Below are 136,881 nucleotides of genomic sequence, written 5' to 3' on the forward strand. Positions count from 1 at the left end.
AGGTGGAGAGGATGTGGCCATGTGGGGGAGAATTTAAGGAAGAAAAGGAGCTCGATCACGGGCAAGAAGAGAACAGAAAGGGAATGGAGGAGTCGCCACGGTTCACGAGCTGCGGAGTGCGTTTGGTACGCTGGCTACTGTGGCCCCTGGCGCGTGGCGCCGCGCACCGCCCAACGCTGCGAGAGCGCAGCCGGCGCAGGACGGAAGGACGCCCGCCGTATGCATGTGTTCGTCGCTGTTCTCGTTTCAGGGGTGGTGATGGCGACTTCTGAAGGCAGAGTGAGCGACGGGAATTTTTAGCTCGCTGAAAGGAAATTTCTTGAGGGGGGGCAGATAAGGTTCTCTTTGCGATTTGGTGCGTGTTCGTGCTTCATTCTTTTCTTGTTTGTCATTTTTCTGGGTATTTTGTTTGTGTTTTAGTTGGGATCGCACCTATTCACTTCCTTATTGTAGTATTGTGACGTTGGGTTGAACTCATACTACATGCTTGGAGAGGGGTGACAATGAATATGCTGCACCACATTTTGTATTTGGTTTCTTTCCCTTTCTTTTCGGGTTTTACCTTTTCAGCATCAAAAGCTTATTATTTTGTGTGAGCCGTTTCACTGTATCTTTCTTAGGAAATGTGTGATTTCATCACCCATTTTTAGTACTAAGTGATTTCCTGCTAAAAAAATAAAATAATTTTAAATGATGTCTATATGACGAACAAAGAAATAAAAACATCCCAATTTAAGTGGTGTATGAATGAGAATTAAGGCCAATATGAAATCCATGATGATCATGACTTCGGACGCCTAATAAAAAACGATGGTACATTGATTTCAACTAGGTAACATATTCAACTGAAGTGTCACTCACCATTGTTAAGTTATGACGTGACCATACCTTAGCTAGCTAGTTGAATTTCTTGTGGTGAAATCTAACTATCTTGGTTCAGGTCATCTACTAGTGTGGTTGTATTTTTTGGATTTGTTCCAACATGTAACGACGTCATTCTTTCAGTGATAAATAACTTGTCCATTAAAGTGAGACAACTAGAGTAATTTTGTCAATTTTAAATATGTTGGCTCAATTATCAACCGTTCAGAGGTGCTCATTAATGTAGAATGTGTGTGTGCGCCCATTTTTTAAGGGTGCAATATTAAATCTTTAAAATGTATTTCTTTGGTCAAACTTCAACTTTTTCGAACCATAGTACAAAATCACTCCCGATGCCGAGCTAAGATTTTTTTCTTTAGCAAAATACAATTAGCCAACATTATATTTTTTTAAGCGCAATAAACTTGTGCATAATATTTCAACATGGGTTTTCAATGCAAATTCTACACATAACTTTTGCAAACAAACTTACTACAACAATTTGATATTAAAAAAACAATTTGTTAGCATAACATTTTCATACAACTAACAACCTATAAAACATAGATTTTTCACTCTTCAATACCTTTGTGCAACACTTGCGCACAGTTTATCTAACATAAAAATTATGCACAACCCTTTTTGTAAAGAAATTTTTATTCCACCCTTTGTAATATTTTTGTAACCAACATTATAGATTCAGCCTTCGGCTGACTAAAGACTCGTAAAAACCAAGTTAGAAGAAAAATTTAAACCCAATGACATACTAAGTACTAAGCCAATTAATCCATCCGTTTTAAATCATAAATCACTTTGACTTTTTTTAGTATATCTAAATACATAGCAAAATGGATGAATAAAAAAATCAAAACAATTTAGAATTTGAAACAGAGAGATCGGAAGATAACTACACATTCTTGGTTGTGTAATTCCCAAAAAAAGATCTCTTTTATACAAAGCAAAGTTTCCCTAGTAAATTTTCTAGAAAACTAAAATTATATCAATAAAGAAAGGGAAGGAGCAAATTAATGGATAGAAAGAAAAACAAAAAGAGAGAAGATGAAAGAGTAGAAAGACGTTTTGTCCTATTTGACTGACTAATTTTTAGCTGCTGCTAACGCTGATTTGTTATGAGAGAAAATACTATTCTATACCTGAAATGTAACGTTGATGGCTCCTAAACTCAAGCAAACATGACGTAGTCCGTCACGTAGGCGGCCTCTGACAACGCATGTAGCGCGAGCAGCCAAGGTAGAAGTTTGGGCAACCCAAGCCGATTCCACGACTCCATGCACTGTTCGAAGTCGAAAAACATGTCCCTTTTTTATGGTCTATCTACGACAGATTCTGTAGCCCATCATCAGTCTACGAAATTCCAGTCGTATGATGGATGTACACATGCAGAATTGCAAATGCAGCTCCCTCTTCGAGGCAGTGTCTACTTCGCCCTTGTTTACTTCCACCCAGAATCCAAAAACTTTTCAAGATTTTCCGTCACATCGAATCTTTAGACGCATACATGAAGTATTAAATATAAACGAAAATAAAAACTAATTGCACAGTTCGGTCGAAATTTACGAGACGAATCTTTTGAGCCTAATTAGTCCATAATTGGACAATGATTACCATAAACAAACGAAAATGCTACAGTGTCCCGAAAACATTTCGAGAAACTAAACAAGGCCTTCCTTGCTGTCTGTTCCCCGCCGGCCGCCAGACTTGTAATGCGTCCAGCTCGCCGATCTGTCGCGCCTGTTCGTTCTGCTGCCGCTACCCTACCCGTGACCGCGACTCCGTGAACCCGGCCTCAACGTCTTCGGGCTGAACCTGAACACCGAAAATGTCGCGGTATGCGGGGCGTTTTTCGGCAGCGCCGCGCCGCCGCCGCTGCTACGGCTGCCTTTTGCGATCACGGCCGCGGTAGCTGCCAAGCGCGGGGCTGGCTTTACAGGTTGTGGAGTGGGCTGTGGCCGAGGCCTAGGACAAGAGGGCAGAGCGCGACGTGTCCGTGCCCACTCGCCGCGTGTGGTTTTCTACTCGTGCTACGTCTCGCTAGGCTCGTCGGTGCTCGTCGATCGGACATGCATGCCTGCCGGCTGCCCCGTCTCAATTCTTTGTGGACAGACATCGTAGTCGTGTCGAGCATGCATGACGCCAGGCTCTCTCGCGCACATTGATGGCTGGCAGTGGCGGGCTGGCGGCAGGCGTGGCTGTGTTCCAGCTCCGATTTGCACTCCACGTACTTCCGGTTCTTCCTTCCGTTCTTCGTCCACCAACCGTACCTGATTAATTTGTTGTTACTCAGCTTATAATGGAGGTCCGTTTTATCGGCCACCAACAAACATTTCTTCACGTTCCCGTACTTCCTCTGCGTTGGTCAGTGATTTGGAGTGCGGATGAATGGAGCATGACCTCAGATTTTTTTGCTTAAGCAGTTGCAATAACAAGGCACTGACTAACTCCATCTTCACTTATATATTTTCTCTCGCATTGCGTGTACGGTGTACCTGTGTAACTTTAGGAACCGCCAGAACAGTCTCCGTCCAGGCGTCCATTCGTGTGAGGCAGTGGACCTTCTCACCAGCCACCAGTTTGTGGTGATGCTACGGTTGACGGGCTGACGGCTGCGCGTACAACATCAGTCATGAGAATCAGAGGATCATCACCGCGCGCGGTCGGCGGTCCACTAGAGCAAAAGGGACGCTAGATCACCCAGCTTGGCAGCTTGCATGCAATCACTCCCGTTCCAGTACGTACGGGTCTAGAAGCGAGCGACCAGTGGTGGATTTGGTGGCTGCCGATCGCGCGGCCTCGCACGCTTTCTCGCGTCATCGGTCGAGATCAGCCGATCATGTAGATGATCATTAGCGTAATCAAAGCCGCCGACGGGGCCAGCGTCATGAATCGACCTCTTGTCAGTTTGCGGCGCTGCGGTTCATGCATTAAGCGCGAGATGGGGGCATCATCATCATCATCATCATCATCATGACGATGAAGTTTGCAAGCAATTCAGTGTAAACGTCAGTCGGTTGCATTTTGAAATCGCGTTCCGTGCAGGGAAAGCGCTGAAACCGATGGCTCAGCGGGTGAAATTCTTTGCCTGTTTGGTATCACAAGGAGTGGAGGACGAACCTGGTGAAGAAAGGTGTTATCAGTAATGTAACTTGTGAAATCTGTCATGATTCGATCGGATGGGGAGACCCCAATACGGCAATACATATCGTCTTTGGTTGTGCAGCCACGGGTAGTTTCTAGAATGCAATTGGCATCACAGCAGCACCGGATTGACAAATTCAGAAACTTATGGACCTTCAACACCCGAGCCACATCCTCACTAAGCACTTTGGGACCTTCCTACTCATCTGCTGTTGGCACATCTGAAAATAGCGCAATAATAGGGTATTCAGAATGGAACGAACAACTTTAGCCGGAGCCGTGTTTGGTTGGTGGTGTTAAAGTTTAACAAGCATTGTACTATTTTTGTTTTATTTAGTAATTAGTGTCTAATCATGGACTAATTAGGCTCAAAAAATTTATCTCGCAAATTACTCTCTAGCTATATTTTTAGTTTCGTAAATAGTCTATATTTAGAATCCCATACATATTTCTAAACATTAGATATGATGAGAGTTAAACTTTACCGAAAACAACAAAACGGGACAGGCAGAAACGTTGTTGTGGGGAGCAAGGTTCCCAGGTGCAGATGGACTGCAGCAAACTGGTGTTTGACCTTTTTATTTACGTTTTCCAGCCTCCTATACATTGGGCCTGTTTGTATCCACCAAGGCTTTGTTTAGATCCGAAGATATTTTGGATTTCATTACTGTAGTACTTTCGTTTATATTTAATAATTAGTGTTTAATCATAGATTAACTAGGTCCAAAAAATTTGTCTCGTGATTTTACAAGAAAACTGTGTAACTAGTTATTTTTTATCTATATTAGTGCTCTATGCATGTGCCGCGAGATTCAATGTGATGGGAAATCTTGAAAAGTTTTTGGATTTTGGAGTGAACTAAACAAGGTCTAACTAAACTTTAGTTTGCTAGATTTAGCTGCTAGGGATCCAAACGACCCAATTAAAGTTTAACTGAGTTTAGCTACTTCAACCTAGCTAAAATTTATCAAAGCTTATTAGCTGAAGGATCTAAATACCCCAACTAAAGTTTAGATAGCTAAAGTTTAGTTTTGAGATTTTAACTAGGTAAATATTAGCTAGGTGGATCCTGAATAGACCCGCAAAACGTTTGGATCATTTGGCCTCATTTAGAGCCGTAGAGTGTGTTTGGTTCCGTGCATTACCCTCTAGTGAGGCTTGTATAATGCAACATGGGCTTGTTTGGTTCCCTGTGTGGGCTATTGGCCAGGCTTAGAAGCCCATTTTATACGGATTTGTTGGCTTGCTGGAAACGCCCAATCTAGTCGTTTCTGCGGAGCCAGGCTTGGCCAGGCGCAAGCGGTGGTTCGTGTCACCTCCGTTTCTCTCGATGTGGTCATCTTCCCTTCCTCCGACTCCGGCTTCGTGGCAGCGCCGCCCTGTCCCCACGCCCGCCCTGAGCTCGTCAGAGGATGACCGTGACACTCGCTTGGTCCTGATGCCCCTGCTCCTGTTCCTGCTCGGTCCTCGGCCATGGCGGAGGTGGTGGAGGAGGAAAGGAGGGGCCCCGTTAGCCATGGTCGCCGCCTACTCCCTCTCTCTTCTAGATCCGACATGCATGGTTGGATCTGTCAAGGATGCGAGATCCATCGAGGACGGCATGACGTGCGAGCGTTGCTGGCCACCATGGGAGCTCCACTGCGCCACCATGGAGGTCCACCGCGTGAGCGTCACCAGCCACCATGGCAGCCATGGGAGCTCCACCACCGGCAACGGGGCGTAGCTCCACCTCCACCAGCCACGATCATGGGAGCTCCTACATGTCTTGCCCTCCTCTAGACTCCCGCCCGCCTGGAGCTCGCCAGATGGTGGGCACTCTTGCCTTTCTCCTCTGCGCGTCATCCCTCTTCTCCGGACTCCTAGCAGCCACGACCATGGCAACGACGGAGGTTCCTTCTGTGCATAGAAGGTGTTCGATGAATTGCTTTTATGCAGGTAAACTTACCTAAACTCAGATGTAGTGATTCTATATAAGAAACACAACCAACCAAACAAGAACTCTCTGTAGCCTGTCCCATGTTTACACACAACCAAACACGCGCTGGTTGGCTAGTTGGGACCAGTCCTTAGCTGCGCAGGTTACGTTTTCTGGCCAGGCTTTAGAACACGCCCATAGTATCATGTATAGGTGAAGTTGATGCCAACTCTTTGCAGAGCAATAGGCCATGAAGTGCAGTTCACAGAATCTAGACCATAAAAGTTGATGCTGAGGCCAACCATGGTCGATGCGCGAAAAGAGGCGATGGAACAAGAGAAGCCTGTCTCAGTTGGTGGAAAGGCCGGGTCTATGGCGGAGACCGTGGATCTGTGGTGGCGGCGGCGGGGGGGGGGGGGGGGGTGTCGGGAAGAGGGCAGAGGCGGAGGGGGCGGCTGGAGGGAAAGGGTGACTGCGAGGGAGCGAGCTGCGGGAGGGACGGGGCGACTGCGGCGATGGGGTTAGGGTTTGGGTCGAGGCCAGGGGTGAGCGCTGATAAGTACTCGGCATCGGTATTTCGCGTGGGTTTTTGGGCCTCACGCTGATTTCGGCCTGTATTCTAGGCCTGAAACTTTTTGAGCCTGTTTACTTGCAAAATACCAAATTGCAAAAAAAAATATATATATTTGGGCCAAAATTTTTTAAAAGTAAACAAGGCCTTTGCCCCAAGCCCAATCACATCTTCGATGCTCTTGAAGGCAAAGTAGTAGGTGGGAGTTATTTTTAACTAATTTTATAGGATTATAATATAAATTAAGCACCTTATAAAAATATTTTATAATAAATCTAGTGATACTAATTTAATAATAATATAAATCTTTAAATTTTATTCTAGAAAGTCAGTTAAAGTTTAAAAATTTTAACTTAAAACAACTGAAGAAATCTATTTATTAAAAGAGAGGGTATACTTTTTTTCCTCCAGCAGTCTACGTCGCTCCAACCCACCTTTTCAAAATATAAATCACATTGTGTCAATCAAGACATTAAAAAGGCCCAGTCCGAATCTCCACGTCGCCATCCACTCGGCTAGGCCCGCGCCATTTTTTTTTGGTTTCTGTAGTATAATATTTAACAATTAAATTAAATAATTAATAAAAAAATTTAAAAGGCGAAAACATCCGATACGCGAATGCTGCCGGCTGCGCACTCCCACCCCGCGAACGATAGCGAGCGAAAACGTTCACCCGCCCCCAAGCTGTCAGGTGTCAGCGACACACCCTGCGGCTGCGCTAACACAGTCCCAGACTCGGCGTCTCCTCCGCTTCTCTCGTGTGACGGCAGCGTCTCCGCCGCGTACAGCCGCCGGCTACCCATCTCAATTCTCGCGACGCCACCGCCTAGTCGCCCTCCTTGACGACGCGACGCCATGCCTCCTCCCCAGGACGGGGCCCATGACTCCGCGGCGCGGGTCCCGCTCCTCCCGCCCCCTGCTCCGCGCCGCGCGGCCGTGAGGCTCCGCCCGCTCCCGCTCCTCATCGCCGCGGCGTTCGCGGCCTCCTACCGCCTCCTCTTCCACCTCGCGCCCGCGCCGTCCTACTACCAGTCCCTCCTCCTCTCCCTCGGCTCCAACGACACCGCCGCCGCCCACTTGCACGCGCTCACCATCCGCCCCCACCTAGCGGGCACGGGCGCCAACGCGCTCGCCGCCGCGCACGTCGCCTCCGCGCTCTCCTCCCACTCCTTCCCCACCCGCCTCACCAGCTACTCCGTGCTCCTCTCCTACCCCGCGCACCGCTCGCTCTCGCTCTCCGCGCCGGATCGCGACACGGTGCTCTTCGCTTTGAAGCAGGAAACCTACGCAGGCGACCCCTACGACGCGGTCTCCGACGAGGCCGTCCCCACCTTCCTCGCCTACGCGGCCTCCGGCTCGGTCACCGCCGAGGCCGTCTACGCCAACTACGGCCGCGCGGAGGACTACGCTTACCTCGCCGCTCGCGGCGTCAACGTCACCGGAAAGGTCGCCGTCGCGCGCTACGGCAAAGTGTTCCGCGGCGACATCGTCAGGAACGCTCGCGACGCCGGCGCCGCCGCGGCGGTGATATACACCGACGCGAAGGACTACGCGGCCGGGAAGGCCTTCCCGGACGGACCGTGGATGCCGCCGACAGGCGTGCAGGTGGGTAGCACGTTCAAGGGGGTCGGGGACCCCACGACACCGATGTGGCCGTCGTCGGAGGGCTGCGAGCGCCTGAGCGTCGCGGAGGCGATGAGTTCCGATGACATGCCGGGGATACCGGCGCTGCCGGTGTCCTGGATGGATGGGGAGACCATACTACAGCTCATCGGCGGCGATGTGGCGCCCAAGGATTGGCAAGGAGGCGATGGCGCGGCCGCTTACAGGATTGGGCCCGGCCCGGCAGTGCTCAACCTGACCTACATAGTAAGTGGCTTTTTTGCTGTACAGGAGCTGGATATGGAAACTTGGAAAGGACAGAGAAAATCTTCTTTTTTGCTATTTGTTGTTTTCTTTGTATAGGGGAATGAGACGATGGTTACTATTCAGAATGTCATTTCGGTGATTGAAGGGAGAGAAGAACCTGAACGGTATGATCAAGATCCCCAAACCAACACTATCACCTTACCCCCAATATCCCATCCAAACTCCAATTTAGGAAAGGGGCCCAAGCGAATAGGCTGTACAAATCCGTCTGTGGCCGGCCTCAAGCGTCAGCTTGAAATGCTATGAATGAAAAATTCAATCTTCGTTAGGTAAATGTGACTCATAAAATAAAGTGTATGAGACACTTTTTCTTTGAACAGTGTGTATGACACACTTTTTCATTGAACAGTGTGCTGACACACACTAAGTATTTGTAATTTTACTATAGAGGCAGTGTTATATTTCGTGCAGTGACCATCATTTACGGAACTTTGGGTGGCTAGTGAGGAAACAGTTACCATGAACCACTTAGTGTTAAATATATATCACAGATTTTGTATGGTATTTCAAACTGCTTAATCGCTTACCAATCTTGTTCTTTGAAAGTTAAAAAAATCTGTACAAATTCTGTGCAATTATCATTGTAAAACATGCAGGTATGTAATCCTTGGAAATCACCGTGATGCATGGACATTTGGGGCAGCTGATCCGAACAGTGGGACAGCAACCTTGCTTGAGGTATGCTATATGTGGGTACCCAGTTTTATGTTCTAATTAAGATTTGCTCGACTTCTTGTGTATTAACTTCCATTAGATGTAGCTAGCTCAACGGTTGTCTGAGCTGCAAAAGAAGGGCTGGACACCTCGACGGACCATCATCTTGTGCAACTGGGATGCCGAAGAGTATGGATTGGTCTCTCTCTCGACTCAATTGCTCATGACCATGTCCTGTTTTTTGAAAGAACAATTAACATGTCTTCTTGATACAATTTTCTTTGGGGAACGCTGCAGACAGGATCCACTGAATGGGTCGAGGAGAACAGGGCAATGCTAACTTCAAGAACTGTTGCTTACCTAAATGTTGATATTGCGGTGGATGGTTATGGATTTTACGCATCTGCAACTCCTCAACTTGATGAATTGCTTAAAGAAGCTAGTAAGCAGGTATAGAAATTTGAAAGAATTATAGCAGAATTTTGGAGTTAACAGAGAGAACTTAACTCATCATATGACCAGATATTGTACAAGTGGTTTAATTGTATGGATCCTGTAGTTATGTAAAGGGTACAGTCACAATCAGAGGAACAAAAATTATTGATCATTGACTAGCAGTTTGATTTGTGATTAATTGGTTTTTCTTGGATATACAGTTGCTGTTAGTATGAACTTCTGCTAACTATGACTAAAGTCAAATGGTGACTTCTTGTACCAGTCAATTATTTTGTCTCTCTAAACATTTCTGTTTTCATTGTTATTGACGAAGGTCCAAAATCCGAACAATGGGACACAGAGTCTCTATGATCTGTGGATGGCTTCTAACAGTTCTCCTTTGGTAAGTACAGGCTTGTCGTCTTTCAGTATTTCAAGTGGTTAGTATGTAAAGGGAATCATAGACCTAGTTTTGTTTCGTCTTTGTTCCAAGTTCAGGGTGTGTTGCTTTTGCTGCATTAGATTGCAAGTTTAAGATTTCTTATGAATTAATGAGAGTTCTGTTGACAAATGTATGCATTAAGATTGGAAGATTAGGAGGTGGAGGATCGGATTATTCTGCATTCGTTCAACACATTGGTATTCCATCAGTGGACATGACGATTGGGTCAGGTTTGTTCTACTTTCTTGTATACTTGCTTTCATTAACAACCTTCCTTGAAATGATCTGCTATACTGTTGTTTAAATTCGTATTTAAATTTATTTTTTAGATTAACCAAATAAAATATTAGTTTTACTAGATAACTTCGCTTTCACAATATAATTCTGAAGCATAGCCAATTCATAGAGAAACGATGCAAAAGAGGGAATCCTATTGATTTTTGTTTTCCATTTTGTGCTGTTTGTTTGCAGACTATGCAGTCTATCATAGCTTGTATGATGACTTCATCTGGATGGAAAAGTTTGGAGATCCCTTGTTCCAGAGGCATGTTGCAGGTATGTTTACACCAACCTACATACAATGACTTGGACTTGTACCTTTGTCATGGATGTGTCTGACTCTTGGGTTTACATACTTGCACGCTATATTTCATTGCATGCTTTGTCAGCTGCTGGAAGGAGAAATGTGATACATTTGACATTTCTAACCATTTTTCATTTTGAGGAGACTGGAACTATTTTACTTCTGCACGCAGTTTTCTCTAGAACACTACTTTAGGTCAGTTTGTAATGTACTCCCTCTGTCTCGAAAGGAATGCAATTCTAAGTTTGGGATGAGTCAAAGTTTGACAAAGTTTATAGAAAATAGTATAAATATTTATGTGTGCAAATAAGTTTATTATGAAAATATTTTTCATAAGTAATCTAGTGATATTTATTTGGTATTGTAAATGTTAGTAATTTTTGCACTTAAAATTGTTTGACTTCTCGGCGAGTGAGAATTGCATTCTTTTTAGGACAGAGGGAGTACATCTTGTTTACTTGTTAGCTCTTTTGTACAGCCACAGAATGTTTAAAAAGCTTTGTCGTCTTTATAGAATGAAACATGCATATAGAATTGTTGGGGTGGAATTTCCTTTGTGACTTTGTGATTTTGATCCTTCATCCGTACTTTGACAGAGTTGATCAGTCAAAGTGGATTATGCGAAATTTTGTTTGATAGTCCATGGCAACATCCAAAATTAACTTGATGTTTCCTTTCCAGTTGCGAGCATGTGGGGTCTTGTTGCTCTTAGGCTCTCAGATGAGGAGATCCTACCCTTCAACTACAGCAATTATGCCACGGAGCTTGAGGTAACCTGTCCTTCGGAGCTCTCAAACAAATTATGGATCACCTGTTTCAGAATTGCTCACTTTCTATTTTTCAATGAGATGTCCAAATTTAGAGAATCATGACAGTTGATCATTGTTATCAGAATGGAGCATTGGATATAAGTGAAAGTGTACTGGGAGTGTCTGTCAGCTTATCGCCCCTGCACAAGTCAATCAAAGAGTTCAGAAAGGCAGTTCTGAAAGTGGATTCTGAATTGAAGGTATCTATTCTCCTGATTGCTGCGTGTTGTTGCCTGATCCATGTTTTCAACTTTGTTTAACTTTTAACTTTATTTTTTTTATTATAGGCTCTACAGACATGGAAATTTTGGGCCCCATGGAAAAACAGTCCCTTGAAGGTCAGAGACATCAATGACCGGCTGATGATGACCGAACGGGCATTCACTGACCGGGAAGGACTATCTGGACGGCCATGGTACAAGCACCTGGTAAGTTCTTTTGGTGGGTTCTGAGAAAATACTGTCATCAACTCATGTTATTGCCAGACTCACAGAAACGAAATCACACAGATATACGCACCTTCACTGCACAACGACTACGGGGCTCAAGTGTATCCAGGTGTTGATGACGCCATTCAGAAGGCGAAGAAAACAAATACTTCTGAATCCTGGCAATCTGTACAGCATGAGATTTACAGGGTCTCTCGAGTCATAAATCAGGCAGCGCTAGTTTTAAGTGGAGATCTAACTTGAGTATTTCTTACAGTAGCCCCGTTTTCTGGTTGTACATGGCCCTGGCCGTTGACTATAACTTCTTGAAAACAGTAGCTGGACTGATACAGTATTGCGGTGGATGTGATATGGAAAACAAATGTAAATTTTACTGGCAGTACTTAAATTTATCCCGAGTTCTTATGCTGATCCGTTACTTGTAAATTGCATATTTTGCTCTTCAAACTTCACTCTCTAAACTTGTCCCACCCTTGACTCCCTAAATTTAGGCCTTGTTTAGATACACCCAAAAATTCAAAACTTTACAAGATTCCCCATCACATCGAATTTTGCGGCACATGCATGAAACATTAAATATATATAAAAAAGATAACTAGTTGCACAGTTTATTTGTAAATCACGAGACGAATCTTTTAAGCCTAGTTGCTCCATGATTGGATAATATTTGTCAAATAAAAACGAAAGTGCTACAGTGTCAAAATCCAAAAAGTTTTTGGATCTAAACAAGGCCTTATTATTGTACGATCCTGGTCTAGTCCCCCCTCCTGCATTGGGTTGTCCTCGCCTACCCTGCCACACGTGCGCTCCCCATGCGGTTGCTCTAGGCTTGATCTGCAATAATGTGTTACAGCATGTACAATGCTTTGAGATTCGTGCGTTTCTACTTTCCCCACTATTACTTCATACTACTACATTGCTACTTCACACTGCTGATTTGGATTGCACACATCTCAATAGATGTTGGACGGTGAGAATAGCACATGTTGAACATATATGAATAATAAAAAAAACTTTCCTCGATCTGCCACCTCTCGCCTACTAATGCTGCATCGCTGGCTCAATGTCGCACCGCCACGCCGCAGCAATGTGCCTGTGTGCCCCCATACAGTGTCCTTGCCGAGGTGCCTCACCCATCCATGGTCGTGTAGGCGTGCATCCATCGGTCCATGTGGGGAAGAGGAAGGACCGAAGGAGTGTGGTGGTATCGGCAGCCAAGTGTGACTGCCATGGGGCAAGGGCAGGGTTGGGTGCCGCTGAGGTGGGACAGGACAGGAGCGAATCGAGCAAGAGCGAGGAGAGGTCTAGGACGGTTGGGGCTTGACTGGCCACGATGGTGGGGGCTTGATTGGCCACTCATCGAACACAAATGAGGCACAAATACACAAGAGCGAGGGCCACGATGGTGGGAAAACATATGGTGACAAGGCAATCGTGGTGCAACATATAGCACAAATGCATAAGGTAGACACATGTAGCGGTGAGGCCAACACAAAGTGAGGGAGTGGGTGAACTGATATGATATGGTAATACAAGTTTAGGAAATTGGCAATTTGCAAGCACCAAGACATGGATGACAAGTCGAAATAAGTTTAGAGAGCCGAGCTTGCAATTCAGGATTCTAATAAATCAGAACAAGTCTAACGAGTTCGGTTGGTAATTTACAAAATTCTGCACAAGTTCGTGAGTACAGCTTGTAATTTTTTTCTAAGGAAAATGTTTTCGTGTCAGTGTGAGAAAATTCATTTCTTGGCTAAAAAAAAGTCCGGTTTCCTTCCTTGGCCCTTTTATATCCGAAGTTTACCTATTTGGCTCAAAATCCAACTTTCCTAATTTCTTCTTTGGCCTAAAAGAAGTTCTTCTTCCTCCCTTGGTCTTCTTAGATTTGATGAAGTTACCTATTTGGCTTGAAATCCAACTTTGCTTCCTTATATGGCCCTTCCATCAGATTTGCCACCAACAGTGTTAAGCGGAGCATGAAATGACGATTTTACCCATGGACGAAATAGGTAAGTTAGTTTTTGTATATTCTATTTTGAGGATTATTTAGACTAATTTTGTATGGAGCAATTATGATGACCTGAAACCATGCGAAAACATTCTAAATAGTCCTTATCCTTAAAATGAAATATATGAAAACCTTAACTTATCTATTTCTCTTAGGGGTAAAATCGTTCCTCAACACCGTCAGTGGCCAAATTTAATGGAAGGGCCATATAAACAAAGAAAGTTAGATTTCAAACCAAATAGATAACTTCAAATATAAAATGACCAAAGAAGGAAACCGAACTCTTTTCAGAGCCAAGGAATTTCTCGTGTTATAAATGGTGATTGTCAGCTGTCGCTACATCAGTGTCAGCTGTGAAACAACATTTATAGGTCAGCTTCTTGTTTACTTCACTCCAATTTGTAAAGAAACTCAAAATAAAAATTGCTCAAACCTTAGAAACTAGAACATTTCTCCAGCAGAATCTGAAGGAACAGCAGACAGAAAATTATCAGGTGAACCAATGATAAGGATGCTACTATATGCTTTCTTAAAAGCAGAGGTTTTCCTCCTTTTAAAAAAAATCAATGATAAGGAAATCATGAGACGACTTAAAGGGAGTTGAAGTTGTAAAATGAAGGCCCTGCACAAGCAGCAGGTCCGTGTGCGAAAACGGTAGCGCCTAATGTGAAGCATGGCTCAAAGCTCGAAGCCAAAGGTTCGATAAAAGCTCCCAAACAATTGTTTTGACCCATATATTATCTACGCAAGAAACCCATGGCTTGGTAAACATTGTTGAGGGTGATGTCTGCTATCTCAGCAGCTTTTCCGGCTCCTTCTAAAAGAACATTATCCAAGTAGGCTGGGTCAGACATTATCTCCTCATAACGGACCTACAAAGGTGTGAAAAAAAACAGAGTTAAAGGAAAGGATTTGTATGAGATATCGAGATTAACTATGCAAATAAAAGGAACTTGATCGCTAAATTTGTCAAATACAATGGGGTTCAGTCCAATTGGATGCGGTAAGCATAAGAGTTGCACATTATCAAACTGTAAAGATCAAGGGTCATGGAACCTGAATAGGCTGCAGATGATCAATTAGAGCTTCCGTAAGATTAGTCTTGAATGCACCCCAGTTCATGTGTTGGCACTCGCTAACAACTTCCTGACAAACAATATTAGTAAAAATATCAATCTAACTAACTTGAAATAGCAAATCTATACTGGATATAGGTGAAAACGTCTATACATAGGCAACTCTGCTTCATGTTTAGCCTGGGTATAGGTGTACTACAGCATGCAAAAACTAGATACCTCCTTAGTCTTCCCAGTGATAATCTGATATATGGAGAGAAGATTTCTGCACTCCGGCCTCTCTGGGTTGTCGAACTCCATACTGAAATATGAGTTCAATGAAATGAGTTTCCATACCAATGAAAGGAGATGTAGAGAGCACGGAGAAGTGAGGAAGAGAGACCCTGGGAATGAGTCAGTTTTGCAGCGCTTGATCTTATTTGCAATCACCTACCAAAAAGCAGACAACTATATAAGAATAAATCCAATCACAGAAATATATGAACATGTTGTTAAAGCTATAAAAATACGGAGGCATGAGGATTCAATTCATATCACTATCCTTAGATCCTTACATCTTTTGGGTCAAGAAGGTTAATACGAGACTGATCTGAAGGTGCAGACTTGGACATCTGTCACCAAAACAGAAGTCAGCACAGTACATGTATAGAGCACAGTAATCAGGTAAGTACAAAAATTATGAATCAGCTCAGAACCTAATTCAATAATTAAATGCATATCTAAACTGGCAGTTCTGCCAATCACCTTGGAGAGACCATCAGTTAGGGACATAACACGAGCCCCTGCTGGAGGAATAAGGGCTTCAGGAACCTAAACAATCAAACCAGAAGGTACTTTAATCTAAGTATAGCATAGATAATTTAGAAGGATGTGAAATTGTGTATGTGCATGACATTTTGCACACCTTAAATAGCAACCCCCCTCTCCTGCCAAGGAAAAAATATAAATGAATTGTCACGAAAAGACAAACTACTAATGGAACAGCAAAAAGCAGAACAAAAAAATTTATCTCACCCTCCCAATTTCTTCCACTTTCTTCCACCATAAAGATTATTTACACGCTCAGCTATTTCACGAGTTAATTCCAAATGTTGTGTTTGATCTTCACCAACAGGTACCAGATCGGACTGCGATCATTCAAGTAAGCTCATATTGAGGAGAGAAAAACAAGGGAATAAATACAGTTGAATTGAAATGTTGCATTCATGGTAGCTAAATGAGCTGTTAATAATTCACCTGGTACAAAAGGATGTCAGAAGCCATTAGAACAGGATAAGTCAAAAGTGCAACCCCAACATTTTCATCACCCTGATTAAAAAAAAAAGCATCAGCAGTAATTATATTCAACCTTCAACAATCTGGAATAATTAACACCAAAATGCAAGGCATTGAGGGATTTTGCAAGAATGGAATCTGACTCCACCTTGTCACTACATATGGAATTAATCCTTCAGTAAAATAGTAGGGCTAGAACTAACAGTTTTAAAATTTAAAGCAGCAGTGAAGCTGTATACAGTGACAAGGCATCACAGTTGTGATCTGATGATAAAATTAGAATTAGCAAAGATGCATGGACATCAAGTGGTGTGAACTAAGCACTCATGTGGATCAAACAGAGATCCACAATGAAGAGTCATTAGACCTAAAGTATTAAAGCATGGAATTGATGTATCCTCAAACATGACTATGGTAGTGGCCCATAAGCACATGGAAGTGCTAGTCAGAAAAAGGAATCTTTTGATGAAATGCTTTAGACATGTGCATGTTATTGGAGAGCATTTTGAACCGCAAGAACAGTTGCATATCATTCATTATTTCAGCAGGTGAAACTATTTGAATTACAAAAATAAGATGTTGACAATGAAAGAGACATCTATATTCCTTGTCCCTTCTCATAACATGTTCAATTCCTAAAAAAAAATCGATGGTGAAAGCTGTCGTACAGCAAGTGACGCACCGCCTTGCGAGACTTCTCTTTGAACTGGATCATTCTATTCAGCCAGCCAATAGGAGTAGAAGAACTCAATAGCCACATCAACTCAACATGAGCACGGACATGAGACTGTACAAAGATAGAAGCCTGAAAACACACAGAGTCATAATACATAACAAGTAACAACAGAAGTGTACACATACAGAATAATTAAAACACAGTGCAGTGCAAGTATGCAAGGCAGACCTTGGAGCTGTCAACGCCACATGCCAGATATATTGCAGCAGTGCTTCTTGTTGCTTTAGAAAGCAGTGGCGCCTCATATGGTAAAGTAATCTGCAAATATTTTGAACACAGTGATAAACATAACCTAACAAATTTAAAAGAGCAACAAAATGAACCATAGAAAGCAATATCTTTACAAAAAAACAATCATGAAATAAATAGAAGAACATAAGGAGCTAGTTATTCCTCCAATCCTCCTGCAAGGTCACAACATAGTTTGAATATACAACATAGACAACGCTTAGCTAACATCATACGGTTGAAAGAATCTCATGTATTACACAAATATCATGCAGCATATGTGAAAGAGATATTTAAGAAGCAAGTTAATAGGAAGGCTGTAATTTATCTAAGGACACCAGAAGTCCAGAACAGGGTACAAATTTTCATTGATAACAATTGTGTGAATACCAATTTATCAAGCTGTAGAACTAATACAATTATTACGCTTCTGTTGTAAGATGGACATATCCTAAGAAAGAACTTACTGCATGAAGATCCACGATGAAAAAGAATGTCTCGTATAAATCCTGCAAGTGACATACAAGAAGATATAATGATGCAAACTATCCTGAACAAGGGATGAATTAACACTGGATAAGTTCACTACTTTGTAGTACCTCTTGAATATAGTTCAATATAGATGAAAACAATATCATAACTGAAAAGGCCTTGCTACTGAACAAACTGTTTCTTGATTAATACTTCTAATTGTTTTCATTCCTTTCAAGTTCTTTTTAGTTCTCTACCACTTAAGCAAAGCCTATACACTGCAATCCAAAGGAACTTGTGATCTCAAAGCAACATATGTAATACCTGAAGTGCAACCCAATTCTTAATCGCACCTAGATAATTTCCAAGGTGAACCAATCCAGTTGGCTGTACACCAGAAACTACTCTTTTCCTGCAACAGTGAACACAGCTAGCTGTTCGATTTAGAGAAAAGAGGGTAAATAGATTTATCAGAACCAAATCACAACCTTAACACGAATTCATTACATAACTACGAGCCATGACAGAAATAGACACCGTCATTATGGACAACTAAAAGTTCCTAGAGAAATCCTTCCCATCCAAACAGGCCCTATGGAAGAAAATTTTAGTCCTATATTTTTCCCCTTCTACTAGTGTGCTAAAATTCTAGTGTGCTAAAATTCGTATTTTCAACTTAGATATTTCTGTTGAGCTTGCATTCAATCTAAACATGTCGTTGAAGCAAAAGGAAGGCCAAACGATCATTAGTAAATCTGCATATGGAGAAAAGAGCCGTATTACAACCATGGCCTAGAGAGTTTTCTCTAACCAACCACGACTGCAAGCAGCAAGTAAAATACATTCTACAGCAATTCAATTCTAGCATTGGTCATTTGCAGAATTCCAAAACATCACAATCTTCTCTCTCTCGTGAATTAGACACACTAAAATGCAGGTCCACGAGCGATTCCCAAACGCGACGTCCTAAAACCCAAACTGCCACACAAACCCGAAAAGACGTAACAAAAGCATTACGTCGAACACCACCTTGACAAGGAGGCGCTGGACTTACTTCCTTGCCGGAGGAGCAGACGCCTCCTCAGTGGGGCCGGGAACGGCTTCAACCGCGCTGCAATTGAGACGACGGAGTGGGTGGATGCCAGAAGCGAGCACTCCTCGGGCACCAACGCCACTCCTTCTTAAGCTACGATGGCAAACGGCGGGAAGAAAAAAACAGAAGTTGCAGCGTCAACGGCGAGCAAAAAGATATAAGCGGTTAGGGTTTGAGCAGAGCGTACCAGGTGTACGCGAAGTGCGGCGGGCGGTGGAGGACGTGGGAGAGGAGCGCGCGGCTCATGGCGTCGTCCCCGTCCTCCGCTACCCTTCGGATTTGGCTGCGCGGCTTTGGGTGGAGAAGCCGCAAGCGGACAGCGTGTGCTTGGACGTGTCCTCCGCGATGGCCAGCCGAGGCAGGGTGGGCCGCGTAAAACAGGCCGGGTGGAACCGGACGGTGCGGATCCAGCCCAACCCAACAGACATTCTAGAGCCGGCCTACCGCGGGGGTACGTGGCGACACCTCTCCTGCAACGTGTCCGGCGCGGACGACAGGCACCGCCGTCGCCGTCACCCCCATGGCCTCGGTGTCCGCCGTGCTTCTACAGCGCTCCTACTCGCGCGCCCGAGAATATTTACGGCTCCAGCGCACCGCCAGCTGCTACTCAGTTCAGTTGCGCTGCATTTGGAAGGCGAGGGCCTGCACTGGTGGTGGAGCAAGAGCAACAGCCGCGGCCGCGGCGGGAGGTTTGGCGCGAGAGCAGCGCACCGTATGGCGGGATCAGGGGAGGGGGGAAACGGCGGCGTGCCGGCGGGAGGTGAAGTCGCGATGGCGCCGGGCGTGGTGACTGGCGGCGAGGAGGACGCCTACGGCGAGGATCGCGCCACCGAGGACCAGCCTGTCACTCCGTGGGCCGTCTGCATAGCAAGGTATATATATGCGGGGTTCATTCTGCTGCTCCTGTTATGTTTGATATATCCTCTGATTCTACTGTAAATGTTAAGACGACCACGTATCGGCTGAACTCTGAAGTTGATATTTGTTTCGATGTACCTGTCCATTTCAACATGTGTGTCATATTGATATACGAAAATCGTGTAGTAATCTGGTCATGAACTTGGACGAAACTCAACTGGTGTTCTGATGTGTGCATGGCTTTAAGATTGTGATGTTTTATCATTACTGGGATTTCAGTGGTCACTCCCTGCTGAGGGATCCAAGGCACAATAAAGGGCTCTCGTTCACGGAGAAAGAGCGGGAAGCGCACTACCTGCGAGGATTATTGCCTCCGGTAGTGCTATCTCAGGACCTCCAGGTCTGCTACTTCTATTCTCCTTTCTCTAGACTTTTCGCGTTAGCAGTTGATGATGATGATTTCAGTGAAAGTGAAGCGTGTGCATCTTCTACAGGAGAAGAGGATGTTGCAGAATGTGCGGCAATTCCAGGTCCCGTTGCAGCGCTACTCTGCGCTAATGGACCTTCAGGTAAGCCCATCGACTTCTCCAAGAGAGAATTTGGATTCACAAAGTCAGTTGCAGCTAGCCAGATTATTGTTTCAGTCGTGAGTGCTTTTATCTTGTTGAACGATGCATTTGTTTTCCAGGAGAGAAATGAGAGGCTGTTTTACAAGCTCCTGATTGACAATGTAGAAGAACTACTTCCTGTTGTGTATACACCAACAGTGGGGGAAGCTTGCCAGAAGTATGGGTCGATCTTCAGACGACCGCAGGGCTTATATGTCAGCCTGAAGGATAAGTGCGTTGTCCCTCCACCTCTCCTCACAGTAATTGCTTATATCTTCTGAGAGCCTTAAAGGATTAAGGGTGCTTATGATGTGCTTTTCATGCTAGGGGGAGGATCTTGGAGGTACTGAGAAACTGGCCAGAGAAGAGTATTCAGGTTATTGTGGTCACTGATGGTGAGCGTATTTTAGGCCTGGGAGATCTTGGTTGCCAGGTTAGTTACATTGCCCTGCCATTTTTGCTTTGTCAGGGATCATTTGTGCTTCTGAATTGTTGGTTAAGCGCAAAGTTTGTTGCTTATATTTTTTTTTGTGTGAAATATGTATAGGGCATGGGAATTCCTGTGGGGAAGCTTGCGCTGTATACTGCTCTTGGAGGTGTACGGCCATCCGCTGTGAGTACTTTACATGTGAATATACAGTTTTAAATTGGCCCATGTGGATATACAGTTGTTTATTAGCAGTCTGATGTAATATTTTCGTCCATGATGTGTCATAGTGCCTGCCTATTACCATTGATGTGGGAACAAATAATGAAGATCTACTAAAGGATGAATTCTACATTGGGTTAAAGCAAAGAAGAGCAACTGGCCAGGTGCATTGGCTATGCTCGTTCAATTATCATGATTCATGTTAACCTTTATGATTATGGATTTCAATTTCTTATATTCATTTTCTGAATCAGGAATACTCTGAGCTTCTGGATGAGTTTATGGCTGCAGTTAGGCAGAACTATGGACAAAAAGTTCTTGTCCAGGTATGGAAAATAGTTGAAAATAAATTATTTGTTTCCTACTGAACTGTAGCAGACCACTTTCTAAAATTTGTTTGGCCTCACAGTTTGAGGACTTCGCAAACCACAATGCATTTACACTTCTTGAGAAGTACAGGACAAACCATCTTGTATTTAATGATGATATCCAGGTAATCAAATCAGATGTTAGTTGATTTATCTTACTTTTCTTAAAAAGCCATTGAATTTTGTTCCAGACGGCAGTACTAACTCTGAAACCCTGATATTTACAGGGCACAGCTGCTGTAGTACTTGCAGGGCTTATTGCTGCTCTGAAGTCTGTTGGTGGGACTCTAGCTGATCATACATTCTTGTTCTTTGGTGCAGGAGAGGTGATTGACCCTTTTTTTGAAATTGTAGAGAGTAAATGCTACTGCTCACTATTAATTACTGCATGTATCAAGACCACATCGCATTTGCTTATTGCCTTCACATTCCCATGAATCTTGTAATCTGATGAAGATATTAGGGAACACTATCAGTTCCACTAGGTTCTTTTCAGTATAGACATGCCCCATCCTCTTGTACTTGCTGGTTTACATTCCAAAAGAATGATTTGGTTGTCCTGAGATTTTCAATACTTTGACAAACATAAGTACATAATTGGTAAGCTAGTATTAACTATGGTTTATCATAAACACAAATGTATGCAATTGACTTTATTGTTCAATAAAGACTGCAATTAAAGGTTCATCTGTATGTCTTGCAGGCTGGTACGGGCATTGCTGAACTAGTTGCTCTGGAGATATCCAGACAGGTAGTAACTTTTCAAGTTTGGCTTAACTGGAGGAATTTGCTGGTGACCATAGTAAATTAGTGATGTTTCTTTTCAGGCAAAGGTTTCTGTAGAAGAGGCTCGCAAAAAGATCTGGCTGGTTGATTCAAAGGTTAACAAGTGTTCCCTTCCTTTCTTTTTTTTTTTTTTTTTTTTTTTTTGTGAACACATTGTAAAGAAGTCTGTCGTGTGTTGCAGGGACTGATTGTGACCTCACGTAAAGAGACACTCCAGCCGTTTAAGAAGCGATATGCACATGAGCATGAACCTGTCAAAGATCTCTTGGGTGCTGTTAAGGTGCAAGGCTAAACCAAAAGGGATACAGATAGGCTTCCATTGTGGATTCTCATGGTTCATAAGTCTTTCTCCATTTTTCAGGCTATCAGACCGACTGCACTAATAGGATCAGCTGGTGTGGGTCAAAGTTTCACGAAAGAGGTGATTGAGGCTATGTCTTCGATCAATGAGGTGACACTGAAAATCACTTCCTTGTCTAGATAGTTTGTTTTGTATGATTTCATCAAGTATTTAGAATTAACTCCAATGAAATGCAGAGACCGATTATCCTTGCTCTATCAAACCCAACATCACAGTCTGAATGTACTGCTGAACAAGCATATACATGGAGTCAGGTAGCGTTTCATGCATAGTTTCATCTTTCCACATGCCAAATTATTTCGAATGCCTCAATCTGAGGATACATATGTAAACAGGGGCGTGCCATATTTGGGAGTGGAAGCCCGTTTGATCCAGTGAAATATAATGACAAACTATTTGTGCCTGCCCAGGTATGAAAAAATGGCTTGTGCACACAAAGTCCTTGATTTGTTGATAGTTTCAACTACTTGTGAACTTTATCTTGAACTATAACAGGCAAACAATGCATACATTTTCCCGGGGTTTGGACTAGGGGTGGTGATCTCAGGAGCAGTCCGGGTGTCAGATGATATGGTCCTTGCTGCTGGTAAACACAATCCGCAAAATTTCAAGAAGATCATTCATTTCTCGATATGCTTTCCTGTTCGACAGTTGTCACTAATTCTGCATCTTTTCTGGGGGGTCATTGGTTTACGGATTGGACAGCTGAAGGACTAGCTGAACAGGTAACACCGGAACATATTGAGAAAGGCCTGATCTACCCGCCCTTTTCCATCATCAGGAAGATTTCAGCTAACATAGCTGCCCGTGTCGCGGCAAAAGCTTATGATCTCGGTATTTTTGCTGTTTTGGGGTGCTTTTTACTAGAACACTTGACGGCATGGAGACACCATGTAAGTTCCATTCTTCTGCTTCATTTTCCGCAGGAATGGCTAGCCAGCTCCCTCGGCCAAAAGACCTGGTGAAGTATGCTGAGAGTTGCATGTACAGCCCCGTCTACCGAACGTACAGGTGATGTGAAGAGCGAACAGTGACATTGGATACACGGATGGGTGTGTATACAACTTCACCTGAAGATTGCATATGCCTATACATTAACATCTACTGCTGAGCTTTGTACATATCTTCCCTGTGACCGTGTTGTAAAACGTGTGGCGAAGTCCGCTGCTGTGGAGCTGATACTGCACGTTCGTACTTTATGTTGTGTAATAAAAGTTCAGGGGACGGACTAAGTTTTGACATGTTCCTATGTACTATAGTCTACTCATGCATGTCCTCATGCGTGTCGGGGATTTCTTGTACATGATTTGCATGGGCGACGACAGCATTCGACTCAAGTGCAAGACTATAATAATATAAAGAAAAACTGTACAATACGTGATAACTCTCGAAAAAAAGTACAATACGTGATGCTTTGTAGTTAGCTGCTACTTGCTACTAGAGGACATCAAACTCTTAAAACTGAACGCCATCGTCCGGACGTCAGGATTGTCGCATCAAACCGTGTTCAAGACATGAGCACAGTCGATTATGCCACGCAAATTTAGAGTTTGGACGCACACATGGATCTGAAACCCTTCTCTATATATGACGCAGCAGGTCACTTCACAAGTTCGAACAAGTTTTTGGAAAGCCCTTCCCAAACCAGATTTTGCCGAAAACCCTCCGTTCGCTTTTAGGAAAAGAGCAGGCAAATTGGACCTTGCAGTCTTGCAGAGAATAATGGAAGGCAGAAGTTAATGGACTGCTGCAACTGCAACAAATGGTCACGCAGGTTATACATGGATGATCTGACCAGTTTTCTATCTTGATTGTGTATCATCTGAAATTTGGGAAGTGCGTATCGCCCAGAAGGATCTAGGATGCAGGTTCTTGTTATCGGCTCTGAACAGCCAGCCTATATTGGACTGGCAGGCACTGCACAACGCGATCGTCCATGTGTATCTACAACCAGAAAAAGAACTTAGCTAGTGTATCAAGCAACCATGGTAATTATGTGATTTCCAGGTTCGAGTGGAGAAACGAAAAAAAAAAGGAACTGGTAAAATTATCATACTCTGGAAACCAGCTGTGAGTTTTGGAAGGGTTGCCGCGCAGTGCAAGGCCAGTGGCACTGTATACTGTGATAATCTCTTTCACAGAACGGTGGGGCTTGCTGTGAGAAGACATCGGGCTGTCACTGGACGTCACCACCATGTCACTTCGTCTTGCAATATGGGTCTACGAACAAGAAATGAACCTGTCACCTCTTGTATTAGTCAAAACTAAGAAGAAATTATTTGATCTGTTTTATAGCTGATATCCCCAGGACTGCCCCAGATCCAAGAATCAGATGGGATGTCAACCAAGAAAGAGTTTCTGTGCTGATTCTCAAAATCAACTTGCCAAAAGTCGACCAGTGAGTTTTAGCCATCTCTATGGAAATAATGAGTCAGCTTCATTTTGTTTTCTTTTTATTAGGTATTCGAAACACTGCCCTTATGCAAAACAAAAGGTTGAAATCCTGCAGAAACCCTAAAATCACAAAAAATTTGAAACCTTGGATCCAGTTTCATTTTCATGTCGCCACTATGCATGATGCATTACCACTCGCTCCAACTGCAGACTGGGCAGATATAAGATCACAAGTCTTGGCCATGTGAACAGAATTGAAGAAATGAAGTATGATCAGAAACTTTGAGAAAGTAACTGTTTAAAAGAAAATAAACATGACCTTCAAAAAAGAAAGAAAATAAACATTACCAGGCAATTTCTACATCGTACGATATTGAAGGCTTTGAGTAGCTGAATCTCCCGCTGTAGTCGATATGAGACTCCATCAATCTCAAGCAATTCTTGCCTCAGAGATTCTGAGATAGGAAGTTTGCTTCCGATGCAAAATGACAAATAATTGGGTTTTCTCACATGATCATCCATGCTTGGGTTTAAAATTACTTGTCTCCACAAATCTGCCATGAAGATAATTCAAGGTCATACATACACTTAACTCACAACTGAACAGATTTATACTTTGACATAACAGGACTTATCTCTCTATAATATAAAGATATAAGCAGCTTTCCAGCATGTCCGAGAAAAAAATTACAGATGAATGTAGAGTAACATAAATTCAGTTTGCTACAATTCAAGAGTCAAGTGAAATAAAAAGGAGCGGAGAAATAACTTGGTACCTGCAGCTCTTCTAGAAAGTGAATACGAATCATACATCTCATAAGCCCAGCGAGGCCAAAATGACAATGGGGCCTGTGATGCATTTTTTGTTGCGAAGTAATGTTTCTGCTGTTTAGTATCTTTCTTTCTTGCTCTCTGAAAGGATTTGGAGGATATGAAACAAAGATTATCATCATCCCCTGTGTTTGTATTCTTATCTGGCTGACTGTACCCATCAATTTCTTTTACAGGCTCATGGCTCTGGCAAGACTGTTCAGGTATAGAATTTTGGCCTTCATTTGAGGATTCATCCAAAACACCACACCTTACCAGGCCACTGGACTGGGAACCTAAAAGATATATTCCTTTATCTGTTACTGAGTAGTCACTTGAAGTGCTAGTGGGTGATAGAGAATCCCTATCCAAATCAGAACCCACATGATCAAGTTGTGTAGAACATGACGCATGCAAACTGGGCACTATCGATGAAGCACATTGCCTGAAACTGTTAGTTGCAGCTAACTGTCCAAAAGCATCCCTTGGAGTTCTTTGAGGTGTATCTTCTTCAATAATTTGGACTTCACCCCATGGCTGTCAACAAGAAAAATGCCATGAGAATATGCTCTCTTCCTTTTAGTTCAGAGAATTACATACTTTTTACTGGCCCTGTTTGGATCACAGCTGTATCATTATAATCTAGATTATACATAGGATTATTATTATAATCTGGATTAATAATCAGAGTGCTTGGATCCCTGGATTATTGTGGTGGATTATTCTTGGTTCAAGTGACAAATACTCATCATCACCAAAAAGCAGGTCCAAGGTGGATTATAGGATTATTGTAACTTGGTGTTTTGATTATAGTAATCCACCTTATAATCTAGCTTGTTTGGATCACAATTACAATACCTTAGCTGATTATTATAATCACACTGGATCCAAACAGACCCTTAATTATTAAGACTTACTACTCCGTCGACATCCAACCAATGGCGCATAAGATGAAACCGCTGCTGACCATGAGAGAAAATACATGATGAACCGTCATCCAACTGTTGAATTTTCTGTATCTATGAAAGCAACATAAACATACAAGTTAATTTAACTCTTGACAGTATGGCTAATGAGAAGGAAGGGCTACAGGTGAATATAGATAGTTTGGATGAAATAACAAATAAATAAAACTTGCACCAATATATAGCTCACAACTTATACAAAAAAAAAAAACGACCTGTGGGGGGTAAGACAGCCCCTAGGTATTGCATTAAACTCACAACTTATACTAGTCTAGTTGATTTTAAAATTGCAAAATGTGTAAAAGGGTGTTAACCAAAACAAGTGACTCAGAGACACGTTAGTGGCATGAAAATGGAACTTGTAGTGCGCACTTGAATTCCAACTTCCAAGATGTTTTGTATCATCAACTGATCGATGCAAAACAACAATTAGTCCCAAGCAAGTCGGGATAGACTCATCAACTGATCAATGTATGAATCCAGAAATTTGGTTGCAGGGTCTATTTTTGAGAATAAGGAGACTATAATCAACCATAGCTTCTCAAAAGAAGAAAAGAAAACACAATAATCAACTTTAGCTGCGGATAACATAATGATGTTTTCCAGTAAGTAAATGTCTAGGTCCTGTGTGAATTCATTATTTCTTTTTAATGGCTTGATATATGTCTCTAGATGGCATCAAATTTGTTTACAGATTCCAAATCTAGTCCAGTGGTGAAGCTGGAACCAAAATGGCAGTGGTGCACCAGGAGGATATGGTTTTCATTTTACTGTAGTGCAGCACCCTAGCCCTATGTTCTGGCACCCCTTGTCTAGGCTTTAGTTGTTACTAACTTATTATAGAAGACATCAAGGATATTTGTTCTTTTTGATAGAAAGATCAAGAAATAATTTATCATTCTATCATGAGAGCAGATACTCAATCACCAGTAGAAACAACTCAACGAGGAGGAAGACCACAAGTACACATGACATAACTAGTAACTAATAGCTTAGAAACCTCACCTCTGCCATTGTCCCGACAGAAGCAATAGTATAATGTCCATCATTTGTGTGTCGATAAACATAAACCTGACATTGGACCATAGCCAATTAAAACAGACAATGTAACAATGCATCACGACAATGAGAAATGGCACTCACCACGCCTATCATGCATGGAGCATCAACATGATTAATAGCCTTGTCAATAGCTTCCACTAATCTACGTTGAAACACTCGAAGATGTAGGGAAGCTTCAGGAAACAAAACAACTGCAGAAGTTCCATGACAGAACATTTATTATAATTCCATTATATTGAAAATGTACGCCGTCAATAGTCATCACTCCGGTCAAAAAGGACAACACAGATGGTCATTTCTATATATACTTTGTAAGATGAGATTATTACCACTAGTTACACAGTCAATATTAATAGGTCTGTTCAGATTTCGGGAAGGACAACAGGATGGTCCACTTCAAAATGTATTGTCCTCATATTCAAATTAATTTGAGGTAAGCTTTGTCATACACTGCATGGTCCACCAGAAGCAGAAATTCTACCTTGAAGATAGAACATCGGCAGATTGAGGACTCTGTCTCCATCCAGGAAAGCAAATTTTCCTCGTGCACCATCAATCTTTGCCTCTAGCAAATAACCAGACTGTTCATGCATTGAATCTAGAATATAAAATCCGAATCTAGGAATATAAAATACACAAATAAGATTAGCATGAATATTTACCAAGGTAGGTGTCATCTTGCAAGGAAACAGTAGATGTATCGACCATAAGCTCCTCAGAAGTGTTAATCCCTCCATCTCCATGAGCATTTCTGCAATTAAAGAATGTGAAGAAGAAAAATGGATAAAACAAGAGTCCACACAAACATTGAGTAGCAACAAGCTCATACAAATTCACTTCTATCTATACCATTTAAATGAATGCAGGTACAGGTAGTGGGGAAATATTTAGCAGACCATATACTATGTTCACACATCCCATTGAACCAAGGGCCTTAAGATGTTATCTAGCGTATTAATCATTAGTACCAAAACTTTGAATATAACCGAACTTGTGGGCACCATGTATACTACCTCATCATTCCTCCACCAACCTTTTTTAGAGTTTTAGGGTCATACCCCCGTCTTCCAATATAGATCAAAAGACAAGACTCCACAGCCATAAGTTTGAGTACATCAGCAAAATTGTGGTTGCAAACTAAATGTTGGCTATGAGTGCGAAGTAACCACTAACCATCTCCGCTGTAAGCTCTGAGCTTAAAACAAATTTTAGTTTAAGCTCCAGATTTTGCTGTTTGCTATGAGCTTAAGTTTGCAAAAATTCCCCAATCCTAATCTTTAAGGGAATTTGAAAGATGGATTGAGCTCAAGGAGAGCTTAGCAGAATATCATTAGATGAGGAGGGCTCTGACATGGTTAGTTGGGGCTTAGAGAAAAAAGGCCACTTCTCTACAAAATCCCTCTACAGATTCATATCAAATGATGGGGTTACTAGCAGAATAGCTGGTCATCTATGGAAATGTAAAATTCCCTTAAAGATCAAGTTTTTTGTCTGGCAGGTTTTTAATAATAAACTGCAATGTGCTCAAAGACTTAGCAAGAGAGGTTGGAAGGTTATGAGGAGTGCTGCCTGTGTGGGACTATTGAATCTGTGAATCATATATTTTTTTATTGCATTATAGTTACTCCCTCCATCCCAAATTATAAGTCATTACAAGAATCTTGAAGAGTCAATACATCTCAAGTTTGACCAAATTTATATAGTACGATAATAACATTTATGATATCAACTAAGGCCCCGTTATTTTAGCTACTCTTGGGTGACTAATGGAACTAAACTATTCTAGCTCCTTTTAGTCAATGTGTTTGGAACTTTAGCTAACTAAAGTTTAGCTGGTTAAAATTTAGCAAGGGGAACCAAACAGGGCCTAAGTATCATTAGGTTCTTCATTAATTATATTTTCATAGTATATCTATTTGATGCCACAAAACTTTGTAATTTTTTCTATAATTTTGGTCAAACTTGAGATACTTTAACTCTCCAAGATTCTTGGAATGACTTACAATTTGGCATGGAGGGAGTAGAATGATTTGGAGCTTCCTAGGAGAGATCTTTAAATGGCAAAATTGCTCAACCTCCGTGAAGAAGTTGTCTGAAGCATGGTTACAGGGCAAGGGGCCCCTACCCATCACATTAACCCTTTTCATCTTTGCAGGTTTTGCTTGGGCTATTGGAATAATAGGAACAGGATGGCTATTGAAAACAAGTTTCCAAAGGCCCCGTCTGACATCATCTATGTTGTATTATCATTCCTGCAGAAGTGGAGTGTACTCCTCAAGGAGGAGGATCGCCAAAACATTCTGCAAGTGAAGGACGAAGTCATGCTCTAAATGAAGAATTTCAGGCCTAGTGTGTTGATGTCTACTGATATCTGTGAAATCTAGATCATGTACTAGGCTGTCGTGTGTTCCCCAGTATTGTATCCGACTATGCTTGCTTCCTTAAAAGCTGAGGCAAAACTCTCGTATTAAAAAAAAACAGCTTAAGTTTGCAAAAAATCCGCAATCCTAGTCTCCACCGCCTCCAAATTCAGCGTGTAATGTATTTTCACAATAACTAACATCTTCAGTCACACCACTCTATCCTCGTCGAACTCCGCTCTCGCAAGGAATTGTAATTTGTAAGAGAGGGGCAAGGGAGGGGGGGGGGGGGGGGGGGGCGCTCGGACCTGAGGAAGGTGTCGACGTCGGAGGAGGAGGATGAACCGTCGTCGTCGACCTCCTCTACCTGGAGCTCCTCCATATCCAGCTCTAGGATCTGCTCCATCTGCCTCCTCTCCCTCTCCAGGATCCGGTCCCGCTCCGCCATTTCCCCGCGGCCGCGGGACGCACCACTCAAGTCGCGGGTTGTGGAGGTGGCGGCGGAGTTCAAACACTTCCTCCACGCGAGGGCGATTTTTTTTTTCGCAACAAAAATGTTTATATTTGTTTATAAGCAAAACAAAACGAGTAATTTCACCAATCTCTGACAACGGAATCATTTAAAACCCGTATTAGATAGCGATATTGCAAATTAAGGGGTCCTTTGGAATTTCACAGAAATTGATTGATTAGGAATTTTATAGGAATCAATTTATTTTCATAGGAAAAACTTAGAAGACTAGAAAAAACTCCTACAGTCCAAAAGAGTCTTAAAAATGTAATAAATAATTCACGATTAAGCTTTATTGTCAACTAAACATGTTTAAATATTAGGTCTGATTAGACATAAATCTTAGCCTACACCCATACGACGGATACATTAGGCAAACAAAAACATAGATGTGTCGCCTACATCTTTCGAAGCAACCATACCACTACATGAGCCTGATCCATATTAAAAAAAACCACCAACTAAGATTTGGATCAGTAAAGAATAGGGTTGGGTCTCCTAATTCTTTAGTCTTCCTAACTAAATATACATCTTAGAGCACCGACTATAGTCATACCTACTAGTTTAGGGCCTATGACCTAGTCCAGATACCCTCATATGGGTGCAATTTAAATTGATAGAGCACCAAACAAATATATCGTGCCATATGTGTTGTTGCAACAAGATATGAACATTGGATGGCAAATTCCACATGAAAAAACTTGTTATACCACTTTTGCTGACAAAGATTTTTCACGTAAAAATCATCGTCTAACATAACACATCTCACCACGCCAACACTTGTGGCTTGACAATGTTATTTCGCGCTAAACACGGCACAGCCAAAAGGATTAAAAATAAAAACAAAAAAAATTAAGTGGGGATAATTTCAAAGTAGAAACTAAAAAAGATTAAAAAAAATCCGAGCACTATCAATTCCAACACATCAGCGGCCGCGACGATCCATCGCCGCGCGGTCACCTGGCTCTCCACGTCTCCGCGGCGACGCAGAGGCGAGCCAGCACAAATCGGCCACCCGCCGCCCCCGTCGCCGCCGTCCCCTTCGTCCCGCGCGGCTGCGCCCCACTAGGTATCTCACTAACCACTTCACCCTCTGCCGGCATCACCTTCCTATCCTAGGTCGCTTTGAGCTCCCACCGCCCTTTTTCCCGCGCGCCTTTCGCCATCTTTTTCGCCCCCTTACCCGTTCGGCATCCCCCGATGCGAAACCTGCGGCTGAACCCCGATTCACGTCGCGCCGCGCGGGGAGATCGGGCTGGCGCACTCATCCGGACGGGGAGGATGCTATCGGGGAATCAGCGTGTCGTTCTCTCCTCTCTCGATTGGTCGGTACCCACGCCTTCCTTTTCCGCTCCCTACCAATGTCGTTAGGTGGGAATCGGTTCTGGTATGAGAGTGACACCAAACCAATCTAGAGGGAGCATGACGGCTAAGACCGTTCGATCTTTATTTTCTAGTACTAGGATGAAAAAGATCGCTCCTGGCGGTTAAGCTGTGGTGCTCGTTTCTATATCATGTTTGGATAGGTGTCACTCGCGTGCACCTAGAACTTGCTAAAATGAATTAAAAGGCCCTCCCACCTAATTATTAGCTGACCCAGAAAACACCATTGGCTACTCACTTGCATCTCTAGCGCATAGCTTCAGAATCTGGAAGTTTGACTTCCAGTGAGTTGGTTGCTGAACTACAGAAGATCATGCTGTGTCTGCTCACTATGTGCAATGCATCTCAAAAGCTTTGTGAATGTTTTGTTAGTGTTTTAGTGACCACAGGTTATATCCTCATCCAAAACTTAACTCTCGGTGCACCTGATCCAATGGAAGAGGAAATTTTCTGATTTGTAAGTAAATTTTGAGTGGAGAGGCAACTGGTCAAGTTGGTGCTTTCTAGGTGAGAAAAGAAACCTATTAATGTGCCAAAACGGTAATGGAGCGTACACATCAAACCAAGCATCTAGGTTCCTTTCTGGAGCACTGTGGATGAGAATCCATGAGGATGCTTTTGGAGGTACCGTGCACATCCAGTTCATGTTGTGCTATGCAGATGCTACTTTTAGATTGTGGAAAGTTAGTCTCTAATGCTATAAATGGATTGCTGAGTGCTGATAATGTGATCATGTGCAAACCGCAGAGCATGGATGACCTTGATATGTGGAAGCCAGACATAATAGTGTGAAGCGTTTACTAGGAAAGACAAGCTTCAAAGTTCCAAATGCTAAAAAAACTTAGCTTTGACCTGATGCTTATTCATGCACTAGAACTATCTTTTTTATGTCTGATAAAAAGGTTAAATTAGCAATCTTTGTTTGTTCAACTAAGTTTGTGTGTACGGTGGTGGAGCGTGAGGTAAAATTGAGGGGCAGTCGCAGTGGCGTGTGCACAGGGAGCCAACATGTGAGACATGCTAGTCACTGCACATGAGCTCTGAAGAGTCAATCATGGCTACAGGGAGATCGTGACAGATGGCTAGGCATGGTTGCCCCAACAAGCGCAGAAGCAATCCGCTGCTTGCATATGTCTACAGTCCTCTAGAAAGCCTCTTCTGTTCTTCCAACTTCCAAGGCTCCCAGGTGAGGACGCTTGTCAAGATGACAGCAGCTGCCAAGAAATGTTCCTGGTTTCTAGTTAGACGATGATGAGGGAACTGGGAGATTAGATGGGTGAGCTCAGGCGTGTCGAGTTTGTTAGCAGCTTTCCTTCTAGGAGGGAGATGTCATCCCTGTGGGCATATCATCTTGATTTACATGATAACACACATAGCTTGAGATTTTTGTTTTTATGGAGGGGGCCATGTTCACTATCCCTTTTCTACATAGAAAAGGAAATAATGAATAAAAAATAGATTTGTGGCAGAAGGGAAAATTATTGCCTTGAGAATACTCATGAAATGGATAGAGACAACAGTACAGGAATGAACATTGGGACCATGCCTTGGGATATTTGTGAATATTTAGTCACCATACGGGGAAGGTACTGACTGAATAGCTTTCATGCAGACAATGTTTGCTGTTTATTCATGTGGCAATGGCGATGACTCGTCCAGAATTTTCTTTTTGCCGATATCCATTTCCTGTATAGGCTTTCTGTTTGTTTCGAATTTCTGATCCATGCCGTATTCCTCTTATCAAGTTGTGATGTTGACTTGGGGTGAACTGCAATCATCGGATCAATCATTGAATGAATCTCTTTTACCCCTTGTACAAAAGACTGTTGGTTTTGCCACGTGGTCCAATGCTCTGAGAGAACATTGGCCTGTGACAATTGGACCAAGCTGTCGAGGTCTATTCTTTGTCCTACTTTTCTTTGGCTGAGGCTCAAAGTAAGCATCTTGTCCCTATTCTAGTTCTCAGTCATTCTCCCAGATTTTATCACCACATTATGTTTGAACTTTGAGGGGCACAAAAAGACATCTTGTTCCAGTTTCCCATTTCCCATTTGTCTGATTAAATTCTATCCTGGGATTTGTCACTGGAGAATTTCTTGTGTAATCTTAGGATGCTGTTACAGCAGAATTTCTGTATTCCACTGACCCACAAAACAGACAAAAGATACCATTATAACTGTATAAGGTAAATATACTGATGTGTAGCAATCTGACTTCAGTGTTGTCTGATTTATGCACTTTCTTAAACGGACTAAATGGTCACCTATTGTTTAGCTATTTATTCGAGCTAAACAGCCATTTAAATGGACCAAGCAGTGATTAAACGGGATAAACGGCTGATTAAACGGACACGGCAAGCCACCGTGTAGAGTTTACACGGTGTGTAAACGAGCTAAAATGCTGTGTAGGTGAACAGTGATTAAATGACAGTTTGTTAAATGCTAATGATTACTTGATTGGCACAGAATGAGAACCGAATATCTCTGGTGCTAAATCTTTTCATACCTTGTATGGAGTTAGGAAAAGCTTCCATCTGCATGATTCAGTAACTCTGTGTAGGCTGGTTGTAATAAAAGCTTTAAATTGTTTGTCTGGGTAATTTGAATAATTTAGGGTGCTTAAGCTTAACTAAATTGCATGATTGACCCATTCTAAGCTGCAATCTACAGACTTCTATGACTCTGTATTAAGATAATGCCTGAGACTTCTTCACTTGTTCTAGTACTCCATGCCTATGTTTTCTTTTTGAGCAATCCAACGTGAGAAAATTTGGCAGTAAATACTGTATTAGATCTTAATTCTCTTTGCTCAAATGTGTTTACATTCATGCGGATGTGTCAAGTAATAAAATAATAATATAGTATTGTATCATGTTTTACGTACACCTACAGACGGTTGGTGCTGTTCAATCACTTGATGTCAGCTAATTCTATCTTTGATCGGGTTTATTCGGGAAATAGTCTGGATGCCATGAAACAGGTTAACCCTTGATAATTCCTAAAAATTCCTTCAATGATTTCTTTGCGATTGTTATAAACCAACATATATCTCTTATAAAGAGATACAGGCTACAAGAATCTGCATCTATTCAAGTCACTCTCCAAAATGTGGATAGCTTGTGCACACCGTGGCAATCAAATCACCTGTGCATGCAAAGATGCTTACATTTGCTATCCAGAAACTGGAATATCTAAGTTTCACTTATGTTTGGTAGACAAATAGTAACTGCCTCCTCCACTATATAAGCATATGGCATGCTCAACTTTCTATATCCATTGTTCCCACCAGTTTCATATATATCTTGTGACTTGTGAAGTGTTTTCCTATCTGTATCACCTTCGCCTTGGCACCCTTTGGCTAGTTCATTTATACGAATGGATTATTCTAATTTGCGTCGCCAGGCTGCATCCATGAAAAAGAGTCTCTTTGATCAGGCCTGTATTATACTCTAGAGATTTCTAATCAATAGTTTATCTTTATGCTTTCACAAGGACCTAGAAGTTTGGTCATACCTTTTTCCGATGTATAAGCATGCCTGCTTTTGATCCCATCCATGGCAGACACTATTCTATGATGTTTTATGGTTTTCAATGTTTTCCTTTGATATATCAAATGCTGATTCAGTAAGTTGTTTTCGTTGACAGGGGTACCTAGATGAGCAATTTTGCCAGGTGGAAGACTTGCAGGACGAAGCTAGTCCTAATTTTGCCGAAGAGGTTGTCACTTTGTTTTTCAAGGATTCAGCCAGGCTAATATCAAATGTTGAACAAGCTCTGTAAGTAAAACATGCATATCAAGGGAGAAGTGATCTCTTGTTCAAAAAGAAAGAAAATATGATGCAAGCAGAAGTGTTCAACTTGACTGATTAAAATTTTGTGACACTGCAGGGAAAAATACCCCAAAGATTTCAATAGATGGGATGCATACATGCAGCAGCTAAAAGGCAGCTGTTCCAGGTAGCTCTGGTGCTGCATCTGGATATATTTTTTTCAGTTGCATATGATCCATGCTATGTGACTGATTCAGTACAGCACACAGACCTTTATAGTTTTGTGAATAATGAGGACTATTGAGTTTAATTGAACGTCCTGCAAAATTGACATTATCCTTTTTGAAACAACTATTGCATGCTTCAGCTTGTTAAAAAGGGGTGGGTGTGCGGGGTGTGTGTGTGGGGGGGGGGGGGGGGGATCTGAAGCATATCAATGCCCCACTAATGACATGACCAGTATGCTTGTAAATCAAGGTTCTTGGTTCTTGGAGGCTTTAAGGTGGTCTGGTATCTGAGAAAAACTCATTTTTGTAGTTCTGCGTGCGAATGAATTTTTGTAAGCATGGCATGGTTCTGAATCAGATGTAAAGAAAGCATAACTCTGACATCTGAACACATTATCAATGCCTTATATTTATATAAAGTTTACATGTGTTTGACGACATTACAAAACTTGATGCAGCATTGGTGCTTCAAGGATGAAGAGTGAGTGCATGTCATTCAGGGATTACTGTGCACAGGGAAATGTTGAAGGGTCTGTCTCTCTGGCTGCTTAGTTCTTTCAGATTTTTGTCTCATGTCAAGAAATGAGAACAGCCATTGTTAACTCTCGTGGTTTCGGTTTGCAGTTGCATGAGATCGTTCCAGAAAGTGAAGAGGGAGCACGGTGCCCTGAGGCAGAAACTAGAGGCCTATTTCCAGGTAATCATCCGCCACAAATCTCATCCATCGTTCTGTAGCTTGTGTCATGAGCCACGGATCTGAGATTGTGTTAATACACACAGCTGCTACGACAAGCTGGTCCTGCTGGAGCTGCCACCAGGCCTGGGATGTAAAAACTACGAGTTGCAGGAAAACGGAGTATGGCCCAAGAAGCTCACTGCAACTAACTGGCCCAGTGGCCCTGCTGGCTGCTGCGCAGCAATTAGGGATCAGCACACGAAGCGAAACAATAGATGATATGCGTGGATAGGCATAAAAACTGTAATAAGAGAGTATTTTTTCAAGGAAAAAAAAGGTCAGAGGAAGGGATGGGAACCTTGTGTAGCTGTGAGTTTACAAGCTTGCCTGAAAGATGGTATTATTGTCTCATGTGTAATATATTCCTTCCCTCTCAAAATAAATCAATTCCTATAATCACCAAAAGCCAAACTATCTCAAGTTTGACTAATTTTATAATGAAGAATAATGACTTTTATGACACCAAATAAATAGGTGATGAAATTATACTTTATGATGTATTTAATGACATTAATTTGGTGTCACAAGTATTTATGATCTTTTCTATAAATTTAATCAAAGTTAAAATAATTTGAGTTAGAATAACTCTAGAAGTTAATTTATTAATCTATTATTATATTATATTGTACCACTAAAAAATAGGTAGAGGTTTCGTCCACAGCTATCTCGTGTGAGCCATTGTTCCCTTAGGTTAGGTTTATCAGTCAAATTTGGCAGCCATTCATTAATGTTTTTTTCTTATAATAAAGGTTTTTTTTTGGTTCCGTGCCATTACTATTTTCCCTCTTTTGAAACATGCCATAACAATTCGTCTTATGGGAAGCAGGCCATTACAATTTTCACGTTCTTTGAAACATGCCACTGGATACGATTGACGATGTATCGGGCCCACCTGCAGGCCGACGTGGCATACGAAGACCCGTTTATGTACGTAAGAAAACGGCCTGGTTATTTCTCCACCATTTTTCCCGTTATCCTCTCTATCTCGAAGCGCTCCATTTTTCCCGTTATCCTCTCTATCTCGAAGCTGGAGCGCTCTCATCTCTCTCTGTTCGCCCCGGGCGCGACGGCTAACCCTAATCCGACGAGCACGGCGGCGGCTCCCTAGGGGCTCGGGGGGCTCGAGGGCTGGCCCTGAGCGCTGTTGCGGCTTGTGCGCGGCCGCGGCTTCGGCGCCTGCTGCAGCTTCGGCGCCTGGGGCAACTTGACGTGCCCAAGGGCCCAGCCCATGGCGACCTCCTCCAGCATGACCACGGTTGGCACTCGAAGGCTGCAGTACCCTCTACTTGACTGCCCTGAGTGCCATGTGCCTCTGATCCGAATCGTGAGCAAGCAAGCTCACTCCAAGGATGTCCCGTTTGTGAAGTGCCCAAACAACGTGAAGATCAGGATTTGGTGGCCTTATTTTTTTCTTCTTTTTGATTTCATTTTGATTGACTTTAGTTGTGCGCAGGGTGATCCAACAACTTGTGGTTGGATCCGTTCCGAGGAGCAGTATGCAGCCTGGTATGTGAATCAACAAAAGCAGAGACATATGCAGGTCCAGTCGCCCCTCCATTCAGCATCTAGGGATGTTCTTGGTGATTTGAAGCAACAAGTGTATGAGATGAAGCAAATGCTGGACAATGTGGTTGAAGATCTTCGATCAGTGAAGTCCCAAATTGGAGACAAGCAAGACTTGGGTAATAAGAAGAAAATGCAGATTGTGCTGGATGTATATGTTGCAGTAGGTGTTCTTTGTTGGTGTGGTAATAGGCATAGTTGTTCAAAGGAAAACAAGCCTAACTCCACATCCCACTTAAGCACACGACCTTTTGTGTAAGCTTTTCTACCAAGAGAGTCTATGCTACGGAATCCTTCCACTTTTATTTCTAGCGCGAACGGTGCAACCCTAGAACACAAATGCATAAATCAGACCATGAATTGAATCCGAATCGACTCAATTCGACACAAGGAGAGACTAATACCTTCCGTCGTCGTCCTCCATCCGCCTAGCCCGCCTGCAACTGAGGCCAAGGCCGCCAGCTCGCCTGCACGCTGCCGAGGCGCCTGGCTGCGCCCGGGTCTACGCTCGCCGCCAAGAAAACCTGCGCGCCTGCAGCCCGCCTGCGCCCGCCCTCGCTTGCCTGACCCTCGACCACGGTGGCGGCGGCCGCCGCCCTCGGTTAGGGTTCGCCGGCCTTCCCTTCGAGCTAGAGGACGGGTGGGGAAAGTCACGAGTAAAGGGAAGACCGACTAGAAGAGACGGACGGGAGAGAAGAATAGACGGCATCCGTTTCCTTGGGCACGGGAGACGTACGTATACGGTCTTGGTATGCCACGTCGGCCTGCAGGTGGGCCCGATACGTCGTCAATCGTATCCAGTGGCATGTTTCAGAGAACACAAAAATTGTAATGGTCTGCTTCCCATAAGGTCAGTCTCAATGTATAGTTTTATGACACAGTTACCAAGACTAGTTTAAAAAAGATAGGTAACCGAGCCATATAAGTTTCATGGGGATGAAACTCCTCTCTCATTTGATGAAACTCCTTCATTTAATGACCCTGCCAAGTCAGCAATTTTGCTTATGTGGCACCCTATTTAATATGCATGACACTCTTATGAAACATGCATTGAGACTGGCCTAAGACGAATTGTAATGACACGTTTCAAAAGAGGGAAAATAGTAATGGCACGGAAAAAAACCCTATAATAAATCAGCCAGTATGGCCGAACGAACACGGTGATACGATTTCAAGCCTATATGAATTGCAGAAGATAACCGGCCCCGTTCGCGCGACGACCACGCCTTGGCTTCCACCAGCAGCCGGCAGAGCTCCACGGCTGGCGCGGACGCCGCTGCAAAAGCGAACGTGTTGCATCTGTAGACCACGGGCACCGGCTGGCGGCTCCGGTTCTTGACGCGGGCATTCTCGAATATGTGGAGGTAGACGCCATCGTCAGGGTCGAACCAGGGATGGATCCACCGATAAGTTGAGCTCTGTTTTTGCAGAGGAAGACGATGAGTCCTTGCGACGAGCTAACTAGCTTGACTGGGCCTATTGGGCCATAGGTTAGGGCATGTTTGGTTCATGGCCACACATTGCCATGCCTAACCTTAAGTAGCAGCCACAAGTGTGGCAAGCCACAAACTGTGGTAAAAATAAGGTGTTTGGTTTGTGATTAAGGTTTGGCAAAATAAGTATGACTGTTGTTTGGATTAGTACCACATAAGCATGGTAAAATATTTGTGGCATGTGTTTCGTTTGCAGTCACAAATGAATGAAAAATACCTCATTATTATAGTAGGATCACATCCATTTTTCATAGAACATATATAAGAGGTTTAAGCCTTACAATACTGATTACAAAATCAGCAACTAGCCTCGGATGCGGCGTGCTGCCTTCGTATATTCTGCGGAGGCAGATAGGAGCTGGGACTCAAGAGCCTTTTGTTTATTTTCATAACAGGAGTGGGTGTGCTAAATATAGACTTGGATGCCTTTTTCCCATGCAGCAAAGGCACGCCACAGGCGCTGCGGCGGCAAAATCGGCCACCAACGCACGCCACACTTTTCATTAACAAATTCTGTGGCGGAGGAGTTCGTGGTTGTGGCATACCACATCTTTGCTCTGAACCAAACACCTACCAAACATCATGTGGCAAACTTCAGTTTAGGCGTGGCAGGCTGTGGCCACGAACCAAACACTCCTAGTCTGCCGGAAATCCAGGCCCCAGACGCAACACACAAGCTAATTTGGATGACCATCTGCGTTGCGAACCGTCTGAGGATGTTTTGGTCTCTTGGAGAGGGATGGAGGCTCCCACCTCGGGCGACTCCGTGCCCCCTCCGCCCCCCCTTCCGCCCCCGCAGCCACCGCGCCCGTCGCGCCACCCTGCACCGCCCCCGCCTCCACCACCACCGCCGCCTCCACCTCCACCTCCACCCTCTCACCTCGCCCAACCTGTCACTGGCTCCTCCCTGTCGCCGGATGCCCCCAGTCGACTTGCTGCGGCTGCGACGCTCGTCCGTCCGCGACTCCTCGTCGTGCCACCGTCGCCTGCCCGGTTCGAACTCCAGAACCTCCTCCTCCGTGAGTGCTTCTCCACTGCCGTCCCCGACCTGCTAACCAAGTCTCCGGCCCCGGCCTCCATCTGGGTAACTCCTCCCTCTCGCGATGCCAAGTTTAACAGGTTTTTCATTGAGAATTCGCTGTGTTTCTTGCTTGCTCCCCGTCCGGGTCGCCTGCGTGCGCGCTGCGTCGATGTCGGCGTCTTCCAGGTGACAGTAGCGAGTAGAAACATTGCTAACGTTTTGGTTGTCCGGGGTGTTCTGCGCATTGGCTCCATTGAGCTCTTCCTGCACCCGACAATGGCCGCTGCGAGGCTCGCGTTCGAACGTCTCCCCCACCCACCCCCTACGCTGATAACTCCTGATGGGACTCAACCGGCCAACTGCCCAGGTACGAGCGAAGTTATTACATTTGACCTAGGTGAGAGAGCTCTGCCGTCGCCCCCTGCCATGCCCAAAATCCGCTTTGGGAAGGTCCCCCAAGATCTTCTCTCTTCTCCCGCCCTCACTCTGCCCCACTCGCGCCCTCTGCCCCTTGCTGTGGCCGCTGCGACCGGTCTTGTTCCCGGTTCCGCGGCAGTAGCTAACGTTGCCCCGGCTTTGAATGCTGCTAAAGTCTCGCTCACGCGCTCGTACCTTCAGGCCGTCACCTCCGCCGCTCCCCCAAAACAGGCACAAGTTATTACAGTCACTCGCCCTGCTTCCCTCTCAGGCTGCTTCCGCTGCTTAGCCAAAGACCACCAGGTGCAGGACTGCCGTGACCCCATTCGGTGCCGCTCCTGCCTTTCCTCCGGCCACCGCAGCCCCCAGTGCAAAATGCCGTTTCGACGTCTCCTGCGCGTGGCCTCCCGACGTCTCCCACCCGCCGTGCGCACCATCCATGCTTCACCCTCCGCACGCCTTTCGCCGTCCCCTCTTGCCCTGCCCTTGCCGCCTACGTCCTCCCCCCTGCCCACCTCTCCTGAAACGTTTTTTCCTAGCTCGGATGATGAGCTTGACACGCTGCTGCTGGAGGCCGCTGCGTCTGCTATGGCGCCGGTGAACTGCGTGCCGTCCACCTCCTCTTCGGCCGACGTTGGGAAAGCGGGGTCGCCGCCTTGTCAGGACAAGCATGTTCTCCCCGCTTCCGTCCGCCTGGTCGACCAGGTGGCCAGAGTCGGGGATCAGCTCCCGGCGGGTGCGCCGGCTTCGCTGCCTGCTGCGGTCTCTGACGCCTCAGCGCCTACCCCGCTGCCCCTGCCGCCTACGTCGGCAGCATCCTGGCCTTCGCGGGGAATCGGAGCCGGTCCCTCATCCTCTTCCGAGGAGGAGTTTGCGAGCGGTGACCCTGCCTCCGACGACTCCAGCTCTGACGGCTTCTCCTGGCAAGAGGGGAGGGCTTCGCACGCGGACGCTTGGGTCTCTCCAGGGAGGCCGGAGCTCTGTGAGCGCATGCTTTACGCGTTCATAGAGCCGCCGGTGCACCCTGATGAGGTCAGTGCTTCCATCCGCGCGGCCCTCCTTGGTGCCGCCCCTTTGGTCCCCGTTGACCTGCTTCCCTCCTCGCATGGAGCAATGCTCCTACGCGCCACCTCTGCTGCCTCGCGAGACTCGCTGCGTCTGCTCAGCCCAATTGCTGGGGACGGTTTCACCGTTTTTCTGCAGAAGCCGCACGAGACGGCCAACAGGTTCTTCAGGGTGCCCACCTGGCTTGCCTTTGTGGCCGTCGTGGACTTCCCCCTGGAACACTGGTACGAGGACAAGATCCGGGAATGTTTCCGTGCCTTCGCTGCTGTCGCGGAAATTGACCCCCTCTGCCTCTCGGGCGAGCACTTCGGTCCCCTGAGGCTGCTACTGGAGCTCAATGACCGCCTTGAGCTGCCCCTCGAGCTGCGGATTTCCGCCAGGAACGGTGCTGGCCGTGACGGGGCGGTCGCCAGGATCATGCCCATCAGAGTGTGGCCACGTGAGTTCCAACTGAACAGCAGGGGGGAGCTCTCGCCCTTCTTCGGACCGCCGTCGCCTCCATCACCTGGGCCCAGCCTAGGACCCCCAGGCCCTTTCAGCTCGATTCAGCAGAGCCGACCGCAGCCGAACTACTTCAGCGCCATGTACCCACGGCTGCCACGTTCCGAGGCCCATGGCAGCCTCCCTTTTGACCCCCTGTCGTCGGGGGTCAGAGGTGGTCACGGCGCAGCACGTCGCCACGCAGCAGCTTTGATGGCTGCTGCCCTCCTCTTCGGCGGCCGGGTGCAGGTCCTGCTTCGCCATGTCCAAGCTCTCCAGGCGCCAATGCTAAATGGCTCAATAAGCGCCATTCAAGACGACCCCAACGACACTGCTGCTCCAGCTGAGTTGCGGGGCACATCTACCAAGGCCATCATCACCTACCAACGACGTCCCAGGGACAAAGCTTCTGCCCCGGCGAGCCGTGGGCGCTCCACGCATCAGGCGGTGCCTCCCCGGCGCGCAAGCTCGCGGCTGGCGGCAAAAGCACCGTCGAACTTCATCGACATGACGACGCAGGCTGTGCAGCGTAAGGCCCTGCTCAACTCTCTGTCAGGATGTTCCAGGGAGCTCAAGAAGCACATCAAAAAACGGGACATCCTCTCAAGGAACAACCTGCCCCTAAGTGCGACCGAGCTGAGGAAGCTCGTCTCTGCGGCAGAGCTAGACCTCGGCGCTGGGGGCGCCGCGGCGGTGGATTCCAGCGACAATGCCTAGCTTTTCTCAGGGTAGTTCTACCGGCTGTCCCAAAGGGGACTGCAAGCCCGTGTATCTTTCGTTTTCTAGTCTTTGTAATTCGCTTTTGAACCTTGCTGTCGGGTGCGGGACTGTAACGACATGAACTCCGACACCGAACCAACGTTGTCTTCGTTCCGCTCGTTTTCTATCATTTCCTGGAATGTGCGTGGGTTAGGCGACCCGGACAAATGCAACATTGTGCGCAACGCTTTCATCAATGCTAATCCTGTTATTCTGTGCATTCAAGAGACTAAGCTAAGAGAAGTTGATTTCTTCAAAGCTAAAACTTTTCTGCCTCCCGGTTTCAAATTTGTTCTCCAGCCCAGCGACGGCTCACGCGGTGGGCTTCTCACTGCTTGGGACCCAAACGTTTTTTCCCTGCAAAACCATTTTTGTAAACCCTACACTATCACCTGTGAGTTTGCTTGCAACCTATCCAACACTGATTTCACTGTGACAAACACGTATGGTCCTTCGGACCACATCTTTTCTCCCAACTACCTTCAATGCTTGCTGGAACTGCCGAGCCTAATTCATGGTGCTTGGATTCTAATCGGTGACTTCAACCTTGTTAGACAGCCTAGTGACAAAAACAACGGCCAGATTAACTCCTCCCTCACCAGTGCTTTCAACTCCACGATAAATGACCTTTGTATCAACGAGATCGACCTTTCGGACAGGCTCTACACCTGGACCAACCTTCAACCCTTTCCCATCCTAGCTCGCCTGGACAGGGCATTCGCCAACAACCATCTAAACTTCCTTTTCCCTATTGCCACTCTTTCCTCTCTACCAAGACCCACCTCGGATCATAATCCGCTGCTGCTAACCCTAAATACAGAAATTCCTAAAGCTCAATTCTTCAGATTTGAAAAACATTGGCTTCACCACCACACCTTCCTTCCTTCCATCCTTCAGAGCTGGCGTTCGGTGGCCGACGTCGGCGATGCGGCCGGACAGATTGTCGCCCGTATCAAGTCGGCCAGGGCTAAGGCAAAGGTTTGGGCTCGGTGTAACAGGGCACCCCCTTCTATCCTTAATAACTGCCGTTTTATCACCCAATTATTCGACTTCTTTGAAGAATTTCGGAACCTGTCGACACAAGAATTTCAGGTTCGCAGCCAAGCCAGGCATATGCTGCAGCAACATATCAGAATGAAGGCAGCCTACTGGAAGCAGCGAAGCAAACAGAAAGTTATCAGAGAGGGCGACTCCAACACGAGATTCCATCATGCCAATGCAACCCAAAGACTCAGAACCAACTACATCAGAGAGGTTCAGGTTGACGGGCAACAAATTGTGAACCACGCTGGAAAGGTGGCTGCTCTGACGGATTACTTCTCATCCATCATTGGGGTCCAAGGAAGCTGCCAGCCGTTTGACCTCAACGAGCTATACGCGGGGTCTTACTGCCCAAGCGCAACCTTAACTGAACCTTTCTCTGCCAATGAAGCGAAGCAAGCTCTGTTGTCCATGAACATGAATAGTGCTCCTGGCCCGGATGGTTTCGGGCCGATGTTCTTCAAAGCGGCCTGGGAAACGGTTCAAACAGACATCCACAGCCTGCTGTGTGCATTCCACCAGGGTGACATCGACCTTCAGCGACTGAATAGATCTCACATGGTTTTGATCCCTAAGAAACCTGGGGCTGTCGAGGTCAATGCGTTCAGACCGATTGCTCTTCAAAACTGCTGCCTGAAAATCATTTCCAAGGTCCTGACAACAAGGCTGCAACTTGAAATCCCTAAGCTCATTGACCTAAATCAAACTGGCTTCATCAAGGGAAGATCCATCACGGACACTTTTGTCTATGCAATGGAATTAGTTCAAGTTTGCCATAAAAGGAAAATGCCGGCAATTGTTCTAAAGCTGGACTTTGCAAAGGCCTTTGACACAGTTAATTGGGAGGGTCTTTTTCAGGTCTTGAGGGCAAGGAACTTCCCTGACACTTGGATCCGGTGGATCAGGTGCCTGTTGTCTTCAGCGTTATCTGCTGTTCTTGTCAACGGGTCAGCTGGCCCCTGGATCACCTGCAAGCGTGGGCTACGACAAGGGGACCCTTTATCCCCATACCTGTTCTTAATCGTTGCTGAAACCCTGCAATGCCTCATCAGACGCTCGCAGAGGATCAGGCATCCAACTGAGCCTGATCTCCCTTGTGCAGTGCTCCAGTACGCTGATGACACACTTCTCGTGTTCAAAGGAGACGTGGAAGGTGCCTCTGCTGTCAGGGAAATTCTGGACTCTTTCGCTGCTGCCACTGGTCTGCACATCAACTACAGCAAGAGCACTCTAGTGCCGATTCACATGGCGGAACAGGAAGCTAGTGTCTGTGTTCAAGCGATCGGGTGCTCGAGGGGGGGTTTCCCCCAAACGTACCTTGGATTGCCGCTGTCAGTGAACAAATTACCACTTACCGCCTTCACCCCCTACATCCAAAAAACTGACAGACGGCTAAGCTCATGGCAGGCATTCCTTCTAAACAAGATGGGCAGAGCCGTGCTAATTAACTCTGTACTCGATTCACAGCTGGTATATATCATGGGCTCCCTACAAATCCCTTCTGGGGTAGTTTCTCTAATGGATAAAACCAGGAAAGCTTTTCTCTGGGCTGGAGACAAATCGGGGAAGGTGCCTCCTGCCTCCTGCCTTGTCGCCTGGACTAATGTGTGCAACCCGAAAGAGCAAGGTGGTCTCGGGATCAGAGACATTGGCATCCAAAACATTTGCTTGCTGCTCAAACTCCTCCATAGGCTTCACTGTCCCCAGTCGTCAGCCTGGTCATCTTGGGTCAAGAATAAGATATCCTTAGCAAACTTGCAAGGAGACGTTCATGGTGACCACTGGACTACACTTAGGCAGCTCCTGCCTCTCTACCAAGCTATCACCACGGCGAGCGTGGGGAACGGTGAGTCGACTTCCTTCTGGAATGATGTCTGGCTGGAAGATGATGCACTTGCAGATGTATACCCGGCTCTCTTCAGTCACTGCAAACTTCAGTCGGCCTCCGTCAAAGAAATCATTGATGTTGGCATTCAGAACACTATGGTTCCTCGGCTATCAACAGCTGCTCAACAAGAACTGCGGAATGCCCAGGAAGCGATAAGCAGTCTGCACCTATCAGACCAAAGTGATGCCAGGAATTCGGTGTTCGAAAGACAAGAATGCAGCCTGGACAGCGGTGCCATTTACAAGATGATCAAAGCAAAAACCCAACCCTCTAGCCCCAAGGCCAAATTCATCTGGGAATCATACGCTCCTCCACGCGTCCAACTCTTCATGTGGCTGTTAACTAGGGGAAGGATCCAATGCAGAACGGTTCTCTTCTCCAAAACCGTGGTTGACGACCCGACTTGTGAAATCTGTCGGGCTTCTGAAGAATCTGCAGATCACATCGTTTGTGGGTGCAACCTCGCTGGTCAGCTGTGGCAGAGGCTGCAGATACATGTAAACCCCGGGGACCTGGACTTCATTCACTCATGGTCTCCCCCACCAACCTTCCCGCGAGAGGCTTTCTCCTCCTTCCTGGCAATTTGCTGCTGGCAACTATGGAAAGCAAGAAACGCTTTCATCTTCAGAACGGATACAACCAGCGTTCAAGCACTACTCCTGCAGTGCACAAATGCCGCCAACCAGTGGGCCTTCAGACTTCCGGCATCCAAGAGGCATATCGCACAGGCTTGGGCACTCGCCTTCCGGCGGGCGAGGCACGGTGAAGGTTAACTGTCTTCACTAGTCTAAACGATGTTTCTTTCTTCCTCTGTCTTTCTTCCTCTGTGCTAAGTGACCCTAGTGTACGCCTGTCCAGGTGCACCTTGTACAAAAGATCTATGTAAAGTAATTTAGAGGCATTTTGGCCCGTGAGTAATACAAATTTCAGGTGGGGAGCGACTCCCCCCCGTTGACCGTCAAAAAAACCATCTGCGTTGCGTCTGTAGTTGTCATGTCATTCAATTCCAGTATTCAACCGTTTCAGGCTTCCACGGTTCCGACTTCCACCAAACGCCGATCTTGATCAACTGACCGCTCCATCGGCTAGTGTGATTTGAGTCTTCGTCACTTCGTGCAACTCAAAAACAAGCACAAACATCTACTGCTCATTTTTTTCACACGAGGAACCCTAATTTCCATTATAGCATAACGGAATGCTGCTCATGAACTAGACACCCAGGCTGTTGGTGCTCAAAAACAATAAACAACTGGAGATATGAAATTACCACGTCCTGCACTGACACAGTCTTCATTCACCATTATTATAATCATTCAATGTCTAATTTCATATTTTAGTTATCTTTGTTATGCCACATTAATATCTCTTATTATTTTCTATCTGATTGTCAAGAGTATAAAAGAGGAGAATGACGTGGGGAGTGCATAGAAAAGGAGTATGGTTTCGATTGACAAATAATTAAAGATAAAAAATAAAGAAGACCTGACTGAATTTAAAATACGTTAGGGACTCTCAATACAAAATTATTTATTAACTTTTTATTCATGTTTTTTTCCTTTTTTGCTCATTTATTAACAACAGAAGCGGGTGGTTGCAGTGCCTACACTTCAGGATCAAGGCGATCAAGGAGGGATTGCATGTGGATCAGGATGCTGTGCAGTGCTTAACTGCTTATGTTGGACCGGTCACCGGTGCCTAGCATGCTCTGGTACACCGTGGTCCATGGCTCGGAAATTCAGTCATGGTTAGCTCATTCCTCTTCAGTTTCCGGAAATTTGGTTCTTACTGAAATTTCGGCTACCTGGCTGAATTTAATCTGCTGCAAAGCTTTTAGGTTTCATTACGCCTATCCTCCCTCCCCCTCCCCCTCCCCTCCCTGTAGGCATTGTGATCTTTGATTTGGTTTTCCTGCTCGATGTCTAGTTGTAAATACAAACATCCATCGTCTATACTTCTTTTCAGTTTAGTCTTTGAAACTTCTTCACGACATTCGATCCACACTTCAGAACCTGCACAAGCAATTTGAATTGATCCACACCCTTGCTGATCTAGAAGCAAGTAAACTTCTCCAATACAAACTTGCATCCTTAGTTTGCACCACGTGTCACCACGCCACAGAGCAAAACTTCCATCAATTGACACACTCCTATGACATGTTGCTAATTCTGTTGATTGATTGATCGGTTCGACCAAAGGGTAGCAAATCTGTTGAAATATAGTAACTTCGGCTTAGCGAGTGGAGGGGTGAGGTTTTTCTGTAGGTAACCGCGGTTGCCTTAACTGCTATGTTTAGGGCTGGACTCTTTTCTGCTTAATGAAATACATGCCCTAGGGGACAGGCGTGATCGCAAAAAAACATTGTTGCTAATTCCGTCGGCGCTCTTAACCATAGTATGACTCGTGTGTCGCTGCGAGGTGAATTGTCTGTCAATCATCCTAAATTGTCCGTCTTGTGCCTCACGAACTGTTCGACCCTAGTCTGTCAATCACAGGTACGACTCTACACCTCGACCATGTCGGCTTGCATCTGACTTTGTTGCTTCCCAAGAGCACACGTAAAAAACACCACTGTTGTACTTCCATTAGTCACTATGTGCACCATAATCAAACACCGGTGAGACGTAGACAACCTCTTCTTACCACCAACGCACTGCAACATTGACCTCGAGGTCTGACTGTCTGGTCCTCTGAACGCTAACTCTCCTCCATCGCATGTTGTCTGTTGCAAATTATATTGGCATCTAAAATGGCATTGCCATGCCCTATAATCTCGTTGTGCGCGCAACCTTGTCACAACTCTTATGACACGTACCACTATTGTCCAGTACACAGATCTGATCCATATTGTCTTGTCTTGTCAGCCATTACACAATCACCTGCATATATCATCAACATCAATACTCTCTCCGTCTCATAATATTTGTACATCTACCATTCAATTTTTCCCACAATAAAAAGTCACTATAGCAGCCAGATCGATGTGTGATAGGCGCATTGTCAGACAGGGGCTTGGCTACATAAGCAAAGGATTAAAAAATAGAAAATTATCATTCCAATGTTTTCTGTCCACTTGTTTCCCTTAGTCGCCGAATCCTCGGCCAAGGTCGATGGTGGATGGTTGAAGCCAACATAGAGCTATGCCAGAGCATGAAGTTGGTGGGACAACTGGACGACGACTCAGGGAAGTATTGGGGCCTTGATATTTATAAGGGTATTTTCATAATTTCATATATACTTTGGTTTTTGTGCCTAAACTTAGATGTGCAAGTATTATAAGACGGAGGGAGTACATGCCATCTATTGAGTTCCTTATGTATGCCCCAACCTTTGCCTTGCACCCTATCGCTAAGACTCTAGCCGAGCCTCATCAGGGAAAAAAACATTACGCCACCTCTCTTGCCAATACAAATTAGCTTGCGACGTTGTCTCAATTTTTTCGACCTTTCCCAATACTCAATTTCCTTGCTTGATTTCACCACGGCTTAATGATGCATCATGAGCCCGCCAACATCTTGCATGTAAGAAGGAAGTTAACACCAAATTGTTAGTCTCCTCTCTCTAGTTCCTCCATGCACCGCTTTAGTGTGACCACGTGCTGCCAAAAAAACACAAAGAAACTGCTCCTTCACACACGTAACGGAATAGGACACATCGTCACGTGGTCGCCGCTGATTTGTTGTATCTAGACACAATGATATATTTAAGGTCATGTTTGACAAGGTTTTTGTGCTCGGAACATTAAAGGGTCGGTTTAGTTACTTGGAATGGACCCATGAACCATTCTAGATTTTAGACTATCAAGATTGAATAAATTAGTAAATTATTTCATCTGAGAATCATTACTCAATCCAAAGGAACTGAACAAGCCTTAAGGAGAAACTAGTTTTTTTACATGGCTCCTCTATCATTCATTAGAAAATGGTTTTTCCTCCTAAGATGTTTGGTAGGGCTCATCCAGCTCCTCTACTGAAGCTGCTTATACAGTAAAAGCTATGTATTTAGAAAACTTAAAACGTCTTCTAATTTAGAAGGAAGAGAGTATCAAGCAATATTATATGAGCAAAAGGATACTTAATGGGAGAACAAGACCAGACCAAATACTAGCAGCACTACGAGTGCAACAAACTCCTACATGACAAGGAGCTGAACTCTCCATGGCAAGTGAGGTCTGTCAACCCTCTTTATGGCTGCGCCATCCCTCTTCACCATCGTTGTTCCACATGTTGTTGAACACTAGATGAGGAGGGATGCATCATACATGCCCTAATGTTGCTACACAACACTTCCACCTCTACGTCTTGCTATCATATCACTTTCCATATCTCTTGTCATCTTCGCCACTACATGCTGCTCCTCTTCGCGATCCACAACCATGGGGGTAAGTTGGAGGAGATTTGTGCCGACCTGCTGCTCCATGGCATGAGCATCGGCGCGTGTCGCGTGGAGGCTGAACAACATCTGGTGTTGTGCATCAAGCTAGGAAGAGAAAGAATTCACTCGTGAAGCAGTGCCAAACGTTTAGATCAAGGTGCATAGAGGAGTTACCTAATTCTGGGTCAGATCTAGAGTAGGAGGAGCTGCATTAGGAGCATTACCAAACTAACCCTAAGAATTCTTCTCTTAAATCTACTAGTTTTGATCTTATTCTCATCTTATAATTTTTAGAAAATATAAATAAGACTTTGTTTTCGTGGGGAAAAAATCAGTGGAAATGGTCTTCATGGGGCTGAGCACCTACCGTAGACTTATGACACATACAATGTAAAATCATTCGATGCATTAAAAAAGTAGAGTTTTTTGTTTCAACTATTGCTCCTAAATTTATGCAGCAACCACATGCTTTGGATGATTTTATATAGAGACGTGTCACCTATCCGCAATAGGTGCTTATGGTTGTCCATGAGAACTGTCCCTACTAAATTTCTTTATAAATCAACTTTTTTAAGATGGTGAGAGTACAATATTTTAACCGGCATGGGGTGAGTCATTTTTCCCTTTTGAGTAGCATGGGTGAGTCTAATTTAAAACAACTTAAATTTTGTAACTTATAGAACACTCCTTTGCCTATTTGGTCAGCTGTGTTGTTACTTTTAAATCACTCAATCATATTGCTATTTCAAGCTATGCTGTTATAGCTTTAGGTGGACCGTCTAAAAAAGGTGTAAAAGGTGAAGAAATAAATTAGTGATGACTCGAAGGTTACGAAGCTGTAAATCTAATCATTGCCGTATATCCTCGCAATAGAACTATAAAAGTATTGAAATTGGGCCTGTTTAGATTTAAAATTTTTTTACCTAAAGAGAAAATTTTTTGTGGAATTGGGGTCTAAGAACTAAACGGGGCTAAAAAATTTTGGGGCCAAAATTTTGGGCTGCAATTGTGCACGCACTCCTATAAAAACCCACCAATGACAACTTGAGCTGCATGTTGTTATTGGTAGGCTTCCATAGGAGTGCGTGCACAGTTACAGTCCAAATTTTGGTCCAAAATTTTTTGGTCTCATTTAGTTCTCAGGCTCCAATTCCATAAAAATTTTTTTCTTTGGATAAAAAAAATTCAAATCTAAACAGGCCCGGTAATTTGTAAAAACAACGCCACACCCCTATCTACCTAACAGGAACCTCAGAATGAGCCACGACGTTCAAAATTCTGGTTTAACAGAGACATATAGGCCTTGTTTAGGTCCTAAAAAAATTTGCAAAATTTTTCAGATTCCCCGTCACATCGAATCTTTAGACACATGTATGAAGTATTAAATATAGACAAAAATAAAAACTAATTACACAGTTTGGTCGAAATTGACGAGACGAATCTTTTGAGCCTAGTTAGTCCATAATTGGACAATATTTGTCAAATACAAACGAAAAAGCTACAGTGTCAATTTTGCAAAATATTTTGGAACTAAACAACTTTCCAAAATTTTTGCAAAATTGCTACAGTATCTCTTTCGTTTGTATGTGACAAATATTGTCCAATCATAGACTAACTGGGCTCAAAAGATTCGTCTCGTAAATTTCGACCAAACTGTATAATTAGTTTTTATTTCCGTCTATATTTAATACTTTATGCATGTGTCTAAAGATTTGATGTGATGAGAAATCTTGAAAAATTTTAGATTTTAGGGTAGAAGTAAACAAGACCATAGCCTTAAGTACTGTACAAGGCTAGTTACGCTTACGGTACATTCAGACGAGCTTTAAGCTGGGATATTGGGGAGGGACGGCATGGTACTGCACTGACCAGTGACCACCAGCCTTAACTTGCAAGCAAAACCAAAGCCTTTTTGTTGCTCCATATAAAGTTTAACTCCTGTCACATCGAATATTTAGATATATACATATAGTATTAAATATAAACTATTTATAAAACTAAAACACAGCTAAAGAGTAATTTGTAAGATAAATCTTTTAAATTTAATTAATTTATAATTAGACATTAATTATTAAATAAAAAAATACAATAGCAGCTGTTGAACTTTAACGACCCGACAAAGACCCCTCGAGGAAACACAGTGAAGCGGAGAAGTCACAGGCTCACAGCACTGCAGGGAAAGCTGCTTGAGCCTTAGCGCTGCGCAGAACTCCGGCCGGCACGAGGAGGACGAGAGGAGGGATAAGGAGAGGCCAAGAAAATCCAGGACAAAAGCCCTCGAGCTCACGTCGATCCGCCTCCCGCATTGCCTTGAAGCCTCTCGATTCGGGCGGACCCGAGCTGCCCCGCGGAGGGCTCGATCTGGGCCCAGATCGAGCAGCATTTCGGTCCTGTGCATGCTCAAGCCCCGGCGGTGAGGCATGGGGAACGTGGACGGCGAGCACGAGTTCCATGCAGGTGAGATGGTCGTCGATCTGAGCCATCCCCCTCTCTTTCTTTTTTCCTGTGGGGAATGGTTTAACGCCTAATTCAAATCCTGGAGCTCAAAGTTTGGATCTTTGAAAGTTCCGTGCGTTTAGTATGTGTTAATATTTGGCAAGAATGGTAGGCTGGGGGCGATTCAGCTCTTTTATGCTCCAGGTTTGGCGCTTCACGGAAAAGCCTCGTGCTCTTGATAGGTATTTGCAATGCAGTGCGTTGTAGCAATTTCCCCTTTTTCTGAAATGGGGATGCAGCAATTTTTCAGATTTTTGTGTCGGCAAAATGCGGTATTTGTTCTAAACTTCTAATTGCTGTTTTGGAGATTTAAATTTGAATTTGAGGACCCGAAGTATTGTGCATTTCTAACGATTTTTGCTTCTTTGGGCGATAAACCAATCCTAGCCAACCGGAGAGCTGAGGTGATAGATTGGCTTGGTGGGTTGCTGCCTGAGTTCGACTTGCCTTTGGATTCTTCAGACGAGGAGCTGCGGGAGTACCTTATTGATGGCACGGCACTATGCTACATTGCAGAGAAACTCATGCCCGGCATTCAGGAGGTGACCTCACTCAGCTCAGGGAGGCTGAACTAATGGTGCATGCTACTCTTGCTGATCTAAACATGAGGCTTTGTTTACAGGAAATGTGGGGTGGTAATGCATCGGATCAGAGGTCGAATGTGAAGAAATTCCTCTATTTTGTTGCGGAAATGGGTCTGCCAGGCTTCAGTGTCAAGGATCTGGAGGAGGTGAGGTTACTCCTGTCATGTGAAGATTTGTCTGGTATATGTAGCGATTGCTAGTATGTTTCATTCCAAATAAATGGTGCTCTCATCTCCTTTCCAAGGTGTATGTTAATAATGGTTAGCATAGTTGGTGTCAGTCCTTAATGTTGGCAATAATGACCTACTGTTGTATAGGCACTGCATAGCAATGATGGGTCTATGTCAGTATGAAGATCTATTCACAATTGTGCCGATATATGAGTTTTCCGTCAAAGCTTGACTATGATTGATTGGAAATCAGCAATAACCTTTTAGTTGCAGTTGGAAAGGTTGAAAAGTCTCGAACTGTAAGGAATAGTGAATTCAAAGTGTTCTTACATCTTACAACTCTGATGTAGAATTCTGTAAGTCTGTAAGAGCTTCACACCCTATGGCATGGACTTCAGAGTTCCCTCTTAAAGTCTGTGCCATTTCTCAGAGAGAATATAATTCATAGGTAGATTTTTTTTAATGGCCATAGGGACGGTACTGAGTGGTGCTGATGTATTGTACCTCCTACATTACGATTCAGACTTGCTTCACAATTGTCAACTGAATCTGTGGTTCTGTTCATCCTTATTTTGTTAACCCTAATCCGTTTGATGATTCCAGGGGTCAGTGTCTTCTGTGGTGGAGTGTCTCTTGGCTCTAAAAGATAATGTAACTACAGGATTGGGTCAAAATATTACAAACAATGCTGCTAAAACACCCCTTAGAAGGAAACTGGAACTTGAAGAATCTGATGGGCCTATAATTTCGGTTATGACACCGGGGAAAAGATCTGGGGAGGAAAGATGGAAAGGCCACTGGGATCCTAAGTCTCAACAAAGAAGCATTCTTCATTCTGGTATGCTCATGTTGTTGTTTCTTTAGCATAATCATTTGTGGCATTGGATACTAAGTTAGAGTTTAAACAACTAAGCTTCCATTTATAATTGGTTGCCAGTGGCATATCCCATTTACTCTTGAAGTTTACGTATATAAAGTGATAACAAATATTTTCCAAAATTCATACAATCAGGCATTTTTATTTCAGAGCAAACAAATTCTATATGTTGCCATGGTTTCATATTCATAGTGCCTTTAACTTGTTTAGACTTCTATATGTTGCCAAGGTTTCATATTCATAGTGCCTTTAACTTGTTTATCTTAAATATCCAAGTAACGTTACCTGTTCAGATCTTGTTTCTTGGCTTAGGTGCTTTTCTGTGTTAATCTATTGTCACACTCACCCTTTTTATAAGATGTGATGGAATGTTAATTCCAGCCTCTACAACATGACTATGCACACAGCCCGGTCTTCATTACAATAAATCAACATGGTTCTGAAATCAACAGAACAAAACAAGCCATAAGCCCATAACAAACCAGCATGCTCACCTTGCTTTGCAGGACAAAAGGTCCATGATGCTTTCCAACTTAAGCGAGGCTCCTACACTGATCTTCCTCCTGCCAAAGTTTCAGAGATGATGCATCCAAGAAGTTTAGATGTAACATCTTTAGCATCGCATCATATCATTGCGCTTTTTTCCCCTTGTCTGTGCCCCTTTATTAATTACAATCTTTTCTCAGAATGCCCCTACTCAATCACTTCTTAGAGTTGTTAATGGCATTCTAGATGAGAGCATTGAGAGGAAAAGAGGAGAAATACCACACGTAAGTCTATTTTCAGTGATTTTCAATAAATAGATTGCCTGGAATGCTATTGTTTATTTGTCATTTGTTATTGATGACTAATGTCGGTCTGTTCTTGCTTCAGCGTGTTGTTTATTTGCTTAGGAATGTTGTTCAAGAGATTGAGCACCGCATTGCTATTCAAGCGGATCACATAAGAAATGTAAGTGTGGTATTCGTTATTTATTGTCATAGAAATTCAACTCCTGTAACATATCATTTGTTTTCACAGCAAAATAGCATCATCAAGACTCGGGAAGACAAGTACCGTTCAAAAATTAAAGCACTCGAGACATTAGTAAATGGCACAAATGAAGAAAATGAGGTAACTATTTAATTGGTTCATGATCTGAAAATTCTCACAGGAATACCTACTGCCTTTTGATATTGACACGTCGTTCTTTCTTCAGATGACAGTAAATCGACTTGAGCTAGTTGAGGTATTCAAAATATCCTCATCTGTTTTTCTGTTTCTAATCATGTTACTTACTTGAATCAGTATTTATAAAAATCTGAATTAGATATTGGTTGTGTGATGTTGGACCTTATAATGCTAGGATCACTTATAAGTTGTTGCACTACATTTAGGGCTTGTAGTTGGATTTAACATTATCATAAATTTGTTTGTTTTGTTCATGTAGGTAGAAAAATCAAAACTTGATGAGAAAAGAAAACTAGGTGAACAAGACATGGTTCGACTGATGCAAGAAAAAGAGAATGCAGAAAATACAATTGCTTCCCTTCAGCAAGAAATACAGATCTTGAGTAGGATGCATGAACAGTACCGTGAAAGAAAGGAAACAGAAGCCAGGCAGATGGAGGAACACATGGCTATGAGACTTAAGGATGCTGAGTTTCTTTTAATGCAATCAAAAAAGAAAGTTGAAGAAATTGAATCAGCTTCCCAACTGAAATCTCAACTTTGGAGCAGGAAGGCAAACATTTTGCAGAGTTTTATGGATAATCAAAAATTGTCCATTAAGGTTCTGTCATCTTCCTATACCATTTTTTTGGTTTTCTTTTAGTTTATTTATGTTCTAACCTCTCAGTTTTTAATATTTAACTATGTTAGGACATAAGGATATCATCTCAGTCCATTAAGCAAGAAATGTTTACGCTTCAAATGAAATGGAGGGATGAAATATCTAACATTGGTATGTGGGTTCTCGTGTTTTCTGTTGTCGTATTATTGTATATGTATGTTTGCTGATACTTTGTTCATCTTACTCTTAACTTGTCAAATTTGGTTAGGACATGATTTGAATGGCTTGGTTGATGCTGCTGACAATTACCACAAGGTTCTTGCTGAAAATCAGAAGCTATTTAATGAGGTACAGGAACTAAAAGGTATGTTCCTCAAATGATAACCTTACAATTTGAGCACATTTTATGGCTATTTAACATTCTCCTTTCCGCTCTAATGTTTGCTCTCAGGCAATATCAGAGTCTATTGTCGTGTTAGACCATTTCTTCCTGGTCAAGATGGAAAAACAACCGTTATTGATTATATTGGTGAAAATGGTGAGATTCTCATCACAAATCCCTTCAAGCAAGGGAAGGATGTGTGTCGTATGTTCAAGTTCAACAAAGTGTTTAACACACATGTTTCTCAAGGTATGTCTTAATGGTGTAATCTAATAAAATTTAAAAGTTCTATAATTGAAAATATTGCTCACCAAGTTTTCTTACTTAATTTTCAGCTGAAGTATTCTCTGATATCCAACCTCTGATCAGATCAGTTCTTGATGGATTTAATGTGTGCATTTTTGCCTATGGTCAAACTGGTTCAGGAAAGACATACACAATGGTAAGAGTATAGGGCTCAAACAAGTTGAATTGATAATAGTCTTAGGGATATTACTAACGGGTGTCTGACATTGTTTTTTCTTAGAGTGGGCCAGGCACATCAAAAGATGATTGGGGTGTTAACTATCGAGCTTTAAACGACTTGTTTGACATCTCTCTAAGTAGAAGGAATGCTTTCTCGTATGAGGTGGGAGTACAAATGGTTGAGATTTACAATGAGCAAGTGCGAGATCTTCTTTCAAATGATATTGCACAAAAAAGATATCCTTCGCTAAATATTTATTTTCTATTAAAATATCTCTTATTATTGCATTTTTAATACTTGTGTACTATTAGACATGCAAAAAAATGTTATCTTGACGAAAAGAAACACTAGGAATTTGGAGTACATCTCAACCTAATGGACTTGTTGTCCCTGATGCAAGTTTACATCCAGTCAAATCAACATTGGATGTGCTAGAGTTGATGCAAATTGGACAAACAAATAGAGCAGTTGGGTCAACAGCTCTAAATGAAAGGAGCAGTCGATCTCACAGGTATGTACCAACCAATGTTACTTGAATATTGGGCGTCCTGTCATGCTTCTCTTCTACAACCTAATTTCAGTAGGTTTATTAGATTTCATGCTTTGATAGTAAGATGAAGGGAAAAAGTCACATACCCCCAAACTATCCAGGGTGGACTACTTCACCCCCAAATTATAAAATCGGACATTCTACCCCCTAAACTTTCTGAAATTGGTCAAATAACCCCAAGCGGTTTGGGACAGTGGGTTTGCTACAATAGCACGGTTTTGTTTATTTTGTTTTTTTATTTATTTCGGTTGAATCTTCGAAAAATCATAGAAAATCATAAAATGGAAAGTTCAATTTTTGGACTCCACACGAGTAGATCTACACAACGAGCATATAATATGGTATGCTTTAGTACAAAGTTTTTGTTGTAGCTTTAAATCTATGCTTTTCGACAATTAATTGGAATAATTCATATCTACGGTTTATATGGTCTAATTGTGGCAAAATTTTTATGGTAAACTTATTATTGTATGCTTGAATTGTAGTAAAAACATTAGATTTTGGATAGCCTAGTTATAGATTTATTTAGGTTTATGATATCCAGTTTTATAGCTTTTTTTTGGGGGGGGCGGGGGGTGGTGGTGGTGGTGGTGGTGGTTAGGTAGTCCACCCTAAGATAAAGCACAATGGTAATATTATTCTAAAAATTGATAACAGAATCATAATCGTCATCCATTGTTTATTATATAATCTGTGAGGGTAAATAATACATAATTTTAGATAAACAAAGCTTAATCTCGGTACATACCTTTTTAGAATAGTTGGATCTACTATTTATATATCTTTTTTAGACCAATTAATGTGAGGGTAAATACCTGTAAAATTCTTGTGACATGATGTTCTGATACCTTTTATTGCATGCAGCATTCTAACTGTGCATGTTAGAGGGGTAGATCTGAAGAATGGATCTACTACTAGAGGATGTCTACATCTGATTGATCTTGCTGGGAGTGAAAGAGTTGAGCGATCTGAAGCAATTGGAGATAGATTAAAAGAAGCACAATATATTAATAAATCTCTCTCTGCTCTCGGTGATGTGATTTTTGCTTTGGCACAGAAAAATGCTCATGTCCCTTATCGAAATAGCAAGCTGACTCAAGTTCTACAAAGCTCTTTAGGTAACATATAATTATTTCTCAAAAAAGAGAACACTAAATAGTTGCTAGTTTATATATGTAGACATACTATTTATTATAATTCTCTTTTATTTTCATGCAGGTGGACAAGCAAAGACATTAATGTTTGTACAAATTAATCCAGATACTGAATCATATTTAGAAACAATAAGCACATTGAAGTTTGCTGAAAGGGTTTCTGGAGTCGAGTTAGGTGCCGCAAGAAGCAATAAAGAGGGTAAAGATATAAAAGAGCTGCTAGAACAGGTTTTTGCAACTGTCTCGTATATATTTAGATATTTTTTGTTTCCATCATTCAACACTAGGAAGTAACCTTTGTACAAACTTTACTTCAGCTTTCAACACTAGTAAGCTTTACCTAAATTTTTAGTGATTAGTTTAAAGGGAGAAGTTTTCTTCGTTATCACTAATTTCGTTCAAGTGAAGAAAGAAGAATATGCTTGTTCAACCTTATATGGTGCATACTTATGCTTCAGCATATATCGATAATAAACTCCACGAGAAGTATATTACTGTCAATAATGTTTGTTGATATTGGCAGTTACTATAATTAGAGCTAGCTTTGGCGTCCTCCTATGGTTATCTTGGTTTCAAAAGTCAATCATTTTTGTGTCCAGGTTTCATATCTAAAAGACACAATATCACGGAAAGATATGGAAATTGATCAACTCCTGAAAGACAAAGTCAAATCTCCAAGTTCATTAACATATAGAAATGACAGCAACCAACAGATCCGACGGCAATCGGGTAAGGGATTTATGTTCTAGCGGCATAATGTCATTATACCCTCAAAGTCATTATGTGGTGAATGGAATCAGTAATGGACGCACTTCACCCTCTAATATAGGGGCTGGTGGATCATGTGAAGCCGAATGTGAAGATAACATATCTGATGATGGTTGCTCAGTAGCAGGAACTGAGTGTTCTGTAGGTGGTGCTTCAGAGGCGACACCAGAACGGATGTATGCTAACATCTTAACTTTCCACATCTTATCCCTTACCATCATCTTTTTTTTTACTTCAATATCACATTCTAGTTAAAATTTGCTGGGCTTCCCATAATTCTTTCGCTACATGTGTCAGCATCAAACAATTTACCTTTTTTTTACCCTTTCAGTAATGAATCCTGTTGTTTAAACTATGCTCTACAATTATAGGCAGAAGGCCCCATCAAGGATAGCCAGGTTGTTCCTCACTAAGAATGGCCAGCCTGCAAACCCCAAGCCAAAACCAAGGGAGTCTGCTCTGAAACCACCAGGTACGTTAGAAAGTGAACCACTATGCTACATAGTAGTAGACTAGTAGGCAATAGGCATTGCTGCCTGGTATCACTTCACTGGTATTAAATCAAATTGTGCAGTAGCTGATTGATGCTTTTACAACTTGCGAGCATCCCTAGGCATGATACGATCCCATGATACTGATGAACACTCTATTTGTTATAGGTCGCACGACATCTACAGGAAGCCAGGCGACAGGAGGAGCATCCTCAGTGAAACCCCCAAAGAGGCGGTAGAGAAATAAAGATTGTAGCATCTGGGGGTTTGCCATGTTGATGGTTGATGAGATATGCGTCTGTAAACCGACTCAGGAGATTGTACTGAAACACAACAGGTGATGCTATGTAAGGGTATGTCAACGGTCTGTTGAGTAATGCTGATGAGCAGCCGACTATAGGCTGGACGTTTGATGGGAAATGTTGTTGGATGTGCAGCAGGCGCGAGAGCACCGTTGCCTTTTGAGTTTAGGACTTTAGGCGGCTCTGCAGAGGCCAATGGTGTTTTGAGTTGCAGACGAGAAAAAAGTATAAGATCTTTTCTTCTTTTTTGAACTTATATGAGACCTCTACGGCGACGTCAAAGAACCGAATGAAGGATCCCGCGCCATAAAACGCGAGAGACGGTGTATTGGTGTAAGGCGCACACGGTAAAAAAAAAAGCCAAGAAAAACACTGAACTGAATTGTGCTAGCAAAAAAACACTGAACTGTGCAAACACAAAAAAAGCGGTGAGCGTACACTGAAATGTGCCAAAAAAAAAAAGTAACGTATTATATGCAACCTAGCTTTGTGTGTAATCTATGCAACCACTAATTAAGGCTATAGGATCTAGATCCAACGTCTGATGTTTTTTTCACTTAAACTCCTCCAGCTGTAGAATTGAACTGTTCAAACAAAAAGATTAAAAAAAATTGTACATTGAACTGTGCAACACAGAAAACAATAAAAAGCTGAACTGAACTGTGCCAACAATTTTTTTTCAAAAAAATGTAAACTGTGCATGCAAAAACAATAAAAAGCTGAACTGAACTGGTGAAAAAAAAAACTATATGCGGTGAGCGTGGATCGAACACGCGACCTTCAGATCTTCAGTCTGACGCTCTCCCAACTGAGCTATCCCCGCATTGTTATACAAATTTAAAATAAACGTACTTAATTATAATGCCAATGCCGGTGCTGCCGACATATTGTACCGAATCTTCAGTGCACACCTGCGTTTATGTAAGCTCAAACAATTTACTTAAGCAAAATACCTAGAAAGGGCCAATGCTGGTGCTACTGATTGCCTCTTGTGGTAGTATCTGATGACACAGCGGTGTTATACTTCGAGGAAAACGAGAATAGGTCCCCTCCATCCCACGGTCACACTGCCACTGCCTTCCATAATACAGTACTAATAATAAATTAAGATAAAGAAGTAAAATGCTCGACATGATGGCGCAAAACTGAACGAACCAAAGCAGCTCAACGAAAAAACAAAAGCGCTTTAGTGTTCTAAGAACAATCTTTAACAGAACGCAGAACAAAACGATATCCGGACGGATGGTACACAGATACAGTTGGATCAGCCCCTGGCACAATGATGCTGCATCATGACATGCCATCCCATCCCCTCCCCTCCCCTCTTTCGAGCTGTCATCTGCCGACTGCCTTCCCTGCTTGTCCCTCTTTACCACACAAAGAAAGCTAGCCAAACAAGCTTGGAGCCCCACTTCATGCCCATTTTGATCCGTCCTTGGCTGCCACCACCACGCGCTCGTGTCCCTACGATTACACTGGCGAACTCAAATCAAATTCACTAGAAACTGGTAGAATTTGGCACCTCTTATATTCAAAGCTTAGCCGTGTATATATATGACCATGACCTCCTAGAGCACCATGACTCCATGAGCTAATAATCCAAGAAGAACCATACTGCCACTCATGTCTACTGCGTCCTTTGTCACCTACCTTCAGAGGCCCCGGGAGCTGCCGGTGCCGGAGTTCCGGGCGCCGCCGCCGTCCCCGGTCACCGGCGTCCTGACTGGCAGCAGCTCGGGGTCGTCCGGGTACGGTGAGTGCCACCAGGATGACGACGATATCGGCAGGTTCCTGCGCTGCTCCACCAGGGTCCCAGTGCTGCGGCTGCCGGAGAGGCCCGGCCCACGGAGAAACAAGAAGGCGGCGGCCTGGGCACCGCCTGTCGTCGACATGCGCCTGTTGCACTCACTGTCGTCGGTGGAGGGAGGCGGAGGGTCCGCGGTGGAGGCACTGAGGTCGGCGGCCGTCGCGTTTGGGTGCTTCCAGGTGGTCGGCCACGGGGTCGACGCGAGCTTGCTATCGGCAGCGTTTCGTGCTGCGAGGTCGGAGGGATCGCCGGCGCTGGAGACGGAGGGAATCCGAGCAGGAGATGAGGATGAGCTGTGGTGGCTGCGGGGCGAAGGGGACCAAGAAATGGCGGGAACTCAGCCGTTGCGAAACGGTCCCAACCAATTCATCAGGTATGTATCAACTTTCCATGTCAATAGCAAAACTCAGGCAATACAATGCTTGTCGCGAATTCACGATGCACCACACGCTTTGGATTTTTGCTGGGTCACAGGAACAAAGCAGATGATTTGTTTACTCAGCTTGAGCAAGCTTCAACCAAGCTCCTGCACGCCTTGCAGTTGCAGCAAGCCAGTGCAGCTGAACCGTTGGCTAAAGCTGAAGCAAACGGCTCGCTTCTCTGCATCCGCGAGCACCGACGCAGCGGCAGCAGCGCGTCCGGCGGCCCGATCAGCCAAGATGACGTCCTGCGGATGCTGGTACGGAGCTCGCGGTGCTCGCGCGCTCTCGCTCTCCACCTCTGCCCCGGCGCGTCGGCGTTCCACGTCTTCTCGCGGCGAGGCTGGTCCAGGTTCTCGCCCCTTGACGGCGCCCTCGTGGTCACCGTCGGGGACCAACCACAGGTGATGAATGCATCTTGCCATCAAACTCGAAATTGCAACAGAGATTAGGAAAACTGAAAACATTCTGCACAGCTAAAAAGGAGGCCAGAAAAAAAGTGTCCGTACTCCAGGCCTGCAAACAATACAGACTGAAATGGGAGGCCATGGGCACATTGCCAGTTTGCCATCACTGACACCATTGTTCATCATGATTCAGGACTCGCTACTGACCTGTTTCGTTTCCATGGATGCAGTGCGGGCACTACAAAAGCGTGTCTGGCAAACCAGCTTACAGCAATGATGATCTCCAAGGAGACAGCAGCGATGCCATCTCGGCAGAATTCTTCCTTTCCTGCTCTTCAGCAGGAGCGGCAAAGGAGACTATGAACATGGACACCATGAAGGTCATCCCGTTGAATCTGCAGATCATGGTAGCAGCTTGCCTTGTGCTTGTTTACCATGTCTTCCTGTCATGCTCGTATGCCATTTGGTAATGTTCAGCGAGACAGCAACTGCAGGGCTTGTTTCCCTTTACTGAGTATGCAAAAGTATGCAACACATTTGCCACTGTTAGTCAGCCTAAACATCAGAATGGACAAAACCCAAATTTGGTCTCAGTTATCGGAAGGATAGTACTCCTAACACAGTATCTACATTTACATACTCTGAACCTGAATCTGCTGAGACAAGTATGAAAATCTGATGTGAAAAAAAAAATCAACAGCTGCAGTATCAGACGGTACTTTAAACAGGTTTCAACGATTCATCCATTCATATAAAGTAAGGAGCTGCATTTAGGGTTTTAAGATCCCTTTTGTTTAGTACTCCCTCCGTCCCAAATTCTAAGTCATTCCAAAAATCTTGGAGAGTCAAAATTTTTCAAGTTTGACCAAATTTATATAGCAAACTAATAACATTTTTATTACCAACCAAGTATTATAAGATTCTTTATTAGTTATATTTTCATAGCGTACCTATTTTATGACATAAATTTTTATATTTCTCTCTATATTTTTAGTCAAACTTAAAAATACTTTGACTCTAAGATTCTTGAAATGACTTATAATTTGGAACGAAGGGAGTAATAGACTAATAGTGCATGAAGACTTAGTAATAGTGCATGAAGACTTAGTAATAGTGCATGAAGACCCAGCTCCTGTATGCAATTCCCAAGCAGTTAAAGTGACTACTCGTACCAAGGTGTGAAACCGCACTATTACTATTATTATTACTATTACTATTATTATTATTATTATTTGGATGGAATCGTAGTATGAGTAATTGTAAAGATGTAATCGTCCAGCACAGCAAAAAGAGAATATGACAACTATACCTCATGATAATAGATTAACAGTCAGGCAGGGACCTTCTGAGGCCCTGACACAACTAGGCTGGAGTTCGGTTATACTGATCAGGTGCACATCTGGAAAAGACTTACACCGCTAATGTCCACTAAATTAATGATTAATACGAACTACAAAACATTTACTACTGTACATGCTAGTCTACAATCAAGAACGATAGCAGACGCCTTCACAACAAGACTCAGGGTACCGTAAGACAGAGCCACATTAAGAACTTGCTACAGTGAACTAGCTACATCAAAAGATGGTGCTGACAGGATTCCACATGAAAAGACCTAGGATACAGTACGACCGTAGCATACTGATGCTAGGTAGAGATTCTTAGACCATTTGTCCTGCAATGAAACAAGAGTGCATTTTGTCAGAATCAGCGGTCAGTTGCGATAAGATACTGAATGAGGTACTGCAGGCTTGTTAACCTTCACATGTTGACTAGGGAAAGCAGTTGTCCTCAGTGTCTCTTGGGTTTCATCCGTAGGTCGCCTCCTTGGTACACTTAAAACAAAAGCAGCCTGATCCCAAGTTGCAGCAGTTGCGGTTATCCGGTAACCACTGTCCCACCTTTTATGAATTCCCTCACTGGGATACAAGAAATCCAGTTCAACAACCTGGAAAGTCAACGGCAATAGCTCAATAAGAAATATATCCCACTTAACCTAAGTGTAGAAATAAATGCTAAGAAGGGACTGATGAAGTGGAAAAAATGCTACCTGATCAGAAAACCCAGCATTACGAGACATGACAACAGCCCATCTACTTCCAGCAGTAGCCATGGAAGTTACATAGAAACCATCTCGCTATTTCTTGTTTATCCATTTGTAGGGGAAAGTATCACTAACTTTGTAGGACTGTTGTGTGTAGGCTGTGCCTGGATAGATATAACTATAGTCACAAGAATATTTCATATACTAAGACACTACTGCAAGCTTTAGCTGCTTTACCTTTAGACATTACTACCACCGAGCTGCCATTGCTTGCCCCAGCAAGCGCAGTTATATAGTAGTTCCTCTCCCATTGCTCCATTATCCATTCCTTCACATGGAAACAAACCACCATTAGATTTGGCAATGTAGAGAAGAGAATAGCTTACTTAGTAACTTTACTTGACAAAGTGATTATTTTGTAGAAGTTACATAGAATGAACCAAGGTGCAGATCACTCACTTTGTGAAGGAAATGTGGTGTAAGCTCGTAAACTTGGGAAGCGAAACCAGTTCCAGCATCCATGATTATAGCCCAGAGATTGGAACAAGATGTTATGCAACTAATAAACAGTCTATCGTCATTCCCTTTTTCAATTTGTTGTACAAGCCTTGAATCTGCAACATTGTAGTGGTACCTGCAGTACCCAGTGAATTTGTTGAATTACTTTGGCCCAGCCACAGACACATGATATGTAGCAATAACTAAACTTCTATAAGAGTGTACCTTTGTTTCATAGGTCGTCTGCTATTATAGACACTTATCCATTGTGTTGCAGGCATTCCCATCCTGATCTTCTTCTTTGGTTGTTCATCTGCCTCTTCCTCTATCAATAAGCGGCCTCTCTTTTGGCCAACTTGATGTATAAGCTTTAGAGAAGATGCAAGGGAGATTAGACAAAACCAAAATAATGTTTTTTTTTAAATGACAGATGCAAAATATGAACATACCTTCTGAGCACCATCAGTGTTAATTGGTCTAACATCTGGATTTGGACCTACTACGCTATCAAAAAACGATACACATTTTGCATAGTTGGGTTCCTCATCAAACTTCAAATTGACCACATAGTCTACAAACTCTTTGAAGGGTTGTGGGCAAAAGCAACAGAGAGATTTTGGAGAGGTAGCCATTTTCTTCTTGCAGACAAGGAAGCTTTTGTTTTCACCCTGTAGATGCAAAATAAACATTAAGTACACATATACATCACTAAAACCAATAAAAATGGCTGGAGGATCCACATTTTACCTGATAACCTTGCCAAGGTAGACGTCCCTGTAGAAGAAAGACTAGCGTGTATGCTAGAGATTCTAAATCATCCCTCCTGCTACCTATTCTCCCAAGATGTGCATGAACACTAGCATAGCGAACTGTTCCCCTGAAACAACAGCAGTAACAATGTAACATAACAGTAAGACTAGTACCTCCTTCAGTTGATTCAACTATGAGAAGCATAAGGACCATGGGTTTACTAGCTACTGTGACACTATGTCGAGTGCACCATCTCAACAGAGACTAAGAGACTGATTCCATGTCCAGTAAAGAATGGCTACTACCACGCATGCCAATCAGGACCACTTCACCAGTAGTGAATAGAATAGGTAAGTTCACTGCAGCAAGATTCTGAAAAAGAGTAAAATACTGTACTGATTCTATATGGCTAAGGAAACATGCAAGCTCGCAAGCACAGGGAGCAGTAATGGTTGGCTGAAAAGTGAAAACCGTTTACAGCAGTGGTAATTTCTGGTGTAATGGCTGGATTCAGGAGTGGAAACAGCAAATGGACAGGAAATGTGACAGGATAATCAACATCATCATTTAAGTGCTAGCCTGCTACGGGTAATGCAAGTGATGCCTATCATAAAAGCTTCATCTGATCACCTGAAAACATCTGGTTGCTGATCATATTCAACGTGTTGCCCTGTTGCACTTTTCTTCCACTTCGTAGCTGCCATCAGAAGATCCAAGAATACAAAATTATTTACATGCCTTAATCTGTTGTCTACAAACAGAACAGACAAATTCAAATCATCGTAGATGCTGCCGGTTGAGCGATAAAAAAGTAAATTAACTTACCTAAGCCAAGATCAACAAGGAAGAGTTTCTTTTCTTCAGGTGTCCCAGGAGTCCCTAGCAAGAAATTCTCTGGTTTGATATCGCCATGAACATACCTGAAATCCCAAACTTTTTTATTTTAAAATTTTGCCAGTGGATGAAAGAAATGCATAAGGATCTACACAGAAAGAATAATCGGTGGTGTTAACTGACCCTTTTGAATGCATTTTCTCAAGTATGGAGATTGATTCAATAGCAATACAAGCAACCATCTGAGATGACATTCTGCTAAGAAAGGAATGACATTAATGGTAAACTAAAAGTCAATATCAAGTGGACTCAAAACTATGACTCACGTGTGAGAGTTATTATTCCAGACATCCCAAAGACTGGGTCCGAGCATATCAATAACCTGAATTTTTAAGACCAAGTTAACTAGTATCTAAAAACGATCAGAAATACAGAAGCTAATACTTCATCAGTCCAAAGAAAGTGTTATACCATAACAAAGTAATCCCCTTGGCGTCCTTTGTAGTGGACTCGGGGAACCCCATGAATGCCACTGACGACGCTAAATGTGCAATAACCATGAAAACCGATCAGCTACCCATAAGTTGAATGATCTCCGAAAGACTTGCACCTTCTCATACCCAAATCATAAGATCATAGATTGACTTACTTGTAAACTGCCCACTCATAAGGAGGGCCATAGTGACATCCTGTACTGGTCCTATGCTCAAACTTCAGTGCCACCTAAGATAGAAAGGAAGACGGCTTACTCTCCGGTGCTAATACAGACCACAATTCCAGCTTTCCAAGTCGACTTGTACTAAAGAAAATCCTCTATTACCTCAACAGCACCTGGACCAGTAGCTGACATGCGGTGGCCAACATATACTTGGCCAAAACCACCTTTCCCAAGCTTCTTCCCGACTCTATACTTTGGTGAACTACCCACCTGGATCTGTATATGTAGAACAAGCAGGCAAAGATTAAATCAAAATCATATGGAAGTGGAATGATCGGAAGCAAACTAGAAGGTAACGCCTTTGCGTAGAAAAAGCATAAAATAGACGGTGGAACCAAATTTCATCTCTCGGAATCATCTTAGAGAGCACAACACAATCGAAGCGCAGCAGGCACAATTAAACATCATACGAAGAGCTCACCGTGTCAGGGACAGGGGGGCTGCCCTCCTCGTCGCTTATCAGCTTGTCGTCGCTGTCCCCGTCGTCCATCCCACGCTCCCTCTCGTCGTCGCCGCCTTTCCCCGCGACGACCTCCACGAGCCTGGCCTCCTCCCGCTCCCTCTCTCCCGCCCTCGTCACCCTCCGTTTTTTCTCCGCCGGCGGTGGTGCCGGTGCCGGTTCCGGTGCCGCCGCCGCCGCCGGAGCTTTGTCCTCAGCCGCCGCCGGACTCCCCTGAGCCTCTCGGGCCCTTCGCGCCGCGCTATGCAGCACAGGCATCCTCAACAACGGAGCCCCATGGCCCCGTCCCGCCTCAGCTTAATGCTCCGCCTCCTCTTGAGATTCGGCCGCCGATCTCAGGAAGGAGCTGAGGCCTGTGCCATATGCATATTTATATAACATTAAATATAGATAAAAAATAACTAATACGAGTAATTAATTATATATTATGAGATAATTTTTTAAACTTAGTTAGTCTATAATTGAATAAAAATTACCAAATACAAAGAGTACACAAAAATTTCTTTCCTTTCAAATATCTATTACTACAATGGCTGAAGCAGGGTTGTTTAAGAAATTTCCAGACCATTGGAGGTGTCATGGCCCCTGCTAGCACCCCTGGCTACGCCACTGTCTCTCTGTTCGCTTAAACTTATGTGTCGAATCTGCCAACTATTCAGCAATGTTTATCTCTTACAATAAATTAATGAATAGTATTTTCAGTCATTACTTTTCAAACAAACGAACATAGTCACTGAATATTTTCAGTCCAAAATTAACGAAGCAGGGAATATTGAGAAATTAGTACCTGCTAATTTTTTGGTCCAAAATTAATAAAGCAGGGAATGCTGAGAAATTACTACCGTGTTGAGCTCTGGTGTACGCACAGGCGCAAAATTCCTCTCTCTCCTTTCCTTCTCCTATACTATACCGCCTGTTTCCCCGAGCGGGGTCTGCTGGAGCTCCGAAACCGAAATTTTGGACTACTGACGCAACGGCGGGGAGCCGCGCGACGTATCGTTTCCGCCTTCCAAATTAAAAAATTCCTCTGGGCTCTGCCGCTCTGGCCTCGGCTTCGCGCCGAAGGATAGCCCGCCAGCGCCACGCCGCCACCACGACGATGGCGCGGACTGATGGGCTCCCCCGGGCTTCGCACTTGGGTGGGATGAAAATTTAAAAGGGTCGGGCAGGAAACGGCCTGTTTCTACTCGGCCCCGCTGTGATGATTCAGGCCTTGTTTAGTTCACGAATTCTTTTAGTTTTGGCTATTGTAGTCTTTCGTTTATATTTGATAATTATTGTTCAATCATAGACTAACTAAGATCAAAATTTATCTCACAAATTACAGGCAAACTATATAATTAGTTTTAATACTCTATAAATGCGTCCAAAGATTTGATATAACGGAGAATTTTGAAAATATTTGAAAACTAAACAAGGGCTTAGTTGGTGAAAAATTTTTGGGTTTGACTACTATAGTCTAGTGGAGAGATAATACTTGATAGCTTGTGAGTTTTCTGCGGTCAAAACAGGGATAAATTGTACTAGTAATGAAAGAAAGATACCCCTAGATTTCAAATGCCCGACAGTTTACCCGAGACTCAAGAGTACAGGAACTGGCTCAATTGGGTTGTGTGGGGTATATATTATGTCAAGGTGTGCATACAAGCTGGATCATACTCAGTCTGACTCATCAATGAGTGTAAAAGAATGGATTATAGAGCCCATGGCCAAACAACGAATGCTACTATACTTTACAAAAGATGAGGGTGAAGAAAAATATAGGGGAAAAAAGAAATAGGAGGGTTAATAGGGCATTCAAGCAGGGAAACTTGTAACGCGTGTGGGGCTAGAATCAGTGGGGAATGCCTGAATCAACAAGATATAAGAAGGGCACAGAGACGGCTATGGATTATGGCAGGTTTGCGCTGGCCAGACCCCCCATGGCTGAATTTCCTTCTCTGGATGCGAAGTCCTGTAGCATTCAAACAAATTGAACAACAAAATTCAGTTGAAGGTTCATATGCACATGAATCTAGAGAATATGTGATAGCATGGTTGAGTACCTGAAGGCGGTTTAACAAGTGCATCAAGAACAAATGCACGAACACCTGGTGTAGCCAAAATAGATTTATAGTCAGAAAGAAGTCTTAGTTTGTTAAAACAAAAAAGGGCAAACATAGGAAGTTATGTGGTTCGTGCCAGATAGAATAGCAGGGTGACTCGTGCAACGGGATGACGCCACAAAAATCTTGTTGCACGCACAGCTCCTGTATCTAAAAGCTTCGCAGCCTTTTGTAACTGGAACAAAGATGTATAGAGAACAATGTTAATCTTGACAATTCATTTATTGTAATTTAAAAGGGTGTAAATCGTCAGGCTAGCACTGTTCATATCTACCTGCTGATTTGCTGTTGCCATGTGTCGATGATGTAGAGGAAGAGGCCTACAATATGCATACTTAATTGTTTAAGAATGTACTAGAGTTTGCAAATAGGTGGATATACTTAAGACTGGATAACATCAATCAATTTTAATGAAATCCAAGAATGATGAAAAACACAATTTTCAGGTGCGAAACAGTTAACGTACTCTAATGCCTTGATATCAGTATCTTCTTCCCACGACGAAGCTGATCTGCGAGTAGCTTTACTCCTTTCTGCTTCGATCTATCAAATAGAGGACATTGGTAACAAAAGGGCAGCAAGATAAGAACATCTGCAGTGAACTTGTTAGGACAAACAGCAACAGAATGAGGAGAAATTAAAACCTGCACTTCATGAAATTGTTTCAATGATTTCTCCAGTTGGAACTCCAATGCGGCCTTTTCGCTGGCCATGGATTCCAATTGTGTTTGCTTGTGGTACTGGAAGAAGGATCCATATAGAGAATCAAATTAGCTCTCAATGTTAAGGGTGCCAAGGACGCAGAAGAAACGGACAGGTTGATTGCATACCAGCAAGTCAGTTAGCTCACGGTATCTCTTCTCAAGCTCAACATGCTCCTAATAAAAAAACAAGAAACATTCACAAAATAAGTGCTCCGTAGGATATTTAATAACCTAAATCTGTATGACTTGGTTAGGGTCAAGGAAAGTAACATCAACAGCTTAGCAACAAATATTTCACCTGTCTAGAATAATGTTCTGCATCTCTTCTCATTCCAGCCATTTCAACTCTCATTTTCTGTAACTCGGCCTGCATTGTGAAAATAAGGGAGCAGTAATGTGTAAATACAAAACAATACCCTTAACAAAGGTTATCATGAAAATAGTTTAATAGTCCTAGCTACAACTTAAAAATCAAACCATGCACATCCAGCAGTACAACAAAAAATATGAAGAAAATACTGAATCTTTAGTTGGGTGATGAAATTAATGTCACCTCCAAGGACGATATCTTTGCCTCTGCCTCTCGTTGGCTTTGCCGTGCACGCTCAACTTCTTCCTGCCAAGCCTGCATCTGTTCCCACACCAGTAAGAGATATACACACAGTAGGACAACCCTGACCAGTAAGACACCTTGTGCAATAAGTGTATTCCACATCAAAGGCATGAAGTACAACTCAGTTGAGCCCTCAAAGACAAAAGGATGTTTTAATTTTCACCTGAAGAACTTGATTAGCTTCTTCGGAAGGCTTTTTCTGTGTGCGGCGATTACGAGCCTCCATCTCCTGTAGTTCTTGTTGCAATGAAGCACATTCAACCTAGGATAACCAGAATATTCACGATAAATAAGATAAACAAACCAGCTCATAGCCTAGTGTGCAAAACACAAGGTGGGAAGGAATGTACCTCAAGCACAGCCACCTTGTGCTCCAATTCCAGCGCTCTTGATGAGCTTTGATCAGCAGCTCTCTGGATGACATCAGAACAATTAAGATCAGCATTAGAGTATCATCAGTTATATTAAGAAAGTACATGTTACAAATTACTTCCTCTGGTCACAAAAAAGTGATGTCTTGGGGTTTTATGAAGTTAATTGTTTCAAACTTTGATTACAAATTACGTACTTTTGATGAGTTCGAGTTTGGATATTTGAAAATGATAGGAGTAGATATGTATCGAAAAGTAGTTTCATAGCAGTATACCTTTGGTAATTGGTATGTGTAGCAAATACATTATAACAAAAAAATAGTGGGCAAAGTTGAGTTTTGGAGTTCATGACTCCATGTCCAAAAAGTCACTTTATTTGTGAATGGAGGGAGTTGTTAGCAGCATTAAAGCTGAGATCTGCATGCAATATAGGAAGCGGAATGTGTATAACAAATATAACTTCAGAGCATCGAAGTTGGTCAGTTACATCACTTTGTTGAGATTATGTTGTTATTCTACTTAATTTGATATTTTGAGTATAAACCTCTGAAATCTAAATGAGTAAAATATGTACCAAAAAAGTTTAAATAACAATGGAGGACCAAGCATTGAGTTAGTTCATGCTCACAGCTGCTTATTTAAATAACCACACCTGAAGTTTACAAATACAGCATACAAAAATAAAACAAAATTGTCCCTGACCAGGGCAGTATGCAGGGGTGGATCCAGGTTGGCCATAATGTACCCAAAAAATCGTGAAGATTACTGAGTACTAGGGAGTATGTAACTATGTATGCATCCAGCTAAAACATGTGAAGCTCAATGGTGTGCAATTACCATGGCCCCTAGGTAGCCAGTGGCAACAAGAAACTGACTGCCAAGACACAGAAGAAATAGGTAGTTGGCTAGCTAGCTTGCTGAAGCCTGAAGCCCATGCATATGCAGAAGGAAGCAGTACAACTGCTCTTGCTCTATATGACATGAAACCCCAAACTTCTGTAATCCAGTTTCTTTTCTGTATACCTTTGAATGTATTGCTTGCTTTTTCTCATTCTTTTGGGCAGCATCTCTCCACTAAAGTTTTGATGTTAGGACAAATTTGATGATTTCATGCTGGACCACTGGTAGACTCATGGTTGGACCTTAACTCCTTAAGTGAATAGTAGTAGTTTCAGACAATCTATAGTTCAATACAGGCACAAATTTTTCCCACTCTGAACAATGCTTTTAACAAGAGGTTTTCAAGTTATGAAATTGTTACCGATCAAAAGTACAATAGTGCATATATGGTCATACTTATGTCCAAAATTTTGATGGCAGTTCTTGAATTCCTAGTTCTACTACCTTGGTCAGTGTGCACACCCAGTGACCGGGTGATAATTTTCTAGATCCGCCACTAACAGTATGCACAAGAAACTTTTATCTTATTTGACTGTAATGGTTCTTGAAGACCAAAAGAACCAGACTGTAATAGATGAGCTTTCATTGTTTTATTGTGCACAAATATGACACTGGAGCTTAATAAGAACTAAACATTTGCTTAGCATCAATGTGCTAGTTTCCGGTTTGCATCCAAAAAAAATATAGCTGCATGACTTTCACAAATTTGCATGATGATAGTTATACCTTGTAAAATTACCTGGATTCTAGCTAGAGCGTTTGATGCCTCAACAGCTCGATGTTCTAGTTCTACTTCTCTCTCAACAGCTGCCTGCATTGTAACAAGTGACTAGAATATAATAGAAGAAACTATGGAGAATATAAAGTGCTGAAGAGACTGAACTTTGACAAATTACCATCTTTGTGGCATTATGAGAAATGCGCTCTTCTTCAGCCCTGCGCTCTGCAGTAGCAAGCTCCTCCCGTAAAGCCTAAATTAAATGGTGTTTGGAGGTTATGTATCTGATCTGCATCATGGGAACTGACATAAACCATCTTTGCCTTACTAACCTGGATAACCCTAGTTTCAGTAAGTTCACGGTTCCTCCTGAGACCATCCATATCTTCCTGGTTCAATAGACAATAGGGTTAATATTATAGTATTTATCTTTTTTAAGGATCAATCTATCTACTAAAATGCTATTAGTTGTAAGTGATTACAATTTTTTTCTTGAATGCACTTATGCACAAGAGAGCTGAGTACTGTTGCATTATTACCCCCCCCCCCCCAACATCAGGTCTATATCCAAAAGTTTAGACACAGCAAGTAGTAGCAACACATAGTAACAAAATGGTAACTAGTCCAATTTCTAATGACATCTGACAAAGCCCATATCAGGCTGGCTTACAATTCCAAGAGCAAGTAGTCCATTAAATAGAACAATGAGAGAGAAAGGTTGCTAAGATTGTGATGAAGGGTCTCTGAATATTGATGCTTGAGAAACACAGAGGGTAAGCTGTTTATTAAACAATGTGCATTTAGCTCTAGAATATCAAACCCTGAAAGGGTAAGCTGTTTACTAGAACATGTAATAAACTAATAAAATTACCAAGGACAAGAGTAATTGAAGTGTTAAGAGTGTCTACAGAAGCACATACTACTAATGGTAGGGTGATAAGCTACAAACCGTAGCTCCCTTAGACCTTAGGTACTAGCTATGGTATGCTTATAGAAGAAAGAGAGTAATATAAGATGAATGATACCTCTAAAGAAGCAAGCTTTTCTTCTGAAGCTGCTGCTCTTTTCTTACAAGAGTCCAATGATTTAACAAGAGATTCAATCTCTGCATTTTTTGCAGTCAAAGCATCTACCATATTTGATTCGGCTCTTGAACCTTCAACTCTGGACATTGATAGTTCTTGCTGTAGTTGCTTTATATGAGCCTCATACGAGGTAGATTTTTCTCTCTGGCATGTTCAATAACATTAATGTATATTAGGAGGGAAACTGCATACAGTTGGGTGGAGATAAACAGAAAACTGTAGTCACAGTTAACTGCGTGAACTAACTAGACCTCTTGAACAAGAAGTTCCTCCAGCTGTGCATTTTCAGACTTATACTCTTGGAGGCGGGACGAAAGTCCAGCACAAACCTACTCATAAGTTGAAAACAAATGGAGAAAGAACATATTGGTAAGTTGAAAACATATGAACAAGAAAACAAACAGATTAGCCAAAACAGATGGAGTACGAGTAGTGAGGCAACTGAGCTTATGCTTATCCTTACCCGAGCTAACCTAGCTTCTTTTGATTGGCCAGTCTTGACAGCACTTTTTAACAATCCCTGAGCCTATAAAAGATCAACAAAACAATGGGAAATGAACAAGAGAACATATTCAAATATCAATCATAACAATTTGTTCACTGAGTTTCTAATTTTCTGCATCTTGATGAAATGATGTGCAGCTCTCCTATGTGTTCGAGAGAGAGAAAAAACAGCAGCATACCTCATCAAGTTGGTCTTGTTCTTTCACAGAAACTGACTCTGATTTCTGTTCATGTCGATCTTCTATGCTTTCAGGTGAATCTGAAACATTCTCTTTCTTTGATTCTTGCAGTTTGCCAGCAACCTCTGTATTTGGCAATTCAGACACATTTCTGTCCTGGATAATAGTCACAGCAGAGTCTCTTTCCTCCAAATTAATCACTGGACCAATCTCAGCAGTCTGGTTACTACTGCTCAACTCACTTTTTTCATCTGGAACTGAAGAATAGCTTTCAACAGCAGTCTCTGAATTGGAATGTATAACACCATCCACAATGGGAGCTGCATTGTCAGAGTTTTTCTCCATCGGTTGAACTTCAACCGTGGAATTAACAACAGTCCCAGACTTATCAGTCTTAAGATCATCAGTAGCTTTCTCCCCTTTCTCCAATGTAACCTCGTTACCGACTTCCTTAACATTGACCTGAGTGACTTCTGGTTCACTAGCACTTGTATCAACACTTGATGAATCTGCCGGCGGCGAAGGCCTGATCTTCTCAATCTTCATCCGCTCTCGCAGTGGTTGCCTACTCCTCCTTTCCTTCTGAGCAGATGCCTTGTTACCACCATCGGCATTAGTGAGCTTCAATGGACCCTGCAAAAGAAATTAATGTCAAAGCTTGAACAATGGCTCTCATGTGTAGTATGTAAAGAAACAAGTTATGCTCAAGAAGGCTGTTAAGTAGTGACCTTCTCTCTCGGCTTTCCCTTCTTTGCCTGCACTTCTTGGTTGTTTGGTCCTTCACAAACAAACATTCAACTAGCAAAGATTAGATTACCTGCCAAATGGCTAAATGGGCACGTATAAACCAAGGAGGCACGCTACCTGAAGGCTGAGAGGTAGACTGCTCATCCGACAGTTCTGTTGCGACGATCTTGGCCCTCCGGTCGACGACTTCGAGCAAGTCTATTACAAAAAAAAAAGGAACACCACACTCAGATTCCATATTGCAAACTCCTCACAGCGCAATCAAGCAGCCGGAAACAGTGACGGGTTTCAGTTAGGTGCAATTAGGCGCGCAGAATGATCAAACAGAGCATACTACCACAGCTATAGTCTAGAGGCAATACTAGTCTCACGGAGTAATCAGCGCGGGGAAAGTACGAGAGTTGTGGGATGGAGAGGAGGACGGCAGATCTTCGCCGACGGAGAGGGGTGGATCTGTGTGGCGCGGCGAGATAGAGCGAGGGAGGTCGGGCCGTCGGGGGGTTCGTACCTTCGGCGACCTTGAGCCAGGAGGCCATGGCAGGATCCCCCGCTGGTGGCGCAGTGTGACGGCGAGCGAGCTTGATAAATTGGCTGGTGTGAGATCTCCGGCCACGGCAGTGGGGTTCCAAGTAAGGTGCCGCAACTCGCAGCGTTTGGTAGCGTAGCGGGGGCGACGGGTCGGAAGGGTGCGCACCAACCGATCCTTAGAATAAGATCAAATAAGTTCTAAGTAAGCATAGGGTCATAATTGCCCGTCTAGCTCAGTCGGTAGAGCGCAAGGCTCTTAACCTTGTGGTCGTGGGTTCGAGCCCCACGGTGGGCGTGATTTTAGTTTTGCCCCCATTTTCAATTTTCCGCGTCACATGTCCATTAATACAGTGGGAAGATGTTTTTCACGTCACATATGAAATCCATGTCCGCGTCACATGTCCATTATTACAGTGGGGAAGATGTTTGCCACGTCACATATGAAATGTCACATATGAAATCCATGTCAGCCATGTCCATTGGTACAGTGGGGAAGATGCTTAATAGTTCATTTCATTTATTTGGATTTTGCCCCCATTTTCAATTTCGCACGTCACATATGAAATCCAGTTCAGCCATGTCCATTAGTATAGTGGGGAAGATGCTTAATAGTCCATTTCATTTATTTGAAAATATTGCTGGCATGGTAATCTGCTACAAAACTCTATGTCCTTTCAGGCTATCCATATATTGAATATGTTATAAGACATATTAGCAATTTAGATATTATTACCCTAGTAAAGAATCTTCAAACTAAATTATTAGTGAAACACTTCGTTCACTATTCCAAATTATAAGATGTTTTGGCCTTTTTAGATACATAAATTTTGCTATGTACTTAGATATGCACTATGTCTAGCTACATAGTTAAAGTAATGTATCTAAAAAGTTGAAACGTCTTATATTTTAGAATGGAGGGAGTATATTTTTGAAGTTGGTACTAAAGATTTACTAAAATTATGACACCTTGTATATTGCTTTCTATAGTTTAAAAGTGTTGTGGCTATACAAGTGGTTTCTGCTATGCTCAAGTTTAAGGCACTATGACGTATATGTTAGTAACATAATGTTACTAGAAGGATAATCCAAGTGATTTCTTAGAAGTAAAATTATTGCATGCATTAGCTAGACTTGCATATTATTGCATCAGATCTAATTTACATTAGGAAAGGACAAAGTTAGGATTTGGACATATAGGGGGGGCAAGCAAGTTATAGGAATTATAGATATTCAAAGAAAGTGACCCACTTTGCCATATTTCATGTTATGAGACAAGTTTGACTAAGTTGACAAGTGTTTGGTTGACAACAGACAAGTTTTTTTGGCCACACGTGTTATAGAGTACAAAAGCATGGCAAAAAAAAAATAGTCATGGCATAATATGGCTCCAAATCTTTTAGGCACACTTCTTATCACACTTACTTAAAGTTAGTCATAGTATAAATTGTGGCTGAAGCTGAACCAAACAACCCCTTAACAACTTTTGGCAGATGCTAACGTTGTCATGTTTCAAGCCCAAGAATAGAAGCAGCTTCAGCCCGCACCTTTTTTTTTAGCAAAGCTTCAGCCCACACCTGCTTCCCAGTTCCAAACCTCCAAGGCCTGAGCAAGATTGTCCAGCCGGCTTTGTTACGAGACCCAAGGCCTACACAGTAGTAGTACATAAATAAGGCCTTGTTTAGTTCCAAAAAAAATTACAAAAAGTTTTATTTGTATTTGACAAATATTATCCAATCATGGACTAACTAAGCTTAAAAGATTCGTCTCGCAAATTACAAATAAATTATAGAATTAGTTATTATTTTTATCTATATTTAATGCTTTATATATACACCGCAAGATTCGATGTGACCGAAAATCTGTTTTTTTTTTTGCAAATTTTTTTGGAACTAAACAAGCCCTAAATAAGGAAAAGGTTCACTTTTCCTTCTCCAACTTTTACAAAAGTCTATTTTTTCTTCCTTAACTCCAAAATTGGGTAAACCATCTTTTTTAACTTTTCAAATCATGTATTTTACCTTCTTGGAACGGTTTCAAAGTCGGGTTTGCTACAATGAATTGTAGTTTTGCTGTCGTGACGGTAGTTTTGCCTTTTTTTAATTATTTTGAGAATATTTAAAAATTATAGTAAATTATAGAAAAATCATAAAATGCAAAATACAATTTTGCTAGACTCCACATGAGTATGCTCTAGTACAGAGTTTTTGCTATGAAGGTTTTGTCCTTTTCTTTTTTTATTTATTTGGCTGAATTTTTGAAAAATCATAGTAAATCATAGAAAAATCATAAAATAAAAAAATCTAATTTTGTTAGACTCCACATGAGTAGATATATACAGTGAACATATAATATAGTATGTTTTTTTGTGTATGGTGTATCCAACAAAGTAAAAATTTACTAATGTGTATGGTGTATCCAGCAAAGTAAAAAATTGCACTTATGTTTTTTTTACCCTTTTAGGACATATATGTTCTAGCCTCTATGCATATGACCATTAAATCTATATTGAGATACGTGGACTTAATAGCTTAATGTGTCCCTCCTCGTGTGCACAAATATTGATGTGCATCAAATGGTAATGCGCACGAGAGCACATGCCTTAAGGTCTTGTTTGGATGTTATCAAATTTACCTTAATCCACTTAATAGAATTTAATTTAAGTTCTACTTCAATCTACCTCAACACATATGGATTGATGCAAACCTAATCCAAACAAGGTCTACAGGGGGAAAACATGTCCTAGGTATTCAACACTTCCTGTTGTCACAGGGAAAAACCCCAATAGGGTCACAAGGAGCGCTTATCTTTCGAACGTATTAAGCCCAACTACACGGACTAAGTGGGCAGCTTTGTTCTTCTCGACGGGGACGTGTAAGCATTCAATTTAACATCAAAATTAGACTTTAGACTTAGGAATAGATCAATTTTTTCCACTAAAATTAGATCATCTGTTTTACTAAAATTGAACCTATAGCTTCCTTAGGCTAGAAATTTAGTTTAAATTTTACTTCCTTAGGCTAGAAATTTAGTTTAAATTTACTTTAATCAACCCAATACATATGGATTGATGCGAACATGACTATATGGAAACAATGTCTAAGAGGGGAAAAACATGTCCTAGGGTATTCAATACTGGTCACGGCCGCGCTTCTCTTTCGAATGCGTTAGGCCCAACTACACGGACTAAGTGGGCCGCTTTGTTCTTCTTGACGGGGATGTGTAAGCGTTTAATTTAATATATCAAAGTTAGACTTCAAACTTAGGAATAGATCATTGTTTTCCACTCAAACTCCCCCCTGGTTCTTTTAGGCGACGCATATATTTGTGTGATGAAACTGCAAGTGGTCTGATTTTTTTTCTTTAAGAAAACTAACAAGAAGAAGCCAAAGTGGTCTGCCTGAAAAAAAACAGAGAAGGAAATACTGGTACTGTGCCTTAAAACAACCTCTGAACTTTCATCTCGTATGTTTATATTAGGCCTTGTTTAGTTCGCAAAAATTTTCAAGATTCTCCATCACATCGAATCTTTGAAATCTTTGGTCGCATGCATGGAGCATTAAATATAGACAAAAATAAAAACTAATTACACAGTTTACCTGTAATTTGTGAGATGAATCTTTTAAGCCTAGTTACTCCGTAATTGGACAATGTTTGTCAAATAAAAACAAAAGTGCTACAGTAGCCAAAAACCAAAATTTTTAGGAACTAAACAAGGCCTTAGCCTTCCTTTGCAATCTACTGAATGGACCCACGCAACTGCATAATCACTCTACCCAGATGTTTCAGGGTACAACATTCATGGCGTATTGTGCCAGGCGAAGCAAAACATGTAGCTCCGTTTGCCTATACATTCAGAGACTACTCTAGTAGACGCCTGAATCGTATGGCGACGGCAAAGGGTCTGTCAATTGCTCGGTTGTAGCTGGGAAATTGGGCAAACCTGTGCAAGTACTACTCGAGAAGCAATACTTTCCTCCAGCAAAGCGAAAGCAAGTGACAGTGTTTCGATTCCTCTGCTAGCGCAGAGTAGTCTACCGAGATGTCGTGTTGACGAAAAGGAACGCACGGCAGAGCTTCCTCGCTGCAGAATGCTTTGTATGTGGAGGAGTTTGCAGCGGGATTTTAAATTCTAGTAACAGGCAAATACACATGCAGACTGATCAGAAACCTGTCACTCTGTCAGTCATCAGGTGGTTCATGCAATGCAAGGCATATTACGCCGTAACAAGCGCGATGCTTGACAGTGAAAGTTGAATACTATAGACCAATCAAGTAACCGTGCTGGAGGATTTTCAGTTCGATTGGCAGTTGTCACCGATCGACGTGGGCTCGGGTTCTCATTTCAGGTTTGGATTTTTCGAACCCTGCTGCCGGGAAACGGATGGACACGGTAGTAGTAGTAGTAGTAGTAGTAGTAGCGGCGGTGGTGTAGCAGTACGACCAGTGTACCACTAGTAGATCGAGGGCCTCGATGAAATCATGGCACGAAAACAAAACGCCGACGCCGCAGAAAATATCTCCAGGCCAAAGCCAGAGGCCACCTCCAGCGAGCAGGCAGGTAGAGGTAGGCCGGGCTGCGCGGCATGGCAATGGCAACAACGCACGTACCACTCACTCAAGGATAAGGCAGCCGGGCAGGTGGCGATCGACGACGCCACAGGCCACAGCACAGCTCGTGGGGCTCTTTGTTGCCTGGCGTGGCGGGGCACACGGCCGGCCGGCCCGGCCCGGGGCATCTGCGCCCTGCACGCCTCCCCTGCCTGCCTGCCTGCCTACCGCCCCGCGCGGCCCCCACGCCCAAAAAGAAAGCCGCCCCCCCGCGGGTGGTAGTGGGCGTGCTCACGCCTGCGCACGTGCCTGCACGTGCCCCGGAGACGTGACCCCCGCGCGCGCGCGCCCAGCTCCCTCCGCCCGGCCCCTCCGCAATCTCCACCGGCCGGCGACCGAACGCTAGCGCGCACGTTGCCCCCGAAGAAAAGCCCGCCGCGACCGTACGTGAGCGCGCATGTGACAATGTGAGGGACGCCGGCACCCCCACTCGGGCGCGCCATGCCATGCCCGCCCTGGCTTAATTAACTCGCAACAAATCCAGGCGCGCGCGCGCGCGTAGCATCTGCGTGCACGCTAGCTCCAAATCCGCCGATCGATCGATCGAGCTCTCTCACTCACTAATCTCGCTAGCTCTCGCGCGCGCGGCCTCGCCACGCACCTCGATCTGGCCGATCCATCGCACGGCTGAAGGGGGCGGCAGGGGCATATAGTATAATGCATGGGGGGAGGTCGTGGCATTGACCAACAACCAGTACGTGCGTGTGCAGCTAGTGGCCTAAGCTAGGTAGCCAGTAGATCGATGCATGCATGATCAATGGTTGGTGGTGGCGTGGTGGTGCGTGTGCGTCGTCGTCCTAGTAGCTAGCTATAGCTTACTTTGACGGTGTGCTCGATCGTCTCGGTATCCTTGTTGTACTCTTGTGTAGTACCCGTGCGGTGCGGACGGGACGGACGGATCGGAACGGAACATGCTCGCGTGCGTATGCTGGGCTGCCGGCCGGGTTACCATGCACGCACCATCATACATGCATGCAGCAGCAGGGGGAGGGGGAAGCGACGACGGTTTCCAGGCAGACCTGCTGGACCGTACGGTGACGGACACTCGTCGAATGTGACCGAGGCAAAACTCACAGTGCACCACAGTGAAATGTCAAGGGTATATTCGTGGGGTGGTACAGGAGTATGCACAAGTAAAAAAGAGCTACTTAGACCTTGTTTAGATGAAATTTTTTTTAAAGTTTGACACTGTAGCATTTTCGTTTGTATTTAACAAACATTGTCCAACCATGGACTAACTAGACTCAAAAGATTCATATCGTGATTTACAGATAAACTGTGTAATTAGTTATTCTTTTTATCTATATTTAATTCTTCATGCATGCGTTCAAAAATTCGATGTGATGGAGAATCTTGTAAAGTTTTGGAAGTTTGGGTGTATCTAAACAAGGTCTTAGTGGATATCAAATCGAACAATTAATTATTGGCCAATGCACATAGTATACTGCACCAGGCGCGGTATAGTTTAACGATCGTTCCATTTGGATCAGCAACACTACGCCTGCGTGCCTGGGATCACGAGGACGCCCGGACCGAGGACGGCCAGGCCAGTGCGGTTGTAATGCCGCTCGTCAGCTAGATTACCCCTCTCTGGGCTCTGGCCCCGGCGGCCCTCGGCGCTCTCTCTCTCTCTCTCTCTCTCTCCTCTATATTCTCAGGATACTCTATTGGCGCCCCCCATGTGAGCGCCCTCCGTCACCGGGCGCCCTGCCGCGGCGCTGCCTGCCCGCGATCGGCGATGCCGGTTTTTATACTCCTCCACTTGTCTCCTGGTAGTGAGAGCCCACATGCACTCACAGTGCCCGCGACAATGCAAGCTGCCACCACCACCACCACCACCGCCTAGTAGCTTAATAACTCGATCGATGCTGTAATGGCTAAGCTAAGCTACTGTTACCAAATTACTCCTCCTAGTACTTCTAATACAACCGTACCGTCGTTGCATGCATGCATGTTCTTGCATGAGTAGTATGCTAGCTTATGCATGCAAGAGCTAGCTATGCATGCGTTGAATTGCATCCACAGCCGATCGACGGTTAATTCAAGAGACTCATCTCGCATGCAGGACATGAGTGACAGATGTGGCTCGCCTACGGTGATGGTAGCCTGTCCCTGCCGCCTTGTTCTGCGCCCACTCTCTGCTGGTCAGTTTCAGTACGTACTACTGTACTACGTAGCCAGACTGCTAGTGCGCAGCGTAATGCCAAGGTGGCAAGGTGAAACGAAAAGGTTCTCTCTCCCTGCTTCAGACCTTGCAGTGGTGGCCTGGTGGGGGGCGGCGCGGGCGATGAGCGTATAGCCACAGCACTATACAGCAGCATGCATGCAGTCGCAAAATTAAAAGCGAGCCGGCCGGGGGCGGATTTACAGCGAGGAACAGAGAGATTTGTATATTTATCATGCCGATTGGATCCACTATATTCTCGACGACCACACCAGCCCCACCATGGCATTTGTTTGCTTTCTTGTTACATTGAGGAGGGCATCTCTTTCACGCAAGATTCTAATGATCACGTGCGCCCGGGTCGTGGCGGATTTGGCACGCTCGCCTCCGGCGTGCACGGCCTTGTTTGGTTGCGCACACAACATCTGTGACAAATTGACATGTACTAGCGTCTTTGGGGTAATTCACCCGCCGGTTTGCATGGCTGCATGCGCATGCATGCATCTGCACAGTGTATACACTCGTAGAAGGAAGGATAACAAATTGAAGTAGATACTGATAAAAGTGATGAGGACCACATCAACGTATGGGATGACGGGAGTCTTACAAGGGGAAAATAAAATGCCAAAATTTCCAGTCTTGTTTTCATGTTCCGGAAGCAGAATGCAGAGAGCTACTGGAAGATATGTAGCAGCCCTTGAATTACAGAATGCTAAGAAACAAAGGAAGAAAAGGGCTAGGGAAACTCTCTCTCTCATAGAATTCTCATAAGCTGGTTAGGAGGAGGGCTGGCAAAAAAAAAAAGGATGACAAAATCATAAGAAGGTCGCCACGAAAATTTCGAAGAGCTGAACAGAAACACACGAACTAATGAACAAAAATTGGTGAGGAAAAAAGAACTCCTAAGTGAAGATCAGTAGTTCTTTCATATTTTTAAAGGAGGGTTCTTGGATTTTAACTGATGCATTAATTATTACTGGGCTAATTGATCAACTCTAGCACAAAGCTAGTAGACTGACTCATCTAGATGAGCTGCCGGTAGTCTGCTGTCCCTAAGTGGTGGTGGATCAAAAAGTCGTCGCCGGCAGCGACAATGGGGGGCGCCGACGGCCCGTCGAACAGCATCGTGCTCTGCATGCGCATCAGCCCGCCAGCAGGGCCCCCGCCGCCGGCGATCACGTGCGGGTGCGGCTGCTGCACCACCTCCTTCTGGCGGCGCAGCTCCAGCACCTTCCGGTGCGAGTTGGAGTGCTTGGACATCACGAAGGTGGGGCTCGCCGCGGGCCGGTACTCCGGCACCAGCCGCCCTGACTTGTACCGCACCCCGCACGCGTTGCACAGCGTCTTGGGGCCCATCGGCCCCGTCCTCCACTGCGGCGTCCTGTCCGTCTCGCAGTGCAGGCACCGTCGCCCTTCTGTCGACGCGGCCGAGCCGCCGGGCTGTGCCACCGCGGACACGCTCGAGGGCGGTGCTGGCACCGCGTCTTTCTTCTTCGACGGCTTCCTGGCGGGGAACGCCTGCGCCGAGATGCCGGACTCCGCCGGCGAGATGGCGGCCATGGACGCCGGGGACGGTGGTGAGGCCGGGGTCGGCGGGAGCACGAGCAACCGCGACGACCAGTTGCCCGGAGCCGCGCGGGAGCGCTTGCTACGGGCCTTTGCGGGGACCGGCGCCTCCGGGAGGAACATACCGGGCTGTGCCGCCGAGGCGGCGGCGGCTGAAGCTGCGGCCGCTGGGGCCACGTGAGCTGGTGGCAGAGCCGGGGAGAACCCGCCGGAAATGAGCTTCAGCTTCTCGAGGTCCTCCGCGGCGAAACTTTCCTCGCCCTCACCCATGTAGTTGGATAGCCATTCCAGCTCCGCCAATTGATCGTACTGCGCAGAATTCAGAGAAACATGTTTAGCGACCGCGAGTTCTCTATGCTTCCTTCCCTCTATTAATTAGTGGACATACAGGAAAAGGTGCAGGCTAAACTTTGCACAATTCTCAGTTTGGATTGGACTGGTGTGCTTGAATTTTTCTACTTTTGGTACTGTTACTATTTACGTCAACTTTATGGAGTTACAGATTCCGAAGGACCAAAATTGAGTGGCTAATTCTTTTCCAAAAAATAAAATAAAATTGAGTGGCTAATTAACAGGAATCCAAATGTTTTCTTTTTTTTTTCTTTCTTCCGGGCGATTAAAACTGAAATCTTGGTACTGCACTCCTACAAAATTATAACAAATATCCACCACCAGTGCGTCCCCATTTCTTCTCACAGTTTTCCGTTGAGCTGTTGAAGAATTAAAAGATGACACTATAGCTAATAATAACAGGCTAAATTTGCCGAAAAAATTCAAACGAATTGACAGTATACGAAAGACACAAGTTACCGGCTCGCAGAATTCCCCCGGGAAGTCGCCGTCGGCTAGCCCAGAGAAGGAGTTGCTGCAGCTGTCCAGGGCCGTGACGGTGGACGAGTCGGCGGAGAAATTCCCGAGGCCGCCGCCGCCGCGCTCCTCCTTGACGAGGCCTACGACTCCGTGGCGGGCGTCGACAGCAGGCTGCAGGCACGGCGGCGGGGCCTCGCCGCCGTCGCCTGCCGGCGCCGCCTCCCCGCCGCCTTCCTCCTCGTCGTCGTCGTCGTACGGCAGCGCGAGGAGGTCGTCCACGACGAAGTGGTCCCCGCACCCCGCCGCCGCGGTCGTCTTCCTCTCGCGTGGGCCCGCCGCGCCTCCGCCGTAGTACCCGTACTCGGCTGACGACGCTGCCGCCTCCATCGTATCCGGCCTCCCGGCCCGGCCCTGCTGCTTGCTCTCTGCCTCTGCCCCCGCGCCTGGCCCTGCCCTGCCGCCTGCAGCGCTGCACTACTACGCGTCGTTCTGCGCGCAACGTCCGCGCGTCTCCTGCGTTACTCGGCCGGGTTTTGTTCGTTTGCTCCCTTCGGTTTTGGACGTGTGGGCGAGGAGAGGGAGAGACGGAAACGGAAATGACGCACAGAGAGAGAGAGAGAGAGAGAGAGAGAGAGAGGCCGGGAGGGAGGGAGTAGGCGGGTTTAATTGGCGTGGAGCTGGAGCGCGGAGAGACGGACGGGAGGAGAGGAGGGGGCCGGGGAGGGGTCAGCCGGAGCGAACGATTCTTAAGGAGTAAATAAAGCGGGAGCCACTGAGCCACCACGCCGTCCTCGGCCCTCCGTCGTCAGTAAAACACGCCAACTGGCTCGGCTAGAATTTGAACTTGAAAGCCGGGAGGATAATTGGAAATCCCAAGCACCGGCAGTTTGATTTTTTTCCCCTTCCAAAAACTGCGGGAATAAACATCTTCCTGACGCACAATTAAACCTGCAGGAATAAACATCTTCCTGATGATCACAAATCCTGCAGGGATGAATAAGCGCGTCGACTGAACAGCAACCTCGATCGAATACTGCCAATTTCACAAGGAAAACGTTATGTATACGTCTCTATCTAGAGTGGAAAAAAAGTTAACCAGCCCTTAATTACACGCAGGCACTTAAGTACCTAGCTGATTACGTGACACACCACTTTTCATCACTCCACGTAACAACAGCACGAGCTGGAGCTTTACGTTGCAGTAAGGAGCCCTGCAACATCGCAATAGCTACCGCGCGACGGTGCATGCACGGACCGATGGACGAGACGCACGGTAGATTCCTGTTGTCTCTTACGTCTGCGTGCGAACAAATGCGCCTGACGAAGCAGGTGGATTTTGTGAGGCGCGGTCACGTGGAAGCCGGTAAAAATTTAGGTCCCATTATTAAGGTTCCAGATAATTATATACTTGTTTGTTTGACCGATAAGTTATAGTTAAAAGTAGCGTTTGATAATTTATTGTGAGAAAAAAATACTACTAAATAACTGATATATTCAGCAAATAAGTTCAAGCAAACAAGCTAATATATCGTTGTGGTCTCGTAGGTACGGTAGTAACATGTAATGTCACATAACTTTAAGACGATTAAATAGATTATATGTACAATGGTTATATTTTAAATTGTCTCATAGGAACTCATAATTCGTTCATTTATGCAAAGAGTAAAAATAAACTTATGAGTTGCACAACTCAACCCATATAATAGTACATAGTTGTCTCATGGTACTAAATTTGAACTCATGAGATGGTTGTTTTGCAAAATAACAGCCTCTTTCTCTACACTACTCTCTCTTTCTTCCACATCTACAAAAATCTTACGTGGCGCTACATAAGACGGAGTACAAGGCCATCAACGTGTAGCAATTGCCATAAGCAGGAGGGATCTCACGTAATTATTTACCTTGGTCGTTTCGTTCCGTTTTATTACCGCGTGGATAATGTGGCCACGATAAACTTGGGTACAATATTTACCTTCTTCCAATAATAGCTCGGCGGTTGGCAGCTTTGGCCACCATTTTTAAGCCAAGAGTAGTTCAGTAACTTGGGACTCTAAGGCACCTCCAAGACTCCAACAAGGACACCTCATACAGTTGATATAACTCATAAGAGTATATACTCAGCATTTTGCTCACATGGAGTGGAGGAAAAATAAAAGAAGAGAGAAAACCTGACTCCTATTATTCGGAGTGGGTTTAGATGGGTTGGAACTATTTTCTTGGGTGTTTGGTTTGGGGATGAAGATGGTTGGGTTGGACCCAAAAGGAAATATTCCATTAATATTCGAGTTCCCATGGCTCCTACGAAGCAAAGGGACCAAGTAGATTCGCTTGAACAGCGTCTCCATGTGGCTTCGCCCCCGCCCGCCTCCACGCAGGCTTCCCTAACACTCGCAGAGTTAGGCCCTGCCCCCAACGGCCCTGCATCCCCACGCCCGCGCCCCAGCATACCTCGGTGACCATGCATCCCTAGTGCCACGCCTAGGCAGGCCCTGGCCCCAGCAACCCTGCATCCCCAGCACCCAAGCGGTTGTGGCGGCGCTAACACCAGCCCTCGCAGAGCTGGGCAAAAAGCGGCACAGATGGGCGAGCAGCGGCACAACAGCTGAGGAGGAGCTGCGCTCACAGATCCATGGAGATCGATGGGGAGAAGAGAATCCGAGGAGGAAGAAGATGTGCATGAGTGGCTGACAAGTAGGTCCCATGGTGTCAGCTAGTCCCACGGATAACAGGAGGTAACGGTGCCCATCCATACCATCCCAATTGGTCCCTCACACAACAAGAAACTAGGATGATCTATCCCTCAAACCAAACATGATACCGTGTGTTTGGTTGAGGGTTGGGTGGGTTGGGTTGGATCCAACCCAGTTTTTGGGGACGGAGCCAACTCGTCCAGTGTTTAGTAGCACCTTCTGATTTTTGGATTTGGAGTCAACCCGTCTAGTGTTTGGTTGAAAAAATTGAAAACATGGGTTGGATACCATGATAACACCGTTAGTGAGGACCCCACCTGTCAAGCTCTCACCTATTTCTTTTTTTTATTTTTTCTCCACCTTATCTTCTTCCACCCACCACCTTATCTTCTTCAACCTTCTCCTAGCGCGTGAAGACCCACCTCCCTCCGCTCCGATGAGGGCGCGCGGTGGCACGGTAAAGGCGTGCGGAGGCGGCCTCGCCTCCCTCCCTCCCCCGCGCGCGGCCGGGCGGAGGCGGCTGGGCGGTGCTCATGCGCGCGCCCAGGTGGAGGCGCTCGCGCGGCCCTCTCGCGCTCGGCCCTCCGGCCATGGCCCCGGCGAGGTGCTCCGGCCTCAAATCGGCCCCGACGAGAACGCGGCGGTGGCCGGAGTGGGGCGTGGCGGCGGGATTTCGGGCACGGGCACCATTGGGAAACTGACACCGTTCGTGGTCCCCGCGCGGGTCCCACTCAACCCGACGGGAGCGGCTCCGTCCGCTAGATTTCGGCGGACGAGTCCAACCCGTATCTCACGTGAATATTCCCTCTTGAGCCAACCCAACCCATCTTGAATTGCATCCAAACAGCCGTAGGGACGGGTCCAACCAAACCCAGCTCGCTCCAACCCCAACCAAACACACGAATATAGGTTTAACCCAACCCTAAAACTGGGATGGATCAAACCCATTCCATGTCATCCTCAAACCAAACACGGTACTAGGACAGAGCGAGTGCAGGGCGGAGGCCGGAGGCAGCTCGGTGCGGTTCGCTCGAGCGCAAGGCAACGGCCCGGCGGCGGCCCCACCGCGGCACAACCTACAACTACAAGGCTCGATGCAGGTTTCCTCAGCTAGGCGAGACGAGCAATAATAAGAAAGTTATTACGCGGGCCTAAAGGTGTTTATTCTGGGATAAACCACAGGCCTCTTTCCACCCATGGATTGGGCCAGGATCCCTGCGGGAGTGCGGGGATTCGTGGATTCAAAGGAGCCCTAAGGTTTTTATTTGAAACCAAATTCAAAAGCATCCCAACACAGCTCAAATTTTAGAAAGCAATTCAAACGCAGCTCAAACTTTAGAGAAGCTCATGATGCACATGCTTAGCAGGCAAACAAGCTGGGTCGATACACAGCACCCACAACATCGCCAAGAAAAAAAAAAGAATTATTATCTGATCACCGAAGCTCAATGCCTTAATGGCACCATTGCCAACGAAAACATGGATCGAGCATTAGTAATTAGGATTTCTTTAGATTTCAAAAAACACTTTCACTTACAATCTTAATCTTAAGCTTATAAAAGACACTCGATAGCCTCCACCATAACCTGGGTGTGTAGCCCCTGCTATACATCAGAAATCAGACAACACGATTTATTCAAGTAAATTATTAAATTCGAAACTAGGATGCACACAGCATTAAACTACAAATGTTGTACACGATGATTTGCACATGTATGCAGCTCGCTACAGGGCATAAAGTTCAAAACATGCACGGAAGCTACTATGCTAGTTGGCTACTGCACATACAACAAAACGAAGGTAAGAAACAGAAACCAGTTCTAACGCGGCTCTCCTGACTGAGACCTATCAGCCTGCCTGTCATCATGCCTATCGTCATCCCTGCCACCATGCATGTCATCAGGCCTATCATGGTGCCTTTCATTATCCGAAGGCTGCCTATCAAACTGTCGATCATTTCTCTCATTGTGATTCTCATATCGCCTCTCGTTGCCCGAATGCTGCCTACCGTAGTGCCGATCAGGCCTGGATGGATATCCCTCTGTGTTTGTTGGATGTTCGAATCTGCAGTCAACTTTCCGGCAGTTCCCTTTTTCAAGGTATGTCCAGCAGACTCCACGTGGACCTGCAGGTACTCTATGTCCTCTTGACCCCCCATCACCACCAGAGTGTTGCTTCCATGACCTTCCGCCTGCGTCGCCAGCACTAAAAGCACCACGGTGTCCAGAGTGCCTGCCCCCATTCTCCCTCTGCTGATTATTCCAATTAGGATTACCATTTGGTGCATTCCAGTTCATGTTGTTATTTGCCTGACCCGGATTTCCCTGCACAGGAGCACTCCAGCCAACATTTTGGTTCATGTTTCCAGCTTGTTGGTTTCCCCAGGCAGGAAAAGAATTTGCATTTCCTGCTGCAACACCGCCCCAAGGGGCCATTGCGACTCCCTGCATCTGACCTCCCATCATAGCAGCTGCATTTGGAGTCCCTTGGCCTTGAGTTGCAGTCCAGATCATGTTCATGCTGGTGTTTCCTGTATTTGGTAACCAACCCATGTTGGGAACTGCATTTGGCTGCGTTGGCATGGCTACACCCATGTAGCCTGAAGCACCTTGAGCTGATGCTACCCAAGGCATATTCATATTGCTCTGTCCCATCATTCCCCAACCTAAGCTTGCATCACCCTGAGGTGTATTTCCCCAGGTCATATTTCCAGTTATCTGAGATTGGCCAGGTGTGTTCGCCACTTGTGCAGGTACAGCCCACCCACTGCTTTGATTATCACTGCCAGCAACGGTTGTCAATGAAGGCTGTACTGATGCAGCAGATGGTGTTGACATCATCTGCGATGGCATCATTGAGTTGGAGAGATCAGTTGATGACATCTGGTTTCTTGTGTCTGCAGGTGATACAACATTAATGTCGTTAGGTTGGCTTACACTTAGTAAGAGCAGAGGAATAAGAATGAAATCACTGGATGTGATTGAAAGTAAAGGAAACAACACAATCCGTGATTTCTAAAAGCAAAAGGGAAAGCAAACATGACACAAACAGCAGGCAAAGCATTGAGCTAATACCTTCAAGTTGCTGAGTGTTCAGTTGCGTTGGTCCAAGCTGTGCACCCAGTTGTCCGATAGCTGCAAGGGACACCCAAAAAAAAAACGTTTACATCAAATACAAACATTTCTGTACTACAATTTGCAGATCTCAAATGCATCGCCACCTATTAACATAAAATAGTGGAGTTACGATCTAAACAAGTCAGGCCAATTTAGATCCCACAAAATTGGTTCCACTTTCACAGTTCTGGGCACAACTCGAGGGATCTAAATGGCGATTAACGGATTTCACTGAAACAGGAAAACCTTTTATAAGGGCCTACCTTCAGCTGAAGAGCTCACTCTTCCATGTGAAACATCTTCTCCTGATTTGGATTGAAAGCCATCAGCTAATCTGTCATCCGTTTGCGGTAAAGAAGATAATATTTGGTTCTGGGAGGTCAAATCTGCATTTGCAGTTGCAGGAGCCATTCCAGGAGTTAAATGACCCATATTTTCTGCAGCAACAATATTTTGTCCCGAATAGCTTCCCATGGCAGGCTGGGTAGGTGCCACGGGATTTACTGCAACCCCAAACTGACTTGACGTAGCATTCCAACTTCCAGTAAGAGATTGTTGGCTTGTGTATGCTGTTGCTGCATGAGAATTTTGCATCCCATAATAACCTTGTGTGCCCGAATGGACCATGGTTGTTCCAAGGTTTGTTGAACTATAATCATGTCTTTGATCACTACTTGAGAAAGACTTTGCAACTACTGATTTTGGAGTTTGTTCACCAGCTATTGTGCTTTGCTCAAGAGAGGTTTTGTTAATTTGAGACAAACTAACATGTGGTGGTTCCCATGGAGGAAGGTCTTTCTCAAACTTCCCTGCCAAAGCATCAGTCAATAGAATGGAATCATCCTGCTTCTCACTAGCTTTCCATATCTTCAAACTAGGAGGGAAGTACCCATTGCTGTTCCATTTCCGCAGCTGTATGACTGAGAAAGGACCTTGGATTTTATTAGAAGGATCCATGTACAGCCAGATCTTCTCAGAGTCGTTAATGACTGATTCAGATGCAGCTTTTGCCCCTGAACCTATGTTAGTAGCTAAAATTCCAGATGAGGCACCAGGTGACTCTTGTGGAGCACTGCGCGTGGTGCCTTCCAGTTTAACTGTTTGTGCACCAATGTTCGGGCTCTCTGATTTACTTGTATAACCAGCAATTTCGCCTTGAGAAGAAAATGTCGACCTCCGTGAAAGGGGTGATTCCATATGAGAACTCGATTCAGCCCATGTGTTTCGATTAGATTCCCAGTTAGTTTTTGGATCTCGCTGTACAGCATTTCTACCATCTCCTTTACCTGGAGACACAAGATTACCATCTTTCCTCGAGAAAGAACCTCTGGACTTATTGAAACTACCTGTACAATAAAAATCATGGAAGTTCATGTCAGAGTTGTAATAATAATATCAGAAGATGATACTATGGGAGGGAGTAAAATACTTCTTTCAATTTCCTGCTCCTGTTCCTCCGGAGATTCATAATATGGATCCATCGCAGGGTCAGCATGTATTTCAGGTTCTTCATTCAGCCTACGAGCACGCTCCTCAGGAGTGCTTAGCAATTTCAGCTTCTCTACACATTCCCTAAGCGTGAATACTGATTAAGGTATACAAGCCAAATTCACATAAAAAGAAAGAACAATCCTCACAGAAACTTCTTCCAGAGGGGGAAAAAAAGCGTGAAGCCTACTGACAGAAGTGGCAGAAGCAGATTAACTGACCATGAGCACCAGTAGAAATTAACTATACTGACAATGTATAATGCTGCTTTATAGATGATAACAATGATGCATGAAAAAAGGATATTCTTTTCTATGGCCCATATCACTTGCACGGTCACGAAGATGCCCAAGTCGCATCTTTTCGCTTTCAATCCACTGAAAAGTTTGTAATTGGCAGTAAAGTCAGTAAAATAGAATTACTGCCACAAAAAACTTTTATAGTTCGTTAGGATGAGCTGCTTACATCATTGACTTTTAGAGTTTGGAGAACCCTTGCCTTCTCCTGAACCTCTCCCTGGAAGATAAGATAGTTAGACAAAAGAAAACAGTGCAGAAATAACACAAAAATGTGCAAGAAACACTCATAATTAAGTTAATAATAACTTTACCACTGTCAGTCTTGGAATGAACCCATACTTTATGCTTTGACGCAAGCGTTTGCACTCCTCCTAGAAAAGAAAAAACGATTGCCAATCAGAAAAAAAAAGCATGAAGTTTGAATGAAATAGAGTAGCAAATTTACTAATCAAGTGCATGTTTGTATCCATGAAGTCAAGTAGCAAGGTCAAGGATCTTCCAACAGCAGTTAAAGTTAAAAGTACTCAAAGTGAAAGATGACCTTATACTAGATTTTAGTAAACTGTATAATACTACTAAAACTATTAAGTTCAAACTGAGAAGAAAAATACCTCAGTGAACTCCTGGTTTGAGATTATGTCAATAGTTACTGCCTCCCGCTTGTCTAAGTTTAATATCTCTAGCGTTATATCAGTAGTCCTTTTCCCAAATTTATATTTTTCTGCAGATTTTCCAGTCCCTGGAAACAATAGAAGGAAATTTAGTATAATGCAGTTAAGACAAACAATACAAATTAGGAAGTAAAACAACCCTTACCAACAATTTGTACAAGTCTATAAATGTCTTGCCTTTGCCCTGTACCAGGTATTCTTATTCTCACAAATGATCCAACAACTTTCTCATCAAATGTGTCGACATCACCAATCAATTCTTCCATTAGGTTGCGACGTAAGTACATCAAGCCAATGTTATGGTTATCTATTGCCGCATAGTCATCAAGATTAGGCTGACGTCTCAGGTCATACTTACGTGATTTTCTTCTTTTTTCTGAACTCATAACAACTGAAGCTTCACTGTTACCATCAGCATCCTGACTAGGATCAGGGTCTACTACACCACCATGATTTTCATCAGCATCAATTGGTGAAACCTCACTAGTGGGAAAATGTGATTCAAGAAGCTTAAGCATCTCAAAATGCCCAACACGTTCTTTTGCGAAGAGACTTTGGAGCAAAGAATCACAAATTATCTGGCTTTTCCGACGAGGATCACGCAGATTGTTCCGTTTGATATAGTCAAGTAAAAGGGGTTGAACGTCATACTGACTGATCACAGATTTATCACCATTTCTCGCATGAGCTACAAAGTTTATGAGCTCCTTAGAAGCCCAGCTGGCTTCTTCAGCTGAGGATGTAGATGTCCCAACACTTTCAGAGTCTTTTGATGAATGCTGGCTGCTCAAAGAACGCCTGGACAGTTTTCTAACCTTTTTCCCTGAGGAAGTCTGAGCATCATGAATTCCTGACAGGCCTCGTTTGGTAGATTTCCTAGTGCCCTCTTTTCCTTCAGAATCCTCCTCGATGGCAGCTTGTTTAGATCGCTTCCTTCCCCTCTTTTTTGGTGTATTGTTTTCTAGATGACGCCCTGATGAGCTCTCTGAATTAACTTCTTCGTCATTAGTATCAGGTAATTCTCCACTCTTTTGAGACTTGGCTGCCGATATTTCCTCAACTGTCAATGACAAGTTTGTCTTCAAATGTAACCAATAGTCCTTGAACAAATACCACCAGCTGCTTTTGTCATCAAAATCCACCTCCTGTTAAAACAAATTTTCATAAGACAAAATTCCACAAGTATAAAAAAACTACTGTAAAATCAATAGGATACCCTTAACATGAACTACAACAGATTGAAAGTAATACACACCAACAATAAGCTTAGATTGATAGAGGAACAGGAAAAAAGAACAAGGTCAAACATACAATAACCAACCTGAAAGTTTTCCAAAATAGTTGTAATTACTACAATAGCTGATGTTGTTTAATAAGAATTTAAAACAGGGTAGTACTTTGAGCATCATGTAAAGCTTGTAACTCAGTGAAACTACATGCCTCTAGCCCTCTAATGTTTATTGGTTTGCCAAAATAACATTTCCAACTATAAATGATTGAGTAGTAGTTGTGGTAAATGCCAGGATTATCTACCCACAGTTGTAATCATATGATGCGTGGTACCATTCTCTGTGGCTTATTAATCAATTGCAACTCTTTATGCAATTTATTTATGCATGATTGAGTATGATAGCAGGTAGAGTTTAAAACTTGAAGTAGTGTTCAACTAAGATCTAATCACAGTATCACACTTGCACCCCTGTAGTCACATTTTGTATGTTGCAGTATTTCCAAGCTGCAGCATAAATCTCTCTTCTTTCCAAAACACACACCAAACATATTTAAGGTCCCATTTGAATGCAGAAATTCTGTAAGAAACTTAAATAAAGGGGAACTCTTAATTTCTGTGCAGAATAGAAAAAAAAAACAATAATAACTTAGTGCCAATGGAATAAATTGTAGCATGGAACACAATCCAACATTGTCTTGGTCTACTCCAGGAAAAACTAAGTGATGCTCTGGTAACCATGCACAGTCAAGCCTTCCATACTTTTGCTATCTATTCTAGCATTTTAGGTTGGACACCCAAAGGAGAGATTTGCCCTACCAGAATTTTATATAGACCAATATATACAGGAGGCAATAGTAGTCAATATTGCATTTTAGGGGCAGTATGGATGACCAAAATACCACTTCTTTGTGACTAAAGAGTAGCAAGCTATAAAACTATTTAGCATCATTTCCGAAACACAATTCTGACTACACAGCAAATTGCCTACAAGTTGGATTGATCCATTAGATTTGACCAAATCAAATAAAAAGTTCAAGCATGGATCAACAACTTAATTGTAGCAGGGGCATGGGCATTGTGGAACTTTGAACAGAAGGAATCTTTGATGGGGCCTCTCCTTCCTTGTCATCAGCACATCAATTCTTCAGAGAGGAGGCAATGCTCTGGTGCTTGGCTGGAGCTTTGGCTGGAGCTACAAAGCTCCAGCCTACAGGAGCTGGCCATGGTCAGGTAGAGAGGTTGGTTTAGGTAGCTGGCTGGTTGTGAGCCCCCTGCTGAGGTCAGTGTTGTTTTGTTATGGGCAATTAGACCTGGTTTTATTTTTATTTTGTAACCTTCTTCGGCCTCCTAGAGGACTTTAAAGTGGCTGCTTTGTATGGGACACTTTACCTCCCTTTTCTCTCTAATATAAAAGATGCACAGTTTTCCTGCACTTCAAGAAAAAGAAAAAACTTAATTGTACTGGATCACTTCTATAGAACAGATACTGGGAGAACGTGGCAAAAACCAAGCACCTTGCGCGCCTGGTCTAAATCATTTGCATGGAAAAATCATATGAAACAATAAAGCAGTGACCTCAGTGCCATAAATAAAGAAATACAAAAACATAATATATAAAGAAAATAACTAGACTGAGGAAATTAGAATGTGAAGAAGGATACCATTGGGTCCGCAGCCTCCTCTCTATTCTCTATCAACATCACAGTGTTCATGCACGTATCACAAAAGCCCTTATTTTCTCTGACACAGCTAAACTTTGCATCTTTCATGCATGCCTTGCATAATGAAAAGGTGCATGTGTAGCACATATGGCGGGCAGGTTTCTGACAGTTGCTACAAATGTGCCACCCTGGCAGCAAAGTAAATAGGATCAAATAAACCCTGAGTCCTTGTTTCAGAAGCCAGAATAACAGAAAAATATCAGGTTTTAGAAGTAAGGTAGCATCTAAAAGTGTCCAGCGCAAAAACTAAACATACTTCCTAATTCATATACAGCAAGAGATAACATACTTTCTAATCCATATAAGTTAAACAAATCAAGACTGATTTCACTAGTGTCGATGTTCAGGAGCAAATAAAACATTCTCAAGTACAACAGTTGTGTGGACAATATAACAAGATCTCACAGTTCCGTGAACAACAAGGTCTCACAGTTGCTCAATCCTTGAATTTTGACATGCAATTAACGTTTAGAATATGGTTATTTAAAGGAATTAAGGCTCTAGTCATCCAGTGGGAGCAGATATGTAGTGACATTTCAAAATTTTCAGCTCCAGGCGGGGGAAGATGCGTTAAAGCTGGAAACTGGAAAAGAATTACAGGTTCTCAGACAAGTCATTATACAATGGTTCTACTGTTAATGATGCTGGTCCCTCATTTAAATATATTTGGAAAGGAAAAATTCCAGCAAAAATCAAAATCTTCTTATGGCCATGGAAAACAATGATGTGCTAACTAAGGATAATGTGATCAAGAAGAAGTCGAAGGCGAATCGCCTCTGCTATCTTAATATATACATATATTCTGTACATTAATATATACATGTAATATGCACAATTGTACATTATGCAGTAGGCCCACAATGGTAAATGAAAGTGGCTAATTATTGAATAAAAAGCTCTTTTAACCCGTAGTAGAGTAATGCCATGTTAAGCCATAATCGGTTCAAATCTGATAGAGGGCTTTTCACTCAGAACTCAGAAGTCATCGGTTCTGTGATCAGGAGGAAAGAATCACCCACCTCTTTGTTTGCCCAGTGGATAAAATGGTTGAATAATTGTGGCTCAAAGCCTTGGGGCTGATGACAGACCCAAAAACTTAGCTCAATGTTGAAAGTGGGCTAAGAAATGGTTAGCTAATGGTAACAAGTTCCATGCTTTTGGGATTGCTGCAATTTGCTGGGCAATCTGGAAAACAAGGAATAAGGCTTGCTTTGATGGTAAATTGGTGAAACACCCTCATGAAATCATTTGTTATGCTTGTGCGTTTATGTGATACTGAACAGGTCTGTATCTGGCGGAGATTCAGGAGATGATGGTTGAGAGGGTGAATATCATGCTACATGTCACCACAAGATTGCTGGCAGAATCAGCTTTCTTCAGGCCAGGCGATGCTGCAGCTGGAGAACGCACCTTGAAGGGGTGAAGGCAAGTATTGAAAGCTTCCTGAAGATGGTGTGGCTCCAATCGGCTGGAGTTGCCAAGTCACAAATGTGTGAACTTTGCGTATGGATGTGTGCCCTGTGATGTATAAGGGAGTGTGTTGCACCGGTCGAGCGTTAAACTTGGTTGGTTTGGTAGTCAGTTGTATCATTACTTCATTAGCTTTTAGTCCATGTTTTGCAGGGCACCTATTCCTCTCAGACAACTGAAGCAGACCATCGGTCCAGACAAGGGTGGCAGCTGTTTGTTGTCCCTAGCTCTTTCATCATCTAGTAGGTTCTCAAATATCTGTATTTCTATAGTGATTAATGGAAATGGGGCCGAGCTTGGTTCAGGAAAAAAGGAACAAATAAAACATTCTCAAACATAAGCTTTGATACTACGAACAGGGAAATCGTGTGATGACCAATGTTGCGGGATCAGTGTAAAATTTATACGAGTTAAACAAATCAAAAAGAGCATATACAAATACTTCACTAATCTCACTGTTTACGAAGAAGAACACATTTTCAAGTAAGCTATATGATAGTAAGAACAGGGAAATCACATCATGACCAATGTTGTAGGATCATTATATTATAAAATTATAAATTCCATATTTCATACAAGTTATACAAATTGAGAAGAGCATAGTAGACAGGTTTCACTAATTTCATTTTCCTAAGTTAGATATGACAGTAAGAAGAAAACTGTGAGTCGACCAACATTACAGGATTGTTGTAAAATGTACCTTGAAGAAATCATGCATGTCCACATGATTCAAATGCAAAAATGCATGTAAGAACAACAAGGGTTGGTCAGACAAAAATTATTGCACATACCACAGTTCCACCGACCCTTTGACTTGAAGAAGTCATCATCCCGATTAACACAAGAAGGATGGTAGGCTTTAGGGCAGCCCCTGAAATGAGGACATATAAATGAAGACATGATCAACCCAAAGCTGTAACATGTTCGATCTTCCATATTTTGGAATAATAATAAAGAAATAAAGAAACTCCATGATGCACAAACCTACGATCACAAATCACAAGATCACCGCCATCAAAGCAAATGAAGCAGACCTCCTCCTCATCCTTCCTCTTTACAGATGGTTTCACCACAGCCTGTACCTTGGAAGATGGACGGCCTCTCTTACGACGCCCTCCACCTTTCTTTGCCACTAAAGGAGGAGGCTCATCGTCATCATCGTCATCGTCGTCATCCATATGTGCAGCCTCTTCTTCAGGGACATCATCACCAGTTATGTCATTGACAGCTTCTGCAACATCTTCACCAACAATTTTGTTGTCTTCATCATCATCGTTATTTGTGGCAGCTGCCTCCGACAGTATGGCATTTTCTTCCACTCCATCGTGCTCAGCTGTCACAACCTCTTTCAGCCCATTATCATTGCCAATCAAGCCAGCTTCCCCCATTTGGAGACCGTCTTCTTCAGGGATATCATTACCAGCCTTGTCTATCTGAGCAGCCTTTTCTTCAAGGACATCAATACCACCCTCGTCATTTACAGCTTCACCTGCAATGTATTCAACAGCAATTCTGCCTTCCTCAACCATGTCTCCAGTAATGTTTACTGCATCCACCTGCATGCCTTCCTCTTCCACACGATCCTCATCAGCTGTTGCAAGTTCCTTTTGCTCATTATCATCTCCAGACAGTCCACCCCTACTCATTTTTATTCTCTCATCAGGCACATCAACACCGACTGCCCCATCATGTTTCTCACTATCATCTCTGGTTGTGGTAACTTCACCCATGTGCTTGCCCTCCTCATCTGTGGCAGTGTCAGCAATAGCGCCAACACGTTCTGCCTCACTGTCATCTCCAGTTTGGATCTGCATATCCATATTTGTGCAGTCCTGTACAACATGGCCTCCAGCTTCCACAAGCTCTGTGTCCACCTCATTTAACAGAGTTGTAGCCACATCTAACTGTGGGCTTTCCTGATCCTGGGCATGCACATGATCATTAGCTGCAACATTCATATACATCCTTGCACTGTCATCTTGTACATCATTTACCAAGGGAGCGACCACATCAGCGTCAAGGGAGTCACCACCAAACTCCTGATCAGTTTGGTCATCCGACCTATGCACACCTCCAGTGAAAACTATATTGCAGTCATCATTAACCAGGCAAGCAGCCACCGCTTTGCGATCCTCTGCAGATGATACCAGGGCAGCACCCACCTCTATGAGATCATCCACAGCAGCACTAACCTCTTTGGTCTGCATGCCAACCTCCATGAGATCATCCACCAGTGTGGAGGATGACACAGCAGCAGCACCCTCTGTGAGAAGATCCACAGCAGCACTAGTGTCAATAGTTTGCCCCACTACATCAGCACCCTCCTCTGGCTCATCAGCCTTAGCAACATCTGGTTGGTTGGGGTCTTCAGAAATCCCACCGAGCTCATCTGCCACTGTAACATTGCCACCTTCACCGTAACAAGTTCCGCTATCCTTCTGACCCTCCATAGCCTCAATATCCTTGTAGCCTCCTAGCACAACATCCGGGGTTGTCCGCATGGCCTCCTCCATTCCAGGAGGTGGCTCAGCGTCGGACATACTGATTCTATCAGTGGAACAGTGCCAGACAGGATTTGGGTGATTGGGTATTCCCAACCACTGCTAGTACACACCGTCTGGCGGACGCGTGCGCTCGGCGCTCGAGCTCGGCCCCGGGAGGCCGAGACGCCGGATGCTGCCGGCCTGCTCTGGTTCCGCTGGCGCGCTGCAGAATTCGCACGCTCGGCGGTGGCCGCGCGGTCGCCGCTGTCCGCTTCCCGCAGCCTCGCGCTAGGCGATGGCCGCCGCGCGGTTGCACCGTCGCGGCGTTGCGCTTGTCGGCCGCCGGTGCCTGCCTACCGGCTTCCCTAGGGTTTGTGATTGGGGGATTGGGATCGACTCAGAAGGAGAGACCGGGAGACGAGAGCGGCAGGCCGCAGGACAGGAGAGATCGAGCTAGAGGCGACTCGAGATGATGTGGGCGCCGAGTGGGCTGTGGACAGTTGGGATACGACTTGCTGCGACGGCCCGACGGCCCATGGATTTACTCGTGTTTCAAATTTCAAATGACTTTTTTATTTTATAGGTTGAAATTCCCTAAAAAAACATTTAAAGTTCTATTAGAAATTCGTTTTTACAAAAAAAAGGAAATAAAATATTATATATATATATATATCAATCTAATCTACAGCTATTCTATATTCTATTCTATCTACTATTGTTATATGCTAGCAAATATGTCCGTGTATTACAAAGGAGAGAAAAAAATCAAGCATTCATGCAAAATGATAACGTCAACGGTACATATCTATTTATGTTTTATCATTTTATAATTTATTTTATGATGACCATGGAATCCATAGTATAAGTCAATGCTAACAATAAAAAACAATATATTACTAAATATGTATCAAATTGAAATATACCTTAGTATATTTTTCCTTTCATTGCAAGCACATAATTATATAGCTATAGGTATATCATAACTTTAACTTTTCATAATACACATGTATTTCTATAACTCAATATCGACCTTTGTAGCTTTCTTGATACATCACATCAACCTCCGTGATTTTTTGTCAATGTGTCAAGGATTTACCTATCCACCAGTGATTGAGAACTCTCTTGAAATTTCATACGACACTCCTCATCAAGAATTATATACATACATTTGTATAGATTTCATTACATAATAATCTGCGAATTTTTTGGTTTATAAAATATTTAGTTATGTTGCAAAACTAGTCTAGCATTTTTATATTTTTTCTATGATTTTAGCGAATTCTGCAATATCTATATTTTATAGAAAAAGAGAAAACAAAAGAAAAGAAAAAAAAGGCTTGCATGGGCTTGATTTAGCCCACAACGAAGTCGGTCCAACTGCAAGGATTCAACCTAGGTCGAGAACGAAGGCCCACTCGGATCTAGACATTTTGCATTAGGAATCCTGTTATATTTCAAAAAACTATTAAATCCCTCCTACATTTTTCTCTTTATTATCTTTACATCTAGAACCTCATATTTTTTCAGTCCACTTCCCTACTCCTAGTATGTTGGCAACGAAACCCATACCAAGCTGGCCCTGATTAGGGGAGGAAGAGGTGGAAAAAAGGAAGAGGCGGAAGAAAAAATACGGCGGAAATTTTGTCTTTTTATTATTAAGGTATAGGTAGAGGGAGTGAAAAATATAGATATATGTCGTGTAATAGATTCCTGCCCACCTAGAGAGACTAGTTGGGTTGGACTCAATTCTTTTTGGATGTTTGGTTCAAGGTCCATTAGATCTAGGTCAAACCCAAGAAAAAATATTCGCAATAGATGTAGGTTTTCTCGGTACCACAAAATCAAACGGACTAGGCCGAGCCAAGCTCGAAGCCTTATACGAGCAGTCACCTTTCCCTACTCTTCCTCTCTCGCATGCATATCCATTGAGTCCAACAACTGGCCAGCATGGGCCAAACACGCGACCATCCTTGAAGAGGTCTTAAACAAGGCCTCTTTGAAGGTTGCCTAGGTTAAAAAAGGCCTATTGAATCAGTTCCTCTAAAGTTTAGAGCTTTAAAAACTTTAAAGCACTTTAACTTAGTTTCGATATCTAAAACTCTGATATAAGGTGGCCAAGTTTAGAACTAACTAAACCACCTATTTGGGTAATTTAGCTCTAAAGTTAAAGAGGTCCAAAGTCCAGAAGAGTGAATCCAAGCGGAGCCATCGCCTGGCCACCCCAGGCGACCGCCCGGGCTTGTCGCTGAAGCTCAAAAGGATAATTTCTTTATATCAAAATAAAATTCTATGATTTTCTAGCTAAATATTTTTATATAATAAGAATTCTCTTAGTTTCATGTAAGATCCTAAATGGCTAGATAGGGTTGAATAGTCTAATTAAAATTTACATAAAGTACTAGAGCAATTTGTTAGACAAATATAAGACGTTAAACATTTTTGCTCTAGCTCTACTTGAAGAGGACAACTCACCTACCAAATATCTATTTTGATATTATCTCTATGACAATCAAGAGCTATGTCACTAATTCTAGTGTGCTACCAAGATAAGTACAGCTAGATACTTCATTACACAACCAGTTACGCAAGCTACTACTACACAAAAAAATGAATATAAAATAATATAATACAAGTGAAGTATCGGATGATATATCAAATCGGGCAAGAGATAAACCAATCGAATGAATACCAAGATGACACAATGATTTATCGTGTGATTTGAATGCTTGTCGTTAACTTAGTCCACGTTGTGACAATGCACTCACTTTGGTGGCTCACGCGCTAATAGGCACCATGCCTAGCTCAACACTTGGGCATCGTAAGAACCAACACAAAAGGAGGGTATTCAATGTCATGAGCAATCCACTGAAGCACCTTTTTACGATCTCCGGCAGAGACTAAGGTCAAGCACCCCTCACAATCACCATGATCGGAGCCGACAACAATCATCAATACCCGCTCAATGATCTCACAGGCTTTGGGCCGAACGGGTGTTATGAATCACCAAGAATATTAAGAATTCCACTAGCCCAACATGCTTAACTAGTACCACAAGATGCAAGAACACTAAGCAACGCACTAGTCTCCAAATCTCACTGAAATGATGAAATCAATGATCAAAGTGAGTGGTGTATGTTTCTTGCCTTCACGAGGTGTCCACATGTGTATGGGGTGGGCCAAGGCTAGCCACACCATATGTTTATAGCCCACACATCAATTCTAACTCGACCCTCTTGAGCTAGTTTATGCATCGGACAACTGACTACTTCAATAGTAAAAGGTTTCCACCATTGTCAGTGTCAGTGGCACCAGATAACACCTCTGGTGACCCAAACTCGCGACTTGCTCGTTTTCCTCCCTCGCTTGAAAAATAGGGTGGTGTCCTGACGATGCACAATATCCTGTCCGATGACATTTTCACGAAGTCCCCGAAACACCAAGTCTCTGGAAAAATGAGGTGATGCCTTGTACCTTACAATACAACCTAAAATTTGGATGCGCATGCCAGCCATGCAACCCTGTCCAACCCATCTGGTGCCACCATGGTGGCCATGTCGGCATCCCAACATAGCCCTTGCAAGCATTGCTAACTCTCAAATGTTTTCACAAACATGTTTAGAGCCAAGTTAGCATTTAAAAAAATCATAAACATTTTTTGCTTGCTCACTTTTGTGCACTAGTTGTATAGGGAATGCACAGTTTTCTTGGTATTAAATGACCGAATTGTCTTATAGAGCTCCCCACTTTATAGTACGATCATCTATTCTAAATCTGATCACACACTCTATTACGTCTTGACCGACAAAACAAAATCCATATTTATACCTTTGCCTTGATCTTTTTTAGGGTTTTGTTTTTCTGTTTCTTCTTTTTTTTTTTAAATGGAGCACTTGATCACCATCTTTTGGCCACCTCCATCACTTGTGTGCTATCTAGCTTCAACACTTAACCTATCTTAAATACACACTTAGCACATAGGGTTAGTCCAATATATTTCATCAATAATTCAAAACCAAGCTAATGCTCTCACTCCTAAAAGCTTATGGCTTCACTAATGAGCGGATACAAACAAGCTCTAAATATAGGTCTAGATTGGGTTAGTCAAACACACATATCAAAGGATAACTAAAGATAACCTTTCTATGTTTCATCAGACAACCCAATTAGTGGTAAGATAAATTATTCTCTAGAAAGCTAAGGGTCTTGTTTGGCTATTGTCGGATTTACATCAATCCATATGTGCCGAGGTAGATTAAAGTGGAACTTGAACTAAATTCCATCCCAATCCATCTCAACACATGTGAATTAAAATGAATCTGACAATATATAAAGAAGGGCTAAATACGAGTTTGAATTCTAACTTTTGCATAGGAGCATGCAGTGTAGATATGGAAGGGTTATTTTTTTGAATGACCGTAATATATTTTAAATCTGGCTTTCATATTTTTACTTAGTTTAGTGGTGATATCACACATTTTTTTAGTTCGTGTCACACATATTTTGCCTAGCTAACCATAGTCAGTTTCACTTCTTGCTAAAATGTTTTCCTGTGAATTTGTAAGCACAATGCTACCACAAACGTCCGAACGTGGACATTTGGACATGACCGTCCTAGCAAAAGCCGTATCCCAACTGTCCACAACCCACTCGGCGCCCTCTAGCTCTATAACTCTCGTTAGAAAAGCAGCCGCTAGGGTCTCCAACTCAATGCTGCCGTTGCCAACGCTCTCGTCTCTACCACCACTGATCCTTTTTTCTCCCTCACCCGTCATATTACCGGAGGCCAAATGGACTGGAGATCCATCATTTTTAATAAGTTTTTCTTAGTAGATGAATCTTTAGGGTTAGAGTTTCTCTATGCTAAGTTTCTTGGTTTTGAGGATTTTTCCCTCTTCCTCCTTTTCGGCGACGACGAGAGAGTAGGGTGGAATCGTTTTATCTATGACAGCTCTGTTGAAGATGCAGACAACAACTACGACGCGAGCACCCTCACCGGTTTGACGTCATGGAGGCTTTTATTTCTGGACGGTGACTTCAAGGTGGAGATGGTGTTGCTAGCTCGCTGCTGTGGAATAATTTTCTCCATTGTCTTCTCTATTTTATTGTGGTTAGATCTGGCCATGATGAAGGACTAGAGACAATAAGTTTATATCAGTCTTTCTCATTCTTCGGTGGTAGAAAGAAGAAGAAAGACACCAGAAAGAAGAAGTTTCTCAACTCCGCCTACATGAATGTTGGCCGTCGTTTGTTGGACATATGTTCTCAGGTCTTTTGTTGAGTGTTTGTCTGTGTGATCATCTATACTGCAAAGACTATTATTTAATCTATTTTTTTATAAAAAAAACTCTGCAGCTCTCGTCTCTCGGTCTCTCCTTCCGAGGCCTTGTTTAGTTCACCCTAAAAACTAAAAAGTTTTTAAGATTTCCCGTCACATCGAATCTTGTGGCACATGCATGAAACATTAAATATAGACGAAAACAAAAACTAATTACACAGTTTAGCTGGAAATCACGAGACGAATCTTTTAATTCTAGTTAATTCATGATTAGATAATATTTGTCAAGCCTGAGTCGACCACTCGACCCCAATCCACCGTTCACATTTTTTTACAACACCATTCACAAACCTTGGGAAGGGTAGGCAGGCACCGGCGGCCGACAAGCGCAACGATAGACGTTCACACAAAATTCCCGCTTCCTGTCTTACCCCTCCAAAACCCTAGTCCGTCCTCGCCTCCTCGCCGGCGACGAGGATGCCTGGTATGCCGACGGACGGTGTCGGCGCAATCGTACCTTTTACAGGGGAGCCTGGCCAAGGGGCGCCACCCGTGCGGCCAATCCGCCACGGCGTGCCGCCGCCCATCTTCCGCATCTACGTCTCCTGGTCCAGCGGCAACCTTCTGCAGGTCGCGTGCCTCCGCCCGCCGAATTCGGAAGGTGGCGGCGGCACAGAGGAGGTCGTTGGGAGTGTGGTGGAGGTGAATCTCGGCGACGGTGGCTCGGAGGCCGAGGAGAAAATTGACGAGGCGGAGATGCGGCGGATCGAGTACGGGTCGGTGCCGGCCTTCGCGCTGCTGCAGAGCAGGAAGAACACCCTCGCAGATGCTGCTACTATGTCGCACTTGCCCTCAGTCCCCGATCATGCAGAATGGTGAACTCTATTTCGAGGCTTTATATATACACTATTACATGCTTATGATTAGTGATTAATTTGGTTACTGCCTATACTTAGTAATTATCTCCTTGTATGGTTCAATGTAACATATCGGCTTAACGCCACAGGATCCTTAAAGCAGAAATTTGCTAAGCAACTTTGACTTTACCAAAATGTGATGTAATAAAGCAGTAGTGTTTTTGTCAGCTGTCTGATCCATAACATGATGCACGTGTTTGCACCAGTAAAAATATGGTCAAAACTCCTTAAAGCAAAGATATGAGTTGTTCATTTTGCTGAATAGTATTATGTTACACTGTAAGTTGTGCTGCTGTTTAATCTTAGTGGTGTTTCATTAGGTGGCAATATGTGCTTGAATACAGCAAAACCATTGGCAATCTCCTTGGGAACCCAGACCCTCCTGTTTTCATGATTGAAGACCCCAAGACAATTCTTAAGGTGTCTATATCTATGTGTTATGCTGTTTTATATTCTATTACTGGTGATCTGGATCAATTCTTACTTGATTTAGTTAAACTTCAAATGTTTTCTCTCCCCTGTTAAAAAAACACTTTAAAGGTTAGGGAAAAACCGACAAGTTTAAGGGCTGCTTGGGAGTTGTTGGAGATATTCTATGTTGATAAACATTTGCAAGGCTGGCTTCCTGAGCGTCTTGTTGATTGGTTAGCCGTAATACTCTTTCTTTTAACCATTTTCTCGTTCCATTTGCTTACACTTAACTGGTGCACTGTCCATGGATGGCTCTCTCATTCTACTTCCTGTGGTTTTAGGATTTTGACAGCCTGTTGTCAACGATGGCGAGCACGGTGTACTCTAAGCTCAGCAATTTCCAGAAAAAACTCATTAACTTGCAGGTTGGTTTCAGTATGACTAGCATCTTCCAATCATGTGATCTGCTGTTTTGCTTATACAGACTCCCAGTATCCTGTATTTATGTGGCTATCCCATCATGCGATTGATATTCTGTTTTACTATCTACTACTATTCATATGCATTACTTCCAATCCTTGATGTCCTTCTGTTGATGAGGTTAAAGTTAAACACATCATGAGAGATCATTTTGTAGATTGTTGAAGATGATCCTGATTACTGGAATGGTTTGTCAGCAGCACTTTCAGTTGGATGGCTTGATATTGTGGTATGTCTGTTTTCTTCATTTTTCTGACAAGTTGGTGCTTTTGTTAGATGCTTCCTGTCTGAAGTTTTTCTTCATGTAGGTGAATATGCTACGGTTTCATGGATCGTACCAATTAGATCAGATGGATAACCGTGAGGTATTTCAGTTATTTTTGCTGGTTTCTTTGAGCTTATTTTTACTTCTTCTTTTATTAGCTTATCATTTGTCTTGCAAATAAAATATCATATGATCTCTTAGGGTTCTAGATATTTTATTATTCTTTTGTGTTTGTAGAATTTGTTGTCTTTAATAATTACTCTGCATGTAAACTGCAAGGCTGTGTCCAAATGTACAATAATAGAAATGCAGAATTATGTTTTGTTTTGCTCCATGCCATTTTATCGTGGAGTCTGAAGTCTGAACTGTTAAAATGGTTCGCCTGCTGCAACAAATAGAATTAATTTAAGTGCTGGTTGTGTAGTGAATAATTTCTTATAAATCAGGCCAATTTGGGTTGAGTGGGAACAGTAGCACATAAGACTCTGACGTGGATCTTGTTTTTGTATGACTGTTGTGAAGATGAAAGTGGAAACACGGAATGGCAGAATGGATCTGTTTGAACTTAAATTTAGGTGGGAACTCATATTATGAGGACTCATATTGGATATCTTTAACTCGTTTATTTTAGATTTGATTGTTTCTTTCCTTTTATGCTTGAATTCATTTATTTTGCAAGTAAGATTCCATGAAAATGTAACTGTGCTACGGTGTAATGTGCTTTAGCTTAATGTTAGTACTTTAGTTCTTTTACTTGTATGCATTTTCTTCAGGAGTTTATTTGAGGCTGTAGCTTTGGCCATGTGCCACCATGTTATGTTGTCAGTCGATTTTATATATACCTGGTTTCCTAAAATAATTAATTTTCTTCCTTTGGTTACCAGACAGAAAATGGATTGGTCGAGGCTGTTGCTGTTCTTGTATCAACGATGCCCCGCTTGAGACCAAATTTGCCATCTGGTAAATTAGGTCAGTGCTGCAAAACAAGACCTGATTTTATCAAGGTTTGTCTTATAAAATGGTCTCTTGAAGCAACTATCATCTTCTGTCTCCTTGGGTTCCCTTGAATTAGGGATATTGTATGATTGTACTAGTTCTGCGCTGTCAAAAAAAAAAAACTTGACCACCTGTGAGCAACCAGGTTTGAGCCTGGGTGGTTAGCCTCTAAAATGGAGGCTCTACCAACTGAGCTATCACTTGGTTTTAAATTCTGTGCCATTAACAAAACATTATTATTATTTCATATCAATGAAGAATTCCTACAAAAGTTGATTGGCTCATTTTTATTCTTCTTCTCTGTTATTAGTTTTGCACTGCATGCTGGAACCTAGATGCTTCACAGCTATGACTTTGTATAATCACCATAATGACTGTTGGCAGTGGGCACTATTGCAGATTGAAGTTCTCAGTGCACACCATATGATTCTATCATCTGATTGTTCGTTGTTGTGAATGATATGGCTGCTTTGCTGCACAATCTCTATCTACTTTCTGAGATTATTTTTTCAAAATGAAAAAGAAAACGTGAAAGGCACAATTTTCTTTGTATAAAATATAATATTGATTCTTCTAATTTCTAAATGGTCCAAATATGTGTGGCATCCTTCAGGTGCCTTCTATGTGCATATTTTGAAATTGGAAGTCCTCTTTGTGCATGTTTGTAAGGCTTATAATCAAATCAGTGGAAAGCTTTTGCTAAGGTATCTATATTTTCAGGCATGGGAAAAGTGGCGAGGTCAAGTAACTAAACTGGAGTGCAGTGCATTTTGGATCCAGTGTGGCCACCAAAAAACCCGTGATGGTTTGAAGAATTTGCTTCATATTATGATGGGGAACATAAACGAACTCACTGATGCTACTTACCATTGGCTGGAGCTGTTTGCTTCTCATTTTCTTTATATAAAACCATTTACAGTGGTTAGTTCTCTTGTATAATCTATAGCGCTTTGTGGTTCTTCTGCTTGATTAAGTTGTTAATAGCTGATGATTGCATCACTTAATGACCAATTCTCAAGTATAAATGTATCATGGGCCTTTTCTCCTTACTACTGAAAAGGTTTCAATTGGTTCTCCCTGAAAGAAATATCCATGTCAAGATTACTATTATTAAAACACCTGCTTGCTCGTGGGATCATTTATTTGAAATCCTGGACCCACCATATGAACCCAGATACTGTTTTTTAACCATCTTCTCTTCTCTAAATCAATGTGCATACAACCTGCTATTAATTTGAACTGCATTGCACAATGATATGCATAATGATAGCAGATGTTTTTTTGTGGGGTCTTGGATTCTCTTAGCCCTCCAATTTCTTCCTTTTCTCACGCAAACAATTAATTTTCAGTATGTAGTTTTTTTTTCTATTTGTTTTTGTTGGAAAGAGAACCCTTTGCTCTTATACAAAGCAAGCGTTTCCAATTTAGGTGCTGGGCATACCAGTTTACCATCCAAAAGTAAACGTGAGGCCAAGGCAGCTATACTGTTACAGATTTCTTTAGATTTTGACGGTGTCTGACATCAGGTAGTTGGTTGGAGTGAAGTTTTTCATCCAGTTCATTGTCCTCCTCTTGACCACCTTCAGCTTGTCGTGGTCGTGTTGCTTGAGCTACAAACTCCACTTCAGCAGAAATGAAAGCCCAATAAAACACTTCAAAGGGTTGTTAGGAGACGCTTTCAGTATATAGTTCAATAGTCCATACCTTTGTTTAAGTTTTTCTGAAGGAAGTATGCATTTGAAAAATTGACATCTTACATCATAATAAAATATACATCTTGTCAGGGTTTTGAAGGGATGCACCATTTAGCACAGAAATGCATACAGCTTAAGCCATCCTCTAGCACTAATGGATTAACAGGCCTCATTCTTGGTGTCCTTTCAGAAAATACAGAGGTTAGAACATGAATTCATCCTCTATCTATGTCCTTGGACTTCTTATACATTCTTATTTCTTGTGCGAATAACATCTTTTCCATGATTAGGTTGTCTTGGCAGAATGCACAAAAAATTTTGGCCCTTGGTAAGATGGACAATTTGCTAATTTCTATTCATTGAAACACTGTCCTAACTGATTTGGGCATTTGTACCTGCAGGCTGGTCACACATGCTATGGAACTTCTGACAGCTGATAATGACTATGCGGATGTTATGTTGCATGAAGAGAGACCTAACTTAGGTGGTATAAGCATAGAGGAACTGCACCGGCTAGTCTATGCTCAAGTTTTGTGTTCTCATTCTTTAACTTGGCAGGTTAGTTATGTAACATAGTAACCCTAGTACACCACCAACTAATTAGTTTAGTTCTATGTATTTTTATTAGGCATTAGCCATGCACTCCTTGAACTAGCAACTGCATGAATTGCATGCATGCATTATTTAACTGGGATTATTTCCAGTGGTGGAGCTGGTGAATTTCCAAGCCTAGGGCCAGTAGTTAAGCACCCACAAATTTGAAACCTGATCCGCATATTAATTCGTTCACAAAGGCGAACAATAAAATACATAATTTAGTGCATGTATCTTGGTTCCACATGTAATTGTACAACAGATTCTAGTTGCACGGCATTTCCATTATCTGTTCTCATTGCACATTTGTACTTATACAGAAACAAAAGATTGACTTGGTTGTATAATAGGCGTAGGAGTCTAGGACCAAGAGAAAAAAAGGATTTCAATGTTTTTGTAAGTTTCCATCGTGTAATTTTACGGAATGCAAAAGAAAAACAAAGTAAAACAACTGACTGCTAGTTGCTACATCCTACAAAAACACAAATATTGAGCAATGGAACCATGGAAAATTGGAATGGGAGATTGGGTTATTTCATATTTGGTTGGAGGCTTGGATCAATCGAATTAGAGAACAACCTGCTGTAATGTATTCCTTGTGCAGTGTACCCCTATTACTCTGCAGTCTTGCAGACGGGAAGGGGTCACACAGCACAGAGGCACGCTAGTTGCCGGCTCGCTGGCTAGGCGGCCGCCCAACGTGCCTCCAACCATGGAGCGCGGAGCTGTGGGCAACCTCTAGTGGCTAGCGCAGAGGACCTTGTGGCGACAGGTTGCTGCAACCCCTTTTGCTGAGTTGTCGGCTGGCGGTGATACGATGGACGGCGTGGCAGCAGACGACAGTGGCTAGGGTTAAGCAGCACTGCAGCAGCCTGCCGGACAGGGAGAGGAACGGCCGAACAGGGATGGGAGTCAAGTCGCCAAGTCGGACTGTGGCGCTGGTGCACGCCGATGCACGCTGACTTCCAGAGTCAGGGTCAGGTGTTGAGGAGCTCCTGCTTTCTCCTCTGTCTGGACCAGAGTAAGAATTTGGGCCAACAGCCCAGGGTTACTTCAGATTGGGCCAAAAGTTCACATGTAGTATAAGAAGTATTTTGGGCCAAGCCTAGGGCTGTGGTCCTAGTGGTCCTAGGACCATATCCGCCCCTGATTATTTCCTTTTTACTCTCATTTCAGTTCTTGATGCCTTTTGATCTGTTTATTTATACTCCCTTGAGATCTCTTTTTCCCTTTTACCTCTTGGCTGGCTTACTGAAGCATGGATCCATCTAATGGTAAATGCCGAGGCCAAATAGGAACTATTTTATATGTTTTGCTAAATATTTATATGTGCATATGCCTTTGATTTGCTATATTAGTCTGTTTTATTTTTGGTATGAGAAACTTTTAAATTTGTGTGGTCGTTTGTTTGTGATAGCAAAAATATCTCCTTTTGACAACATTTATCTTGGCTATCTTGCATGTTTGGGTTCAAAGATTGCGCCTACTTATCTGTCCTCATGTCTAAACCAAGGCCTAGGACTCTTGGAGATTCTACTTCTCAAGCAACCCATACAAGATAATTGCCTAGTACTCAAGGTACCATGCATTTTAATTCTGCACCAACTTTGAGTGTCTCAGACTCAGACCCACTTTTATTGTCTAATCCTTATTTCTGTGGGCAGACTTTGGAAATTTGCCGATTGTACGAACTGGAGAATGTTAGTACAATCATCATGAAGGTAAACATGGATTCATCTTGTGTTTTGCATGTTGCTTATTCAAACTTCCACATGTAGCTTTCATTTTCCATTGTTCTCAACTGAACTCAACGTTAGCTTAAACTAAGGATTCATGTCTAATAACTGTTTGTTTGTCTTTTAGATTGCTGGCATTTATCATTGGAAGCATGGACGAAAAGGAACTGGTGTATACTGGTTCCAGCAAGCTCATGATAAAATTTGCCTTGACAGAATTGCTCAACAGTTGTTCGAACACATTGGGAAGTCAGTGACAGATGATAGTTTTAAGGTTTCTTTTTTTCTTTCTAAATTCCTCAGATGTAATTGGCAACTGATTTTCTGTGCAATAGTAACCTAGTAACAGTGATCAAAAGGAAGAGTAATCCCCTTCAACTAATAACAATTTTACAATTTCAGCAATGGGAAGGACTGCTCGAGCTCCTTGGTTCTGACATTGGTAGTGCAGGCGGTCTTGAGTTCCTTCACAGGTATTTCTTTGTCCATCAAATTTGTCTGATTGTCTCTCTACATGACAATGTTGAATGTCAGCTTAGGATATATGAATATATGATTGTGCCAAGGTACCGGGATTTCAAGAGGTCTCTGCAACAAGCTCTAGACAGAAGGTGTGGTGAGGCTGCTCGACAAACTGTGGATTTTTTAATACAGGTGAAGTTCTAACATATCAGTTATGTTTTTTTTAACTCTATATATCAACACTTCGTGGGGGGCTGTGAAGTGTCCTCCTTTTTTTGTTTTTTCCATACTGCGTGTAAACTCTTTTTCTATCTTAATTGAAAGTAGAGCTCCTGCCATCTCTTTAAAAAAACCCATATCAAGACTTCAGGCCCCCAGACCTTGAGAAAAAAGAGGATCTGGAAATTCAGTTTGAAACTATCAGTACAGGATTGTACCTTGGATGATGTCAATAGTCTATTGTCTCCAGTCTCCTGACCATATAAATGTGTTTCTTTGCAGCTTATGAAAAACCCATCCACACCGCAACGTTTCTGGCTACCTCTTCTACATGACTCGGTAACTTATTATTTCTGTGTTGGCTTAGGAAGTTAGGATGCCAGTACCAGTTGTATCCAGACCACAGAACCAAATCTATTCTGTAACTCTGTCACCACTTTGTCCAGGTGGAGCTACTTAATAGCAAACTCTGCCCTCTTATGAATGTTGCTGAGACGACATTGTTGCTCAACAAGCTACAAGAGCTATCAATGGCCAAGCTGCGCCCTGATTTTTCCAGTAATCACCTACCAAGCCATGCGATAAGCTCTGTGAGATTGGCTTTGGCATCAAATCTGGCACGTGCCATTCTTGGAGACCCGTAATCCAAGCACATTTTAGCACAGGAGTATGACATTCAGTTTGCTAGTGGATTGTGACCATGTTCATGTTGCTTGGGGCCTCCTGGCAATTCAAATGATCAGGTTTGAGAAAAGATTGATCGTAGGTCTGCTCTGGCAGAGCAGTTCAATAGATGTATCACACATTGTACTCTTGCATTTGTGTTGCCAATGCACGCAGCTTGCTGAGCGCTGTATTTTGAACTTTGAAGGAAAGAAAGTATTGGCATGTTGTTTGAAAACATAATGTCTTCATCGATGCATCTTTTCTGAGAAAAGAATATAAACACTATAACCCTTTTCGTTAATTCTCTGAAGCCTTCTCCAGGATGGCTACGAAGGGTGGATACAAAACAACCACCTTTCATTTTGCGTAGAACAATGCAACTCATGTTAGGAGCATGTAACTAGCGTTCTGGATTTTCAGTCCCAATGTCTACTGCCAATGTTCGCAACGACGAGTGTTGGTGAGTTTCCATTCTCATGGCATGTTAAGGTTAATTTCACGTGCCACATATTGTCTTTTTTTTCTATCATAGGACGCGACGTGTGTTCTGGTTCACGTTTTCAACTTGGCCTGACTAGTCAACTAAGCCAGTGTACCCTAAGCCTGACTCTCCTAATGCAAGAGGCACTTGTTTGGTTTACTTGCCGTAGCTAAGCCTAGATTGCTTTGATCATGTTTGGTTGTTTGGTTAGCTTGAATACAATCACCTCTTCCTTGTTCTGCTATCTTTACCTTTTTGAGGCATTACATTGAACAGTTTGTGAGCACTAGAATGTCCACCGCACTGTAGCAGACGAGCTCTGCCTCGCCGATGATGCAGATGTTGCAGACGAGCTCTGCCTCGGGCCATGGCTACTGCTTGATGAACTCCTGGCCATGGCGCGGGCTTGAGGACCCCTGGCCATGGCTCTCGCTCTAGGACCCTGGCCATGGCGCCCACCTTGCTCCAGGCGCACTCACCGTCATGGCTCTGGGAAGATGATGGGCGCACTCGGCGTACTTGCCACGGTAGAGGCGGGTGCGGACGACGGGCCAGTCACGGCTCCGGATCTGGGAGGCGGGGCAGATGGGGAGGGACACCACGCTGCCCACCTTGCTCCAGGCGCGGGCTAGATCTGGAGCTCGCCGCTCGGTGCAATGGGGTGAGATGGAGGAGAAGGGCTTGCCGGCCGGTGGGGTGGAGGAGGAGGAGGCTCGCCGGCTGGGTCTTCAGGAGGAGCCTGGCTCGCCGACCGAAGGTGACGAGAACAGTCACTTGCCCCTGGCCAAGCCAGGCTCCGCGAGAATGTCCGAATCGGACGTTTCCTGCAAGCCACTCAATCCGTATGGAATGGGCTTGTGGAAGCCTGTCTACCAGACCAAACAGGAACCAAACGAGTCCAAGTTGTATTATGGAAGCCTGACTAAGGCCTAGACCAGGGAACCAAACACACCCATAGTTAGCGGCATGTGCACTATCATTGTTCTCCTAAACTCCTAATAGCTAGTAGGCCGTGCGACATAAAAATTAGTGTCCTTTTCCCCGTAATAATACATTAGGATAGAAACAGAATGATACCTCTCTAAATTGTAAAATGAAGCAGGATGGATGGAGATTTTTGACCAAATAAAGATATTATGTAATCTCTGTTTCATAAAACTTTGATATTTTAGATCTTGGACAATTATATGTGTAATCTTTATTGAGCACTAATCTATCCTAAAAATCCTAAAACATCAAGATTGCTTGCATACAAATCTCCAGTCTATTTAAAGAAAAATACTATAGTGATTCCAACAATCGTTAAGATTTGGCAACTATAAGAAAACGAGTCTCTTGTGAACTATTATAAAGATCGAAATTCTTTTTAAGCCACTAAAAAATCCTGTAGTCTTTAGGCCTTGTTTAGTTTTTAGAATCTATCAAAAAATTTCAAGATTTCTAGTTTATAATTAAATAATAATTATTAAATATAAATAAAAATACTACAGTAGACAAGCACAAAATTTTTCACAACTAGGCCTGGCGACACTGCTCTAAACTTTTGTTCCTATGCTGCCACTTCGTCCTCGAGGCGTGTACGAACGCTGCTGGGGTGCTGCGCTCGTGTCCGAGCGCTAGGACCGGTGATTGCCGACTCTTCTCCCAGTCCAAAGTGCACGCCACCGCAAGGTCCAAACACGAAAAAGTTCGATAAACCTCCGGCTCCCGGGCCTCCGCCGCCCCAAAACTCTGCTTCTCAACAGCAATGCCGGAGCCCCAGTCCTCTGTGGCCTCAAGCGGAAGCGTAGATCGCCTCCGGAATGCCTTCGGCGGAGTGCTGTGCACCTTCACCCTCCTTCTCATCGGCGTCCTCGCCTTCTCCATCCGACTATTCTCTGTAAGATCGACCCGAACTTTCCATTTTAGATCCTTTTGGGAATTGAGGATTCGGTTTGCCCGGACCCGTGCCTGTCTTACTGGTCCTTGAGCGCCGCAGGTGATCAAGTACGAAAGCGTCATCCACGAGTTCGATCCCTACTTCAATTACCGCGTCACCCAGGTATCCCCCCCCCCCCCCCCCCCCCCCCCCCCGCGTGGCGCCTGTGTGTTTGTCCATTATTGCCTTATTGGGATGCATCAGGGTTTAGGTGTTGCGTTCGCTTAGGAGGCAATTTTATGTTCTCTTCAACGAGTTATGGGGTTAGGGACTTCAGTAGGGATGCGACGAGCTCCATTTCTTTTGGGTCACTAGGTCTGACCCAAAACTTGCTATGCAATTAATTTAGAAAATGACATTGCCACTGTATTTAGTTTATTAGCTGACCCAGAAAACACTGGGTACCACTTGCATCCCTAGACTTCTTTGCAAATTGTTTGTTGTAATATATGGCTGTATAGTCTCAGGTGACATGTGGATGTATTGAATGATCCCAACATTTGGGTGAATAAATGGCAGGGATGTTTTCAATGTACATTTGCTGCTTGGATTTGTGCACAAGTGCTTTGCTATGTCTTAATGTTTCAGAAGCAGTTGTGCAATGCACTTAAATTTTGATTCATTGTAATTTCCCCCTCGTTTCAGTTCTTGTCAAAGAATGGCATATATGAATTCTGGAACTGGTTTGATGACCGAACATGGTAAGATTTCCAAGAAAACTTGAATTTATCCTTGTTTTCCAGTTATTTCTATGCTCACTGTCACCTGCATTTAGGTATCCTCTTGGGCGTGTTATTGGCGGCACTGTTTATCCTGGTTTGACACTTACTGCTGGTACAATATGGTGGTATGTGAAATATTGCACTGCCAATGCATACTATTGGAGGAATGCTTCATTGGGTAGATTTTGACTACTGTTAGCATGACTCAATTGTTTGGTTGGCATAGGCTGCTGAATTCCCTGAACATCCCATTGTCAGTGGAGACTGTCTGTGTCTTCACTGCTCCAATTTTCTCAGTCAATGCGTCCTGGGCAACTTACCTATTAACCAAGGTTGTTTTCTTATTATTAAAAACCCATGTTCTTAATCTGGATTACTGAAGTTCTTTAGTAATCTCACTATTGTTTCTCCAGGAAACAAAGGACCCTGGGGCTGGTTTGATGGCAGCAACTATTCTAGCAATGGTAATTGTTATATTGACTATGTATTTTTTTTTTCTGAAAAATACTAGATGCTTGATACTTTGCTTGATTTATATATTTTTTTTCTGCTCTTCTATCTTTTGGGGCTCATCAAGTATGAGGCAATTAGATAAGGATATGCTAGCTTTGCCAATATTGTCTGTCTTTGAGCGTAACAGCTGAAGTCTTGGCACTTTATTGTTCTAGTTGTTATGATCTGAACAACCCATTTTCATTGCAAGTCCTTGTTTGCTTATGCTCAATATGGTCTCTCCTTGAGCAGTTCTGCATTCACATTGGTATGATTGTTTTGTGGTTAAATTTGAAGGAACTAAAGAAAAAGAAACTATTATCGAACCACTTCTGAGCTTCTATGTTCGAAACATTTGAAGGAGCTGCTTTGGCCTTTGGTTTTTCTCGTTCATCCCAAATAGTGTTGCCTATCATTGACAAGTAGATATATTCCCGGCATGTAAAAGGCTCACTGTTCTGTTAATCAGAAAAACCAAAATGGTGAGCTGAGACCTGAAGGAAAGCTAACTTCTGAGCTTTGTTCACTGATTGGTGAATGATGAAAATTTCTTACTGGTGACAATCATGTTACGAATTGGGTTTTTATGTGCGGGATATTGGTTTCCTTCATTTAATATGATGTTTAACACCAGCCTTTTCCATATATGAATGTAAAAAAGCAAGGCCTTCTAATAGGTTTTCAGCCTTTTTAGATGTTTAGCAGTATACCCTTGATCCTATCTTGTAAATGTCACTTAATAAAGAACCTACTCATCACTCCCTGCCAATATGCAGGTCCCATCATACATCTCAAGATCTGTTGCTGGCAGCTACGATAATGAAGCTGTAGCTATATTTGCTTTAATATTCACGTTCTATCTATATGTAAAGGTGAGTGATCTCAAAGTTTTCCCTCTGTTCCTTTCTCTCTCTGAAGTATCTCTTGGCTACTTTAAACATGTACTAAATGATTTTGCAGACACTAAACACTGGATCACTCTTTTATGCGACGCTTAATGCTCTCTCGTACTTCTACATGGTATTTTTATTTCCATTTTTTTTATATTTGTAGTAACTGGTATAGACCATGTATCCAAGATACACTACTGTATTTCTCCTTTCAGGTTTGTTCTTGGGGAGGCTACACATTCATCATCAATCTTATCCCGATGCATGTTCTCTTGTGTATTGTGACTGGTCGTTACTCTTCACGACTTTATATTGCTTATGCTCCCCTTGTAAGTCCGTAGGTTTATTGTCATATAAAATCTTTTGTACAAGCAAATAGATAATTTTTCATACCGGTAAACACAATGCAGATTGTGCTTGGAACACTTCTAGCAGCATTGGTACCTGTTGTTGGTTTTAATGCAGTAATGACGTCAGAGCACTTTGCATCATTTCTGGTATGTTCATTGTGTGTCTACTACTCTACTAGGGATGCAAGTTGCACTTCTTTTGAGTCATTGGGTCAACCCGAAACTTGCTAAAATGAATAAGAATGACATGCCACATAATTAATTTAGGGAGAGAAATGAACTAAACTAGCTGACCTAGAAAGCACCATTTGGTACCCACTTGCACTCCTGACCTACCTACATGTTATCCTTTTTTTTCCCTAGTTTTTCCCATTTCAGTAAAACCTTGGCTGCAAGCTAATGCATCTCCCCCTATCCTCTTTGTTATTCCAAAAACAGGTGTTTATAATCCTCCATGTGGTTGCTCTGGGTTATTACATCAAAGGACTTTTAACTCCTCGACTGTTCAAAGTGGCCATGACATTTGTTATTACAGTTGGATTGTAAGTTTCTGATTTTGGAAGTTGGAACTAGTTGAAATGCATAATAAATATTATCTCTTAATGGTTCATAATTTTGAGCAAAAGATTTGTTCCTCAGGAGTCAAAATGAAGCAGTTGTTCATGTTTAGGTCTCTGAACTGCTATCTATCCACTTGATACATCTAACAGCAAAAATCCTGCAGGGCTGTTTGTTTTGCTGTTGCAGCAATACTCGTTGCATTGATTGCATCTAGCCCAACAAAAGGCTGGAGTGGTCGCAGTTTGAGTCTGCTGGATCCGTAAGTATTATCAAGTTGACATTGTTAGTTGAACTGTTGAGCTCTTGATGTTCTGTGCAAAGTAAGATGTCAGATTTGGTCTCTAGGAACACAAACTTTTAAGATTTGATTATTAAAGTTGCTAGAGAGGTTTACTAGTGCTCCTTTATGGTTTCCCCTTTGGTACATAAAGTGCAATGATATTTACAGGCACACATGTTTGTGACACCTTGTTTTTTGCATGCATGATGAGCTTTTAATATAATCTCTTGTTATAGTGAAGTATCCACATTTCCTTATCAACACATGTGTCTAAGTCTAAGTGGTTTAATTTATTTGCAATATACTGAGACATATAGTTAGATCTGATACTTATAAGAGAGTATATTTGTTGTCAAATGGACCTCTGCTGTGTTTTTCCTAGTTGCTGCTAAACCTGTTATTAGCTTTTGTTATACAATCAATCAATATTTCTTCTTTTTCTGTATAAGTTGACACTTTGACTGTTTGTCCTTCACCTTTTCCTTTTGCTCCTGATAGAACCTATGCAAGCAAGTACATCCCTATAATTGCTAGTGTGAGCGAACACCAACCACCAACCTGGCCTTCTTATTTTATGGATATCAATGTGCTGGCCTTCTTAGTTCCTGCTGGGATCATAGTAAGTATTCCATTTCTTTTAGTTGAACAAGCAGTTTAGTTAGTTTTACCATGTTTTTGACTTTTGACTGATTGGCGTTAACTCAATTTTCAGTCATGCTTCTTACCGTTATCTGATGCAAGCTCATTTTTGGTCCTGTACTTGGTAACCTCAGTGTATTTCTCTGGAGTAATGGTAAAGCCCTTAAACATGGAACATTTGCAAACTGCAGTACAATGTTGGTATTTTTATCAATCGATATGTTATTGCAATGATAGGTTCGACTTATGCTGGTCCTTGCTCCTGCTGCATGCATTTTGTCTGGGATTGCTCTGTCTGAAGCTTTTGGTGTCCTTACAAGATCAATGAAATTTCAGCGTCCAACACTGGACGATGGATCTTCTACAGTATGACTGTTCTCTTCATGTCTTTTTTCCTATTTATCCCATTGGGTTATCCACTCGACCACTCACATGATATTTTATCAAATTCAAGGCAGGGGATGGGAGTTCTGATACTCCTACCAACTCAGAAATGGTTTCGAAGGAAAAACCATCCAAGAAAAATCGGAAGAAAGACAGAGACTCAGAGGGAAGTTCACCTGTTGATCATAGAACTGAAGAAAAGCTTTTAGTACTGCCTTGTGGGCCATCTGCTGTGGGCATAATGCTGCTGATCATACTTTCTGGTTTTTACGTAGTAAGGGAACTATTCTTTCTGCAAACTACATTCCCGTTAGATTACATGACCATCGCTAGTAAATGATGCCATTTTTGCAGGTCCATTGTGTGTGGGCTGCTGCAGAAGCATATTCCGCACCTTCAATTGTGCTAACATCTCGTTCACATGATGGGTTTCATGTTTTTGATGATTTCCGTGAAGCTTATGGATGGCTGCGCCATAACACAGATGTAGATGATAAGGTATACCTGGCTGCTTACTATTACACTATCTGTGTTTATTCTGACAGAAATATGATATTTATTTTGGCAGGTTGCATCTTGGTGGGACTATGGTTATCAGACAACTGCAATGGCAAACAGAACTGTTATTGTGGACAATAATACATGGAATAACACACACATAGCAACAGTTGGGACTGCAATGGCATCCCCAGAAAAAGCAGCATGGGAGATCTTCAATTCCTTAGATGTCAAATATGTGCTCGTTATCTTTGGAGGTTGTTACATTTTTGGCTTCTAGAAGCAAACAGTTGTCTTAAACAAGTGCTGCCCTTCACCTAAACCTGATCATTCTTTTTTCAGGGCTTATTGGCTACCCAAGTGATGATATTAATAAGTTCCTCTGGATGGTTCGAATCGGAGGTGGTGTATTCCCTCAAATAAAGGAAGCAGATTACCTTGTAAGTTGTGGACTTGCCTCTTGCATTTCCTTGCCAATAACAGGAATGTGATCCGCATTTGTTAATTAAGAGAGAGGTCTGGACAATACTACTGTCCCTCAAAGAGTGACATTTTGGTTGTCTTAAGTCAAAGCATTTTATGTTCGACCAAGTCTATATAGAAGATTATCAATATTTGTGGCACCAAATAGATTTACTATGAAAACATATTTCATAACGAATCTAATGATGTCATGACCGGCATCACGTATCAGCGGCGCAAGCGCAAGCGTGGCTGAACGTCAAGCCGCTGCGCGGGTGCCACACAAGGCTTTGGTTGCTCCGGTTTCTTGAGATTAGTTGTTGACTTGTTTCCCAATTGTTAGGAGATTTGGTTGTTGCATCTTAGCTCAAGTCTGTTAGGCTTTGGGGTATATAAGTACCCGGAGTATTCGTTTGATAAGAATAAAGCAAGGCTGCATGCCTCTCATCTCCCTCTCTCCCTTGCTTGCAAGCACAGCTCCGCCACATCATTGGGGGTTTAAACCCCAACCACTGATCACCCACTGCTAACACCTGTGCTATCTGCTATACCCTGGCTCCTATCATTTGGCACATGTTTTTGTATAAACTTAGTCAAACGTAGGGTTGTTTGACTTAGGACAAAACCAAAATAACTTTCTTTGTGGGCCCACAGGTACTATCTCCTACTTCCTCCATTCCAAATTATAAGACGTTTTGGCTTTTCCAGATTCATAGCTTTTGCTATACACTTAGATATACACTATGTCTAGATACATAGTAAAATTAATGTATCTAGAAAATCCAACACATCTTATTTGGAACAGAGGGAGTAGTTGCTAGCCTTTTTTTTTGGTGTGTGTGTTGGTTGTGGGTGGGTGGGTTACATCTTGAGATGAAAAAGGCTCTGTCAAATATTTGTTGTTTCGTTTTGTGTATCTTATTTCTCTAGAAGGATGGCAACTACCGCGTTGATGCTCATGGCACCCCAACCATGTTGAATTCCCTCATGTACAAGCTTTGCTATTACAGGTCTGTGACACATCAAAGTTATTATACTGTGCCCAATTGACACATTTGTGAATGAAGTGTAACCTTGTTTTCCAATGTTCGCAGGTTCGTTGAAACTGATGGTAAGGGCTATGATAGAGTGAGAAGATATGAAATAGGGAAGAAGCATTTTAAACTCACACATTTTGAGGAGGTGGAGTGCTTTTATTCTTTTTTTCCCCCAATTTGGACGTGAAAAATCCCCTATTGCTTGAATAATGCATTCCTTGTGTTTCCATGCAACTGAATGCAGGTTTTCACAACCCATCATTGGATGGTTCGGATTTACAAACTGAAACCTCAGAAGAACAGAGTCAGAGGGAAACTGAAATTTAAATCTGTGAGTCAGACAACAAAATTTGCTTGGATATAAGCATATTGAAACATCTGCATATTAAACCTTTTCTTTTTACCTCACTTCTTTACCAGAGTTCAAAAACAAGTTCTATGCGGAAAACTGGTGGAAAGAAGAGCCCATGGCAATAGAGATCACAAAGGCGGGGGGTGCTGGAGTCACTAGTCAGCACAGTTACTATCCTGAGAAAACCACAAATTCACAAAAAGGAGTTAGATTAAAAGTATAGCATCGGTGTGTTCTTTGTTATTGTCATGGAGCAGATTATAGGGGTGCTTCATGGTTTTTGGCATTTGATCTTCGTAACGACATTTCTGCAGCGAGGGAGTCTGATGAAATTTTTGACAGGTTCTGGAGTGAGGCTTTATCCCCATTTAAACAAGATAGACTTTGTTTGTAGGAACCTGATTGAGCGCCTGGCTGTTTGGAAATAGGAGTGCCATATTATATCTAGTTACCTTACGTACATCTTTAAAGGCTGTTTGGTTTGAAGAATATGCAGCTTGTTCGCTTGAACTTATCCGCCGAATCTGCTAGCCATTTAGCAGTGTTTTCTCTCACAACAAATTAGCTAACAATTGAGGTCTATTTTTGAATGCAGGATTTTTATTTTAATTCCTGTATTTTTCTGTAAAAATGAATTGTTCCTGTGAAATATCTATTTTATTCCTGTGGAGTTTCCGCGTCTAAGGGGCCTTTGCTTGGTTTTGCGAAATGGAATTAATTTCTACAGTGACATGAACAGTGTAACAACAGGTGAAGCTGAAGCCATATGAAGCTCAAGTTTCGTCTGATGATCTCTTGTGTTGCTTCGGGTCCAAGAATCAGTAACCAAGGTATATAGAGTTTAACCGGGGGTACCATCCTATGGTCTAAGTCCACGCTTCTAGTACCATCAGTAGACTGTATATCCTCTTCAATTTGCTTTAGGCCCTGTTTAGTTCCCATCCAAAATTTTTTCATTCATCCCATCGAATCTTTGGACACATGCATGGAACATTAAATGTAGATAAAAAAATAAACTAATTACACAGTTTAGTTAAGAATCGCGAGACGAATCTTTTAAGCCTAGTTACTCCATGATTAGCCTTAAGTGCTACAGTAACCCATATATGCTAATGACAGATTAATTATGCTTAATAAATTTGTCTTGCAGTTTCTTGACGAGCTATGTAATTTATTTTTTTATTAGTTTCTAAAAACTCCTCCCGACATCCTTCCGACACCTCCGATGTGACACCCAAAAAATTTTCGTTTCCAATCTAAACAGACCCTTAGCTTTGGCCTTGTTTAGTTCCAAAAAAATTTACAAAATTTTTCAGATTCTCCGTCACATCGAATCTTTAGACACATGCATGGAGTATTAAATATAGACGAAAATAAAAACTAATTGCACAGTTTGGTCGGAATTGGCGAGATGAATCTTTTGAGTCTAGTTAGTTCATGATTAGAAAATATTTGTCAAATACAAACGAAAGTGCTACAGTGTCGATTTTCTAAAAAAATTTTGAACTAAACATGCCAAGAATCATATATTGGAATAAATAATGTACTCCTATTTGCTAGAAGCATGTTGCAAGTACAAGTATTATTTTGCCAGATCACATAAACCTACCATACATTGGTTCCTCAGATGAGCCTTGCCAAATCAGAAACTGAAGAAAGAAACGGGTTTGCTTTACTCATCCTGCGGCTTCGATTTCTTTGCAACTGGGGTTTTCCTTTCTGAAGTGAGCGAGCAAAACCAGCTCTCTATGACAGGTAAGATAGCTCTCTATGACAGGTAAGATTAGGCTCGCCTAACCAAGTGAGGAGAGGAACATGCTCCACGTCTAAACATGCTTCGATGCCCGTAATAAAGCATAATCATTGGTCCGTGAGATGTTAGATATGTTTTTTTTCTATAAGCTCGGGAGGGAACAACTCTTTTAATTAATTAGGAACGATAAATAATTGTTGTTCAGTTACAACGAAAATCAGGAGGGATGCAAATTTTGCTAAGCATATTTGTGGGATTATTACTGCATTTTTTGAAATCAAGCATATTGATTGGGTTACATTGCAAATTTGCAAAAATAAATAAGCAAGTACATTTGCGTTTGGTTTCTGTGGCAGTTTGCCATGCCCACTAGACTGGAATCCAACATTTTGGGCTGAGCGAGCCGAACTAGGGGCGTGCTTGGAACCTTCACCAGGTTTGCCTCGCCTCACCTGTAGTGGATGGCACAAGCCACGAGATACTTGCCCGGCCAAGCCAGCCAATTTGGCTCTTTTGAAGTAGCTGGAAAATCTGGCTAGCGTGGAATCGAGATAAGCAAAGTGCAAGATCCAAACAATTTGGTCAGATCAATTTCTTGCTCAGCTAGGTAAGTGCCTAGCGAAAGTACCAAGCACACACTAGCTCTCCTGTTCTAGCAAGAATTTTGCTCACCACGTAAGGCGAGATGAGGTAGAGTGGAGGATCAAATATGTTATTAAGAGTTTGGTTTGTGGAATGAAGTGATTTATTATCTCACTTTTTTTTTGTTATAGCTTTAGAATAAAATGAGTTGATCCATCGTCTCACAAACTAGTATTAAAAAAAAGTACCAGTATGAGACATAACCGTTTATTAAATTTAAGAAATAGATTCATAATGCTTGACGCTATCTACAACCAAGGCGTTGGTAAAATTTTGAGATTTCGGGTACTGTAGCACTTTCGTTTGTATTTGATAAATATTATTTAATTATAGACTAATTAAACTTAAAAATTCGTCTCACAAATTACAGATAAACTGTATAATTAATTTTTATTTTTGTTTATATATACATATACCGCAAGATTCGATGTGACAAGGAATTGGTAAAACATTTTGGAAACTAAAACAAGGCCCAGACGATCCATATATGCACACTAAAATTGAAAACGGGACATAGATCCCGTTTCGTCCGCAACCGTATACCGTATTTTCCCGTTCGTTTTCGTTTTTTACGGGATAAACGGAAATGGGACCGCAAACGGGACGGATTAAAACGGGAGCGGGATCGAAAACGGTAGAACGTTTGTCCGTCCGTATTTGCGGAATCCCGTTTCTATCCCGTTTTTCATAAAAACGGGAAAGTAGCCCAACATAGTCCTTAAACCCAATATGGCCTAAAATGTCTCTTGTCTTATAGGATGTATGGATAATTCATATTTATGTGAATTATGATCTATGGACTATGGATATGTTCTTATGTGATGTATGGATAATTCATATTTGTGTTAATTGTGATCTATGGACTATGGATATGTGGTATTGTATTAATGTGGTCACTAGTCACTGATCAGTGCATATTTGATATTTGGTATTGCATTTTGGTCTCTGTATTTACGCTATCATATGGAGCTTTACATGTTCCGGTTCAATTTTTCGCTTACTGCTCGTTTCTGTCTATTTTCCGATCGTATTTACCCGTTTTCGTATTACCGTTTATCCCGCTACCGTTTTCGCTCCCGGTTGTCCGGCTTCCACTTCCGTTTTCGTCTAAAAATATGAAAATGGAAATGATAAAGCGATTTTACCTTCGTTTTCGTCCGTTTTCAACTTTAATGCACACTATCCATTTGAATCGAACGGCGGAGAATACGTCGGCAGAGGTAGCTGTCGAACGTTCGAGGACACGTGTCTTCATCCGAGCATCCTTTCGTACCATCTTGGCCGTCCACGTATGCAGTTCATTCCCGATCTAGAAGCGTCTAGAACTCTCTGGCGCCTTCTATTCCCTACCTCGCCGTCTTCCTCCCGCTTCCACGCATTCCAGGCTCTTCGCGAACTTTCCTTTCCCGCCTCTTATAATCCATCTATTTTCTCTCCAAATACCATATATATATATACCCAGCCGAAAAAAAAAAGCAAACGCCAAGCGGATCATTGGAGCGAGGAATTTGACTAACACCTTACGAATCTCCCAATCACCACAGCGGAAAGAGCCTACGTGATGAATCCTAACAAGTTCACGCACAAGACGAATGAGGCGCTGGCCTTGGCGCACAATATCGCCTCAGAGGCCGGGCACGCCCAGATCACGCCGCTGCATCTCGCGGCGGCGCTGATCGCAGACAGGCCCGGCGTCCTCCGCCAAGCCATCGCCCACGCGTCCGGCGGCAACGACGTCGCTGCTGCCGATTCCTTCGAGCGCGTCCTGGCTTCCACGCTCAAGAGGCTGCCCTCGCAGTCGCCTCCGCCGGATACTGTCCCGGCTTCCACCGCGCTTGTCAAGGTCATCCGCCGCGCGCAGTCCGCGCAGAAGGTGCGCGGGGACTCCCACCTCGCCGTGGACCAGTTGCTGGTAGGCCTCCTCGAGGATCCCCAGGTCTGGGATGCACTCAAGGAGGCTGGCGTTGTTGCGGCGCGGGTGAAGGCCGAGGTCGACAAGCTCCGCGGCGGCGACAACCGCCGTGTGGAGTCTGCATCTGGGGACACCAGCTTCCAGGCGGTCAAGACGTACGGCCGCGACCTCGTCGAGGTGGCGGGCAAGCTCGACCCTGTCATTGGCCGCGACGAAGAGATCCGCCGCGTTGTGCGTATCCTGTCGCGGCGCACGAAGAACAATCCCGTACTCATCGGCGAACCCGGCGTAGGCAAGACCGCCGTCGTGGAGGGGCTCGCTCAGCGGATCGTGCGCGGCGATGTCCCGAGCAACCTCCTCGACGTGCGCCTCGTCGCGCTCGACATGGGTGCCCTCGTTGCCGGTGCCAAATACCGCGGCGAGTTCGAGGAGCGGCTCAAGGCCGTGCTCAAGGAGGTGGAAGAGTCAGATGGGAAGGTGATTCTATTCATCGACGAGATACACCTCGTCCTCGGCGCTGGGAGGACGGATGGGTCCATGGATGCGGCCAACCTGTTCAAGCCAATGCTCGCGAGGGGGCAACTCAGGTGCATTGGTGCGACGACGCTGGAGGAGTACCGGAAGTATGTTGAGAAGGATGCCGCGTTCGAGAGGCGGTTCCAGCAGGTGTACGTGGCCGAGCCCAGCGTTTCCGACACTGTCAGTATCCTGAGAGGCCTCAAGGAGAAGTATGAGGGACACCATGGTGTCAGAATCCAGGACCGTGCGCTCGTCATTGCCGCGCAGCTCTCGTCAAGGTATATCATGGGTAAGTGTCCGCGTCCTTGGCTTCTGGCATATCTGTTCTGATTCTCCTCGTCTTTCTTCAGTACGTAAAATTGTTGGTATCATGTTGCAATTCTGTGGTTGTGTCGCCTAATTAAATTTGGTGGTTTATTGTTTTGTATATAGGTCGACATCTGCCTGACAAAGCTATCGATTTGGTTGACGAGGCCTGCGCAAATGTGAGGGTGCAGCTCGACAGCCAGCCGGAAGAGATCGACAATCTTGAGAGGAAGAGGATTCAACTCGAAGTCGAGCTCCACGCCCTCGAGAAGGAGAAGGACAAGGCCAGCAAAGCTCGGCTAGTTGAGGTGGGTGGCATGGTGATCTCGGTTTCTCTAGTGGTATAGCAGTATAGCACCCCCACTTTGCTATGTTCAGTTCTGAATGGCTGACAATGTACAAACCCCATTTCAGGTGAGGAAAGAATTGGACAATTTGAGGGACAAACTGCAGCCGCTGCAAATGAGGTACCGCAAGGAGAAAGAGAGGATAGATGAGATCAGGAAGCTGAAGCATCGTCGTGAAGAACTTCTGTTCAGCCTCCAAGAGGCTGAGCGGCGGATGGATTTGGCTCGTGTGGCTGACATCAGATATGGTGCTCTCCAGGAGATTGATGCTGCCATTGCCAAGCTAGAGGGTGAGACTGGAGAGAACTTGATGCTTACTGAGACTGTTGGCCCAGAGCAGATAGCTGAGGTACGTTTGTTAGAGGCGAAAATTTGTTGCATTGCCTTTCACTTCAAGTATGTGCATTACTGTATTGAAACAATGTTGTTGTTGTGCACAGGTGGTGAGCCGCTGGACTGGCATTCCAGTGACTAGGCTTGGACAGAATGATAAGGAGAGGCTGGTTGGACTGGCCGATAGGCTTCATCGAAGGGTCATTGGACAGCATGAAGCCGTCAATGCTATTGCAGAGGCTGTTCTGAGGTCCAGGGCTGGTCTTGGGCGGACACAGCAGCCTACTGGCTCATTCCTCTTCCTTGGACCGACTGGTGTAGGCAAGACTGAACTTGCCAAGGCTCTTGCTGAGCAGCTGTTTGATGATGAGAAGTTGCTTGTTCGCCTTGATATGTCTGAATATATGGAGAAACATTCAGTTTCTCGACTAATTGGTGCACCACCTGGGTGAGTGTTACTTGATGCACATTCTGTCTCTGAAGTACCAGCTGACAGCTTCTGATTCTGATGGAGTTGCTTGTGGATTTTGTAGCTATGTTGGCCATGAGGAAGGAGGGCAACTTACTGAACAAGTGAGGAGGAGGCCGTACAGTGTTATTCTCTTTGATGAGGTTGAGAAGGCACATGTGGCAGTGTTTAACACTCTGCTCCAGGTTCTAGATGATGGAAGGTTGACTGACGGTCAAGGCAGGACGGTCGACTTCAGGAACACTGTGATTATCATGACCTCAAACATTGGCGCTAAGCACCTCCTTGCCGGGATGGTGGGCAATAACTCGATGAAGGCTGCTCGCGATCTGGTTATGCTAGAGGTATGTGGTAAACGTATTGCACCTTGCATTGATGTTCTGTTTGAGCTGTTGTCCTCCTACATTCTGATCCTCAGTGAGCTGATTCGTCTGCAGGTGAGGAAGCATTTCCGTCCCGAGCTGCTGAATCGTCTGGATGAGATCGTGATCTTCGATCCCTTGTCCCATGAACAATTGAGGATGGTCGCTCGGCTGCAGGTGAAAGAGGTGGCCTACCGTCTTGCCGAAAGGGGTGTTGCCTTGGCTGTGACTGATGCTGCATTGGACTTGATCTTGTCACTCTCTTATGATCCGGTATGCGAACACATCAATGTAAACTATTTTATCGTTTATCGACATACTACACTATTTTTTGGGACCTGCTACCCTCATGGATTCTGACTCTTGCTTATCCTTCGTGGTTCAACAGGTCTATGGTGCCAGGCCCATCAGGAGATGGATTGAGAAGAAAGTAGTGACGGAGTTGTCCAAGATGTTGATCAAGGAAGAGATAGATGAGAACTCCACGGTGTCCATAGACGCTTCTCCCAGCAAAGATGAACTGATTTACAAGGTTGACATGAACGGAGGACTGGTGAATGCGCAGACAGGGCACAAGTCTGACATCCTGATCCAGGTTCCTAATGGAGGTATCAACGGTGGGGCAGCACACACTGTGAAGAAGATGAGGTTGATGGAGGATGACCAGGACGATGATGACATGGAAGAAGAGTGACTGGGAAATTTTGCGACATAGTTGTAGACAATTTAGTATAGATCTTAGATGCCCCGAGACGAACTAGTTGAAGGTGCAGAAGTGCCAACCCCAGCTTGTGTAGATGAAAGTGAACTAGTTTGAGATGTAATCGAATCCTGGACCTTAAGATTCCATCACATTTCATTCCAGTTGTGTTGGTTGTCTAGTTGTGCTCACCACGTTTCAGCGTGGCCGATAACTCCAGCATGCCGACTTTGCCCTTGGGGACGCTACGAGCGGCTCGCCACTGCCTGAGAAAGCGCTCAGCGTGCTGCTGCTGGAAGCAGTGGTCAGTGGTCACTCGAGCAGGCTTACAGTACAGAATGAAGTGTCTATAAGACAGGGCACTGATGCAGTTGAACATGGGCCTCTAGTACAGGTGAACATGGCCTCTATTAGGAGTTTAGGACAGGATAGAGACAATTGAGTAGTAAGAGATGCGAAGGAGTTAGCTTGTCTAGCTAGAGTGTGAGCACTGAGGTTTTGTGATCTTGAAATCTTGAAAACCTTGTGTTGCTTGCCTCTGTTTGAATTGATGAATCATGTGTGAGTGGTTTCATCCTCCAGTCCGGTACTGTGATTTGGTTTGTTCCATTGAAGTAAGTAACCAGAGACTACTTTCCTGCTCCTGGGTGCTGTCTGGCTCTGAGGCAGAGTTCTAGATGTGCAGTAGTGTAATGGGCTGTTCTGGACTGCCTGTTGTCCTTTTTATTCTGTCATTCAGATGCTTGTATTTCTGTTTTCTGAATGGAAATGGGGTTAGCCTCCTGTGGAAAAAAAACCAGGGACTAGTTGTTAGATTTAACTTCAGAATTCAGCATGAAAGGAAATCTTGCCACCAGGGACATAGCTGCTGCTTCTACCATGAACACTGATGAGATATTGATGATGCTGACCTAGATGATTGCGCGTGAGAAGGATGAGAGTTGATAAAGAGTACACCCAATCCCGCTGATCTGCAAATGTCGCTTGGTCCGGTAGAGGAGCTGCGTCTGTGAAACATCTCGGTGCAGGTAACAATGCCGGAATGGAGCCCGAGTAGCATGGTGGCTGTCCCAGGACAGCGGGCACCGAGATGTCTGCATTGTTTGGTGTCGATTGCGGTCGTTATCCTGCCTGCTGCGTTTGTTCCTGCATGATAAAAGACCGTACCTTGTGTTGTGGTTGTGGTGTACGTGCAGATCATGTTTGTGTGGCGTGCATTGGACTGCAGGCCTTGCTGTTGGCGACGTTGTTGTCTTGTTTGAGGATAGACCGTGTAATTATGTTTCCTGCAGAAGACAAGCTGCCTAGTGCTCTGCTGTAAAGCCGTGGTAGCCATTCGGTTAGACCGAGCGATGGGTTTGGTTCCTGCCTTCCTGGGGTCTTTCTTCAAATTCGGTTATAAAATGAGGACCGACGGTCTGAAAATTATCAAGATGGAGCAAAATCATTCTTGATTAGTTGGTTCGGTAACCAACCGATGAATGCCAGCACAGGTTTACAAAAGCAAAAATTCACAGGTTTACAGCACGGTAAAGTTGTGGAACAAAGTGATCCAGTATTGAGGTTTTGGTTAATTTGTCTAGACAGAATTGACAAATGTTAACTTATTTTATTTTATGTTTTAAATGAAAGATCCACATGCAACATATATTAGAGACTTCGCTAGCAGATCATGAGGTATAGTTACCGTAAATACATTGATTTTTTACAGTAGATCGTTTATCGTTAAGTGAATAAATAGCCAAAAATGCAAGCAACGCCGCGCCGGCGGCTCGTGCTAACTCAGGAAAAAAGAAACACGTAAAAAAGAGGTACTCCGTATATTCGACGAAGGAATATCACATTATCACTGCACTATTTTTTTTTGCAACAAAAAACACTATACTACATGTCTACAGAATGAAGAACAACACTATGAGCTCGATCACACATGAACTATGTACACATTACAGGCGTGTAACTACTACAGTCTACAGGTATATATATACACAGCCACACATTGAGCTGTGGGAAGACCATGTTGATTCCCTGTAGCGCATGCATCACGTATATATATATATCTGCCTATACATCACTATGACGTGTATGTATACCTTTTCCCATTCTTCAGCCAAAGGCCAGGAAACCAGCAGACATCCTGTCTGTAGTTATTATGCCTATGTCTGGCAAGTCGGCACGCTGTGGAGATGTGAGCAGCTAGCAGAGTCGAACGATCTGCTAGTGCTACGCGTCTGAGGTGGTCCTAGGCACCCAGCAGCAGTGCAAACCGTAGGGCATCGCGTACGGGAACTTGGCCCGCGCGATCTCCTGGAACGTCTTGGCGTCCAGCACTAGCGCGTACGCCGATCCGTCCTTGGCGCTCACCATCGAAATCGCAACGCCTGCCAGCAAACATGTTGACTGTTGTTATAGCTGAGACGCCACGCATTGCATGCATGCAGTGGATGTGTCAAAATGTAGGCAGTTCCGATTCCGATCCGGCGGCGATTGAAAAACACTCACCGTCGTCCTCCTCCACGGCGCCCGGGCGCGGCACGAAGAAGGGCTCTGACGGCACGGCGCCCTCCTCGTACCAGTTCTTGGCCGTCTTCTCCACCAGGTCGATCTTGGTGAGGGTGTTTGGGAAGTTGCACGGCCGCTGGGCGCCGCAGGCGTAGGCGTACCGGTACTTCTTGCCGACGTGGGCCGGGTTGATGCTGCACATGTCCATCCCGCGGCCGTGCTGGTCCGGGTCCAGCGCCGACTCCAGCTCGCCGAACGGGCTCCCGTCCAGCGGGATCCTGAACCGGCCCACCCTGTCGCACCATCAGACACCATCAGCCATGCATTCCTCTAATCTAAGCAGCAGCAGCAGCAGCAGTAGCAGTAGCAGCAGCGGTACCTGGCGTCCGGGAGGACGTCCTGCCCGGTGGAAGAGCGGAGGTTCTGGAGCCGGAGCTTGTCGAGGATGGTGGTGTTGGCGTTGTGCTCGCAGCAGTCGGCGACGATCGCCGTGACGCGGCCCTCCTCGTCCTTCTCCTCGTACGCGTTGATGAAGTGGAAGGTGACGAAGGGCGGCACCTCCACGCTGGCCACGACCCTGCCGCTGGCCTTGCACATGACGTGCATGTAGCTGCCGGACTCGAGGTGCCACTCGAACTTGTACAGCGGGGTGGGCTCCGCGCGGAGGAGGTTCCTGGCGCAGTACCGGAGCGGCATCTCCGGCACGACCACGTAGTGGTCCGTGATGGGGAACGAGTGCACCCACCCGGGCGCCGGCCCGCCGCGGCAGTCCACCCTGCCGACGAACCGCCGCTCGTTGGTCCCGGCGTCCATCCGCACCACCGAGTAGCCCGGGCGGATGAGGTCCGGGATCAGCGTCCAGAACTCGGTGTCCGTCACGATGGGGTGCGCCGAGTGGATGAGGCCGCCCAGCTTGTCCGTGTACTCGAACTTGCCGAGGGTGTCCAGCGTGTCCGGGTCGACCACGATGGAGCCCTTGATGGTCTCCGTCAGGCACAGCACGCGGCCGTCGCCGAGCCTGACCACGCCCGTGTTGGAGTTGTCGGTGAGCGAGGAGCCCGAGAAGAGGGTGGCGAGCTGGCCCACGTGGGAGAGGAAGCTGTCCGCCTTGGGCACCTCCGAGAACTCGCGGTAGCACACCTTGCCGTTCGCGCGCGCCGCCTTGTACGCCTCCGACTCGATCTGCCGGTGCGCGCCCACCGCGTGCCCGTTGCGGAACGAGACGCGGACCAGCGTCGCGTAGCCGTCGAACAGGTGCCGGAAGCCGTAGTCGCCCAGGTTCCACAGGCCCGGGCCGTTCCTCAGGTACGTGCCATCCTGCAAATTAATTAATTAATGAATTAACAGGTCACGGCGGATTACAGCTATAGCCCCACCCAATAGATCAATTAATTGTTGCCTGCGCAGAAAATCCAACGATCGATGTTTAATTTACCAACAAGCTAGCTAGTTATCCACATCATGAGCTCGATCATATCATCCATAAAAAAGGTTCGTTTCACATAGTTAAAAAAACTAGCTAACAATTAGACCGACGATTAGTACAATGTACGCACAGCTAGCTAGCTTCTATATATATACTCCAGTATGATCTGCAACTAGCCGTATTATATTGCGCGTATGTACGCACCGGCTCAGGTCACTTTCAGAATAGCACACGCACATAGAGTCAAATGGAGTCGTAGGAAAAAGATAAACAAATTAGGACAAACAGTGGTCTCATCACTTGTAGAGTCGTGGTTAGGGGACAGCAACAAGGTTGTGGCTGCGTGCCGCAGCCCTTTTCTCAAAGTATGTTTGTTGCAGGGGTGAGGAAACAAATATAAACTGCAATGATCACAAGACAGCGACTCCATTGTCGCCGCTGCCATGAGTGTAAAAACAACAGAGAATCTTGGTATATATGTTTTGTTCCCCGCAAGCATCGTGAGTGCCAAAATGCCATCGCTCTCGCTCTCCTTTTCGATAGGGCGTTGCGTAGGGTAAGTCAGTGTGTCGCCCTCGGGTTCATCGACATGATCTCAGCTAATAATACATGGGCAAGTGCTTCTCCAACAGCTAGCAGATCCAATGAAAACTGACAGTTTGCCCTAATATTACTGTTCCTGCCCTGCTACTGCTAGGTTATTATATATATTACGTTTTCTTTTCATCGTCTAGCGGCAAAGTTTTTACCGTCCTTTCTTATTATTAAAAAAAATCCCTGGCTCAAAAAGATATACATACCGTAAGTACTTTGCTACGTTTAGTTTACCTTTATTCTTGTGCACAGATGTTTGGTGTTTCCTGCACTAGCTAATTAATTGGGATGCTTCTACGATGAAAATGGTCAGGCTAATTCAAAGAACTTTGTTATTATTCACCAACAGATCTGGTCTAAAAGTAGAGCTATGCCAACTTCCTCCCTTTCGAATGTTATTGTTAATAAACTGTTTTTCTCTTTCTTTTTTTTGGTTGAGGAAGATATATGCTTACCACCTTTGCCTGTATAAAATATATCAGTGGTGATCTGAAAAAGTGTCAGTTTGTAGATACACGGAGCCGATTCTTTGAACCAAAGTAACGGAAAAGATTCAGATTCTCTAAGAGAAAAAGCATGGCTAACCTTAGCTTAGAACACTGGCAAACAATGTTATAAAATGGGAGAGGTTATGGTCACTTCAAGAATCCTCAAAAGAACTAGTCCAGTTTTGCACAAAAGTCATGTCGATCAACTCTTTTCGGAAAACAAAACGAAAGCCAGAGATGATGAACCACAGCCAAATGAATAGTAGTGAGTGGTACCCACCAGCCAGAGCGGCAGCTCTCCCTCCAGCTCCAGCGCCCCCTCCCACCTCTCCTGCCGGACGCTCTTCCACGCCGCGTGCTCGCCGGTGCCGCGGCCCCCACGGCGGCGCGGG

At 43.7% G+C, this 136,881-nt stretch overlaps 16 protein-coding genes, 1 long non-coding RNA gene and 2 other non-coding genes across 30 annotated transcripts in view; 10 read left to right on the forward strand and 9 right to left on the reverse strand.

Moving 5' to 3' along the window:
- LOC8062171 (probable pectinesterase 53) overlaps positions 1-139 on the reverse strand; it is a 4,023-nt gene extending 3,884 nt beyond the window's left edge. The window contains exon 1 of one of the 2 annotated variants that reach the window (XM_021455966.1): positions 1-136. This exon is cut by the window's left edge and continues 471 nt beyond it. The gene's annotated coding sequence lies outside the window, so the exon portion shown is untranslated. The other variant, XM_021455967.1, reaches the window with a different exon arrangement.
- Positions 7,148-12,222, forward strand: LOC8075557 (probable glutamate carboxypeptidase LAMP1). Its single transcript, XM_002456294.2, has 12 exons — positions 7,148-8,372; positions 8,469-8,536; positions 9,029-9,110; positions 9,193-9,285; positions 9,384-9,536; positions 9,856-9,924; positions 10,106-10,193; positions 10,435-10,518; positions 11,228-11,316; positions 11,439-11,555; positions 11,643-11,783; positions 11,865-12,222. Exons 1-12 carry the CDS (start codon positions 7,359-7,361, stop codon positions 12,045-12,047), a joined length of 2,181 nt encoding a protein of 726 aa, XP_002456339.1. The 5' UTR covers positions 7,148-7,358; the 3' UTR covers positions 12,048-12,222.
- LOC8062172 (tryptophan--tRNA ligase, chloroplastic/mitochondrial) lies at positions 14,295-19,010 on the reverse strand. 3 transcript variants are annotated; one of them, XM_021457917.1, is made up of 15 exons: positions 18,879-18,949; positions 18,653-18,784; positions 17,923-18,032; positions 17,595-17,636; positions 17,068-17,157; positions 16,846-16,968; positions 16,125-16,196; positions 15,903-16,015; positions 15,793-15,814; positions 15,633-15,698; positions 15,443-15,499; positions 15,271-15,317; positions 15,108-15,189; positions 14,869-14,958; positions 14,295-14,684 (listed from the first exon to the last, which is right to left on the reverse strand). In XM_021457917.1, exons 6-15 carry the CDS (start codon positions 16,921-16,923, stop codon positions 14,550-14,552), a joined length of 762 nt encoding a protein of 253 aa, XP_021313592.1. In that variant the 5' UTR covers positions 16,924-16,968; positions 17,068-17,157; positions 17,595-17,636; positions 17,923-18,032; positions 18,653-18,784; positions 18,879-18,949; the 3' UTR covers positions 14,295-14,549. The 3 variants fall into 3 exon arrangements, with proteins under 3 accessions (XP_021313592.1, XP_002458470.1, XP_021313591.1); XM_002458425.2 differs by having other exon boundaries at positions 14,300-14,684; positions 17,923-18,010; positions 18,879-19,010; XM_021457916.1 differs by lacking the exon at positions 18,653-18,784 and having other exon boundaries at positions 14,300-14,684; positions 17,923-18,010; positions 18,879-18,993.
- LOC8075558 (NADP-dependent malic enzyme) lies at positions 19,019-23,588 on the forward strand. The gene is made up of 19 exons (XM_002456295.2): positions 19,019-19,563; positions 19,829-19,949; positions 20,044-20,118; positions 20,238-20,389; positions 20,485-20,590; positions 20,705-20,770; positions 20,875-20,970; positions 21,061-21,132; positions 21,216-21,299; positions 21,402-21,500; positions 21,878-21,925; positions 22,002-22,055; positions 22,142-22,240; positions 22,322-22,411; positions 22,498-22,575; positions 22,657-22,731; positions 22,817-22,907; positions 23,027-23,155; positions 23,248-23,588. Exons 1-19 carry the CDS (start codon positions 19,037-19,039, stop codon positions 23,334-23,336), a joined length of 2,151 nt encoding a protein of 716 aa, XP_002456340.2. The 5' UTR covers positions 19,019-19,036; the 3' UTR covers positions 23,337-23,588.
- Positions 23,678-31,184, reverse strand: LOC8062173 (protein cereblon homolog). 6 transcript variants are annotated; one of them, XM_021457911.1, is made up of 10 exons: positions 30,221-31,184; positions 28,215-28,303; positions 28,034-28,117; positions 27,634-27,743; positions 27,496-27,561; positions 26,443-26,538; positions 25,492-26,062; positions 25,064-25,269; positions 24,378-24,541; positions 23,678-24,265 (listed from the first exon to the last, which is right to left on the reverse strand). In XM_021457911.1, the coding sequence occupies exons 1-10, from the start codon at positions 30,358-30,360 to the stop codon at positions 24,124-24,126; spliced, it is 1,668 nt and encodes a 555-aa protein (XP_021313586.1). In that variant the 5' UTR covers positions 30,361-31,184; the 3' UTR covers positions 23,678-24,123. The 6 variants fall into 6 exon arrangements, with proteins under 6 accessions (XP_021313586.1, XP_021313584.1, XP_021313587.1 ...); XM_021457909.1 differs by having other exon boundaries at positions 26,443-26,544; XM_021457912.1 differs by having other exon boundaries at positions 26,443-26,544; positions 28,034-28,133; positions 30,221-30,265.
- Positions 31,325-36,943, forward strand: LOC8075559 (pseudo histidine-containing phosphotransfer protein 5). Of its 2 annotated transcripts, XM_021457918.1 has the most exons (7): positions 31,325-31,492; positions 34,698-34,785; positions 35,451-35,581; positions 35,694-35,762; positions 36,261-36,332; positions 36,427-36,499; positions 36,583-36,943. In XM_021457918.1, the coding sequence occupies exons 2-7, from the start codon at positions 34,723-34,725 to the stop codon at positions 36,631-36,633; spliced, it is 459 nt and encodes a 152-aa protein (XP_021313593.1). In that variant the 5' UTR covers positions 31,325-31,492; positions 34,698-34,722; the 3' UTR covers positions 36,634-36,943. The 2 variants fall into 2 exon arrangements, with proteins under 2 accessions (XP_021313593.1, XP_002456341.1); XM_002456296.2 differs by lacking the exons at positions 31,325-31,492; positions 34,698-34,785 and adding an exon at positions 34,984-35,240.
- Positions 40,503-48,108, forward strand: LOC8062174. Its single transcript, XR_002451071.1, has 2 exons — positions 40,503-40,678; positions 47,863-48,108. It is a non-coding gene; the product is annotated as an uncharacterized LOC8062174 (long non-coding RNA).
- Positions 52,766-60,903, forward strand: LOC8062176 (kinesin-like protein KIN-14C). 2 transcript variants are annotated; one of them, XM_021457736.1, is made up of 23 exons: positions 52,767-53,093; positions 53,277-53,404; positions 53,520-53,674; positions 53,755-53,862; positions 54,490-54,724; positions 55,270-55,367; positions 55,450-55,533; positions 55,637-55,714; positions 55,784-55,876; positions 55,962-55,991; positions 56,193-56,534; positions 56,624-56,705; positions 56,803-56,898; positions 56,986-57,165; positions 57,252-57,358; positions 57,443-57,618; positions 57,729-57,893; positions 58,797-59,050; positions 59,151-59,314; positions 59,686-59,815; positions 59,916-60,030; positions 60,226-60,326; positions 60,514-60,903. In XM_021457736.1, the coding sequence occupies exons 3-23, from the start codon at positions 53,657-53,659 to the stop codon at positions 60,582-60,584; spliced, it is 2,727 nt and encodes a 908-aa protein (XP_021313411.1). In that variant the 5' UTR covers positions 52,767-53,093; positions 53,277-53,404; positions 53,520-53,656; the 3' UTR covers positions 60,585-60,903. The 2 variants fall into 2 exon arrangements, with proteins under 2 accessions (XP_021313410.1, XP_021313411.1); XM_021457735.1 differs by lacking the exon at positions 53,277-53,404 and having other exon boundaries at positions 52,766-53,093.
- TRNAF-GAA lies at positions 61,398-61,470 on the reverse strand. The gene has a single exon. It is a non-coding gene; the product is annotated as a tRNA-Phe (tRNA).
- LOC8062177 lies at positions 62,004-63,919 on the forward strand. The gene is made up of 3 exons (XM_002456300.2): positions 62,004-62,827; positions 62,929-63,277; positions 63,511-63,919. Exons 1-3 carry the CDS (start codon positions 62,271-62,273, stop codon positions 63,748-63,750), a joined length of 1,146 nt encoding a protein of 381 aa, XP_002456345.1. The 5' UTR covers positions 62,004-62,270; the 3' UTR covers positions 63,751-63,919.
- LOC8075560 (casein kinase 1-like protein HD16) lies at positions 64,573-69,029 on the reverse strand. Its single transcript, XM_002458428.2, has 16 exons — positions 68,546-69,029; positions 68,227-68,340; positions 68,056-68,129; positions 67,878-67,947; positions 67,733-67,788; positions 67,590-67,661; positions 67,398-67,492; positions 67,203-67,269; positions 66,570-66,699; positions 66,272-66,490; positions 66,048-66,190; positions 65,784-65,958; positions 65,562-65,652; positions 65,331-65,488; positions 65,040-65,228; positions 64,573-64,955 (listed from the first exon to the last, which is right to left on the reverse strand). The coding sequence occupies exons 1-14, from the start codon at positions 68,840-68,842 to the stop codon at positions 65,418-65,420; spliced, it is 1,674 nt and encodes a 557-aa protein (XP_002458473.1). The 5' UTR covers positions 68,843-69,029; the 3' UTR covers positions 64,573-64,955; positions 65,040-65,228; positions 65,331-65,417.
- LOC8075561 (golgin-84) lies at positions 70,180-77,175 on the reverse strand. Of its 2 annotated transcripts, none has more exons than XM_021456872.1 (21): positions 77,019-77,175; positions 76,628-76,708; positions 76,492-76,541; positions 75,764-76,396; positions 75,544-75,606; positions 75,332-75,409; positions 75,021-75,224; positions 74,328-74,384; positions 74,174-74,248; positions 74,017-74,088; positions 72,357-72,419; positions 72,170-72,268; positions 71,947-72,018; positions 71,692-71,760; positions 71,520-71,567; positions 71,334-71,429; positions 71,156-71,232; positions 70,964-71,009; positions 70,766-70,864; positions 70,630-70,674; positions 70,180-70,538 (listed from the first exon to the last, which is right to left on the reverse strand). In XM_021456872.1, exons 1-21 carry the CDS (start codon positions 77,044-77,046, stop codon positions 70,476-70,478), a joined length of 2,118 nt encoding a protein of 705 aa, XP_021312547.1. In that variant the 5' UTR covers positions 77,047-77,175; the 3' UTR covers positions 70,180-70,475. The 2 variants fall into 2 exon arrangements, with proteins under 2 accessions (XP_021312547.1, XP_002458474.1); XM_002458429.2 differs by having other exon boundaries at positions 70,189-70,538; positions 71,947-72,024.
- Positions 77,261-77,333, forward strand: TRNAK-CUU. Its single transcript has one exon. It is a non-coding gene; the product is annotated as a tRNA-Lys (tRNA).
- Positions 84,347-86,931, reverse strand: LOC8075562 (GATA transcription factor 12). Its single transcript, XM_002458430.2, has 2 exons — positions 86,187-86,931; positions 84,347-85,685 (listed from the first exon to the last, which is right to left on the reverse strand). The coding sequence occupies exons 1-2, from the start codon at positions 86,571-86,573 to the stop codon at positions 84,834-84,836; spliced, it is 1,239 nt and encodes a 412-aa protein (XP_002458475.1). The 5' UTR covers positions 86,574-86,931; the 3' UTR covers positions 84,347-84,833.
- Positions 90,433-101,806, reverse strand: LOC8075563 (zinc finger CCCH domain-containing protein 44). Its single transcript, XM_021455123.1, has 12 exons — positions 99,857-101,806; positions 99,664-99,743; positions 97,343-97,530; positions 94,596-95,595; positions 94,391-94,518; positions 94,091-94,150; positions 93,946-93,996; positions 93,787-93,857; positions 93,422-93,570; positions 92,256-93,338; positions 91,951-92,010; positions 90,433-91,772 (listed from the first exon to the last, which is right to left on the reverse strand). Exons 1-12 carry the CDS (start codon positions 101,410-101,412, stop codon positions 90,697-90,699), a joined length of 5,502 nt encoding a protein of 1,833 aa, XP_021310798.1. The 5' UTR covers positions 101,413-101,806; the 3' UTR covers positions 90,433-90,696.
- On the forward strand, positions 106,978-115,310 carry LOC8075564 (nuclear pore complex protein NUP85). The gene is made up of 18 exons (XM_002456301.2): positions 106,978-107,505; positions 107,868-107,967; positions 108,088-108,198; positions 108,300-108,383; positions 108,596-108,667; positions 108,747-108,803; positions 109,588-109,707; positions 110,420-110,620; positions 111,484-111,594; positions 111,684-111,721; positions 111,795-111,951; positions 113,464-113,565; positions 113,652-113,708; positions 113,851-113,997; positions 114,126-114,196; positions 114,290-114,377; positions 114,687-114,743; positions 114,851-115,310. Exons 1-18 carry the CDS (start codon positions 107,108-107,110, stop codon positions 115,046-115,048), a joined length of 2,169 nt encoding a protein of 722 aa, XP_002456346.1. The 5' UTR covers positions 106,978-107,107; the 3' UTR covers positions 115,049-115,310.
- Positions 117,125-124,745, forward strand: LOC8062179 (dolichyl-diphosphooligosaccharide--protein glycosyltransferase subunit STT3A). Its single transcript, XM_002456302.2, has 23 exons — positions 117,125-117,430; positions 117,530-117,592; positions 118,115-118,170; positions 118,245-118,316; positions 118,418-118,523; positions 118,605-118,655; positions 119,460-119,555; positions 119,644-119,703; positions 119,789-119,902; positions 119,984-120,070; positions 120,362-120,465; positions 120,648-120,743; positions 121,263-121,383; positions 121,477-121,557; positions 121,641-121,769; positions 121,858-122,061; positions 122,142-122,285; positions 122,356-122,542; positions 122,628-122,725; positions 123,678-123,757; positions 123,842-123,929; positions 124,029-124,115; positions 124,205-124,745. Exons 1-23 carry the CDS (start codon positions 117,299-117,301, stop codon positions 124,259-124,261), a joined length of 2,313 nt encoding a protein of 770 aa, XP_002456347.2. The 5' UTR covers positions 117,125-117,298; the 3' UTR covers positions 124,262-124,745.
- LOC8062180 (chaperone protein ClpB1) lies at positions 127,985-131,670 on the forward strand. The gene is made up of 7 exons (XM_002456303.2): positions 127,985-129,251; positions 129,395-129,576; positions 129,683-129,964; positions 130,056-130,396; positions 130,482-130,761; positions 130,855-131,052; positions 131,168-131,670. Exons 1-7 carry the CDS (start codon positions 128,093-128,095, stop codon positions 131,471-131,473), a joined length of 2,748 nt encoding a protein of 915 aa, XP_002456348.1. The 5' UTR covers positions 127,985-128,092; the 3' UTR covers positions 131,474-131,670.
- LOC8062181 (carotenoid cleavage dioxygenase 8 homolog B, chloroplastic) overlaps positions 133,303-136,881 on the reverse strand; it is a 3,945-nt gene continuing 366 nt past the window's right edge. Inside the window, exons 1-4 of the mRNA XM_002458432.2 lie at positions 136,770-136,881; positions 134,361-135,298; positions 133,982-134,274; positions 133,303-133,860 (exon numbers count right to left, since the gene is read on the reverse strand). The exon at positions 136,770-136,881 is cut by the window's right edge and continues 366 nt beyond it. Of these exons, the coding sequence (XP_002458477.1) occupies positions 133,703-133,860; positions 133,982-134,274; positions 134,361-135,298; positions 136,770-136,881 (1,501 nt within the window). The 3' untranslated portion in view covers positions 133,303-133,702. The remainder of the gene's footprint in view (positions 133,861-133,981; positions 134,275-134,360; positions 135,299-136,769) is intronic.

The sequence above is a fragment of the Sorghum bicolor genome, chromosome 3, assembly GCF_000003195.3.
Source record: "Sorghum bicolor cultivar BTx623 chromosome 3, Sorghum_bicolor_NCBIv3, whole genome shotgun sequence".
Classification (NCBI taxonomy): Eukaryota; Viridiplantae; Streptophyta; class Magnoliopsida; order Poales; family Poaceae; genus Sorghum; species Sorghum bicolor.

Coding starts and splice junctions, on each gene's coding strand:
- LOC8075557 (XM_002456294.2), top strand. CDS start 7,359: ATGCCTCCTCCCCAGGACGGGGCCCATGACTCCGCGGCGCGGGTCCCG. Junction 8,537..9,028: donor GGGAGAGAAGAACCTGAACG/GTATGATCAAGA, acceptor TAAAACATGCAG/GTATGTAATCCTTGGAAATC. Junction 9,286..9,383: donor ATGCCGAAGAGTATGGATTG/GTCTCTCTCTCG, acceptor GGAACGCTGCAG/ACAGGATCCACTGAATGGGT.
- LOC8062172 (XM_002458425.2), bottom strand. CDS start 18,937: ATGAGCCGCGCGCTCCTCTCCCACGTCCTCCACCGCCCGCCGCACTTC. Junction 15,318..15,442: donor ACCTTCTTGACCCAAAAGAT/GTAAGGATCTAA, acceptor GCTTTTTGGTAG/GTGATTGCAAATAAGATCAA. Junction 15,190..15,270: donor AAAACTGACTCATTCCCAGG/GTCTCTCTTCCT, acceptor CTCATATTTCAG/TATGGAGTTCGACAACCCAG.
- LOC8075558 (XM_002456295.2), top strand. CDS start 19,037: ATGGCCAGCCGAGGCAGGGTGGGCCGCGTAAAACAGGCCGGGTGGAAC. Junction 19,950..20,043: donor TGCTATCTCAGGACCTCCAG/GTCTGCTACTTC, acceptor CATCTTCTACAG/GAGAAGAGGATGTTGCAGAA. Junction 21,300..21,401: donor TATTTAATGATGATATCCAG/GTAATCAAATCA, acceptor TGATATTTACAG/GGCACAGCTGCTGTAGTACT.
- LOC8062173 (XM_021457909.1), bottom strand. CDS start 30,360: ATGGCGGAGCGGGACCGGATCCTGGAGAGGGAGAGGAGGCAGATGGAG. Junction 26,063..26,442: donor GGTTGGATGTCGACGGAGTA/GTAAGTCTTAAT, acceptor TCTTGTTGACAG/CCATGGGGTGAAGTCCAAAT. Junction 25,270..25,491: donor ACTTTCTAGAAGAGCTGCAG/GTACCAAGTTAT, acceptor TCTTCATGGCAG/ATTTGTGGAGACAAGTAATT.
- LOC8075559 (XM_021457918.1), top strand. CDS start 34,723: ATGTCAGCTAATTCTATCTTTGATCGGGTTTATTCGGGAAATAGTCTG. Junction 36,333..36,426: donor GCACAGGGAAATGTTGAAGG/GTCTGTCTCTCT, acceptor TTCGGTTTGCAG/TTGCATGAGATCGTTCCAGA. Junction 36,500..36,582: donor AACTAGAGGCCTATTTCCAG/GTAATCATCCGC, acceptor TAATACACACAG/CTGCTACGACAAGCTGGTCC.
- LOC8062176 (XM_021457735.1), top strand. CDS start 53,057: ATGGGGAACGTGGACGGCGAGCACGAGTTCCATGCAG. Junction 57,619..57,728: donor AATGATATTGCACAAAAAAG/ATATCCTTCGCT, acceptor ACGAAAAGAAAC/ACTAGGAATTTGGAGTACAT. Junction 59,315..59,685: donor TAAAAGAGCTGCTAGAACAG/GTTTTTGCAACT, acceptor TTTTGTGTCCAG/GTTTCATATCTAAAAGACAC.
- LOC8062177 (XM_002456300.2), top strand. CDS start 62,271: ATGTCTACTGCGTCCTTTGTCACCTACCTTCAGAGGCCCCGGGAGCTG. Junction 62,828..62,928: donor GGTCCCAACCAATTCATCAG/GTATGTATCAAC, acceptor GCTGGGTCACAG/GAACAAAGCAGATGATTTGT. Junction 63,278..63,510: donor CCGTCGGGGACCAACCACAG/GTGATGAATGCA, acceptor CCATGGATGCAG/TGCGGGCACTACAAAAGCGT.
- LOC8075560 (XM_002458428.2), bottom strand. CDS start 68,842: ATGCCTGTGCTGCATAGCGCGGCGCGAAGGGCCCGAGAGGCTCAGGGG. Junction 67,662..67,732: donor TGGAATAATAACTCTCACAC/GTGAGTCATAGT, acceptor CTTTCTTAGCAG/AATGTCATCTCAGATGGTTG. Junction 67,493..67,589: donor GAGAAAATGCATTCAAAAGG/GTCAGTTAACAC, acceptor TTGGGATTTCAG/GTATGTTCATGGCGATATCA.
- LOC8075561 (XM_002458429.2), bottom strand. CDS start 77,046: ATGGCCTCCTGGCTCAAGGTCGCCGAAG. Junction 75,225..75,331: donor AGGAACTTCTTGTTCAAGAG/GTCTAGTTAGTT, acceptor TGAACATGCCAG/AGAGAAAAATCTACCTCGTA. Junction 71,010..71,155: donor ACTGATATCAAGGCATTAGA/GTACGTTAACTG, acceptor TGCATATTGTAG/GCCTCTTCCTCTACATCATC.
- LOC8075562 (XM_002458430.2), bottom strand. CDS start 86,573: ATGGAGGCGGCAGCGTCGTCAGCCGAGTACGGGTACTACGGCGGAGGC. Junction 85,686..86,186: donor CGGGGGAATTCTGCGAGCCG/GTAACTTGTGTC, acceptor AATTCTGCGCAG/TACGATCAATTGGCGGAGCT.
- LOC8075563 (XM_021455123.1), bottom strand. CDS start 101,412: ATGTCCGACGCTGAGCCACCTCCTGGAATGGAGGAGGCCATGCGGACA. Junction 94,151..94,390: donor CAAACCAGGAGTTCACTGAG/GTATTTTTCTTC, acceptor TTTCTTTTCTAG/GAGGAGTGCAAACGCTTGCG. Junction 91,773..91,950: donor GAACACTCAGCAACTTGAAG/GTATTAGCTCAA, acceptor TATCACCTGCAG/ACACAAGAAACCAGATGTCA.
- LOC8075564 (XM_002456301.2), top strand. CDS start 107,108: ATGCCTGGTATGCCGACGGACGGTGTCGGCGCAATCGTACCTTTTACA. Junction 110,621..111,483: donor ATATAAAACCATTTACAGTG/GTTAGTTCTCTT, acceptor ACATCTTGTCAG/GGTTTTGAAGGGATGCACCA. Junction 111,952..113,463: donor CTCATTCTTTAACTTGGCAG/GTTAGTTATGTA, acceptor TTGGGTTCAAAG/ATTGCGCCTACTTATCTGTC.
- LOC8062179 (XM_002456302.2), top strand. CDS start 117,299: ATGCCGGAGCCCCAGTCCTCTGTGGCCTCAAGCGGAAGCGTAGATCGC. Junction 121,384..121,476: donor TAGTTCCTGCTGGGATCATA/GTAAGTATTCCA, acceptor CTCAATTTTCAG/TCATGCTTCTTACCGTTATC. Junction 123,930..124,028: donor AACTCACACATTTTGAGGAG/GTGGAGTGCTTT, acceptor AACTGAATGCAG/GTTTTCACAACCCATCATTG.
- LOC8062180 (XM_002456303.2), top strand. CDS start 128,093: ATGAATCCTAACAAGTTCACGCACAAGACGAATGAGGCGCTGGCCTTG. Junction 129,252..129,394: donor CTCGTCAAGGTATATCATGG/GTAAGTGTCCGC, acceptor TTTTGTATATAG/GTCGACATCTGCCTGACAAA. Junction 130,762..130,854: donor GCGATCTGGTTATGCTAGAG/GTATGTGGTAAA, acceptor ATTCGTCTGCAG/GTGAGGAAGCATTTCCGTCC.